Source organism: Coregonus clupeaformis, unplaced genomic scaffold (assembly GCF_020615455.1).
Source record: "Coregonus clupeaformis isolate EN_2021a unplaced genomic scaffold, ASM2061545v1 scaf1116, whole genome shotgun sequence".
Lineage (NCBI taxonomy): Eukaryota > Metazoa > Chordata > Actinopteri > Salmoniformes > Salmonidae > Coregonus > Coregonus clupeaformis.
Window position 1 is genome coordinate 1 of NW_025534570.1, and position 144,179 is coordinate 144,179.

The 144,179-nt window shown below is 44.0% G+C and overlaps 4 protein-coding genes across 7 annotated transcripts in view; 1 reads left to right on the top strand and 3 right to left on the bottom strand.

Moving 5' to 3' along the window:
* Window positions 1–16: 16 nt before the first annotated feature.
* Window positions 17–62,647, bottom strand: LOC121551119 (transmembrane protein 104-like). 4 transcript variants are annotated; one of them, XM_045217555.1, is made up of 10 exons: window positions 62,096–62,646; window positions 61,495–61,567; window positions 56,050–56,171; window positions 55,242–55,323; window positions 53,937–54,030; window positions 52,434–52,520; window positions 46,380–46,479; window positions 44,595–44,691; window positions 9,267–9,360; window positions 17–4,144 (listed from the first exon to the last, which is right to left on the bottom strand). In XM_045217555.1, exons 2-10 carry the CDS (start codon window positions 61,537–61,539, stop codon window positions 4,131–4,133), a joined length of 735 nt encoding a protein of 244 aa, XP_045073490.1. In that variant the 5' UTR covers window positions 61,540–61,567; window positions 62,096–62,646; the 3' UTR covers window positions 17–4,130. The 4 variants fall into 4 exon arrangements, with proteins under 4 accessions (XP_045073490.1, XP_045073488.1, XP_045073489.1 ...); XM_045217553.1 differs by lacking the exon at window positions 17–4,144 and adding an exon at window positions 7,773–8,224 and having other exon boundaries at window positions 62,096–62,647; XM_045217554.1 differs by lacking the exon at window positions 17–4,144 and adding an exon at window positions 7,773–8,671 and having other exon boundaries at window positions 62,096–62,647.
* Window positions 62,648–95,504: 32,857 nt separating this feature from the next.
* Window positions 95,505–99,688, bottom strand: LOC121551118 (tRNA-splicing endonuclease subunit Sen54). Its single transcript, XM_045217552.1, has 11 exons — window positions 99,536–99,688; window positions 98,983–99,141; window positions 98,703–98,766; window positions 98,444–98,527; window positions 98,117–98,215; window positions 97,943–97,995; window positions 97,714–97,815; window positions 96,971–97,581; window positions 96,720–96,780; window positions 96,133–96,246; window positions 95,505–95,947 (listed from the first exon to the last, which is right to left on the bottom strand). The coding sequence occupies exons 1-11, from the start codon at window positions 99,589–99,591 to the stop codon at window positions 95,797–95,799; spliced, it is 1,554 nt and encodes a 517-aa protein (XP_045073487.1). The 5' UTR covers window positions 99,592–99,688; the 3' UTR covers window positions 95,505–95,796.
* Window positions 99,689–120,532: 20,844 nt separating this feature from the next.
* On the bottom strand, window positions 120,533–124,227 carry LOC121551055 (forkhead box protein J1-A-like). Its single transcript, XM_041863581.1, has 3 exons — window positions 124,026–124,227; window positions 122,564–123,205; window positions 120,533–121,807 (listed from the first exon to the last, which is right to left on the bottom strand). The coding sequence occupies exons 2-3, from the start codon at window positions 123,152–123,154 to the stop codon at window positions 120,944–120,946; spliced, it is 1,455 nt and encodes a 484-aa protein (XP_041719515.1). The 5' UTR covers window positions 123,155–123,205; window positions 124,026–124,227; the 3' UTR covers window positions 120,533–120,943.
* A 7,508-nt stretch (window positions 124,228–131,735) lies between these two features.
* The window catches only part of LOC121551115 (UBA-like domain-containing protein 2), a 16,327-nt gene continuing 3,883 nt past the window's right edge, over window positions 131,736–144,179 (top strand). The window contains exons 1-2 of the mRNA XM_041863666.2: window positions 131,736–132,007; window positions 137,826–137,882. Coding sequence (XP_041719600.1) covers window positions 131,900–132,007; window positions 137,826–137,882 — 165 coding nt within the window. The 5' untranslated portion in view covers window positions 131,736–131,899. The remainder of the gene's footprint in view (window positions 132,008–137,825; window positions 137,883–144,179) is intronic.

A 144,179-nucleotide genomic window follows, 5' to 3' on the forward strand; every position in this document is an offset into this window, starting at 1 on the left:
TACTGGAGCGGCTGAATGGAACCCACCCAAATAACTGGTGCTACCTTCTGGGTTATAGATCGGGAAGCCATAGCCAGGTCACAACTTAAATAATTACTTTGGCAGCTGCTTGACAAACACACGTCTGTGATAGAGAACAAGTGAGCTTCAAAAGGTAAACAACGGTCCGTAAATAACAAAGAATAGTCGACCCTTCTACTGTAGTTCTATCCCCTAAAGTTGGAGTGACAGAGAATCTCTCTCTTATGGCTCTGATCCCGACTATCATGCTTTAGTGCTCATTAAAGACAAGGCCTCATTTGTCTTACTTAAGGCACTGAACCAACTCCTCTTATCTTTGAAAGAGATTGAAAGTCGATCAGATGAAAGAACTGGACACTAAGTAGAACAAAGTACATTTTGATAATGTACTCATTCATCATTCCTTTTCAACTGGATCATGCTACAGGAGATAGGGCAACCATGTGGGTTTTATAGTACTTGGTGCAGCCTTAGCTATGAATCTCACTGTTTTATCTGTCCAACGGCGAAGAATAGGAGCAAATCTTTCTTCACTATGAGTGCTTTAGACGCACGGGGACACTGTGTCTGGAGAGAAAATCCAACGCAGTTAGCCAGATTACAAGATTACCAGCCATTGGTAATAGCATAGAGCCAGCATTAAATAAATCATTGCATCATACATTCACAGCAAATGACATATTCTACAACCACTGTAATGAATTATAATCAGTATACATGGCAGTTTTTGTGTGTGTTTTTTTTACATTCCTTCTTGCAGCCATATTGCTCTCCTCTCTCTAAAGGGCAGTGTCATTGACTTCCTGATGGAGTCTACTCTGAAGCTCTCGTTTCATCCTCCTGGTAATCCTCAATCAACAATAGACACACTCCTTCTTGCCTCTCCATCGACGGACACTCTGGTGACAAAACTAATTCATTCAGATGGGATGAGCCATTTTCCCTGTAGAGATGATATCTCTGATGATATGGTGATTACCTGGACTTTTACATTGACACGCTCTGCCCTATACGACTGCCTGCGGGTTTCACTCGTCACACGGCGTCGGGGAGGGACTGAGTGCATTGAGCAGGTGTCAAACAGTCACATATCACATCCACATAACTGCTACTGGTGATTTATAGCACTTCGATGGGGATGGCAATGACCTTGTGGGGAATGCTTAAACTTAAAAGCCCCCCAGAGGAGGCACTTACAGTTGTATCTCCAGTGGTAGCAAACAAACCGTTTGCTGTTAAGCCAAGGTTGGCCGGCACTCTCAACCCCCCAAGGAGCTGTAGACTACAGTATCTGTGGAAGAGGGTCTCCTCTTCAGCCGCTCCTCTGGGACGGGTTTCCTTGACTTCATTAAGGAGCACAGAATGACTTCAGGTGAGGAGCTTTGAAGCACACCACTGTTCTGATTTTGTGAGTAGTATGCTCCCTGTACAAAGGTTTTTGCAATTGATGTGGGAAGAAGAGTCCATAATAACAGTTGACAGGTCAAGGGCTTTTCATGTGCTTTCATCTTTCTGACATTAAAAGACATACGGGATATTATTCTAGCACAGGCCTTGACAATAGAAAGGAACATTACTCTCCACTGGTATACAAATTGGCCTCTTGCTACCTCCCATTCCCTAACAGATAACAATCCAAGTCCAACTCCAGCAGCACTCCTTTGCAGCAATCATCCCATCATTAATTAAAGGGCAATTCCACCACTTTTCAACCTCACATTCATTACCTCCAGCACCAAATCAGTATCTACATAATATGTGAAATCAGTGTTTCTATGATCGGTGGTTAAAACAAGAAGGAAGAAAGGACCTTCTCTGTGACATCACAGGGTAGGATTAAACGCTATTTTTTTTTTAAACAGTGATTTTCAAAACCTGCAACGAGTTTTTAGCCCAAGGGAGGGTATTTTCTTGCTCCCCACGTCACTGCAAATCTCAGTATTTAAAACATTTTAACTTTTGATGTCATCGGGTGGAAATGTTTTACTTTATTTTTTTCTATAAAACATAGAAATGCACGGTTTTCACATATGTAGACATTGAAAATGAGTTTGAAAAGTGGTGTAATTGCTCTTTAAGCGATGCGCTCCATGATGAGACCAGTTGGTTAAGTCTCAGTGGTATTGAGCAGCTTTGGCAGTTTGCCCGATTTCTAGGTTTGCAGAATATTTTACTCCAGATTTCTTTGGGTGATATCCTATAATCCTATCATAGTCTTGGTTATCAGAAGCGGGGGACAGGACAGCCACTGCGTGTGTGATAGCTGGTGATAATGGCCTGCTTGCCTGGCTACTTCGAGGCAAGCCCCGCGATCAGGTTGCGCAGCACTGCAGCAGGGCTGCCATTTAGCACCCCATACAGCAGCTCAACTCCACAGGGCAGAGTCGAGTCAAACTCCATGACATTATCTAGTGTTCAAGAAAACATCAATTAGTCCAATCACTCAGCCGTGCTGCTGCAAATTGCACATTAGGCCAAAGATAAGAAATAAAAGGCACCTGCCTTGCTTACCACAAGGCTGAGCTAAGCCACGCTCCAAACACTGGGATCTCTAAAACACATCCGCTTGAGGCTGCCTTGAGGTCAGGGTTTTTCCTTCAACTTCTCAACCGCAGACGTTTTAAAACCAACAACCTCTTCTGTGCTACTGCTGACATTTTTTAAATTGTATAACAAACTAATAGAAGAGGAGTCAAATGTTTAAGTCAATTTAGTGTGTGGTTGCACCAGGTTAGCTAAAACACCAATCCAACAATAATTAAACATTCAGTGTGCAGAATATAAATATGTACTTTTTCTTCTGACCGCATCAAATAATTTATTGAGCATAGAAAGCTTGGTTCATGATGCAATGGAAGTACAAAGCAGACAACTGTGCAGACACCAAGATATGAATAAAGCAAATTCTTGTCTGCTTCTCTGTCTTCAATATCAAATAATGTTCTGGTCTGACATTTATTTCAAATGAGACAAATGTAAAATGTTCAAAGCAAGTTTTGCATTTGACCTCTAGTATTCCTGTCGCCCAATGACGAAACCCTGAGAAAGATGGTTAAAAGCGGAAACCGGTAACAACATTCTAGAAACACTGTGTCTTACATTCTCATTCCTCCCTCAAGGAAATGGAGGTGACGACAACAACACGGTGAGGTGAGCGAGGGACGGAAGTCAACAGTCATGATTAAGGGCTTAGTTATCAGGGTATTGAGCTCCAATTGATCCTGGGGAACACCACACATCCTACAAGTTTTTCCCTAATCAAGTCCTATACATTTTGTTCACTATCAAATCAAAGTTCTCATTACAAAATGAAACACTGGGCATCAATAGTAAACAGGAACAGGTGCCCAAAAAGCTGGCCACATTTATTTCTCTACATATCAAAACTCAGCAGAGATGTGAGTAAAGTGGACCTAGGATCTGAGCTGTGTTTATGTTTTGTTTCTGAAAGAGATAAAAGTGTCAAACTAAGACAGATTTTCTCTCTGAACAATTCCGTGGTCAGTGTTGACTATAAGTAATGTCTGTTGTGACAAGAAAAGGAATGATGCATTCCAATCTGGAGTTTTCCTTTAACTTCTGAACTGTGCTGGTGTTGGAAAGTTCATGAACGCCCAACCATATTTCAACGTTCCCCGTGAGACGCACTATACATTAGCCTCTCTGGGCGAACTCTTAGGTTCCGCTCAACCAGCCACTAGTAGAGTTCCCTCCTTGACCTTCAAAAACAAATATTACCATCTCTCTCTGCTTGAAATGGCAATAGGTAGCTGTAAAGCTCCCTGGTTACTCCCTAAACCAAGACAATGGGATGGACTGGATAGGGATCCACTGATCATTGCGGTCTGGGGCCTGTGGTTTAAGCTATTCGTTTCTCCAGAGAGAGTAACAGCCCTAGTTCATTTCACAGCCTCTTTTCCTATTGAGCCGGAGGTTACTCCACACAGGGCTGGCTGGGGTGGTGGTGTAGTTCACCATGTCTAGAAAAACAAATGTGACAGTGGGAGGACAGTGTTCTCAGAATGCATGATTTCTCCTTTCCCAGCATACAGTAGGATCCATATGCCATGGCTGTAAGGGTAATAAATAGTGCCTCTGAGGCTCTTCACCTATCCATCCATCCCTGTGGAGACAGAAGAGGGGTGATTAATATTCGTTTACCGAGCCAGGTGCCTTTCCGTCCATTATTGACCACTCACACCACTCAATATATGCACTCACTAACTGTAAGTCGCTCTGGATAAGAGCGTCTGCTAAATGACTCAAATGTAAATATCAATTAAAGCACCTACGAGAGTTCATAGAGACTGGGTGCAGTATGTGAGCGATATAGTAATTAAACTAAGACCCTATGAGGTCATCAGGGCAACAGAACTGTGATAGGCAGATGTTAGACATTAAAAGAATGGGTCAGTGAATCGAGTATAGAGTAGGAGGAATAATAAACAGGAATACAAATGGGAAAACCAAATGGGGCTGGACGCAGGGCTACACAAATAGCTTCTAATGGGTCTAGCAAAGTGGGACCATGGACGGAAGCAGCTACAAGCAGAGTGATGGGATCACAACCGGGACTGGAGACGGAGTTACAAGAGGGATAGAAATTTGGACTAAAAGCCAACAAATGACACCATCTGTGTCCACTATGTAAGTCATGTCCTCAGTGGGGGAAGACAAAAAGTGTGTAGTGAGCTTGGTTGGACAGGGGGTTCAGCTGAGTGACACTGACAAGGCCACAGGCAGTGAGCAGGGCTCCAACACAACACATCTCCCCTAACATTCCCCACTCTGCACTCTACTTAGCACTCCTCATCCCCCACCACCATCACCCTGCCCCACCCTGAACTCCCCCATAGGGCATCATGGGTGAGTGGAGAGGCAGGCAGGGGAGCCTGGCCACCTGTCCCTTGTCTAAGGTGAGTAATGAGTATGAAAGAGAAGGGCCATGAGACAATGGAGATGGAAGTGGCTGAACGGGGGACATACCTACGCAGGTATCAATATCTGACATCTTAGAAGAAAAGAGGATCTGCTAGCGGTGAAAAGTAATTACATTTATTTGTTATTTTATTTTACCTTTATTTAACTTGGCAAGTCAGTTAAGAACAAATTATTATTTACAATGACGGCCTACACCGGCCAAACCCGGACGACGCTGGGCCAATTGTGCGCCGCCCTATGGGACTCCCAATCACGGCCGGTTGTGATACAGCCTGGAATCGAACCAGGGGGTCTGTAAATCTGGCAAATGCAGGTTAATGTAAAAGTGGAAGACGCATGTGACCGTAACATGCAATGTCAGTTTTGTAAGACAGTATATGCTATAATGCAGTTATTATTTTAGGGATAACTGCATACTGGTTGGCACTAGAGAAAAAAGGACAAAGCTCAGTAGTACTAAGTACTTAGAAAAATATGTGTGTTATCAATAGGTGAGAACCCTGTGAAGAATTTGAATAATGTGGTTCGATTTTGGGGCATTGTTTCAGAGTGACAAGAACATTAACATAATTGCTGTCTAAAAACGTATCATACTGTACTACATCAGTGTCATTATCAAAACAATTTCTGACTGAAAACAAAAAACCCTGTAGAACTTGTTACAAGTTTCACAAACATATCTTGACATTCTCAGTCTCCTTATAAAAAGTCTCATAAAAAAAAGAACAGTCCTTACACAGTGTTAGTGACACTTCATTAATATTAATGAGGATCTGTTGTTCATGCTTATTAGGGGGCTTTAAAGTGCAGAGAAGGAATCATAGGATGATTAGTAGATACCTGGTACATGAAGGTGTAAAACCACGGGCCTAATCCAGAGACGTATTCACAATGCATCATGAATCCCATCATCGTGACAGAAATAAGTGGTTTACTTTTAGTTTCATTATATCGTTAAGTTGGTATTAAATTCCTCCCTTGAGACCAAAGCTTTGCTAAGTCACAACCTTTGCCAAGTCATAAGCTATGCTACAACGCACGCACTCAAGTTATTCTTATTAATCATTTAACGTGTCCAATTCAGGAGCTTCAGTGGGTGAAAAGAGTGGAGCTAAAACAGAGTGAGGAGAGGAGTCAGATAAAATGGATAACAGCTTAAAAGAATCACTCCCAAGTCCCATTTTCTTGCTGCAGGGCAACCATTACATACTGTATCTTTAACAGGAAAGACAATACCTTGAGAGCATAATACATCCTCATAACACCCCCCATATCAAGAAGCTGATTAAACAGCCTGATCATTGCACAGATGCACCTTGTGCTGGGGACAATAAAAGGCCACTAAAATGTGCAGTTTTGTCACACAACACAATGCCACAGATGTCTCAAGTTTAGAAGGAGCACAAATTGGCATGCTGACTGCAGGAAATCTACCAGATCTGTTGACAGAGAATTTATCGTTCATTTCTCTACCATAAACCACCTCCAACATCATTTTAGAGAATTTGGCAGTACGTCCAATCTGGCTTCTTCACCTGCGGGATCGTCTGAGATCAGCCACCAAGACAGCTGATTAAACTGTGGGAATGTCTGCACAAACTGTCAGAAACCGTCTGAGGGAAGCTCATCTGGGTGCTCGTCGTCCTCACCAGGGTCTTGACCTGACTGCAGTTCGCGTCATAACCGCCTTCAGTGGGCAAATGCTCAACCTCGATGGCCATTGGCATGCTGGAGAAGTGTGCTCTTCACGGATGAATCCTGGTTTCAACTGTACCGGGCAGATGGCAGACAGCGTGTATGGCGCCGTGTAGGCGAGCGGTTTGCTGATGTCAACGTTGTGAACAGAGTGCCCCATGGTGGCGATGGGGTTATGGTAGGGGCTGGCATAAGCTACAGACAACAAACACAATCACATTTTATCGACGGCAATTTGAATGCACAGAGATACCGTGATGAGATCCTGAGGCCCATTGTCGTGCCATTCATCCGCCGCCATCATCTCATGTTTCAGCATGATAATGCACAGCCCCATGTCGCAAGGATCTGTACACATTTACTGGAAGCTGAAAATGTCCCAGTTCTTTCATAGCCTGCATAATCACCAGACATGTCACCCATTGAGCATGTTTGGGATGCTCTGGATCGACGCGTACGACGGCATGTTCCAGTTCCCGCCAATATCCAGCAACTTCGCACAGCCATTGAAGAGGAGTGGGACAACATTCCACAGGCCACAATCAACAACCTGATCAACTCTATGCGAAGGAGATGTGTCATGCTGCATGAGGCAAATGGTGGTCACACCAGATACTGACTGGTTTTTTTATCCACGCCCCTACTTTTTTTTTAAGGTATCTGTGACAAACAGATGCATAGCTGTATTCCCAGTCATGTGAAATTCATATATTAGGGCCTAGTGAATTGATTTCAATTGACTGATTTCTTATATGAACTGTAACTCAGTGAAATCTTTGAAATTGTTGCATGTTGCGTTTATTTTTGCTCAATGTATTTATGCGGTACCGAACTGAGTTCAATTTGTCCATTTGCCGGTTTTATTTTTTATTGCACATCCAATTACTCAAGACCTTTGTCAGTGAGCTCTCTCTTTCAGGGTTGGGAGGCTGGTAAAGCCCTAAGGGTTTAGCAGCAAATCTAGTACAGCCAGATGCTGTGTCTGTGTCAAAATGAGACTAGAGAAAATGTAGAGAAAGGGTGGAGAGGCCAGATGGGCTATGCTGTCCCTGGCCTGATCACAGCACCACACAAATGGCCAGAAAACTCTTCAACACGAATTTGAGAGGGCAACATCAGTTGAATACGTCTTTAATAGACAGCCACTTGCCTTTCATTAAAAAAATAAAAGCAGTACTTAAATTGATCAATTAGGTCTCCAGTGTAAATTCTGGTGCCCAATTTACATTTCCTCTGAGACATGAGCTAAACATTAGAAAGTTAACCAAACAAAAAAAATAACATTGTTGACACGAGATTTAGGACTCAAGCGTGCTGTCTAGCCCATACATTCTTCTTTAGACGTCTGTTCCTCCTAAACTTTGGCCCATAATGTTTTTCTTATAGGATTTAAAACGGTCTCCAACCCTGTGTTTGATGGCTGCTTAAACCCCTCAGCTTTCAGTGCCCTATGCTTTGAAGGCAGGCCATCTATCCTCTGTGCGTGGCAAGTGGCACTGGTGCAGTCAGGAAACAAAGAGCTGCCACTGCGGCCATTTTGAATCATTAGCTGGTGCTGTAGAGAGGCCTGCAGAGGTGACACAGCCAATCAATCACAGGTAGAGCCAGGGGAGGGCGGGGATAGAGGAGGGAGTGGTAGGGGTGTAGCCAGAATCCCAGGGTGCTTTGAAGATAGCCAGATAATGGACAGTGTGTGTGTTGTTTATGTGCACGCAACTATGTGTGTATGTGCAGGCGCACCTGTGTGCGTGTGTGCGTGTGTCTGTGTGTGTCTGTGTGTGTGTGTGTATATATCTGCCCTGTGTGTTGTTGTAGGGCGCACGCAGTATGCCCATGCGGGGGTGGCGGGAGAGCCATGATTCAGTGGTGTTGTGATTTTAACAGCAGGTCCAGGACGGGCGGTTTATTTTCGTCCGACGCCCTGTGAGTGACGGTCCAATCAGGCCTGGGACGGCCTGTCAGGCTTGTCAGGCTGAGGGATGAGAGGAGATGGGAATCACGACACGGAGCGGGACTGCCGTATGATCGACGGACCCAGGAGCCACAGAGAGGAGAGGAGGGAGGTAAGAGAGGGAGGTTGGGAGAGGAAGGAGGGGTAAGGGAGAGAGGGAGGAAGAGAGGGAGGGAGAGGAATGAAAGAGGGAGAGGGTGGGGAGCAGGAGCGAACACTGCTCCCACCAAGGTTCAGACCTTCAGCCAGGTGGAATAAAGTTGTTGTTTTTTTCTAAACATTTGCAACAGTGGCAAAGAGCAATCTGGGAGAAGGCGTGAGACCGTGAACCGGGGATAATGGAGTGTGATATTTAAAGGAAGGAAAGACACACCCTCCATCATGCAGACAAACTTGGAAGAGAATGCACATTACAGCGCTCCCTAAATAAATACCCATGACAGACTTACCGTTTCGATAAAGTTCCTGGGAATTTCACAGCTTGAATTGCTCTACTTACAAAATAAATTGAGATCCACATTTAATGTGATTATTTGAAGATGTGTGCCTCGAGTCTGTCCAGAGCAACCTCTATCAGCCTATGGTGTTTGTATAACTTCATTAAAAAATGCCCTGACCGGTATTGGCGAGTTGATATCGTAAGATAGGTTACTCTTACCGATCCAACGCATGAGTGAGGTGAGGATCTGGAGGTATTTGGTCTTCTGTGCATCAAAGAAGACGAAAGGGCCCAACATCACAGTGAAGATGCTCTGTAGAGAGGGAGAGAGGGGGATCATCTTAAAACACATTGTAATCCCTTTATACAACATTTCCACAAACGAGTGTGTGTATGGGTTTAGTGTTTATACTTCCACATTTATGCTTTTCTAAGTCCACAGCATGGAAAAAAAAATGGCAAATGGTACAATTAGATTTTTCCAAGATGAAAATAGAGATAAAACTGTCTGATGAGAACAGGCAAGTAAATGAGGCTGTTTATTCCCTTTCCACGCAATATACACCAAGATGCCAAACCCCAAAATAAAACATTCTAGTTGAAATTCTTTGAAGCCATCATAGTTCCGATTGCCTAATAACAAAGATGGGTCTAATCGAGAGTTGCAATCATCAGTGGAATCAGCCCCCTCGCTATTCCCCTCTGTCTCGCTCCCCTTCTCCCTGACAATCCCATGTCTGATAGCGGAGGTTGAGTGACGTGTGATCTCAAGGCCAGTCACTTCAGTGGCATGTCATCTGAAGAGGAGCCCGCAGGGTAGAACACACACAGTCAGACACAATCATCTCTAACAGGGCCTGGGGGTGAGAGCTCAATCAGGAGACCAAAGTGGGGACGGAAAGACAGATGGAGGAGAAATGTTCCACTCAGTAAACTGATCGGCTCCAGTCTTACTCTCCAGGACATCTGACCCCTCCCATGACCCTCCCCCTACCTGCACCCACCCACTCTCTCCCCTTCCCTCTGTGCTGTGTTTACAGGGTGGACCCATGGGTTGTGAGGGCAGGACACAGAGGTCAGTGTTGGTGACATAAGTGTGAGACAGGACAGAGAATGTAGACAGCCTCTACCTGCACATGGAGGCCATCCACTGGGGACAGGGAAGGGTACAGTGCTGGCTGAATGCTAATGCCCAGGACGCAACAGAGTGAGACCAGCCGACGGGGAAGGGAGGGACCAGACTCATTTAAGACCTTATTATTTCCAGAATTATGGAGAATTGTGAATCCCACGTGTCAGGAGATGAAAGTGCTGAATAGTGCTTAATACCGGCTACGGGTGACTGCTACAAATCAGTGCAGAATTCCCGAAAATGTACTATATCTTGGAGCGATGGACATAAATTTGCAATACTCATTAAGGTGTAATGGAGGAGGCATTATGGAAAGTGTGGAGTGTCCTAAAGAAAGTTAAGTCGTTAACGGTTGAGTGACAGCGAGACATATTTCAGCGCTGAATGGTCGGCGGTGTCTGTGTCCGTCTCGGTACCTGTGGTCTGAGGCAGTCTAACGTGCCATACTTCATCCTCCAGCCAGACAACATTCCATCACAGGCCTGATGATACCTCCCATCCATCTGCCACCAAGTGATGGACTGCTACCACTCTTGGCCTGAGAAGACATGGTAGCTGCCATCTCAGAGGTGATGGATATGTGCCTGTCAGGAATAGAGCCCTCAAGGGTTTACATTGGAGAGAGAGAGTCTACTGGACCTGATGAATACCCATGTAAACAGAGATTCTCCATGAATGCGAAGAGCATGTTACAACGTGACCTCTTCACTGCCATAGCTGGAGCCAATATATGGTCTCTATAGAAGAGGAGATAGTTCTGTGGATGAGACTCTGGTGTTAAGGCAGTAGTGTACATGTGGCTGGAGGGGGAGAGCTGAGTGGGTCTGCTATGAAATAAATACATTTTTAAAGCAAACAGAAAGTAAGAAAACATTGAGATGATGCAAACAACTGTCTGTATCTCATGAAAGAGAAAATAAACAAAGTTATCGTTTTAAAGCTGATCTTTTTTAGAGAGAGAGAGGGGAGGCATAGTGATTGTGGAGTGGCTGATGAATTTCACCCTTCTTGTGCAGTCAGCGGCACCAAGCACCACACATGAATCAAGACCCCTCCTCTAACCAATTACAACCTCCCACCACCACAGCCAAACAATAAGGCCTCAGGACACTGGACTGCACTCAACCACAGCACAACAGCCAGAGGGAGCAACACAAAAACACAAAACAATTCAAATGGATAAAGAATACACACAGCAAAAACAGCTCTGTGCTGTATCTTGATAAGGCTTTGTCGGTGAAGGCCATCAGTGACTTACAGAAAGTTGGAGAGAGCCTTTAAATCTCTGACAGAGAGAGCAGAGATGGAAGAAACCATTTTGTCAACAAGGTTTTTTTATGATAATGATAAATGGGATGGGGAATGGGCTGACATCACACTGGCAAGCGATGCCAAGGCCAGGACCGGAAGGAAAGGCTGGCAGAGGGGCCAGGGCTGGAGGCAAGAGAGGCCTGGCTGGTGTACAGTATGGGGAGGAGAGGAACAGAGAGAGTGTGGGCGAGGGGAGAGGGCATCAGGTGCCATGTGCTGTAGGGTGACTCAGACCCAGAGTTGGCAGGTCCTTAGGAGCAGGAGGGCACAGGCGGGGGTCACAGAGAGAGAGCGAGACAGAGGAACAGACTGAGCGACAAGAGGCACTGCTGCAGGAGATAACACTTTCCTAGTCACTCTCCTCAGAACCTAGAACTACACACTCTGCACCATCTTACTACAGGAAGGAGAAGGAGCCTGGAGACAGGGACAAGTAGGTGAAAAGGCCAAAAGAAACCTCATTAATTATACGCTGCAAATTCAGAGCCGTAGACTGACGTTTTTAGAGCTATAGGAAATGGAGAGGGGCATCTGGAGGTAGTCTGCATGTGGTCGGTGAGTCATGTCACCATAGCTGACTGCACTGGCAGGCAAACACACACAAATCTCCTCTCCTGTCCTCAACATTGAACTTACTGTGAGTCTACAGACCAGGCTTTAGATTGACAGATGATACTTGAAACCAACTAGGGCTTATATCGACTGCCAGCATATAACACCATTTTGTGATGGTTGGTAGTATAGCTAGCGTATACAACTTTGAAAATTGTTGTGACAGGACATATTAACATGGCCCGGGAATAATATCAGTCCTCACTAATCAAAGGCTGATTCATTCATGGCTTCTGACAGACTTGAGGACAACGTCACTAATAAAGCAGTTGGGATTGTGGTTCAATTCAAGTCCATTTTGGGCCAGCTATTATCATCCTCAGAACCAATGACACTGAAAACATGTCCTTTCAAATCCCTAGCCCTGAGCACAGTCTGTGTTCAGTGATCTTTCATTTGAAAGGCGGTTCTGCTATAAGGGCCGGAGCAGACGGATTCAGTGCCCACGGGCCAGCCAAGCACTCAGGTGGACTTATTTAGGACTGTCAAGGAGACACAGGAAGCAAAGCACTCCCTGACAAGTATGTGAGGGGGGGAAACAAAGGCAATATAGCTAGAGTTCCATGTCTTAAGAAGATTGACTGGCACTTGGTTTCGATGCATTTAATTCTACGTTCAAGATGCTCTACTGATTCTTTTCCATCTCACTCTTCCCTGCGCTGCACTGAAATAGATTTTTTTGTCTATGCATGTTCTTTCCTGAACCAGAAAGTGATTACCTTTCAAGCTTATGCAATAAATGTATCAATAATGAGAACAAACCCTGACGTGGAGAAAACATTATTTTCCTTCCCTCTCTTCGCGGTGTGGTGATGATTTTGTTCCGGCAGTGACACCCTCAATCATGACTAGGAGTGTTTCACTTTTGACGACAATGACATTCTTAAGCGTCAGCCATTTCTTGCCTCAATATCAGATAACGGTGAGCAATACCAAACCTGCCACAATCACACACTTGAGTGAAACGCAATAAACAATAAGTCAGAGATGAAAACTGCAAAGGTGACCAGGCTGACGACGGATTCAAACACAGATTTATTCTATTACCCCGGCTGAAAGGGTACACTCTCTCTCCACAGACCATTAGAGCACTTCTGGAGGGAAGAGACAACCAACAGACCCCTAGGGACAATATCTTATCTGATAACAATGACATGAGAACATGTAGTAGTTCTGTTTTTGCCATAATAATTAGTTATCATATAGGTTTTATTGCCAGGTGAACATACAGTAAATTGTGTTTTAAACACAATTCTGGCACTATACACAGACCCTTAATTTAGATGGTGACCAATGTTCCTGCACGCAGCTCCCCAGGACTGTCGCCCAGAATTGCCAGCCTGCGCAGAGACGCACAAAGTTGAACTTCACTCAACTTTACTAGAGGAGTTTGTTTACCCCAAAACGTGTACATTTCTAGCCATCTTTGAAAAGTGAGTCAGGTAAAGAGCTTTTTATGTCTTAAAGGGGCAGTGTTGTATTTTAAGACATGATTGAATAAGCCAAGAAGCCAATAGTGAGAGTAGCATACAGTTTTGTTTGATTCTTTGTTATAATAAATGGTGTGGGGACAATAATACATGTTATTTTGTAAAGTGGTTTCTTGCATCAAACACAATACAACAACATTTTCAGTCACCTCCTTGTCTGAGGGACAAGTGGCTAAACAGGTTCATGTCAGGCTCTGCATGTTTTCAAAAGTCTCATGGAATGTAGGCTTACAATGAACACCACACATTGGCTGCTACTGTAGGCTGTATCATAGAACAGCTTTCAATAGATATTTCCATGTTAAAATGTTATGGGATGCATTTTCTCCACTCTGGTAGGCCTACATTATGATCAAATAGCCACAGTAGTCTACTTGGCCACTGTTAACTTAAAAGCGGGTACAGCCAGTGTTCACAGTAAAAGCGCCGGAAGTTGTACAGAATTTCCACAACGTTCAAGTTTGTGCTCAGCAGACCTGAAATTTGCTCAGTGCCTAATCTGTTTTGAGGGAACATTGATGGTGACCCAGAAAATGAGAACACTCAAAGGACACCATCCGTTTCTCATCATGTCCCAATGTCAGGACCAGAGGGCCTGGAGATCTCCTGCCACCTCCTCTCCCACATTCTCCATCTCTTTTTTCCATTTCTCTCTCTCTTCACACAGTAAGTACCTCCACCAGGCCATCCCACTCCAGACAGCCATATTGCTACAGTAATGAGCTCCCCAGTTGAGCAGGCCACCTCCTGTGCATGGAGGGGAGCTAAGCTCATTCACTGGGGGGCTGGGAATGACTCACCCACCTCAGTCAGTTCAATCACCATGGGACTAGAGTCACCAGAGTGCTGGAGAATAAGATTTTCTGGGTTTGGTGCTTTTGTTGAAAGTGCAACAGTATGGCTCCTAGCGCCCTCTCAGTTTGGTTATAGAGCTGAGAGATGGTGTGTGATCATGAAACGTACTGTTGTGGGAACTACAAATTAATTGATATCAATCAAACTTAAAAACCCAATCATTGGGTTGTTTAATCTGCCAGTGTCCATCATCTCTCCTAAAATCATGGTGGAAAAAGTGGCTGACAATCAATGTCAACAAGTAATCACTATTTTATGTGAGAGATTTATGTGCGAGGGAGTCGTGTATGCAACAGCCTTTGATTAGCTTTAGCTTGCGTCATCATTCCATCTTTGAGTCAATCCGTTGGTCTGGTTAATCGCTGCATATGTGAGCATTTCTCCAAGGTCACATTTTACGTGGGCACTTCAGCCATTACAGTTGGCCCACATAACACATCTCTGATCCATGCTTCCATTTGAATAATTAATCACCATATTGGTTACCCCATTCTGGAGGGGTCAGACAGATACTACCACCACACAGCCGTCTTGGTGCTCTAGGATAGGTCAGTTACTGGGACTGGATTTAAAAATCATAGAGTACTGAATCACATGACTGCTACTGCCACAAAGCTGCTCGGCATCTTGCTCTTACATTGCTTACCGTTCTGGCTGGTGTTTGGGTGGAGGCGGAGATGGTTAATGGATGAAAACCCGGAAGCCAGAGACCACTCAGGGTGAATTCTCTACGGTCGTGGTCATGAGAATGCCATGTGGTCATGCAGCCTGGAACACTGTAATCCACCCACCATCAAACAGCAGAACAAGGATTACTATTCTCAATCCCCACAGTCCCAAGATCCCCAGCCATTTGTTTGAGATGTTAATCTTCATTCCGGACAGATTTCACGTGGAAAAACCTAACTGGGTGGGCGGGAGATAGGCTTCCATTCCGGCTCATTTCTGACTAATGAGGATAAACGATAAAATGCATTAAATAACAATTCAACCGAGGTCACTGGTTTCCTTTCAACTTCCTTCGAAAGAAAAGGGAAAACAAGAGAGGTTGGATGGATGCAGTTCTACTTATTTATACAGGTACAGTGGAGCGAGGTACAATCTTTTAGTATGTGTTTGTTGTGTTTAATTTATGGAAGGCTGTTTGACAGGATATCGTCATCTCGCATGGAAAAATCAGCATGTGCACAAGCGAATGGATAGGCTAACTAGATGGACAACTGCTACAGACTAAACACATATTTGACTAAAACGCCAGGTCGGTTGATTTGCCTTCAACCAAATTGAACCCTACTCAACGCATATTCATTGCTAATATTCAGACTCCTTTTCTTCTCAGAACCATCACCCTCTATACTCTAAAATAAAGGCTTGTTCTGGTGGTGTTTCCTGTGGTTCAGAGAGGGAAAGGGTTTGTCTGTTCTGAGTGACTGTACGACTGGAACCATTATTCAGAGGCCAGTGAGAGCAGGTCTGTGGTTGCAGCCCTGCAGTGACTGATGGGTGCGAGCCGGGAGACTGGGCCGACGTGTGATGAACACTAAAGTGACAGCGTCTCTCCCTGCTGGCCACTGGTACTCAGTGGAGGGACGTTCTACAGCAACAGGAGGAGTGTGAAGGTATGGTGGCGAACACAGAAACTCTAATCCACTACCGACAGCATGGACCCACTGATCTCAGTGATCTAAGCGGGCTCTGCCAAGGCTGTCCATCGCTGGGCTGTCGCTTTGCCTCACACTCATAAGTGACACTGATGATGAGCCTCAATAGGATGTATTGTGAAAAAATTAAAACGTAATTTGTTCCCAACTTCAAACTGAGATAAAGCCAAAAGTGCATCTATCAATCGTCTGCGGTACGGATGAGACAAAATCTGCAGTTCCTCACATTAATGCTCAGTCAATGACATTAGCTGAGAGGAATGGAGAACAGAGGAAGTCGATACAGCCAGACACGGGCACAAAACAGGCCCAAAAGATGGGTCAAAAGTGGACAATGGTTTGGCTGGTACAATGCAAAACAGATGAAGATACCAGTATTTCCTGGTGGTAGGTTAGAGAATGTGTTAATATCAAGAGGAAGAACAGGTATAACAAGAAATAGATCATTGGATATTACTGGCTGTTTCATTGCCTTGCTTGTATGATAAAAGACTCAAGGGTTTTGGTGGGTAACTTATACATTGTATATATAAAATAGGCCATAAAAGCCCATGAGAGATGTATAAACCCATACTGATGGTGATAACAAGTCAATTGATTAATTGAACATGGTGAGAGCAAGGGGAACAAGGAGAGAAATGAGATGAGAAGGCAAAAGAGAGTGAGATTAAAAGGAGGGGCAACATATATGAGAAGGAAAGAGGAGGGCCTATGGGGCAGCAGCACCATGCACTCTCAACCATTCTGGCACTTTGTGTCTGTCAGGATGAAAGAGAGTCTACCTCCGGCATCATTAATCACCAAAATGCATTACTATCAAGCAGCCATAATTTTAAAAAACGACATTAATTAACAAATAAATTGATGCTTAAATAGAAAAGATTGCCTTGCCAGATTTCCTAAACAACCAACACCCAGCCCTGGCTCTAATGAAAATATGAAAGCAATTAAGAAACAAGGCTATATTTTGCCTCAGTCAATTTATTGAGACAAATTGAATTAACTGATTTAGGGATACAAACATTAGGCCTCTCCATTATAATCTGTGTGCAGAGGAACACTACAGACTGTCACAAATGTGTCTCAAGCTCTTGCATGATCACATATTAAACAAGGGTAGTAGGGTACTAACATAGAGTAGGAGGATTAGGATATTTCTACTGCATGGACCAGGGGGGCTTAATTCAGTGTTAAGAGGCATACATCATAAACACCATTCGGTATTTGCAGCGAGGAGGAATGTTTGAATTAAAATGTATCAAGTTTTTAAAAAATCACATAATGAACATTATTTTTTCTTCTGATTAAAAAATGACAGTCGTTACCTGCACTCTTGACGAACATAAATACATTTTTTTTTTTTATTGTAGATATTCAGTTACAACAGTTTGATTGAGATGAGCCTAACGTTTTCAAATCAGAAGCACGTTTCCTATTGGTGTCACCGTAGACGTGCACACACACACAATCTTCAAAACTGAAACTAAGGGCTCAGACACGTCAATAGCTTTTGCTGGCCGAGAGTGCTTAGTACCTCTGAACTTAACTTGCGAACCGAGTGCGCACACATTTTTAGGGCTGACCACAATTAGTCCACTGGTCGATTATTCGGTCGTTAGGCTGTTGGTCGACCGAGATTGTTTTAGTAGAGCAGTAACATATATATGTATATGTGTGTGTGTGTGTGTATACACATATACATATATACACACACACAACATACATACATACATACATACACACATTTATACATATATATACATACATACAGTGAGGGAAAAAAGTATTTGATCCCCTGCTGATTTAGTATGTTTGCCCACTGACAAAGAAATGATCAGTCTATAATTTTAATGGTAGGTTTATTTGAACAGTGAGAGACAGAATAACAACAACAAAATCCAGAAAAATGCATGTCAAAAATTTTATAAATTGATTTGCATTTTAATGAGGGAAATAAGTATTTGACCCCCTCTCAATCAGAAAGATTTCTGGCTCCCAGGTGTCTTATACAGATAACGAGCTGAGATTAGGAGCACACTCTTAAAGGGAGTGCTCCTAATCTCAGCTTGTCACCTGTATAAAAGACACCTGTCCACAGAAGCAATCAATCAAACAGATTCCAAACTCTCTACCATGGCCAAGACCAAAGAGCTCTCCAAGGATGTCAGGGACAAGATTATAGACCTACACAAGGCTGGAATGGGCTACAAGACCATCGCCAAGCAGCTTGGTGAGAAGGTGACAACAGTTGGTGTGATTATTCTCAAATGGAAGAAACACAAAAGAACTGTCAATCTTCCTCAGCCTGGGGCTCCATGCAAGATCTCACCTCGTGGAGTTGCAATGATCATGAGAACGGTGAGGAATCAGCCCAGAACTACAAGGGAGGATCTTGTCAATGATCTCAAGGCAGCTGGGACCATAGTCACCAAGAAAACAATTGGTAACACACTACACCATGAAGGACTGAAATCCTGCAGCGCCCGCAAAGTCGCCCTGCTCAAGAAAGCACATATACATGCCCGTCTGAAGTTTGCCAATGAACATCTGAATGATTCAGAGGAGAACTGGGTGAAAGTGTTGTGGTCAGATGAGACCAAAATTGAGCTCTTTGGCATCAACTCAACTCGCCGTGTTTGGAGGAGGAGGAATGCTGCCTATGACCCCAAGAACACCATCCCCACCATCAAACATGGAGGTGGAAACATTATGCTTTGGGGGTATTTTTCTGCTAAGGGGACAGGACAACTTCACCGCATCAAAGGGACGATGGACGGGGCCATGTACCGTCAAATCTTGGGAGAGAACCTCCTTCCTTCAGCCAGGGCATTGAAAATGGGTCGTGGATGGGTATTCCAGCATGACAATGACCAAAAACACACGGCCAAGGCAACAAAGGAGTGGCTCAGGAAGAAGCACATTAAGGTCCTGGAGTGGCCTAGCCAGTCTCCAGACCTTAATCCCATAGAAAATCTGTGGAGGGAGCTGAAGGTTCGAGTTGCCAAATGTCAGCCTCAAAACCTTAATGACTTGGAGAAGATCTGCAAAGAGGAGTGGGACAAAATCCTTCCTGAGATGTGTGCAAACCTGGTGGCCAACTACAAGAAACGTCTGACCTCTGTGATTGCCAACAAGGGTTTTGCCACCAAGTACTAAGTCATGTTTTGCAGAGGGGTCTTATACTTATTTCCCTCATTAAAATGCAAATCAATTTATAAAATTTTTGACATGCGTTTTTCTGGATTTTTTTGTATGTTATTCTGTCTCTCACTGTTCAAATAAACCTACCATTAAAATTATAGACTGATCATTTCTTTGTCAGTGGGCAAACGTATAAAATCAGCAGGGGATCAAATACTTTTTTCCCTCACTGTACACACATATATACATACATACATACACATATATACATACAGTGGGGAGAACAAGTATTTGATACACTGCCGATTTTGCAGGTTTTCCTACTTACAAAGCATGTAGAGGTCTGTAATTTTTATCATAGGTACACTTGATCCAGAAAATCACATTGTATGATTTTTAAGTTATTAATTTGCATTTTATTGCATGACATAAGTATTTGATACATCAGAAAAGCAGAACTTAATATTTGGTACAGAAACCTTTGTTTGCAATTACAGAGATCAAACGTTTCCTGTAGGTCTTGACCAGGTTTGCACACACTGCAGCAGGGATTTTGGCCCACTCCTCCATACAGACCTTCGCCAGATCCTTCAGGTTTCGGGGCTGTCGCTGGGCAATACGGACTTTCAGCTCCCTCCAAAGATTTTCTATTGGGTTCAGGTCTGGAGACTGGCTAGGCCACTCCAGGACCTTGAGATGCTTCTTACGGAGCCACTCCTTAGTTGCCCTGGCTGTGTGTTTCGGGTCGTTGTCATGCTGGAAGACCCAGCCACGACCCATCTTCAATGCTTTTACTGAGGGAAGGAGGTTGTTGGCCAAGATCTCGCGATACATGGCCCCATCCATCCTCCCCTCAATACGGTGCAGTCGTCCTGTCCCCTTTGCAGAAAAGCATCCCCAAAGATTGATGTTTCCACCTCCATGCTTCACGGTTGGGATGGTGTTCTTGGGGTTGTACTCATCCTTCTTCTTCCTCCAAACACGGCGAGTGGAGTTTAGACCAAAAAGCTATATTTTTGTCTCATCAGACCACATGAGCTTCTCCCATTCCTCCTCTGGATCATCCAGATGGTCATTGGCAAACTTCAGACGGGCCTGGACATGCGCTGGCTTGAGCAGGGGGACGTTGCGTGCACTGCAGCATTTTAATCCATGATGGCGTAGTGTGTTACTAATGGTTTTCTTTGAGACTGTGGTCCCAGCTCTCTTCAGGTCATTGACCAGGTCCTGCCGTGTAGTTCTGGGCTGATCCCTCACCTTCCTCATGATCATTGATGCCCCACGAGGTGAGATTTTGCATGGAGCCCCAGACCGAGGGTGATTGATCGTCACCTTGAACTTCTTCCATTTTCTAATAATTGCGCCAACAGTTGTTGCCTTCTCACCAAGCTGCTTGCCTATTGTCCTGTAGCCCATCCCAGCCTTGTGCAGGTCTACAATTTTATCCCTGATGTCCTTACACAGCTCTCTGGTCTTGGCCATTGTGGAGAGGTTGGAGTCTGTTTGATTGAGTGTGTGGACAGGTGTCTTTTATACAGGTAACGAGTTCAAACAGGGGCAGTTAATACAGGTAATGAGTGGAGAACAGGAGGGCTTCTTAAAGAAAAACTAACAGGTCTGTGAGAGCCAGAAATCTTACTTGTTGGTAGGTGACCAAATACTTATGTTCCACAATAAAATGCAAATTAATAACTCAAAAATCATACAATGTGATTTTCTGGATTTTTTTTTTAGATTTGTCTGTCACAGTTGACGTGTACCTATGACAAAAATGACAGACCTCTCTCATCTTTGTAAGTAGGAGAACTTGCACAGTTGGTGGCTGACTAAATACTTTTTTTCCCCACTGTATTATATACATACTTGAATTTTGGCCCACTCATCTTTGCAGAATTGTTGTAATTCAGCCACATTGGAGGGTTTTCGAGCATGAACTGCCTTTTTAAAGTCATGCCACAGCATCTCAATAGGATTCAGGTCAGGACTTTGACTAGGCCACTCCAAAGTCTTCATTTTGTTTTTCTTCAGCCATTCAGAGGTGGACTTGCTGGTGTGTTTTGGATCATTGTCCTGCTGCAGAACCCAAGTTCGCTTCAGCTTGAGGTCACGGTCATTCTCCTTCAGGATTTTTTGGTAGACAGCAGAATTCATGGTTCTATTTATCACAGCAAGTCTTCCAGGTCCTGAAGCAGCAAAACAGGCCCAGACCATCACACTACCACCACCATATTGTACTGTTGGTATGATGTTCTTTTTCTGAAATGCGGTGTTACTTTTACGCCAGATGTAAATGGGACACACACCTTCCAAAAAGTTCAACTTTTGTCTCGTCAGTCCACAGAGTATTTCCCCAAAGGTCTTGGGGATCATCAAGATGTTTTCTGGCAAAAATTAGGCGAGCCTTAATGTTATTTTTGCTCAGCAGTGGTTTTCGTCTTGGAACTCTGCCATGCAAGCCATTTTTGCCCAGTCTCTTTCTTATGGTGGAGTCATGAACACTGACCTTAACTGAGGCAAGTGAGGCCTGTAGCTCTTTGGATGTTGTTGTGGGGTCTTTTGTGACCTCTTGGATGAGTTGTCGCTGCACTCTTGGGGTAATTTTGGTCGGCCGGCCACTCCTGGGAAGGTTCACCACTGTTCCATGTTTTCGCCATTTGTTGATAATGGCTCTCACTGTGGTTCGCTAGAGTCCCAAAGCTTTAGAAATGGCTTTATAACCTTTTCCAGACTGATGGGATCTCAATGACTTTTCTCATTTGTTCCTGAATTTCTTTGGATCTCGGCATGATGTCTAGCTTTTGAGGATCTTTTGGTCTACTTCACTTTGTCAGGCAGGTCCTATTTAAGTGATTCCTTGATTGAGAACAGGTGTGGCAGTAAATCAGGCCTTGGTGTGGCTAGAGGGGGGGCAAACACTTTTTCACACAGGGCCATGTAGGTTTGGATTTTGTTTTCCCTTAATAATAACAACCTTCATTTCAAAACTGCATTTTGTGTTTACTTGTTTTATCTTTGACTAATATTTAAATTTGTTTGATGATCTGAAACATTTAAGTGTGACAAACATGCAAACAAATCAGGGCAAACACTTTTTCACACCACTGTGTGTGTGTGTGTGTGTGTGTGTGTGTGTGTGTGTGTGTGTGTGTATATGTATATGTGTGTATATATATATATATATATATATATATATATATATATATATGCGCCCATCTCAGTGAACTAATCCATTGCCGAGGCCTAGACTAAAAGCCAACGTATGCTTGATTCGAAAATGTGGTCGGAGGCTCCATATGGAGTGTGTGACGCAATTGCGGAGCCTCCAGAGGCATGCAGAGGCCAAATCGAGCTCTGTACCACATTGCCATGCGCCTCCCAAATTGTTTAACAATGCGAAGGGCTCTGTATAGCGCTGCATTGACATGATTGTTGACGGTAGGTGGGGGCGGTACATCCTGTATAAACACAAACTCACTTCCTTGACAACAGCTCTGCACTGCTCCGCGAAGGGCAAGAAGTATGAATGCCCTGACTTCTGCTGAGGCCATTCTTGCCCTGACTTCAGCTGAGGCCATATCACCGTAAATGCTGCATGGCCAATGCAGACGTCGGATTGACCATGCGCCCAGATGCACTTCTCTCTCCAGAATGCGCCCTCTCCTGCCAATTTGTGCACATTTATTGTTTCATAACTTCATTGTGTGAATTGTTTGCGTATATCAATTCCACATTACATACAGTGCATTCGAAAAGTATTCAGACCCCTTGACTTTTTCCACATTTTGTTACGTTACAGCCCTATTCTAAAGTGGATTAAATTGTTTTTTTCCCCCCTCATCAATCTACACACAATACCACATAATGACAAAGCAAAAACAGGTTTTTAGAAATGTTTGCAAATGTATTACAAATAAAAAATGGAAATATACCATTTACATAAGTATTCAGACCCTTTACTCAGTACTTTGTTGAAGCACCTTTGGCAGCGATTATAGCCTCGACCCTTCTTGGGTATGACGCTACAAGCTTGGCACACCCGTATTTGGGAAGTTTCTCCCATTCTTCTCTGCAGATCCTCTCAAGCTCTGTCAGGTTGGATGGGGAGCGCTGCTGCACAGCTATTTTCAGGTCCTCCAGAGATGTTCAATAGGGTTCAAGTCTGGGCTCTGGCTGGGCCACTCAAGGACATTCAGAGACTTGTGCCGAAGTGACTCCTGCGTTGTCTTGGCTGTGTGCTTAGGGTTGTTGTCCTGTTGGAAGGTGAACCTTCGCCCCAGTCTGAGGTCCTGAGCGCTCTGGAGCAGGTTTTCATCAAGGATCTCTCTGTACTTTGCTCCGTTCATCTTTCCCTCGATCCTGACTAGTCTCCCAGTCCCTGCTGCTGAAAAACATCCCCACACCATCCCCACAGAATCTTATTTCTCATGGTCAGAGTCCTTTAGGTGCCTTTTGGCAAACTCCAAGCAGGCTGTGCCTTTTACTGAGGAGTGGCTTCCGTCTGGCCACTCTACCATAAAGGCCTGATTGGTGGAGTGCTGCAGAGATGGAGCTGCAGAGATGGATGTCCTTCTGGAAGGTTCTCCCATCTACACTCTGTCAGAGTGACCATCAGGTTCTTGGTCACCTCCCTGACCAAGGCCCTTCTCCCCCGATTGCTCAGTTTGGCCGGGCGGCCAGCTCTAGGAAGGGTCTTGGTGGTTCCAAACTTCTCCCATTTAAGAATGATGGAGGCCACTGTGTTCTTGGGGACCTTCAATGCTGCAGAAATGTTTTGGTACCCTTCCCCAGATCTGTGCCGACACAATCCTGTCTCTGAGCTCTACGGACAATTCCTTCGACCTCATAGCTTGGTTTTTGCTCTGACATGCACTGTCAACTGTGGGACCTTATCTAGACAGGTGTGTGCCTTTCCAAATCATGTCTAATCAATTGAATTGACCCCAGGTGGACTCCAATCAAGTTGTAGAAACCTCTCAAGGATGATCAATGGAAACAGGATGCACCTGAGCTCAATTTCGACTCTCATAGCAAAGTGTCTGAATACTTATGTAAATAAGTATTTGTTTTTATTTTTAATAAATGTGCAAAAAATTCTAAATAACTGTTTTTGCTTTGTCATTATGGGGTATTGTGCGCAGATTGATGAGGAAAAATATTAATTTAATCAATTTTAGAATAAGGCCGTAACATAAAAGGTGGAAAAAGGGAAGGGGTCTGAATACTTTCTGAATGCACTGTATATCACCAGTAGTACATTTACCGTTCATTCCTATAATTTCTAATCTACAATGTTTGCTACTTTGGTTACGGTCATTTCGTTTAATGCATTCAACATGATTCCAGTCTTCCTGTTCTCATTGTCAGAGTGGACAACCTATGCTACAATTGTGAGAAACAAGTTTTGGTTTATTTAATTTCATTTACGAGTTCTGTCAATTTAGTCACTGTCTTTTGTTTGGAGCGCTCTTGTCAATGTTGAGTAAGGACGCGCACGCATAGAAGTAGGCCTATAGGCTACCTGGCCTGCGCGCAAATGTAGGCATATAAATGTGCCCATTTGGGGATCTGATAGTATTTCTGATTGGCTTAACGCACCACCACTAATGACCTGTGGAGCTTCTCAAAGTAATGTTTTCTTCACCTCAAACAGCAAGCAAACAAAGTCTGTTTTTACATCCATTGAGAATTACAATAGTTCCTCAATGTATTTGAAACATCTTTCCAGCTCTCTCCCTTTTGATAACCACTCGGCGTGAAAGGGAATAATGTCCAGTGGAAACGTCATAAAATAGGCTTCTTATCAGTGCTTGACTTGGACTGAAATAGGTTCCAGTACTCATTTTGGGTACTGTTTATATTTAGGTGGAGGAGCTCCACAATACTTTTGAGCTAATATTCTATAAGAGGAACAGGAGCTCAAGCAGTAGAAGATTTGAGGTGCTGGTACTCGGCTCCGGTGAGCTCCTGCCCAAGTCAAGCACTGCTTCCTATCCCTTTCGCAAATATCCTACAGCTGTGTCTGTCCCGAGCTCCCTGCCGCGGGAAACTCTGAGGGCCCAGAATATTTTATACAATGTTGCAAGTTCGCTAACACAAGCTTTGGGCTGGACCCAAGTTAATAGTTGATAATGTTTCAAGTTCATTGCAGACAGGCCATGTGTAGCCAATGTGATTTATAGGATTTTATTAAAATCAGGATATTTTCTACGTGCAGGCTGCAACGTATTTATTTGTTGGCTTTATATAGGCTATTTTTACATAGCTGGCAATGGCAATAGAAGTTACCAATCTAAAAAGTATCATTTTCATTGAGATTTGGATAGAATTTTAATAAACCACATGACAAATTATTGAGATATGAAGACGTTATTATAAATTAAATGAAACTTTCACAAAAATGTGCATATGAAAACCATAACTGGCACACAGATCGGTAGAAATGGTAAGATAAATTGGCATTCCACAGAAAGGTTGCCTACTCCTATTACCGGCAACTTCAGGAGAGTAATGGCAGAATCTGCGAAAGCCAGCAGGAGCGGGAAGAGTATAGATGTGTCAGGTTTTTTTCTTCTGGTTATCTAGATCTCTGGCGCCCTCTTGAGGAAACAAACCGTAAGCTTAAAGCATCAGACAAGCTCAATGCACATAGTTGATTTTATTAAAAACACATAGGGTGTCTATATATGGAAAAATACACATTTAAAAATGTTGAGCAATCGATTGGTCGAAAGAACAGACGACTTTCGGTCAACTAAGATTTTACATGTAGAATCGCATAAAAAATGTTAGCAATCCGACGTCTACAGCGGGTGGTCCCTAAAACACAGCGTGCTGAACATTCGGCAAGCGAATGCTAGATCCACATTCGGTGCGATGTGTGTGAGCCCCAACTCCTGCAGTCTTCAGAAGAATACATTCCTAGAACTGCATCAAACAACTTGTTTTGATCCCCCCCTCCCACAAAAAAGCAATGCTGCTGTATAAAACACAAAATACATAAATTATTTGAAGGGATGTTCATTATTTTCCCCTCAGTGAGTGTAGGGGACACACAGAGAGACAGAGGCTGTATTGGGTATAAATGAGAGCTTATCTTGTGGTAGCAGCAGCCTTGCCTTCCCCCTGTGCGACGAACAGCCATAGACTCATAACTGTCAGATCTCCTCTGCATCAACTGTGGATGCATCACCGGCCCTGCAGGCCCCGAGTTCACTATCAAGCAAGCGTAAACTGAACTGAACACTTCCAAAATAAACAGGGAACTAAAACCACCAGAGATGAATAAATAACACTGTGTCTCTCTCCGTGGACATGGCTTGTGTGTGAAAGGCCACCTAGGGAGGAGGCTTCAGGAAGTCAGTGAGCCAGGCTGAGGCTATGGACAGGTTGGAAACCTGTCAGATAGAATGGGTCAGTGTCTCTGACAGGATCTATATACAGAGGTGTGTGGACCCAAATAGCCTGACATACAGGGTTCCCACTGGACCGCCACGTGTTCCAGCTGTCCCACAAACACTCAATGACGCACCCAGTACACAAGGACTATTACCAGAAGTGAGCTTACTAAATATGACCTTACAATGCTCTTCAAGCAGTAAAACGGAAGAAAAATAAAATTAGCAAATTGCAACTTTGACAAGACTATAAGGAACAAATGTTGTCTTGATTCCATTAGCTTCACACTCACCAAGGTCAAGCTGATGTCCAGAAGTATAAGCCGAATGGTTAACTCATGGCTACAATCACTGTGAGATGTGTGAAAAGAATAGGAACAACCTCGACACTCATCTTTCTCATACACAGCCCGCTCTCGGTGGAAGTGAGATACACTCAACGCAGACACTTTTACTGTTAATTAGGTAGATGACTCAGGAGACATCTAGTCTCTACGCAATTAAAGATGACTGTAATGAGAGGAAGGATGACAGCAGCCAGAGGATGGGATGGGAGATGGAGGAGGGGGAGGTAGGTGTAAATGGGTGTGGTTGAGGGAAGTGTAGATGGGGTATTTTGCCACCTGTCCTCTGCTGCCTGCCTGTGATTATTTAACACATCAGAATTTTTCAACAACACTACAGTAATGCAGTTGTGCCCAATTCCTCTTCATCTCCTACTGAGACAGAGTGATAACAGAACACTAATGAAGGAAGTTGAAGCAGACGTCAGTAAAATGACATTAGGCAGAAAAGCTAAAGAGTTTGACCTGTGGTATTTAAAACGTACACACTGCTGTAGGGCTAGCCCACATGAAGACTAAAGCACACATATATATACACATCTTTATTTATTTCACTGCAGTACTAATATATCACACTGGCTGGGCTTGTCATGGCCAACTCGTGTTTGTCAGGCCAAGACATTCACAATCCGCCAGCATTCCTAGGTCAGCATACAGTCTCAGGACAGTCTGATAGAGAATCCATGTGTAGGCCTATACTTTTTTAAAAGGCAATCGCTCAACTATTAAGAACCATTTACAGCATGATTAAGCAGGTGATTGCGGTGTACTACTTGTGTGAGTCTATTTGAGACTAAATGGTGTGGCCCACTGAGGTCTCAAATGTATGCCCATTTGAGAAATTGCAGCCTTGCCGTCCCCCTGTGCGACGAACAGCCATAGACTCATAACTGTCAGATCTCCTCTGCATCAACTGTGGATGCATCACCGGCCCTGCAGGCCCCGAGTTCACTATCAAGCAAGCGTAAACTGAACTGAACACTTCCAAAATATTTGCCAGGTGTACAGTGTTTCCTCCGACACATTGGTGCGGCTGGCTTCCGGGTTAAGCGGGCACTGTGTCAAGAAGCAGCGCGGCTCGGTTGGGTTGTGTTTCAGAGGACGCACGACTCTCGACCTTCGCCTCTCCTGTGTCCGTACGTGAGTTGCAGCAATGGGACAAGACTGTAACTACCAATTGGATACCACGAAATTGGGGAGAAAATGGGGGTAAAATCCCAACAAAACAAAAAAACATTGAAAATAATAAATAAAAAAAGAATGCACGGACTACGCTACTGCATCGAAGCCAACCATGGCTCACCTTCCTCCCTGTGCTTTGTAGCCATAGAATGTTGATAACGATTATTTCTTCACATTATAAGCGCAGCAATGTGCACAAGGCAGCAGACTATGTGTGAATATTGGTTCCATAATGTAATTAGCAGGAAACACTGTTGTCAAAAGGGCACTGCACATGCAAGCGGTTTCCATATTACAGAGATGAAAATAGCCGTTAGAAATTTAGAAAGAGAGGAGATCTAATAAGCTGAAGACATGCCTCATAATACAGTATGTATTAAAAATTCATGTTTCAAACAATTAAGTATATGTTTTCAAAATGCATACTGCCTCCAGCTCATTGCAAATTAGTGTGTGAAGCGCTGATGAAGCCCGCCTTCCGTTGCTGTTTGATGCCGCGTTCAAAACAACTGGGAACTCTGAAATCTCCGACTTCTGTGTGTTCAAGATAACTGGGAACTGGGGAAAATAACGAGCTCCGACTGGGAAAAATAGTTTTGAACGGTCATCCAACTCGGGAACTCTGGCCTCCTTCTAGAGCTCCGACTTTCCGACCTGAAGATCACCCGACGTCATGATTTGAAAGCACCACAAGATGCAGCAGCGCTGTCTGACAGATTTTTCACTCAAAGGCTCTGTATCTGTATGCGTGTGATAAAATGCATAACCAATATACTGTACGCACGCACCAATTTAATTCCACTAAATTAAGCAAATTAACCTATTGACCGATAAGCATGACCAGTCAAATGTATGTACATCGACTGGTATTTCCATCAATTAATAGGCTAAAAAGCATTATTTCGCAACAGAATTTTTTCCTGTGTCACATTTAAACATTAGAGATGAAGAGTAATAGATTACTAATGGTGAGCATTAGTAAGTTAAGCGTTAGTAACTTCAGTGATATCACCAAACCATCACTGAAACAGAAAGAAAGAGACTATGAAGTAATGAGGATGATCAACTCTATACATTTATTTTAGTCATTTAGCAGACGCTCTTATCCAGAACGACTTACAGTTAGTGAGTGCATACATTTTTTACTTTTCATACTGGCCCCCCGTGGGAATCGAACCCACAACCCTGGCGTTGCAAGCACCATGCTCTATCAACTGAGCTACACGGGGCTCATCCTTTTACTTTGCATTAACGTCGCCTGTAATAGAACAGACAATTAAGACTGGATTACTCCGTTTATCCTAGCTTCAAAACCCCTCTTATGTTCAGAGTTTCAAGCCTTTGAAGTCGATCAGAGAATGTTGTAGCATACAACAATAAGTGAACAGACATAACATCAGAGAAAACAAATATTGAACTTGGGTGTGAACTGTGAAGGTCATTCTTAGTTCAACAGAACACTCCTGAGTGGCGCAGTGGTCTAAGGCACTGCATCGCAGTGCTAACTGTGCCACTAGAGATCCTGGTTCGAATCCAGGCTCTGTCGCAGCCGGCCGCGACCGGGAGACTCATGGGCGGCGCACAATTGGCCCAGCGTCGTCCAGGGTAGGGGAGGGAATGGCCGGCAGGGATGTAGCTCAGTTGATAGAGCATGGCGTTTGCAACGCCAGGGTTGTGGGTTCGATTCCCACGGGGGGCCAGTATAAAAAAAATATTATATATCTTACAGTTAGTGAATACATATATCTTACAGTTAGTGAATACACATATATATATATATATGTATTCACTAACTGTAAGTCGCTCTGGATAAGAGCGTCTGCTAAATGACTAAAATGTAAATGTAAAATGTAAATCTAAAGATCTGCCTTTACACTGGATCTCACAATTTACTATGAGAGGATACCAAGGACTAAACAATGAGCTAAACTCTTAGCCAACATTTAAAACTATTTGCCAGTGGTTTAATAGGACCTCGGCTATTTCACTCTCCCCATCGTTATAACTTTTGGTAGGGGATGGGGAGAAGGGTGTGCCATATCGCACAGAGAACACGGTCTCACTCAATTATGACGATGGACCTTATGAAGAATAAAATAAATAATACATCAACAAAGGGGACCTTTCAAGAATATGCTCCATGTCACTGTGTTATTTCCCAGCTTTGGAGCAGGTCGCAAACGGTTGAACGTCCAGTAGCTGGTCCCCAGGAAGCTGACATGGAGCATGATGACCTCGCTGGGTCATTCTTTCAATAGGAGTCTGGGTCCGGTCAGCCTGACCAGCAGGCCCAGACAAATACACCAACACACAACCATACAAGCAATCAGCCCAAGGTCACAGGGTCTGAATGTAAAAGTCTACTGAAAAAAGGTGTCCCTTTTTAAATGGGAACCTGTGTTCCGTTTAAGCTGCGGATTAATTTCATGAGAATCACGTTCGTTAGCATTCAGCCACCACCGAGCAAGACCCTTACACCATTCTGCAATGTCCTTGTACCAGATAACCAGCTTTTCAAAACAGAAAACAATATTGTACTCAGCATGTAGATTTTCTCCCTCAAACACGAGGCAGGGACTAACAACGCCAGTGTTAGACAGGCCAAATAAATCGATTTTATCTTACTCCTCTGAGAAAATAAGGAAAGAATAAACACTTTTGACACAGACAATGCCATTAAAAGTAATAGAAAGCAATGGGCTACACTGCTCCCTTCTTGTATTGTTTTCTCAAAACCAATGAGTGAAATATCTTCTCAAATGATGATTGTCTACATAGTCTATAAGTAAAAAGACAGAGGAAAAACTGAGCTAAATGGACAGAGTGAAAGCAATGATTAAACTATATTACCTCGGTTACAAATCACAGGCACACAAGCCACGTTGAGTTCTGCGGTGCCAGATGCCAAAGAGATCCTTAAGCACATTTGATGGCGTTAGCCGTTTGTCTCGTGCAGCTAACTGACACTCTTTATGGTAATGTCACAGTAGCACCAGCACACGTCACAAAAAAAAGGTTAACAATTGCACAATCTGCTTGATTGGAAGCAATACAGTGCATTCGCAAAGTATTCAGACCCCTTGACTTTTCCCACATTTTGTTACGTTACAGCCTTATTCTAAAAAGTATTAAATTGTTTTTTTCCCCCTCATCAATCTACACACAATACCCCATAATGACAAAGCAAAAACAGGTTTTTAGAAACGTTTGCAAATGTATTACAAATAAAAGTACATATCATTTACATGAGTATTCAGACCCTTTACTCAGTACTTTGTTGAAGCACCTTTGGCAGCGATTACAGCCTCGAGTCTTCTTGGGTTTGACACTACAAGCTTGGCACACCTGTATTTGGGGAGTTTCTCCCATTCTTCTCTGCAGATCCTCTCAAGCTCTGTCAGGTTGGATGGGGAGCGTTGCTGCACACCTATTTTCAGGTCTCTCCAGAGATGTTCAATCGGGTTCAAGTCCGGGCTCTGGCTGGGCCACTCAAGGACATTCAGAGACTTGTCCCCAAGCCACTCCTGCGTTGTCTTGGCTGTGAGCTTAGGGTCATTGTCCTGTTGGAAGGTGAACCTTCGCCCCAGTCTGAGGTCCTGAGCGCTCTGGAGCAGGTTTTCATCAAGGATCTCTCTGTACTTTGCTCCGTTTATCTTTGCCTTGATCCTGACTAGTCTCCCAGTCCCTGCCGCTGAAAAACATCCCCACAGCATGATGCTGCCACCACCATGGTTCACCGTAGGGATGGTGCCAAGTTTCCTCCAGACGTGACGCTTGGCATTCAGGCCAAAGAGTTCAATCTTGGTTTTCTCTGACCAGAAAATCTTGTTTCTCATTGTCTGAGAGTCTTTAGGTGCCTTTTGGCAAACTCCAAGCGGGCTGTCATGTGCCTTTTACTGAGTGAGGAGTGGCTTCTGTCTGGCCACTATACCATAAAAGGCCTGATTGGTGGAGTGCTGCAGAGATGGTTGTCCTTCTGGAAGGTTCTCCCATCTCCACAGAGGAACTCTAGAGCTCTGTCAGAGCGACCATCGGGTTCTTGGTCACCTCCCTGACCAAGGCCCTTCTCCCCCGATTGCTCAGTTTGGCCGGGCGGCCAGCTCTAGGAAGATTCTTGGTGGTTCCAAACTTCTTCCATTTAAGAATGATGGAGGCCGCTGTGTTTTTGGGGACCTTCAATGCTGCAGAAATGTTTTGGTACCCTTCCCCAGTTCTGTGCCTCGACACAATCCTGTCTCGGTGCTCTACGGACAATTCCTTCGACCTCATGGCTTGGTTTTTGCTCTGACATGCACTGTCAACTGTGGGACCTTATATAGACAGGTGTGTGCGCCTTTCCAAATCATGTCCAATCAATTGAATTACCACAGGTGGACTCGAATCAAGTTATAGAAACATCAAGGATGGTCAATGGAAACAGGATGCACCTGATCTCAATTTCTAGTCTCATAGCAAAGGGTCTGAATACTTATGTAAATAAGGTATCTGTTTTTTATTTTTTATTAATTCGCTTTGTCATTATGGGGTATTGTGTGTAGGTTGCTGAGGAATTTGTTTAGTTTAATCCACAAAATGTGGAAAAAGTCAAGGGGTCTGAATACTTTCCGAAGGCACTGTATGCTGTAGTTTGCAAACACAGATGGAACAAACTCTTCCTAAACAGGGTAAGTATAGGCTATTGTCTTTCAAAAGTCTTTGACTGGATGATCAGTTGGATCCTCACAGTCTACATTATTGTTCCCTGACTCAGAGACCCTTTATCCTCTCTCCTGCATGACCTCTAAGTCCCCCTTGCCAACAGTCCCTCCAGTCCTCTCCCAGTACGGCTGAGTGTCCTGATCTGCAGCTCTGATTGGGTTCTTCCCCGCTGTGGTGTGGAGAGGACTCCCCTTGTGTGGTTCCCAGCTCAAACACTTCCCCCTGCTGAGATAATCTCTATTAAACCATCTGCACTGTCATCTCCCTGCAGCGCTGGGATGGCCGCACCACAACAGAGCTGCAGCTACACTACAGCACCCTCGCTCTCCCTCTCGCTCTCCTCCAAAGTTAAACACACAAACATCTAAAAGAAAGCTTCACTGGCTTTTCACCGTACAGACAGAGGCATGAAAAGAAACCCTTGGGTAAAATACGGTATCTATGTGTATTATCTGGGCTTATCTGTGTCTGTTATCTCTGTGTGTCCCCGAGTGTGTGAGTGAGTCTGACTAATTCGAAGGAGTGGATCTAAACAGATGGTTGACGCAAAGGTGGCCTCTTTTCATGGGGGGTGGCGCCCGCTGAGAGAATATTTCAATTCACTGGGCATCCACTCACTTCGAGTGGTCTAATAGACACACCCTTAAATATGCATGAAGGCAAACAGGGAAAGAACGCAGTGTCAGCAGAACCTACTTTGATCTGATATACAGTATTGATTTCCAATCACTCTCCCAACCACAAGAAAAACATTATCAACATAAAATCAGCCATTTAAAATCACAGTTGGGTTATCCAACAGTATGTGTGGCCAGCTAGGGCTTTTTTTATGCAATAAAGTCCGAATGGTGTTGCAAATTGCAATTGAAAATCAAAAGGTAAACCTCGCCAGGGAGCAGCAAGGGACACAGAGGTTTAATTGAGGTCTCAGGAAATCTCTCTGCTGGGGTTAAGCCAGTCCCCAGAAAGACCCCACTGTTGCACTTTCACAGCAAAACATAATCCTTACAATTAAAGCTGCAGTCCAATGTAAAGGGCAGGTCACCGGCTAAGATTGGTCAAGCACACAATGACGTGGTGGAAAGGTCCACCAATGACCTACAACCATACGCTTGGAAATGCGTGATTGAGGAAAAGCCCAATCTAGTTTGTGGGTTGTAAGATTTCTCTTAGTGTCTAAAGATAATGCATCTTAGTTTTAAGGGAGAGTGAAAACAGCCTGGGTACTGGACACGAGAATCAATCAGCAGCAGATCAAATCTCACCCCATTGATCTCCGTAGCCCTTTACACTCGTACTCGTATGCAGGTTGAAAATGGCAGATTTGGGCACTGATAAACGCCTAAATTGGAATGCAGTGGCTGAAGAGTAACATGCTATACATGACGTCAGAGCTCTGGCTCTGCGCATCGCTGTATGGGTTTGACTGACAGCCGCTCTGAACTTGAGCGTGACAAGCAGTTGCAGTTACTTACACACACACACACAAACACCCTATTAAAATTAAGAGGACTATGTATTTGGAGGACTATGTATTTTGGAAGATGAGACGTTTGTTAATTATAATAAATACCGCTTTGATGTCATACAAGTGAGTACAAATGTGCACTTCACATTTCTATATAAGATAAAACTCATGCATATGCAATATCAATGTTTATGACCAATATGTTTGATGTACAGTTACAAGATGGCATGGCGTCATAAAGTGGGGTGTTCTGAACAGAATGAGCCTATTTCTGTCTATTGGTGAAGAAAAATGGCCACAGCACATGCACCTGAATGCACTCATGACTCCTTTCGATACGCACCAAAATGATGAACTGTTTCCCTGAATTGCATTGTGAAAGTCTAACACTGTAATATTGTTTTTTATAACTTAGCTAGTCATGTTGGCAATATAACAAGCTTTCAAATGATGCACACCTGACCCAGATTGCAATTTATAAATGGACAGTTTCTGGATTGCAAAAACAACATTAATTGTGTGATGGCGGGGATGTAGGATTGTGTTCCAAACAAAACAACTGCACGTGTGCTTGCTCTAGTTCCTCAACGACACAGACAGGAGAGAGCAAAAAAAGCACCTTATAGTTGAAGACTGTTCTTTGAGTAATAAAAGTGCATTGAAACTACTTAGAAACTGTGCACACTTTGGAGAGGTGTGGCCACTTGGAGACACCAGTTAGTCCTCTCACTCAAACACTTAGAATTATTTGTCTTATGTTGCACCTACTCCACACTTTCCAGGAACATTCTTATGTTATTGAATGTATCCAGAGTATTTTCAGATTTCATTATCAACAAATGCGACAAAAGTACAATAAAAGTAAAATGAACATAGAATTCACAGTGTAATGTTTGCATTCAGTCTTGTGTCCTCACCTATGATCTAATAATTTCCCCATAATCTCCTAACTGTTCCCTTTCAATTGCTACCATGGTTATGGATATGTTTTTCATATTTAGCCCTATTCATTTAGGCCAATGCCCAAGAGTGTAAAGGGTTAAGAGCTTTTGCAGACCGGGATGAGGAAAATGGCTGCCATGCTCCACAGCATGATACATAGCGTTTTGTGTGGCCTGCATTGATCTAACCAAAGGCCAGAGCGAACCAAACAGGCCACCCACCGTGCAGCTTTTAGACTATCATTATGCTGTTATTAGTCCATCTTGCTATGACAAAAGCCTGTGTGTTTACAATCAATGTAGTCTGAGCTCCGTCTGAAAGAAGACTAAGCAATGTGAAAGGAACTGACATATACAGTGGGGGAAAAAAGTATTTAGTCAGCTACCAATTGTACAAGTTCTCCAACTTAAAAAGATGAGAGAGGCCTGTAATTTTCATCATAGGTACACGTCAACTATGACAGACACTGGGCAACACAGACTTTCAACTCCCTCCAAAGATTTTCTATGGGGTTGAGATCTGGAGACTGGCTAGGCCACTCCAGGACCATGAAATGCTTCTTACGAAGCCACTCCTTCGTTGCCCGGGCGGTGTGTTTGGGATCATTGTCATGCTGAAAGACCCAGCCACGTTTCATCTTCAATGCCCTTGCTGATGGAAGGAGGTTTTCACTCAAAATCTCACGATACATGGCCCCATTCATTCTTTCCTTTACACGGATCAGTCGTCCTGGTCCCTTTGCAGAAAAACTGCCCCAAAGCATGATGTTTCCACCCCCATGCTTCACAGTAGGTATGGTGTTCTTTGGATGCAACTCAGCATTCTTTGTCCTCCAAACACGACGAGTTGAGTTTTTACCAAAAGTTATATTTTGGTTTCATCTGACCATATGACATTCTCCCAATCCTCTTCTGGATCATCCAAATGCACTCTAGCAAACTTCAGACGGGCCTGGACATGTACTGGCTTAATCAGGGGGACACATCTTGCACTGCAGGATTTGAGTCCCTGGCGGCGTAGTATGTTACTGATGGTAGGCTTTGTTACTTTGGTCCAAGCTCTCTGCAGGTCATTCACTAGGTCCCCCCGTGTGGTTCTGGGATTTTTGCTCACCGTTCTTGTGATCATTTTGACCCCACGGGGTGAGATCTTGCGTGGAGCCCCAGATCGAGGGAAATTATCAGTGGTCTTGTATGTCTTCCATTTCCTAATAATTGCTCCCACAGTTGATTTCTTCAAACCAAGCTGCTTACCTATTGCAGATTCAGTCTTCCCAGCCTGGTGCAGATCTACAATTTTGTTTCTGGTGTCCTTTGACAGCTCTTTGGTCTTGGCCATAGTGGAGTTTGGAGTGTGACTGTTTGAGGTTGTGGACAGGTGTCTTTTATACTGATAACAAGTTCAAACACGTGCCATTAATACAGGTAACGAGTGGAGGACAGAGGAGCCTCTTAAAGAAGATGTTACAGGTCTGTGAGAGCCAGAAATCTTGCTTGTTTGTAGGTGACCAAATACTTATTTTCCACCATAATTTGCAAATAAATTCATAAAAAATCCTACAATGTGATTTTCTGGAGAAAAACAATCTCAATTTGTCTGTCATAGTTGACGTGTACCTATGATGAAAATTACAGGCCTCTCTCATCTTTTTAAGTGGGAGAACTTGCACAATTGGTGGCTGACTAAATACTTTTTTCCCCCACTGTAGTACAGCCCAGCACGAGTTGTGTGAAAAGCTCCATTGAAGGTTTACAGAATGATAGAAACTTTGATCACCTGGAATAGCTTTTTCATTTCAGTCACAAAGTCACTGAATGAACTGGTGTGACTTTTAGTTTCAAAAGAACTCACAAAAGCTGGCCATTGACGATAAGTCAACCTGACAAATAGTCCACACACCTCAGGGTAAGGTGTGAGGCTAACTTCCAGAATTGTGAATTCCATTTGGTGCAACCCATGAATATTGTTATGGAGTTTCACTCATGTCCTCTGCATGTATGTATGAGGTGCAAGGTTCATCCTAGGTGTAAGCACTACCTCTCAATCCTAGAGAGTGGTTTGACAGGCTTAGTGATGTGGGGGAATCGATAGTTACATATCGGAACATTATTTTGGACAATATTATATTGATACTTTGACTCCAAGTATTGATATATATTATAATAATATATATATAATATATATATATAAATAAATAAAATGTTGTTGCTAGGTAGCGTTAGCTAGAGCTAGTCGGCTGTACCTGCATCAAAACTCTGGTATTTTTCATCCTACAGCTTGTTCTCCATCTTCTTTTTAAATAGTGAGGCAACATGTTTTCAGCACTTATTTCCATGACTGATCAAAACTCATTTTCTCATGCTCGCTCGTCTCTGCAGCATTATCGAATTGCAATACATATCATATCGGCACCTAAGTATCGTGATCATTTTGTGAGGTCCCTGGCAATTCCCAGCGTTAGACAGGCTGTGAAGACGGTAGCTTCTTCACAATTGTTCAGATAAGCTGAAGAAATCTATTGACAGCGGTTATCAAAATAGTCCCTCCTAAATAAGGCACGATCCTTGATTTCGTCAGTGTTTTTCCTCACCTCTCTCCCCTTCTCTGTGCTGATTCCCAGAGCCTTGTGGGTCTGCTACTGGAGCAGAACTACTTTTCTGAACAGGGACAGCTGTTCTGTAACCTACTAAAAATAACCCACGATCTGTTGTCCAAGCACAACAAACACTGCTGCAACCACTGTGGGGCAACTGTCTGAGGCAAAATGGCAAACGAAATGAGAGATCCACAAGGATAATGTGAGGTAGACTATATATACACACAAAGGTATGTGGACACCCCTTCAAATTAGTGAATTCGGCTATTTCAGCCACATGTATAAAATCGAGCAAACAGCCATACAATCTCCATGGAAAAACATTGGCAGTAAAATGGCTCAGTGACTTTCAAATGTGGCACCATCATAGGATGCCACCTTTCCAACAAGTCAGTTCGTCAACTTTCTGCCCTGCTAGAGCTTCCCCGGTCAACTGTAAGTGCTGTTATTGTGAAGTGAAAACGTCTAGGAGCAACAATGACTCAGCCGCAAAGTGGTAGGCCACACAAGCTCACAGAACGGGACCGCCGAGTGCAGAAGTGTGTAGCTCATGATTTTGGAATGAGATGTTCGACAAGCAGGTGTACACATACCTTTGGTCATGTAGTGTATCTTGTTCTGATAAAGGGACTGGGACATTCAAATCGACCAATGAGATCTAGAATAAGACTAGCTCGTGGATCAGTTGATGAAAATTAGAACGGTCTGGCCAGGCAGACCACTGATCTGTGGGTGGCATCTATAAAAATCTGGTCTGATGAGGAGGCCGGTGGTCAGAAACACACAACGCCCAGGGTTGTGACTTTCAGACCAACACAGTACAGGGCAGAGGGAAAAAAGCTCTCAAGCCTGTCTGTATGGACACCAGTCCATTCCTGAGGGAGCAGAAGGCCCCCTGGAGAGACCACTCCATCTTCTGTCTGTCTGTCTGTGACATTAGCATGAGTTCTCTATATCATGAGTTCTCTATATCATGCGCTCTCTATATCATGCTCTCTCTATATCATGCTCTCTCTATATCATGCTCTCTCTCTGTCTCTCTCTCAAACAGCCACCCACGCAGGGATTACAGCTGTGCGCTGTTACTCCATAATCGGGCTGCCCTTTAATCTTTCCTCTCTTCCTTTTCAAAACCCTAAAAACGCTGTGGCTGGACTAATGTGTCTGACATCAATCCCACTCCCCCTGTGGCAGCCAGTGGTACCCTGTACAGTACGGTGGCCTAGGCAGACCAAATATGCACCCAACTGAGGAATTATAGGTTACATTAGTGCTTAGCACAAAACCACAACATACATATTCCACACACTATTGATTTTTTAAGATTATTAAGTAAGGTACACAGAGCAGTTACCACAGTAAAATCCCTTAGGGGAAACAGATCATACCATAGCATGGGATTAGAGCCCCTTAGCAATGACACCTATTGAGCTGGGAGCTATAAATGCCTAGTCAAGGTACAAATGGAGGATTAGCTGACAATCTGTTGCCAGGAGAGACTACTGATTTTGAGGTTGAGAAGACGTGATCGTGAGGAGAGAAATGTGGTTGATGAGGACAGGAGAGAATGGCCATTAACAGTGTGACGTCACGAGAGGCTACACAGCTTTCAGCGGGATTGCTCAAGTAGTGCAAGGAGACAAGGTTCAAACAAAACAAGGATTTTATTAAAGGTCTTGGGAAATTAACGAAAATATAACCAAATTCTGTTCTCTTGTGGCTCTTTAAGGGTTAACAGTTCAGGGATGTCTCTTCCACATCCAAAATCATAGTTCTCACTCGCTCAGTTAACTTTTCCCCAGCCTTACTGTAGTCCACGTTGCAGCTAGTGGCCAACCCAGCAAAAAGTCCTTCCCAATGTCTCTCCCGTAGTTCCACAGGCGAATATATCCAAAGGTGAGTATTTCCCAAAGGTAAGTATCTCCAAATCCTTATATTCCTCATGGAAGTGGACGTGCAGCACTCTTGTCCTCCAGAGAGCCCAGGTTGGAGACTGTGTTACTTCACAACCCACACACTCCCTCTCAGTGTGTCTCTTCCCTTCCACAAACCTCCAGCTCATCAGCTCCTGATTTGTTTCAGCTGCGTGGGAAGATTGGCCATAGAGGGGTGGAGTTCCCGACCATACCAGCAGATGGAGCCATAGCTGTCTGGGTTTGCAGCCATCTCAGGGGGATGTAACGTCCCTCCAGGACACAGCCTCTCGTGACATCACACATCCCCCTCCTCGGGACCGACGTCCTCGTCGGGGTAAAGGCAGCGAAGAAGGCATCACGCCGGGGAGGGCGTCCGCATTGCCGTGGTGCTTGCCAGCCTGCTCTCTCTTCAACTCCTCCACCTCTAGGACCAGGGACTCAGCCTCCTGTTGTCTCTCCTTGAGTTTCTTACTGAACGCATCAGCCTTGGTTTTAGCAGAGTTTAGCTTCTGTTGAGCAGCTTTCAGTTCCTTCTCTCTCTCTCTGCCTCCGCATTCTTCATCTTGTTCTCCAACACCTTGTACTTCTCCTCTGCCTTCTTCTGGACCTCCTTACTACTGCGCAGGGTCTCCTCACACTCCTCGATGGTCCTGCGCAGCCTCTCCAGCTCCTCCTGTTGCTTATGGAAGGAGCTCTGTTGGAGTTTAGCCTGGAGGATATCTAACTCTTCTGTCTTCATGTCTAACTGTTGCTTTAACAAACGATACCTCTCAGCGGTCCCCTTCAGACCAGACAGTTCTTTGTCCAGATTCTGTAGCTCCGTCTCTGTGTCGGTCTGGGCACCTGCCATCCCTATCAGAGCCCGGGCGGGAGTGAGTAACTCGGAGGATTGCACCGGAGCCTTCCCAGGATGAGTCTTGCCTCTCCGTTTCCGAGGTACTCGGGTTATCCTCTCCTGAGACTCTCTCCAGAGTGGGTAAAAGGCTGGGCAGTCTCGTCCAATTAGGACAGGGACGGGAGGGAATCAACCACCCCCGCCGTCGTGTGTATGGTTCCCCGTGTGCTGGTCATTGTAAGTTCAGTAATGGGGTATTCTCTGGTGTCCCCATGGACACAGGAAACTGGGAGGACTTTCCCCGGGGTCAGACACGTTGGGCCCACCAAATCCTTACGCACTAGGGTGGCCCGGCTACCAGAATCCAGTAAGGCCTCCACATCATGGTGATTCACAGTTACCGGGCAGGTGGGGGGTCGATCTGGGCCGCCATCTACGACTCCCAAGAGCGAGGCAACACGGTGTGTGGGTGCTGAGCTGGAGGACTCCGCAGTGGGCATAGGTTCATCGGCTGGTTTCCCACACTGCCAGGAGATATGTCCCATCTCCCCCACACCGGTAACACTGTCGAAGTTTCCCCCCCTGGTGTACTCTTCTTGGACCCGCCTGGTTTCTGGCTCCCCCTGGAGCCGGGATAAGTCCTGACGTGGCTGGGTTCGAGACCTTGGGGTCCTTTGGACGGGTTCTTCCCATTTGTGGTGGGGCCGCACTCCTGGGGTCTTTTCGGGAAGCATTCAGCATCTCCGCTGTGGCCTGGTACTTTTCCACAGCTTCCACGGTCAGATCAGCCGTGGTCAAGGCCTGTTGACTGATGAACCGTTTTGCCTCATAAGGCAGGGGCGCGTGAGGTAACGATCCACCACAACGGCCTCCACCACCGCCGCTGCTGTATTCCTCTGCGGTTCCAGCCATTTCCTTGCGATTCGGACAAGTTCATGCATCTGCGCCCGAGGAGGTTGGTCTGGTTGGAAGGTCCAACTGTGAAAGCGCTGGGCCATACCAAACTTTGTGAGTCCATATCTGCTGAGGATCTCAGACTTCAGGGCATCATAGTCAGTAACCTGGTCAGGGCCCAGGTCCCGGACAGCATTCAGCGCTTCCCCGGTTAGAAAGGGGGCTAACAGACCAACCCACTGTTGCTTGGGCCAGGCTTCCCTAGTGGCCGTGGCCTCAAATGCATGCAGGTATGCCTCAATGTCATCGGTAGCTCCCATCTTAGATATAAAGTCACTTGCCTTTATTGGGCGGGTATTTTGGACCACCCTCTGTCTCTGCAACTGCAATTCCCTCCGCCTTCAGAAGGTTGGCTTTCTTTTGCTCCTCCAAGAGAGCCACGTTTGCTTGCATTTGGGCTTGCTGGCCAGCAACAAGGGCTTTCAATATGTCCTCCATTTCAGTCGGCGGGGAGCCTACGGCCAACTTGGAAAACTGGGTGATCAAACCTTCGGTATCCTCCTCTGACCTGCACTATTAACGCTTGAGCGTGCCTGTATTCTCCACCACCTGTGACGTCACGAGAGGCTACACAGCTTTCAGCGGGATTGCTCAAGTAGTGCAAGGAGACAAGGTTCAAACAAAACAAGGATTTTATTAAAGGTCTTGGGAAATTAACGAAAATATAACCAAATTCTGTTCTCTTGTGGCTCTTTAAGGGTTAACAGTTCAGGGATGTCTCTTCCACATCCAAAATCATAGTTCTCACTCGCTCAGTTAACTTTTCCCAGCCTTACTGTAGTCCACGTTGCAGCTAGTGGCCAACCCAGCAAAAGTCCTTCCCAATGTCTCTCCCGTAGTTCCACAGGCGAATATATCCAAAGGTGAGTATTTCCCAAAGGTAAGTATCTCCAAATCCTTATATTCCCTCATGGAAGTGGACGTGCAGCACTCTTGTCCTCCAGAGAGCCCAGGTTGGAGACTGTGTTACTTCACAACCCACACACTCCCTCTCAGTGTGTCTCTTCCCTTCCACAAACCTCCAGCTCATCAGCTCCTGATTTGTTTCAGCTGCGTGGGAAGATTGGCCATAGAGGGGGTGGAGTTCCCGACCATACCAGCAGATGGAGCCATAGCTGTCTGGGTTTGCAGCCATCTCAGGGGGATGTAACGTCCCTCCAGGACACAGCCTCTCGTGACATCACAACAGATAGAATGTAATGACCACTGAAACACAGAGAACCTCCTGAACATAGTTCAAAGACCAGCTTTGAGCAATTCCATTGGTATGCAACAACTGAACAGCAACTAATGCTAACATAACATATTGAATGCAATGTGATTGCTAATGCCTCCACCCTCTTAGAGGATCAAAACTAAGTCAAACTAATTGCATAACCGAAACAAAAATGTAATTAGGAATTCTAATTATGGTTTGCTTTTTGTAATGCCTTTTTCAAACACTCAAAGAATGGGATGGCATAATATATGAATAGGCTCATTTGAATTCTTTAGCTAAACCAAAACAAAATAATTAAGCATTTCCCAATACCGTATTGTCAGCCTTTCTGATAACTGTTCCAATGTTTTCCAAAGTCTGATTAAGCATATTATAATAGGAGTCAATACTAAAGCACCCTCTGACTCACTCAGTTCAAAAAGAGACTGGCAGTAAAGTGATAAAGCAGATCACTTAGCTTGGAGCTTGAAGCCTTCCAGTGAAATGATATGGATGTTCTAAAGAAAAGGAAAATACTGGGCTGCATAATGACTCCAGATGGCAAAGACTCTAGATGCTGTGGACATTGTGCCTAGATAGACCCATCATAAGGACGAAGGGCACCTTGGTCTTTGGGGTGGGGCAGGGACGTGTCTGAGGGCATACCAAGCAGGTATAGCGTAGGTGGAGAGGAGAGGTTATTCCATTGGGCAGAACAGAGCGGTGTATGGAGAGCGGCTGGGCTTAAAAGGAATAGTCAATCAATTATTTAAAGTGACCATGGGGAGTGGTGGGCAGTGGCTAAGGGGCCAGAGCGTTTTACCCTGGCACGTGAAAGACAAACGGGGGCTGAGGAGCAGGAAGACACTCCACTCCCTGTCTGCTAACAGAAGCTGATGAATGTTTTATCAAAGGCCAATTCTTTATTTAAGGACGAGTCCACCACGGGAAGAAATCTAATAAGGGTTCATGGAGAAGAACATTTTTGAAAAATACAACTAAGCCCCTAGAAGTCCAAATGCCTGTAAGCAGAAGAGACGAAAACTAATAACAGGAGACAACTTCTTCAAGAAACACCAGAGAACAGTTGACTTTCTGTCAGATTACGGTCGATTTTTCAAAACATATTACCAAGCAGACATCATCTCAACATCTACTGTAATAAGAAGCAATGAGTTAGATAAATGAACAGAGGTGAAATGTCCCTTTCCCTTTAAAACCTCTCACACTGTAAATAAAAGGAAACTTTGTGAAACTGCAAGGTACAGCAAAAATACAGGAGGAGATGATAAAATCAGCATAATTTCAATTCGTTGACATGATGTAAGAGGCTTATCCCAGACGAGATAACAAAACAACAATGCATTTTGGTGAATTGTTTGGGTATGCTCATTCTGTTGAAAATGAGTGAGGGTGGAGGGAGGAGGAGTGAGGGTGGGGGGGTTTGGGGGTGAGAAGAGTGGAGGGGGGAAATAACACAGGAGGAGATCAGCACATCGATCACTGTCGGCTGGCAAAGTTAAAGCAAAAGTGGAAATCACAGGAGTTTCGCATTCTTAAGACTTCAAGGGCACACACACTTGCTCTGGGCTGCGCAAGGGGAGGCGTCAGGGGAAGCGTGAGAGGGAGACTGAGCGGGAAGGGGCTCTCTGGGCTGAGGCTGACACTAACGCAGACAGGGGTTGGCACATTGGGGCTCAGTCATGATGGCAGGGGCTGCTGACAGAGAGAGGTGTGGTACACCATGTGTCCTCCAGGGGCCTTTGGGACGAGGGTAGAGGGACAGGGGTGAGGAACAGAGGTGCAGTATGTACTCACCAGAAACACCTTGTAGGCGTCTTTCCTGGTGACAGGGCCCCAGCACAAGTCAGTGTCGTTGTATTTCACACTGCCAGCACTGCATGAATGGTTACCACTACAGAGAGAACAGACACAGACTGGTGATCATTACAGATCCCTTCATGATCAGATCAAATCAGTCCAAGAATGACATATGACAGGAAAGACTAGTTTATCATACTGCAAAAGAACATGAACCAATGATAAAAGATTCAACATGAGAGGGCAGAATTACTCAAACTTTGCAGACTTGTCAGTTCCTACTGCCTCGGAGCTGTTAGATTATCAGGAGGTCAGTTCCTACTGTCTCGAAGCTGTTAGATTATCAGAAGGTCAGTTCCTACTATTTACATTTACATTTTTAGTCATTTAGCAGACGCTCTTATCCAGAGCGACTTACATGAGCAATTAGGGTTAAGTGCCTTGCTTAAGGGCACATCGAACTATCTTGAAGCTGTTAGATTATCAGGAGGTCAGTTCCTACTGTCTCGAAGCAGTTAGATTATCAGGAGGTCAGTTCCTACTGTCTCGAAGCTGTTAGATTATCAGTAAGAAAAGCATTAGTAAAAGTTATATCACTGCACAAGACTTTAATGAGTTGAAGTGACGATCCGGTCTTCCTGGTGGAAAATTACACATTATCATTCTGAGGCAATCACAAAACCCTTTCAGTGCTGCCGACAAGGTGTGGCAGACTGAGCATCAATTATGGGACATAATCGTTAGAATCTGCCTCTGCCACTGAGAAGTCTGCTGCAGTAAGGCTTTACAAAGAGATACCGCGCTGCGATCTCAATCGCCTGGCTCTCCACAGTGGCAGAGCCAGTGGAGCAGGGAGCTCCAGTCTGTGCCATAGTGCCATTCCTTTTCAAGTGTCTGTTCCTCCTCACATTTTAGCTAGAAAGTTACCAACAGGCTTTTCGACCACGTTGAGTCAGAGAGTGACATTAACGTATGTTTTTTTATGCTATTAGGGTGGTATTTCAACAGAACTTCCTCTAATGTGTTAAGTGGTTAAATTGTAATCTTGCATTGAAATGTATTCACTCACCTTCACCTTTAAAAGCTAAGTATCTCTATAAATGTTTAAGGATCTAATCCTCACCACATTATGTTAATAAGATACCCCTATATGGCACTCCCAGAGCTCACTGAACCCTTAAAAAGTCTGTAAAGTCATTCGGACAAAATGGGAGAGCGCTTTAGTTTTTTGGGTTGGGGTCTTTGTTTAAAAGTGTACTTTTTGGTACACCATGAGAAAGTTAATAATCTTTCTTTCATAAAGCTACACCGAATTGAATTGTGATCCTGACGGTTATGGTGGTCTCACCCAGGACAATAGCTTCTCTAGAGAAGAGCCTCCCTTAGATCTGCAGGCTAAGTCATACTGTCTGAGACTGGAACAATATGGAATATGTGATGTTCACCCAGCCCACCGGGCCAGTGGAGGGGACTTGTAATAAAAACCTGCCTGGGAGCCAGTCAACAAAAAACAAATGCCAAGAGCACTGGTGGGAGGTCAGGAAGGCAAAAGGCCCGCTTATCAGAAAGTTTTACTGAGACAGAAGGTGAGGGAACAGCCAAAGTGCAGGGACAAAAATGGAACTGAGAGGGATATGCTTTGTCCTGCCAAAAGTAAATGCTCCAAGTACTTAGGAGAGCGAGCTGCTCCCACAGTAGTCATAAAGTTGCTTGAAATAATACCCCCAAATAAGAAATCCATGAATGTAATGAATCAGCAGCGGGCTGGCTGGCCGGTCTTACCAGGCTACTTCCATTAGTGATATGGGTACAGCAGCAGCATAGATAGCCAGGTCTCCATACAGGTAGACTACCATGCAGATGTAGAACATGTTGACACCAACTGAAAGACAAAACCAAAGGGGTAAGATTAGAAGATTATACCTGAATCTATACATAAACATCATACATTTAAATTATATATTTCTAGTGTATATGATTGTGTTATCAATTCATATCTCAGAGAATCTGCCTCCCCACATGCAGGGATAGCTTAGCTAACACATTCCTCATCTTTAACAGCCGTCAGATGCCTGATTGTGATATATGGTCAATGCAACTTGTGTCAAACTTCAACAGCTAAACGTGCAGTATCCATCAGAGGCAATCTCCTCTGTCTCTACACCTCCACTCCTCCCTCCATCCCCTGCTTCTCCCTCCGGGATGGCAGCCACAACTGCAGCAGCACATTTCGCCGCTCCTCCGGAAGAATATTAATCACACTAATTAAGAAACTAATCACTTCATGATGAAAATTCTCCTCGTTACCCCCCCACTCCTCCCACGTCCGGCTCACACTACTGGCCCATCCAAGCTGGCGCACTGAGCGGAGATTGAGAGCTTTCAACAACGGGAGACCGTTAGCCATGTTGTGCCAGGCATCCATCATACACTGGAGTTCTCATGTGGGAGGCTCCTGCGTCCTACTGGCCCTGGCAACCAATTCATTACCAATTCATACTGACAGGGAAATTAGAGTGTGGAGTCCATTAAAAATAAATAAAAAGTGAGGGGTTTATAGTTTTACAGGGCTAAATTGATTCATCTGATCTGAGAGTAAAGGGGTGAGTGGCAACCTTCTGCTGCCCATCACACAGCCGAGCTGAGAGAAACTAGAAGAGGGATATTGAAGAGGACTAGCTGGATAAGCCCAGGTCCAGACTCCAGCACGTAGTTGTAAACAGTTATCACCTGTTTTATGGCAGGGTTGGATGGACACTTACAGTAGACAACATTATGATATGAAGCTATATTACAGTTGCTACAGTAAGTTGCTGCAGCCATGTAGGAGTTAGATGGGGAGTCTAACAGCAGGTAAATTCTGTGGGAAAGGGCGATGACAGCAAACATTTACCTAGCTAGCACCACCACTCATCTTATCTCCATTGAGGATAATGTGGTGCTAAAGTACTGTGGGAGAGGGAACCAAAGGGCACTGTGGTAGCCAGGTTGTGTTTATTCTCTTCCATGGCCATCATAGCCATCTGATCACATCATTGTGTAGTGATGCACTGAGGTCATAAAACACAGGCTGGGGAAAATAAACACTGATAACTCAAGAAGACGCCAGTGTGTGTGTGTGATTACACTATCCTGGACCTATCTGTGTTGATCTGCACACTGATTACAGTATGAAAGTATAACTCACAGGTTGGTAAGTAATATCATAGCCTCTAATTGAACAGAAAGTTGGCTGAGTGTGTGTGTGGGGGGGAGGGGGCTTGATTCTCTCTGCATCAATTCAACACATTCCATTTTCACTTCAAACATTTCCACCTCCTCTCCCACGAACCCCACTTTCACAGAGGTTAGCACTGTACACTACTCTCTACCATTCCTGCATGTCTCCATCTGGAAAGCAAGCCTGTTAGAGAATTTGCCTCAGATAGGGGGAATCAGGGCTGCCTGTGCTGCCCGTCAGTGAGCGATAGCTGGGTGAGGACCCAGCATGACCAAGAGGATGCTGCCCTGCCAGGCTCTGTCACTAATACCTCCCCATTACCCACGGCCACAGGCTCACACGCTGCTGCTGCAAATGACTCTTCACCTAGAAGCTCCAGTCAGTCCCCCAGCGGCACGGGCACACGTCACTATCCATCACCCCACTGTTGCAGACTGACAGATGCCCTGATAGCCTCTCTAGCTGGCGGAAGGAGGGGATGTTAGGAAGTTGCTTCCTTCCAACATCCACAGCTATTTTGTTGAATGCCAACCATGCTGGAAGCCACAGCTGTATTGGGCTCCGCTCTGCTATCATGGAGCTTCATCAGGCAGGAACGTGACTGCTAGAAGCAGAGAGCTAAAGCCGGTTTGTTGGATGCAACAGAAATTCCTTTCCTTAGGTTTGATTCTGAAACCCAAATTGGCCTTTTATTGAGTGAGATGTACTCTTTGGGCTAAAACTTGGGATAGTGATCTGGATCTGGGTAATCATAGAGTTGATATTGATCTGGATCTTGGGGTAATCATAGAGTTGATATTGATCTGGATCTTGGGGTAATCATAGAGTTGATATTGATCTGGATCTTGGGGTAATCATAGAGTTGAGCAGTAATAGCAGCAGGCCCTCTGAAAAGGAAAGTACATCCTTTATGTTCATATACAAAAGAGACATGAAAACTATTTTAGTTAAGGCTTATGTAATTGGGGGGGCTGACATAAACATGTCCATTTATCTTCTTAGTGGCAGCGCTGCTCCCCATTTTCCTTTTGTCAGTGCCCCTCGTATAGCGTACAAATATGACATTTAAGAAAAGTAATTCAAGTATTAAAAATGTATGCATCTGTGTTTGGTACTCATTAAAGCTGGGGTCTGTAATAAAGGAGACTGGATTAGTATTCCTCTCCATGGTCTCTATAAGTCAAGGGTATAGGGTGGTGCATGTTAAAGAGCCTGTACCTTCTCCCTCTGTTTGCACATCATGCAAACAGAGGTATTAGCCAAAGTCATCTTCTAATCAACTTGCAAATCGTGGACGGGGAAGGTTACAGTAACACTGCACTCTCTCTCCTCGCTGCGGAGCTGATAAACCAGCCCCCATCAAACTTCCTGTCAGTTCCAGCAGGGCCGATTCCCATGGCCTTATTCCAAGCTTACTCTGCTGCCGCTGCTGCTGCGATGATCATTTTAGCTCAGGAGGAAGTCGAATGCCCTTTCATAGTGCTTCTTGAACCGCCAGGAGAGACGCCTTTTTAATTACATGAAGTGGGAAGGAGAAGAAAAAAAAACATTGAAAAAAGTATTCCCCACACATCCACGCCGAATGGACTGAGCCACTTGTTGTAGGAGTAGAGCTAACACGTTTTCAAAAATCAACTGGCATCACCAAAATAAAGAAAATTACAGCCCCGGTGTGTCTAAGGGGAATCTTAAACTGTGAACACAGCTCTCCATAGTGTTGTGGAGAGGCTGTGTGCATCTGTGCAGCATGTGAAAAAGTGCTTTTCCTGCCAGTGGTGCCCAGCGCGGTCGAACAGTCCCATCATTAACCAGAACCATCCCGAGGCAGTCAGGATTCAAGTGACCAGCTGATTGGCTCTGTGAGCTGCCCTTCCCCACCGCAGGCCTCAGCCCTTGACTCACAAAACCAAACTGGCCTCAACCCTGACCTGCACTCACACCACCACACTGGCCCATTAACCCCAACAACACATTCATCACTGATGGACTCCACTATCCAATCCCTGAAGAAAAAAACATCAAAAGAGATTTTGTTTTAATATCTGACAGCTTTACCTCACCAGTAAAACTCCCTGATCAGTCACACCACTAACCTTATATTACCTCCCAGCAGTAATTACACAAAGAAGAGTTCATATCAACTGATCTGGGAAGAGAGACAAACGAGACTTCCATTATGCTGGAGCGCCATTAAGCTGAGACAAAGAGCTGCATCTCTCACTCCTCTCTCATGCGCGCTGGGCCCAGTGCCCATCTAATTCATTTCTGATTAGAGTCACTGGGCAGCACTCCCACATCACACAGAGAGATAGGGGGACTCTTATCTCTGCCAACGATCAATACTTCCTCGTGGCGCCTCACCCTCACCTGCAGTCGAGGACAACACACCACACAGCACACTCCACACACACAGGGAGAGGTCATCACCAAAGAGTGTTTTAACACATCAACTTTAATGGAGCAACGGAGCCGAGAGACACAGGGAAGAAGAGACTGCAGCCGGAGTGTTCCACAAGGGAACAACACACTGCTTCTCTAACAGCATGTTGCATGCCTGCCTGCCTTTGTGTGAGTCAGTGCATCATTTTGTGTGTGTGAGTGTGCCAAGTGCACCACCTAGTGGCCAGAGCCGCATCACAACACAGGAAGAGATCTGCACACAATGGAGCGGAGCAGAACAGTTTGACCCTTTTCTGGTCTTTTTTTCCTCAGATGACAAAAGCGATGCTGTTGAAGTATTGGCGCTGCAGGTACGTATGCTGCAGACTGTTGAGTCACCTCCTCCCTGGTTAATACTACTTGAGAAACAGGCCGGCCTTCCAGCAGAGGAGGTGAGGGTGGGGAGGTGGAGGGGGGGCAGTGAGCGGGCCCAGCACAGCGAGGAGTGTCTACTCTGACGTAGGTGAGATATGTAAAGCAGCAAGGTTGTTCTGCTAAATGACTAAAATGTAAATGTAATTAGCTCATCACTCAGGCTGCTGAGGCTTTAACATGTTCACCGCCGCTGGTGCAGATTGCTAGAGGCCCACACACACACACAGCTGGGGAGATTAAAACAGCAGCAGTGTGATGGCCTGGGAAATTCAACCAAAGGCAATATAGCCATATACACTGAGTGTACCAAATATTAGGAACACCTGCTGTTTCCATGACATAGACTGACCAGGTGAAAGCTATGATCCCTTATTGATGTCACCGGTTAAATCCACTTCAACCAGTGTAGATGTTAAAGTTAAAGAAGGATTTTTAAGCCTTGAGACAATTGAGACATGGATTGTGTATATGTGCCATTCAGAGGGTGAATGGGCAAGACAAAATATTTAAGTGCCTTTGAACGGGGTATGGTAGTAGGTGCCAGGCGCACCGGTTTGTATCAAGAACTGCAACGCTGCTGGGTTTTTCACGCTCAACAGTTGCCCGTGTGTATCAAGCACGGTCCACCACCCAAAGGACATCCAGCCAACAACAGGCAAGTGGTAAAAAAAAAACGGGTCATTGATGAAAGAGGACAAAGGAGGCTGACACTAATTGTGCAGAGCAACAGATGGCCTACAGTTAGTCAACTGACAGTCCAGTACAACATTGGTGCCCAAAGACCCATAAATGAATGCACAACTCGTCGTACCTTGACACGAATGGGGTATGGCAGCTGACAACCTTACAGAGTTCCACTTCTTTCAGCAAAAAACAAGAAACTGCGGTTGCATTGGGCTAAGGAACAAAAACACTGGATACTGGAAAAACATTGTCTGGTCTGAAGAACCCCGGTTCTTGCTGATGGGAGGACTAGGGAACGGAGAAAAACACGAGTACATGCATCCATCATGCCGCGTGTCAACATTGCAGGCTGGTGGTGGTAGTGTAATGGTGTGGGTTGTGTTTTCATGGCACACATTGGGCCCCTTGTTAAAAATTGAGCAACATTTGAATGCCACAGGATATCTGAACATTATTGCCAATCAGGTGCATCCCTTCATGGCAGCAGTGTATCCATCTGCAAATTGATTTTTTCATCAGGGTAATACCCAATGGCACAAGGCTAGGATTGTCCAGGAATGGTTCAACGAACATGACAGTGAATTCAGCTTACTGCAGTGGCCTACCCAGTCACCAGATCTCAATCCAATTGAGCATCTGTGGGATGAGATGGAATGAGCTACTCAGAGTAGAGATCTACTACCAGCCAACTTGACACAACTGTGGGAAGCATTGGAGTCAACATGGGCCAGCATCCCTGTGGAACGCTTTCGGCACCTTGTAGGGCAAAAGGGGTGCAACTCATTATTAGGAAGGTGTTTCTAATGTTTTGTACACTCAGCATACAATTACACCCCATTAAAGAGCGAACAGCCTCACTTTTGGAATCTAACAATGAATGGGTTAATACAATTTAAAATAAACATTAAAAAATAAAAAATGATTCCCATTTAAAAGGTTGAGAAACTGTCCCCAAATGCTCCCACACAACCTTCAAGACTCCTCCATAGTTGTTACACAAGGGGGACAGGTTTTACCATGCCCTGCACACAGTGGTATCAGCAGCACTTAATTCAATAATGGAGTGTGGGTTCATCATATCCCCTCACTCAAAGTACTGAATGAGGATGGGCTTTTACCTTTGTTGAAGAACATGGAGGCCATTTGACCCATCTCAACCCTCTCCACAATGTCAAAGTGATCAACGTGTCCTCCTCCTGTTCGCTCTGTGATAATGCATAGACATGAGAACGCAGTGGTGAGTAATTCCAATCGGAGTGATTCTGATGTCATTCCTTCTATAAAACATTGCCATTAACCAATGACATATGGAGGATACATACAATTTATGATTGATCTGATCATGTCATAATCAGCATATGTTTAAGAATTGAGACCTTCAAAAAGCAGGGACGACAAAAGGTAGAATTACGAATCCTCCATAAGACTCAATGTTTTCACAGATACACGACATTACCAGAAGTATGTGGACACCCCTTCAAATTAGTGGATTCGGCTATTTCAGCCACACTCGTTGCTAACAGGTGTATAAAATCGAGCACACAGCCATGCAATCGCCATTGACAAACATTGGCAGTAGAATGGCCCGTACTGAAGAGCTCAGTACGGGCCATTCTCAACGTGGCACTGTCATAGGATGCCACCTTTCCAACAAGTCAGTTTGTCAAATTTCTGCCCTTCTAGAGCTGCCCCGGTCAACTGTAAGTGCTGTTATTGTGAAGTGGAAACGTCTAGGAGCAACAACGACTCAGCCGCGGAGTGGTAGGTCACACAAGATCAGAGTGTAAAAATAGTCTGTCCTCGGTGGCAACACTCACTACCGAGTTACAAACTACCTCTGGAAGCAACGTCAGCACAATAACTATTCGTCGGGAACTTCATGAAATGGGTTTCCATGGTTGAGCAGCCGCACACAAGCCAAACATCACCATGCGCAATGCCAAGCGTCGGCTGGAGTGATGTAAAGCTCGCCGACATTGGACTCTGGAGCAGTAGAAACGCGTTCTCTGGAGTGATGAATCACGCTTCACCATCTGGCAGTCCGACGGACGAATCTGGGTTTGGCGGATGCCAGGAGAACGCTACCTGCCCGAATGCATAGTGCCAACTGTAAAGTTTGGTGGAGGATAAATAATGGTCTGGGGCTGTTTTTCATGGTTTGGGCTAGGCCCCTTAGTTCCAGTGAAGGGATATATTGACACTACAGCATACAATGAAATTCTAGAGGATTCTGTGCTTCCAACTTTGTGGCAACAGTTTGGGGAAGGTCCTTTCCTGTTTCAGCATGACAATTCCCCCGTACACAAAGCGAGGTCCAAACAGAAATAATTTGTCAACATCCGTGCGCGACCTCACTAATGCTCGTGGCTGAATGGAAGCAAGTCCCCGCAGCAATGTTCCAACATCTAGTGTAAAGCCTTCCCAGAAGAGTGGAGGCTGTTATAGCAGTAAAGGGGGGACCAACTCCATATTAATGCCCATGATTTTGGAATGAGATGTTGGACGAGAAGGTGTCCACATACTTTTGACCACGTAGTGTACCTTATTTTCAACACATTTTTAACACGTCCTTAGCAGGGTGCATCTGTCTTTAGGAGGGATGAGGGGAACACTATACTCACGGACTGACAAAATGGGCCTCGTCTCTGGCTCTGATCGTCCCCGGACGAGAACATCATCATCCGAATAATCAGAGGTGGAGTCGCTGTCTTGGACCTGAAGATGATCGAAAGAGGATAACCAGCCTGCCTCCACCCAACATTGACTTCACTCCTAATCTACAAGTCCTATTGCTCAGTGCCAACAAGTCAGTTTACAACCTATTAACACCGTGTTTTATTTGCTGTACATGCGAAGTGGAGGGGAGCAGCATCTGGAAATTGTCTGGAACAGCTGGGATATGCTGGGGAGGATGAGGGAGCTTTCCCTCTCATATAGCGCCTATCTGACGCCCTCCCATCACTCTTCATCTACCAAATTCACTACAGATTTATATTAATTCATGCTAAATTACAACCGACATTGAGGATGTCATTATCAGTTGAATTAACAAGAGCAGCTACAGCTGATTGGACAGGGTGTGGGGGAGACTAAGAAGTGGGTGGCTCACTGGAAGAGGATATGCCAGCAACAGAAACAAAGCATCTAACATCAAAGTGACAGATGTGGCCATGGCTGAGTCAAAAGAGCAGATCTATCCTATTTCTCCCTGACACATCCGAGAGATGCACAATCCACCCCATTTCAAACTAATACACTTTTATGGGACTTTCTCAGAAAATATTGCCCAGTAAAGAAACGGCTGAATATGCGCTTCGTTAGAGCGGAGAGAAATAAAGAATGTTCAAGGGTAAACATTCCAACTCTGTGCCTCCCTTCTTCCCATTATGTGGGAGGAAATGTTGGAGGAAGGCTAAGTGAGCTATGAATCAAGGCCATGGGGGTTTGGGGCTCTGTCAAAGCCAGACTCAATGTCCTTACGCTCATAACTCCTCCAGTGGAAACCTTGGGCATTAGGCAAAATGACTTGCCGCTTTTCTGCTAAAAAGAAAATGAACTCCACCAGTTCCATCAATCTCTGCACGAGATGACGTTTCCCTTAGTATTTAAAATGACTAGAGTAACAATGATTAAAAACTAAATTGTCCCCCCAGTGAGTTAGTAGAGGACACTAAGTGAGTTAGTAGAGGACACATTTGTGGTAGTGGCAAGCGCTCCTTTCCCCATATTATTATTTAATGCTCTATTGAGCGCCTTGAGGTTATTCTTCCTGTAAAAGGTGTTGAGGTTGACAGGGTAGTGAACTAGAGAATCTGGGCCTTCACTTGATGGGTGGGGATCACTGGAAAAGACAGTATGTATGAGTGTTGACTATCACGCTTCCTTCATTACTTCCTCCTGTTGGTTCTTTATATCTGCTAACTCACCTCTTCCTGCTCCCTCCTCTTCCAGCGCAGCTGAGCGTTGGCCGCTGCCATGGCCTCGATCACAAACGTAGTGGTCATGTAACTGATGAAAATCAGACAAAGTGGGTTCAGAAAAATATATTCAGATCACAGATATATGATGACAGAAACTAGCCCTGTAGAGTCTAAACATATTCCATACTGAGCATACATTTTTTTGGAAAATGTACAAGTGTATGACCCATTGTCTTATTTTTAACAACTGTCATAGAATACTCCATTTCAACAACTGTCTTAGAATATCACTGTGTTGCATTTGTTGTAGTCTGTGACCTTGGCTAACTGCACACTATCCTTGGTGATAAAATAGGATCTCAACCATCTAAAAACAAAGCAATTAAAAAACATGAAACTGTTAAAAGGCACAGAGCATCACAAAGCTCATGTACTTGCCACTGATCTGCATCCCTCCATGTGTCCACTGACTCCCCTCTCTCACCATACACTACCCTAATGAAACACATCCTGCATCATAAACTGCCTCCTGCTGCCTGACACACTGCATCAACTCATCTGCAACGCATCCTGCTCTGATTGTTCCCTGCTAGATTACTGACACGCCTCAGTGGTGGCATTCCATTTGATAGGGAGGGCAATAACTCTCCACTTAGGTGGCTGGGAGGACCTTAGGTGTGGACGATAAGGATGAAATATGGTAAATTACTCCTGCGCTACGGTGTGCTTAAACTAAAGCGAGAGCTGGGGAAGTGGACGTAAGGCAACAGTTGTGGAAATGAATGGAAAGGCAGTGAGCCAATGAGGAACTCGCCTCATAAACGCCAGGAAGGAGATGAGCACCAGGCTGACCGCCCAACCTGCTTGGGCAAAGGCCTTGGGCATCGTCAGTGCCCCCGTGCCCACGATCAGATTAAACATGTATACCAAGCCCACCTGCAAAGACACAGAACAAGAAGTAAGACCAAGGGAGTGCTCTATTAGAGGGTGTCGTTGTCTTGGGGGTCCACAAGAGGCCAGTACGTCTGGAAGCTCCTGTTCCTCCCCTTCACTTAACATAACACCACACTCTGGTCAAGGGAGTGAAGTTTGAACCCTGGAAATCATGGGACAGTTTAGCACGGGTGTAAAGAAAAACATGCTGACCTAACATTGCCAAGTTGCAACGCACTGGTCAACTGAAGACATTATCTTTATCTTATTCAAACACTGTCCTCAGCTGTGGACTATTATAGTCCCTGGCCCATGTAGCAGTAAAGACGTATGGCTGACACTGTGACATACAGAGAGACCAGTGAACAGAAGGTCCGCTCACTAAAAAGCCCTTATCCCTATCCATTCCTTCAGAGCATTAATATTTTCATCTAGAAAAGGGCACTTTAACCACAAGACAACTAGCCTAAACCAGCAGAAGCTGACACAGCCATGCTGATATCAGTCACTGTAGAAACTTGTGACATTCCTAGACAGGCCTCACAATAAAGCTTTGCTAAGCAGAATTTATTGCTTCGGTTGGGTCATCAACGTTCACCATAACGGTAGCCTTTTTGAGTGCCTAAGCATTCCTACTTCCTCTTTTCAGTGTCCTGACTAGATAAGTAACCAGCGTACGTGCTCCCCGTAAAATGTCTGTTCTACATCACATCACTATTTTATCATTTAAAGTTTTATTAAGTTCTTGTTTTTCAAATCAACAAACAAAACAATTTCTACATTCACAGATGTGGCAGACATAAATTATAGAATAAAATTAAATATAAAACAAACAAATTTGCAGCAGCACTATCTGTGATCGTGTTAGCTATTTCCAGCTTTAGCTGAGACAACATGCAAAGAATTAGCTTTACAGCACCTTACACATTATGTATAAACACACACACTTCCTTAAAATCACCCCATTCACTCTGTCCAGTTTGAAATACAGTTGAGTAGTGGAGACCAGAGTCTATCAAACCTGGGATGTCTCTTGCGGAGTTCATAATTTAACTTTTCAAGGGGGAAAAAGTCAACTATTTGGTCAATCCACATTTTTAAATGGAGGGGAGGAATTAAAAACCCACAATAGGAGAATACATTCTCTAGCAAAGTATGTGAGAGTCTTAAACAAATTTTCTCTGTCTGGATCAAGAACAAAGTCCTGCTGAACATTAAGAAGATAGAGACACGGGGTCATATCAAACTGGACATCTAATATTTTCTATGCAGCAGTATGTATAGATTACCAGATTTTGGTAATATATACAACTCCAAAATACATGCATATAAATTCCACTTTCAGAGGTACATCTTTTACAATATGGAGAAATGTCTGTATTGATTCTATGGAGTCTCACTGGGGTGTAATACAATTTGTACAAACATTTGTAATTAGATTCTTTCATTTTTATATTAGTAGAGGAGCAGCATACCCTGTCGAAAATCTCCACCCATAACTCATCACTGATAATCAGAGGTCCTTTTCCCAGATTATTTCCAAAGGAGTAAAGGAGGAACCCACATTCTCAGATAGGAGTCTATAGATATTGGAGATTTCGCTTTTGATGAATTGTGCTGTAGCAAGAAGGATCTCAACTTCATTGAGCTGAGCTCTAAACCTCCTCTTGGAAGTGAATGAGGAAATTACATGTCTAATTTCAAGATAAAAAATTCAATTAAATAAAAGGTTGGCACATTGAATTCACTGGAGAGCTCTTGAAAGGATTTCAGTGTAGTTGCGTTCTGATGAAACAGGTATGAAAAGGTCCTGATCCCTAGAGTATGCCAAAGATGAAAGTTGGCAACACTCAGGGCCTTTGGCAAGTCTGGGTTGCATACTATAGGCGAGTGAGAGCATATCTGGGAGGAAATGCCAAGGTACTTCGTGCAGTCCTTCCATGCTAGTAGGGTGTTATAATTCAAAGGTTTTGGGTATGTTGCCCACTTCACTAAAGTAATTAATGAATATAACTGTGCTTAGGGGCAATGAACCACAGGATTGGGCCTCTATCTGAATCCACATTGAGTCTTGTCTGTTTGTGATCCATGTTAGCATGTTGCTGATTTGGGCAGACCAGTAGTACAACTGAAGGCAGGGAAGGGCAAGACCACCCTTAGATTTAGGTTTGGATAGAGTGGAGAACTTGATCTTAGGTTTTTTATTGCCCCATATAAATTTGGTGATGCTTTGGTTGGTTGTTTTGAAAAAAATTAACTGGGAGATAGCATGGAACCATCAGAAATAAATAGTTCAATCTAGGGAGGATGTTCATACGGATAACATTGATTCTTCTGACTAAGCTAATTGGGAGGAAGATCCAGGTTCGGAGGTCATTCTTGATTCGATACAGGCGTGGGAGATAGTTTTCCTTGAAAAGGCAATTCAGATCTGGTGTTACAAAGATCCCAAGGTATTGAAACCCTGTGTCTTCCATTGGAATGGGCAGAGTGTCTTCATGAGTGTAAGATTGAGAGGGCAAACAATGGGTTTATTCAAATTGATCTTATATCCTGAAAACTTGTCGTACTGAGCAATTGTGTCTAAAATGGAAGGGAGGGATTTCTCAGGGTTGGATATGTAGAGCAAGACATCATCCGCATAGAGCGAAATCTTGTGCTGAAGGCCGCCTGCGGAAACACCCATAATACTTGGATTGCTCCTTATCAACTCCGCCAAAGGCTCCGCCCCCAATTGACCAAATGCCATGGTGTCTTGTACCACATCCCAAAGAGAATCTCTTAAGAGTTCAGACCAATAGTAGACACCATGGCATTTGGATGAGAATATAGGGACTTAATCCATTGAATAAAGTTTAGGCCCATATTGAACTTTTCTAAGACTGAGGACAGAAAGCTCCACTCCATCCTGTCGAACGCTTTCTCAGCATCCAGTGAAGCCAGCAGGACGGGGTCTTCTGTGCATTTACTTGATCTATAATATCAAAAAGACAGCGAATGTTATCAGAAGAGTACCCGTCTCTAATAAATCCAGTTTGGTCCGCTTTTATTATTTGGGAAGAAGAGTGTTCAGTCTCGTCAAGCAATTTGGTAATTATTTTGTAGTCGAAGTCCAACAAGCTTATGGGCCGGAAGGACGAGCAGGAGATAAGATCCTTGTCTTCTTTGAGCAACACTGTAATGCAGGCTGTGTACATAGTCTGGGAGAGCTCAGTTTTCAAAAAAAGTATCCAGCATTGGCATGAAAATAGGGTTAAGCTGTGGCCAAAAAGTTTTGTAGCACTCTGAGAAATCCGTCTGGGCCTGGGGATTTGTTAGGTGGCATGGAGATAATTGCCTCTAAGACCTCCTCGGGTGTGAAAGATCTTCTTGGTCGGTCTCTGATAGTCTAGGAAGTAATGGAGTTCTGCATCTGCATGTTCTCTCTCAGAAGCATATAATTTGCAGTAAAAATGATGAAAAGTTACATTTATCTTATTTGGATCATATGTGACCTCGTCATCTTCTGTTCGGATGGCCATGATTGTACGCTCTGACTACTCTTTTTTAAATTGGTATGCAAGCAAACTGCTAGGCCTATTGCTATACTCATGATATTTCTGTTAGGTAAAGAAAACAAAAATTTTTCTTCTCTCTCGAGTATAGTCCAAGTTTAGTTTGGCTTTGGCTGCTTTAAGTTGACTCCAGGAGGCGCTGTCTGGGGATTGTTTATGTACTTCCAGCTCCTCCTCAAGCTCTAACCTGTGTGCTTCCATTGCTTTTTTCTTAGAGGAAACATATGCAATCAGATGACCTCTTAGGGTGGCTTTGGCACCGTCTCACATTGTGGCCAGAGAAACAGGAGAGTCTGTTGTCTTGTGTGTAGTTGTCTATCCATGTATTGACCAATGTATGGAATGCTTCATTTGATAGCATGGAGGTGTTGAATTTACAGCTCTTTGACCTGGGGATGTTTTTACAGAGGTCAAAGCGGAGGCGGACAAAGGCGTGATCTGAAAGTGCTATGGGTCCGATTTTACAAGTGGCAAAATGTATGAACATTTTCAGGATAAAATGTAATCTATACGAGAGTAGGTGCACATCACTATTTTAAATAGTTTTGTCACATTGTGTGGACTTTGGACTCATGCAGGTTACTTGAACTAATTTAGCCTAGATCATTATGCAGCAGATGCTATCCATTCTACCTTGGTCAACCTCTCTTCAGAATGTACAGCACACTTAAAAGTTACATCACGAAATTTTGATTTGAAATCTTTTGGACATCAGAGCAACCTTGAGGGAATCTTATTTGAGTAAGAAAAGGATGTTCATATGATAGGGAAGATATAAAACCTGGCAGAGACCATATCTAACTGACAATCTCTTAGAAAAAAACTATTGGAACCCAGATGTAAAAAAGAACTGATGTTGGTACAAGATGGAGAGAAGGTAGCTGCAGAAGGTAGATGGGGCGGCAGGTAGCTTAGTGGTTAAGAGCGTTGTGCCAGTAACCGAAAGGTTGCTGGTTCTAATCCCCGAGCCAACTAGGTGAAAAATCTGTCGATGTGCCCTTGAGCAAGGCTCCTAATTGCTCCTGTAAATTGCTAAAATGACACACAAAAAAAGGTTGGAGCATAACTAAGGACATTACAGTTAACGGACATTTACGCTTAATCCAATATAAACGAATGTATAGAATGTATTATACAAGAGATTAAATTCACAAATTCTACAGCACAATGGCAGAGACATGTCTTAAGTGTAAAACTAATAATGACTCAATAATCCATGCTTTCTGGGAATTATATAAAGTCTGGAAGTTGTGGGAGGAGATAGAAAGTTGACGGTCAGAAGTATTACAATGTAAACTTACTTTTAATTATTCTGTCTGCATATTTCAAGACATGGTATATGGGGGTGTAGTGAGATACCCGATGGGCTGGACAATTCTCTTCTCATCACTCAAAACTTTCTCTAAAAACTTGGAAATCAAATCAATCTGCCATCATTAACACAATGTAAAAATCTAATGATTTATTCTTGAAATATTGAAATAGCATGGGCAACCGAGGAAAACAAATTGATACAATTTCAGGCCAAGTGGCAAACAATAATACAGGCACTAGGGATGGGGGTGTGAGCATGCGGGTCTGGGCAGATGAGATGTAGTCATTGTTTGTGTGGGTCTGGAAGTTGTTGTTTGTATGTATAAGTTCGTGTATGGAGTGACATTTTTTGGGAGGGAAATAATATTGTAAAATAAAAAATTAAGCACACCAAATACCTGACATTAAACAGTAGGGAGAATGAGCATGTCACTGCTAAGTCTGATACAGATACTCACATATGGGGAGTAGAGCTCCCCTGTCTCTGTGATGCCTCCTGCCATGATGGGCACCAATACTGGAGATCACAACCTGGAAGATACAGTAATGGCTAATCCTAAATCAAATTGTTCACAAAACTGTGTCCTACCAATCACATAATGTTTCACTTTCATAGATACCACTTTTATACAAATCTAGTTGACTGCAGAACACCTTGTGAGAAAGCAGATAGCTAGTTAGCTAGCTGGCACTGATAACTCTTCCATGCCATCACACTAGTGATGCATTGTCTTGAGTAGTTGGCTAAGGCCATTATATCTGCTGCTATGTGGCATCAATTTATTGCACTCACTAGATAACGTTAACTACGCTAGCAAGTTAGCGTTAGCTAGCTAAACAACCTGCCCTAACTGATCTACAGCAGTAAGTAGCTAGCTCTGTCTAGACAAATTCTCGAGTGTAACGTTAACGTTACTGTAGCTAGTAGGATAATGTGTACTGTAGCTAGATTTGGTAAGAGCGTTGAGCTGGTTATCTAGCGAAGTTTATCTCTAAACATTGTTTACAAGCATTTGCAACAGTATTACAAAGTCAAAGTAAGATGTAAACAACACGCACCTGCGTTTCAGTGAATCCTTTTCAGTGTAATTAAACCAGAAAGCTAGCTAGCTAAATTTCAAGCCAACGGGACAGCGAATGGCAACTCAATGCGATTCATAGCTAACTCACGCAGAAAATAAATATGCTCGGCCAATAACTTTATATTTGCATCCTTCTTTCTCATGCACACCCAATGACTGTGTGCACACCACGGGTGTAATCATTAGCCAAACAGTTGCAAAACAAGAGTTTATATTGGACAAATTAGGGTAGGTCCCTCCCGTTTCGTTCCGTTTGCTTCCGATAAATACATGTTATGCAACTGAATTTGCGTAATGAATATATCGTTAAAATTAATGAAAACAAAAATGTGTTTTTGGTCTTAATTTAAGGTTAGGCATGAGGTTAGCATTGTGGTTAAGGTTAAAATAACATTTTTAAAATAACAATTTTAGGGGTTTATGACTTTAACTAGTATCTAGTAGGTCACCAGACGACAAAAATTCTGAACTCTGACCGCCACGGTGAGTCATATCAAAGATTCAGGATATACTGACAAGATACATGTCTCTCCGCCCTAACAATGGAGTCGTTGTCCAAAAAGCAGCACGGCGGGCTGTCTAGCGGCCTATTTTCTTTGGATTGGTGGATACATCTAATTATTGTAATCTAAATTGTAATATTCGATGACGGTAGTTGACGTCAAACGCATGTATTCAATGGAGAGATATTCTATTGCCGCGTTCAAAACAACTGGGAACTCGTAAATCTCTGACTTCAGTGCGTTCAAACAACTGGCAATTCGGGAAAAAAAAATTAGCTCCGACTCGGAAAAATCGATTTGAACGGTCATCCAACTTTGAATTCGAACCTCTTTCTGGAGCTCCGACCTGAAGATCGTCGTGATTTGACCTCGTATTTTTCCGTTGTTTTGAATGCTGCATAAACTAGACTCGTCATTCCATGAATATGCATAGCCATCTCGAGACAACTCCTATATAAAGTGTTTTTTCTCAACGTTGCCGGGATGTCATGTGTCCTACTTATATCAGTACACTCGTAACAACTTAAGCATTACAAAACTTCAATTCGATCAAATAAACCTTAAGTAGCTACCTATCCATTAATCTTTTTGTTGACCAAATTCGACACTCTCATTGGTGGGCGAAAAAACGTCTCCTGCTGGAGGGGAACTAATTTTCCGCCGAGTTGGGCCTCTTTATTTTATTTTTTTCATCTTTATTTAACCAGGTAAGCCAGTTGAGAACAAGTTCTCATTTACAACTGCGACCTGGCCAAGATAAAGCAAAGCAGTGCGATAAAAACAACAACACAGAGTTACATTTGGCGTAAAACAAAACATAAAGTCAAAAATACAACAGAAGATATATATACAGTGTGTGCAAATGTAGCAAGTTATGGAGGTAAGGCAATAAATAGGCCATAGTGCAAAATAATTACAATTAGTAATTATTAGCAATTAGAGTTGGGCCTCTAAGCTTCCTCTCTGGTCATACCGGAAGCTTCAGAACCGGTAGATATCCCGTTCTTATAATGGGAAGCACCAAAGAAAGTACAGTATGAAGATAGGCTAAAACTGAAATCCCGGATCACACTTGTAGACGATGTCATGGCGAAGTTGGTTAAATACGATCATGCGTAGAAACACGTAATCGGGTCTAATGGTCGTCTCGCGCCGAACTGCGCATGTGCAAGGCATATATAACCTTGTATATAATGTTGTTTTTGACGAAAATGAAAACATGTCATTTTGTTACTCTCACGAGGTTGTAGTAATGACAAGTTCAGCTACTTAAGACATTGGCTCGAATCTACGTTGTGCCTTTAGATTTCGAGAAAATGAACAACTAAGGAAGCATTTTTCACTTCTCTCATTGACTTTTCAAACCCCAAACCTTGGGTTGGTCTGTTTCGCAAGCGTTCCTGGAAGTCTCGCGATGTTGCGCTTCTGGGTTTAGAAACTCTGTGGAAACATTATTTTCATGGCACTTCCATACCGAAGTGACTTACAGTACATCAGTGTTTTATTTATTTATTATTATTATAATTTTATTGAAATTCCATACATTTTGAAGGATACAAATTCAAATGTGTTACAAAAATCTATACATCCTTCTTAAAAATGGTTACATAAAACATCACAAACAAACAGATAAACACAAAAACAGAAACAAATAGAGGGTTTTTACAGACAAATACATTTGAAAAGCTTAAGAGTATCAATTGATTTCATTACCTTATTAATCTTACAGAGCATAGTATTCAATGTGGTAAAGTAATTATTTAAATCTACCTTAAAAAATATTGAACAGGATGTTTTTTACTTTAAAAAATACATTTTATGGATGTAATATTTAGCAAGAATTATAATCAAATTCATCACATACTTTTAGTGGAGAATCTTGGACTATCAAAAGCAAAAAGAACATCACTTGCAGATGGATGTCCCGACCAATTATTTTACCCAAGTCCAGCCGAAGATCCACCCAGAACATAGTCACATACACACATTGGAAAATTGGACGGGTAATATCTATGAGTTATTTTAAAGAGTGTTTCCCTCATACCTTTGCCCAATTTACAACACATTGCAAGTTCCACCTACATTTTGCTATTGGAACATCACTGTCATAAAAAGATTCTCTAATTATTTATTTTTATTTTTTTATCAATAATTGAGACTGTTAATTACTATAGCTGAATTTACAAGTAATTGTATGTATACAGATGTCCATCTGAGTTGAGCAGCTGGCCCACAAGTAAAATGTATTTTCTGAACAAATGTTATAAAAACAGTGACTTGTTTTTATATTTTATGACAATACTATTCCATATAACATACTTATGAGGGGAAAAATTATGTTTGCATAGAAGGGACCAACAATTAAGCATTTGTTCGTGTAAATCAGCCAGTTTACAGGATGTTTTTCAACTACATAAGGACACTGCAAAAGGAAACTTAAACCAACAATTAAGCATTTGTTTGTGTAAATCAGCCAGTTCAACAGGATGTTTTTCAACTGCATAAGGACACTGCAAAAGGAAACTTAAACCACCAAATGTATTGAAAATAAGATTTGGTATTGTAAACCAAAAGCTGTTTGGGTCCTTAAAGTAACGCTTTATTCAATAAATCTTTAAGACTTGGTTAAAAGTAGTGAAGTCCAACACATTAAGACTACCCTCACACACTGTTTGTAAGAAGGTTTATTTTTCCATATAAAGTTAAACAGTTTCTTATCTAATTGGGAGCAAATAGATTCGGGACTGTCAAGACAAGAGAATGCATAAGAGGCTCTAGACTTAGACAGTAGGCCTTCAGCCTTAGTCAGTAAAACTCTTCCTTGAATGGACAAATCTCTGCCTAACCATGAGTTGAACTTATTTATTTTTTTGTAGCTGAGACAACTGTGGAAATATCAAGGTTCTTTATTCTCTCCTTTTCTTTTGTAATTTTTCTCCCTAAATACATTACAATGTCTTGACTGGAATACTGCAAGCTTCAGTGAAATCAGTACCTTTCAATGCTAAAATGTCACACTTTTTCAGATTCAGATTTAAACCTGAGATTTTTGAAAAAGTCATAATTCCATCAAGGGCTAGAGGAACCAATTGGGATATCTTAATTTGTCTCTCATATATCTTAATACCTGTAAAGGAATTCTGGCATACTAGTAGATGTAAAAACTGAGCTGTCAAGAGGTAGAGGAATGGACTATTGGCAACCTTGCCTCACTCCTCTGTTTACTTAAAATAATAATAATAATATGCCATTTAGCAGACGCTTTTATCCAAAGCGACTTACAGTCGTGCGTGCATACATTTTTGTGTATGGGTGGTCCCGGGGATCGAACCCACTACCTTGGCGTTACAAGCGCCGTGCTCTACCAGCTGAGCTACAGAGGACCACAAAATCTAGGTGATGTACCATTGGCAAGTTTTACAGAGCTATTACTTCCATTGTATAGAGTTCTTATTGATGTAATAAAGAAATCTCCAAATTTAGTGGAGGGTATAAAAAAATCAATTTATGGCTTACAACAAAGGCCTTCTGGAAATCTAGAAATAAAAACATAAGGTCACCTGGAAAACAACCACTTTTTGTGCAGTATTAATTTACCATCCTTACAAACCACAATGTAAATGTGCATTACTGTATTGTACATATTCTGGTCATCTAGGTTTGTACCTGTAGACTTTCCATCACCATGAAGAAAAACAATGCAGAATACAGTAATTGAGTACATTGAGACATCAAGTGGTTTGTGATGATGTGATGTGATGATGTGGCTCAGTTAGTAGAGCATGGTGCTTGCAATGCTAGGTTTGTGGGTTCGATACCCATGGGGGGAAAATGAATGCACTCACTACTGTAAGTTGCTCTGGATAAGAGTGCCTACTAAAAATGAAAAGGAATGAATAGACCTTTTCAGTTCACATAGAAATAAGTTGCATTTGCAAAGTATTTCAAGAAACTGGAAAACATATCTCAAGTAAGTATTTTTATATTCCACAAGTATTATCAGATTAACTGTTTTGTACAGATAATTATCAGACTCAAAGTTACAAATGCTGGTAAACACTAAAATACATTTAGTTAAAATGTTTTCACAAAAGTACTGCACTGGGCTTTTACTAGTCATGTATTAGCGGACCGATATAGACATCTTCAGCATGGGCAATTTTTTTGTTGTTGTATTAAGAACTAAGACTCATACAAGAGGTCACTGGGTCTTTTTAGTAAATGAAACTGCTGGAAAACAGTTCTTACTTTGTAATGTTTATGGTTATAACTCAAGAAATGCAAATTAAAACTATTGGAAGATATAGAAGAGAATGCAAGTTCACTCCTAGATAATTTTCATTCTGCAAAGCTGATATTTGGGGGAGACTTTAATATGGTTCTACACAGTACTATAGACAGATATCCTCCTAGAGCACATTATTCAGGTATAGGTTTATCTGTATTCTGTAATTGCATGAATGTTATTGATATATAGAGGTATAGAAAACCTATGGTAAAAGATTACTCTTGGAGCAATAAAAATGTCACTCTACAGTCCAGAATAGACCTCAGTGGATGTCTCGGTTTCAGTTTCTAAACCCAGAGCGCAACATCGCGAGACTTCTGGGAAAGATTGCGAAGCAGACCAGGCCGGGGTTTGAGAAGTCAATGAGAGAAGTGAAAGATTCTTCCTTAGTTGTTCATTTTCTCGAAATCTAAAAGCACAACCTAGATTCGAGCCAATGTCTTAAGTAGTTGAACATGTTATTACTCCAATCTTGTGAAAGTGACAAACTGACACGTTTTCATTTTCGTGAAAAACAACTTTATATCAAAGGAGTTCCTTTAATTTGACGGCCTGCACATGTGCAGTTTGGCGGCAGGCGATCATTGGACCCAACTATTTATATATACACAGACCCGTCGCCAGACCTCAGTCTTAAGGGGGGCATATGAAATGCATGGGAGGGCAGGGCACAATTATTATTAGCCTACAGTACGTATATTTAATAATAAATTCCCTCAAGTGGGGGGGCACAAGCATTTTTGGGGGCGGGCCCGGCCCCCTATGGCCCGCCCATAGCGACGGGTGTGTATATACACTAGATTACTAAATTGGGGGCGCTGTGTTGAAACCCCGGTGCTTCCATCTTGGCACTCCCCCACCATTGTAAAAAAATATTTTGGAAGCATTTATTAATGTCTACTTTCGTTTTTGCCACATTTATTATATTACAGACACCTTAATGCATACTTTTAAATTATATTATGTGATCTAAACATAAATATATATATATATATATATATATATATATATATATAAAACATTTCCTTAAAGTATACTTTTTTGAGATTACTAATGTTATTGTCCCCACTACAACAAAACATTTTTGTCCTTGAAACATTTAATTGAAATACTGTAGAATTCCATTCATTCCTATGGAGGACTGCTCCTATTGGGGAGTGCCAATATGGCCTCTCAATGGCCAATACATAGCATCAGCAATCTTTATATAGATTAAGATTTATATTGATTATTGGTTAGACCCAATGACTTGTTTCTGGGCATGAGCTTAGCCAGCCAACGTCGCCATGACATCGCCTACAAGAGTGATCAAGCATGGTAAGGGATTTCTATCTTCATACTGTACTCTCTTTGGCAATAGTAATGGCATCTTTTTGTAGGCACTGGACACGTTCCCCTGCTGAGATGTTGCATGCATCAACCAATGGTTACGTGATACGTCATCGACTGTGCCGTTGGGCACCAGATTGCTATAACATATTGGGTGCGTTCCTCTGCCCAGGCATTGCTGACTCCTGCCAGATCTTACAACGCCTGGATATGCATTTTACATATCAACTAACCACATCATATCATATGTTATAGCAATCTATCAGTCGATGACACAGTCGATGACGTGGCACGCAACCATTGGTTGATGCATGCAACGTCTGAGCAGGGGAACGCGACCATGATGTGGTTAGCTGATACGTAAAATACCTATCCAAACATTATAAGATCTGGCATGCGTCAGCAACACCTGGGCAGAGGAACGCACCCACTAACGATTAGTTACCGGAGTGTAACTCCAGTTCTATGAGTGGAGCGGAGCCCCATAGGGGAGCTCTGCTCCTAGTGGTTTACCCTCTGCCCTAAGGCAGCAGCAGCCTGAGACAAAATTATGCACACACCTGCAGCCAATAGGAGTACAGGTGTCCCTATAAGAGGGGATGCCTCCCCTCAATCAGCCTCCCGAGATATTTTTCTTCAGCGAGACTAGAGAGGGTCGGCAGGGCCTTAAGTCCTATGGGGCTCCGCTCCACTCATAGAACTGGAGTTACACTCCGGTAACTAATCGTTCTATATCGTGGAGCTCCGCCCCATAGGGGAGCTCTGCTCCTAGTGGTTTAAGGCGGAGCGTAGCGCTCCAAAATGTACTCCCTGCCGAGCCTAACACTTCCCATCGAAACGAGAAAGTCAGGCCTAGCAATGGCTGCAACCGAGTCCCGCAGTACTGCAACTAAAAACCCCTACGGGCGTCACAATATACCGCGTCATCGGTTAAAAGACCCGCCCCACCTAGTCCAATGGCAATGCCAATGACTAGTGGGCAGATCACCAGAATAGAAGCCATACTAACCTGTACTAGCAGATAGATGTGCCTCAATATCCTGTGAAAACACTACCGACCACTAATGGAATGACATCAAGTGTCACTCTACATTGTGAACGCGGTAGACCGCCTCACTCACTCAATGGAATCCCAGAGATTAGTGGGCAGGAACAAAAACATGAGTCATACTAACTGAACAAGCAGATAGATGACCTCACATTCTGTAATCAACGCATGCCTCTACTGTACTGACCCTGTCAGTCAGGATTCATGCCACAAAATATGTTTTCTTATCCAAAGCGGACCTGATGGAAACCCTGTCCATAGTCCTGCTTTTCCCTCTCTTCCTAGCTCAAGATCTCCCTTCAGCTATGCCTAGTACAGACCGAGCCAAAGAGTTAGAAAACACATCTGTCAAAAACACGTCTTCCTAACCAAAGCGGACCTGATGGAAACCTGTGTCCACAGTCCTGCTTCTCCTCTCTTTCTTGCTCAAGATCTCCCTTCAGCCACGCTGAGTACAGATCGAGCCAGAGAATTAGAAGACATATCTAAGAGATAGAAACGGATAAATGGAGACGGCGTCGACCAGGATGCTGCTCTACAGATATCCTCTACTCCTGTTCCTCTGAAAAGGGCAGTAGAAGCCGCTACTCCACGAGTGGAGTGAGCTCTGATACCCTTGAGGCAATTGCCGCCCTGCTACCTCATAAGCTGTCTCAATGCCTTCACAAAGCCAGTGAGACAACCTCTGTTTTGAAAGTGGTCTACCTAGTGCAGCCGCACCGTGACACACAAACAACTGAGGCGATGACCTAATCGCTGCTGTGCGCTCGACGTAACACGCCAAAGCGCGTACCGGGCACAGGCGATGGAGCTTTTCCTCACTCCTCTCTCTATGAGGAGGAGGAGAAAAAGCCCACAGCTCCACGGTCTGTGACCTATATGAACTCTTAATAACCTTCGGCACAAATGCCGGGTTAGGACGTAACACTGCTCTGCTCATGTCACCATTGATGGCCAAGCAGTCAGGTCTCGTCGAAAGAGCACACAAATCACTGACCCGCTTAGCTGTAGTCAAAGCGAGCAACAGTGCTGTCTTTATAGACAGCATCTTGAGGGGTATTTGATTCAATGGCTCGAACGGCGACTTACAGAGCTTCGAGTACCAAAGCCAAATCCCACTGAGGAAGCGTGACTCTAGGTGTTGGCCTAAGTCGCCGCGTTCCTAATAGGAAGCGTTTCACTAGAGGGTGGCTAAAGACATTGTCTCTGCCAAAACCCTCATGACAAGCTGAAATCGCTGCTGCAAACACTCTAATCGTGGCAGGCGATTTTTTGCTTATCAAACATGAGCTGTAGAAAAGAGAGAATACTCTCCACCTGACAGCTCATGGGGTCTACACCTTGTGTGACACACCATCGTGAAAACACGTTCCATCTACTGGCATACATCTTAGAAGTGGAACTGGCACGTGAACCCTGTATGGTCCTGATCACTGCATCAGATAACCCACGGCGCTCTAGCCTGTCCCTCTCAGCAGCCAGGCCTTCAGTGGTTGGCCGATTATGGGCAATTTCCCTATCGTGCCAGCCGCCTGAGACAACGCGTCCCGTCGATGTGGAATTGGCCAAGGTGGCGCAATCAACATCTGACTCATCTCAGCAAACCACGGAGCCCCCGGGCGATCGGGCGCTATCAGTATCACTGACAGCCCCTCTGACCTCACCCTGGCTAGCAGTGGGAGAATGCAGGACAGCGGAGGGAATGCATACAGGAGAACTCTCGGCCACGGTTGGTGCGCAAAGGCGTCCCTTCCCAGTGGCGGTTCGTCCTGTTCCCTCAGAGAGAACCACAGAGGACATTGCGCGTTCACGCGTGACGCGAATAGGTCCACCTCGGCTCTCCCGAATTGTTCCCAAATCTGGAGAACAATGTCTGGATGCAGACACCACTCGTCGTCTCGAGGACCCCCTCTTGACATGAGGTCTGCTCCTACGTTCAAGTAGCCCGGAATGTGTGCTGCTCTCAATGAGCGAAGGTGCTCGTGAGCCCACAGCCACAATTCCTCTGCCGCCCGATGGAGAGCAGGAGACCTGACTCCTCCCTGGCGATTTATGTGGGCTACTGTGGTCCGGTTGTCTGACCAGACCAGCACATCGCGACCCCGAAGGGTAGACGCGAAGTGGGTCAGAACCAGTCGAACCGTTTCCAACTCCAGGAGGTTGATGTGACGACCTGATTGAGGCCACACACCTCCTATCGCTTGTGTCTGACATGTCCCTCCCCATCCCGTCAGGGACGCATCCGTGAATACTGGGATGTGAGAGGACACCTTTCCTATCAGGACTCCGTGCGTGAGAACGCGCGAGTTTCTCCAATAGTTTAGGTCTGCACTGAGCGAGAGGGGAACCACCACCAACCGATGACGTTGACGCAATGGGTCTAGTCTTAGTTGGGCGAACCATCGCTGCGTCCTGCGCATATGCAGGAGTCCCAGCGGAACCACAGAGTGCGCTGACGACATGAGACCCAAAAGTGACATGATCGACAGCGCCGTCACCGTGTGATTCGGACGGCACTTCCTTAGGGCTAGCAACAAGGCTACCCTTCTGGGGTCCGAAATTCGAGCCCTCATCCTCACAGTGTCTAGCTGTATCCCCAGGTAGACAATCTGATGAGTGGGCCAGGGCGCGCTCTTTTTCCAATTCACAGCAAACCCCAGACTTGTGAGATGCATCACTGTCTGTGTTGTGTGAGTGATCGCCAGCTCTGCTGACGGGGCGAGAACCAGTAGGTCGTCCAGGTAGGCTAGTAGCCGTATTCCCTGACGACGCAACGGTTCCAATGCCGCCTCCACACACTTGGAGGATGTGCGAGGTGCCAGGGCGTACCCAAATGGCATCCTCGTGTATTCGTACACCACCCCTTGAAAGGCGAACCGCAGAAACTTCCTGTGACGCAGCTGAAACGGCACATGAAAGTACGCGTCCTTTAGGTCTATGCTCATACAAAAGTCTTCTCTCTGGACACATTCCAGCAGACGTTTTGTCGTTAGCATTCGGAAGGGCCGTTTGGTTATGCTCTCGTTGAGAATGCGTAAATCCAAAATCGGCCTCACTCCCCCCGTCTTTTTGGGCACTAGGAAATAAGGCGAATATAGCCCTTTGTTCCTTTGCTCCCGGGGAACTACTGTCACCGCCTCCTTCGCCAAAAGTTCCGTAATCTCTGTCATCAGAGCGGCCACTTTGTCTGGCGTTTTCATCACCATCTCCACCACTCCCCTGAACGGGGGTGGGGTCCGGTGGAATTGGAGAGCATAACCCTTCTACAACGTCTGTTCTAGCCAGCGTGAGAGGGTGCAGCTTCTTCGCCACTGCCAGCAATGCAGAGAAAGTGGCTGGGCGCGAAGCTGTGGTACATCCAGTAGGAAGGACCTGTATTCCTCTATGGCCCTTACCGCCACTGTTCCCCAACATTGAAGTGGTGGAACAGCCCAAGGTGGGCCTCTTTCTCAGAAATGCGTTCTGAGAAAGAAAGAGGAGTAGGGACGTCGGTTAAACCCATAACCGTCGTATTCCTGCCCTCCTTGAACACATCGCGGGTCTGAATTGCGCTGACCGAGGCCACAGCCTGCGGCAGGGCACCATCCCCAGCAAGCGATTGCGTCATCTTAGGTGACTGCAATTCGCTATCAGAGCCCTTCACTACAGTACTCCTAGAAGTCTGTAGTATGAGGTCTCTATGAGGTAAAACAAGGCGGCGCCTTGATACCTTCTTAACTTTCACCTTCTGTGTGTGTTCAACTCTGCACCCCTGGTGGGTTGATTCACGCTCAGTGTGGTGAGTACTGGCTCGTTCTGTCAGGGGAGCTGATACTTTGGTTATACCCATAACGCTAGTAATCCTGCCCTCCGTGAACGTAGCATGGGTCTGAATCGCATTAACCGAGACCTTGGTCTGCGATAATGCGCCGTCCCCAGATAGCTGCTGTGTTACAATGCCTGGGGGCGCCGATACTCTGGGCACCTTGGTGACCGCGGTAATCGGGCCCTCCGTGAACGCAGCATGGGTCTGGCTCGTACTAGTGGAGACCTTAGTCTGTGCTAGTGCGCCATCCCCAAATAGCGGCTGCGTCCTCATGTCAGAATCTGACCGGGACTGCTGCCTTCTATGTAAAGCACTTCTTATACGTGAAGTGTGATGTGACGACCTGATTGAGGTCTTCTGGATACCTACTCTTAGTGCCTGTTCAGCAACGCACCCTCGGTGGGCTGAACGGCTCTTAGAGTGGTAAGGAAGAGAGGGTGAGATTTGAACGCTCTCGGACGTATTATGGAAAAGAGGCTCTTTTTTGACAAAGTCAGGTGGAGCCAACTCTTTATTAAACACATCAACAAAGGCATTTACATCAACACCCGTCCCTTCAACCGAAGGGTGGGGGGGAACAGTGGGCACGTTCGACACCATCGATGCGTCCTCCATCCTCTCCCCCGCGTCCCGTCACGTACGCCTCCTCTTGCCTCCCTTGGAGGGCCAGGTCGGCGTCCTCGTCACCTCCCTCGCCGGCTGTAGTGGGGCTACCGTAGCTGCTGGGAGGGCCGAGCCCGCTCCCTTGCTGCTCGTGGCCGCCGGATGACGCCGATTACGCCGCCTCGTCATAGACCCCGGTCTACTTAGAGGGGCAGAGGTAGATGGCCTTTGGGGAGGAGGGGGGCCGAGTTGTCCTGCCAACGGCAGGTGCTTGGCCAACTGCTTCTTCTCCTCCTCTAACTTCGAAAAACGCTCCGTCGCCTCTTTGACTGCGACCCCAAAGAGGCCGTCGTCAGAGAGGGGGGCGTTCAAGAGAGACGTCCTGTCTGCCTCTTTCATGGAAGTCAATGACAACCAGAGGTGTCGTTCCCCGACCACCGAAGTGGCCATGGACCTCCCCGCGCAGACTGCGGACGCCTGTGTAAGGTGGAGTATGGCGCCAGAAATTCTGGACGCCTCCTCCACCTCCTCCGGTGCCATCTCTGTCTTACCCGTGGTTAAACGGGACAGAGAGGCCGCCAAGAGGGCAATGTTGTTAGCTGCTGCTACAGCTTGGGCTCCCAACCCAAAAGACTTCTCTAACAGCGACGCTGTGAGTCGGTCCTTCTGGGATGGCAACGTGGCCTTCTTGGAAGAGGGCCAAGGGCTCGAACCTGGTACGAGATACGCCGCCATGGCGCTCTCTAACCTGGGGATTCCCTGACCCTGAAACCTTCCTTCCACTCTCGTGAATGGGAGATACGCTTTCACAGGCGAACGCGCCGCTAAAGGTGCCTCCCACGAGCCCTCAACGTACCTAGCCAAAGAAGGCATGGCAGGAGCCACTGGCTCTGCCGCCTTCCTTGGCCTGGAATAAGGACCGCCCTCCATCATATCAGCCTCCGGTGCGGAGGGAAGAGGGGGCAGCCTTATTGCCAGCCGTTGAGCAGCTCTCTCAATGAGACCCGGAAAATCCGCTCTCAGAGAGGCTGCAGCGAAAGAGAGAGCTTCTGATCTCTCAGAGCTCATATCCCCTTCGCTATAGGGACTACAAGCCCTCTCGCTCTCCAAAGGAAAGGGCGGCTTGAAAGTATGAGGGACGGGGTCCGACTGTTCCATTGGAATGCCAGACCCTTCCTCAAAATCCCTATCTTCCCCCGAGTCTGCGCCGTCGGACGACGCCTCTGAAGCAGAGGCTAGTATCGACAGCACATCCTCAAGGGGGATGTCCTCCCTGAAAAACGCCCAACGCTGCTTCCTCTCCTTTAAAGAAAGGAGGGCGCAGGAGGCGCAATTCGGGGGACTGCAGACGCCTTCCTTGGCATGCTGGGATCCCAAACACACGAAACATAGGTCGTGGTGGTCACCGGCCGCCATGGAAGTGCATCTGCACTGAGCTCTGAAAAGAGCTTTTGGGGGTGGAAAATCTCCCGGTGTGCTCATTTAGACGACGTTGATGACTGGAATATCAACGGCGTTTTTTCGTCCTGAGTCTTCGTGCTTCGTCTCTTCTTGGCTCTTCAGTCTAGTCATCCAGTCGCTGAAGAAAAAGGGAGGCTGATTGAGGGGAGGCATCCCCTCTTATAGGGACACCTGTACTCCTATTGGCTGTAGGTGTGTGCATAATTTTGTCTCAGGCTGCTGCTGCCTTAGAGCAGAGGGTAAACCACTAGGAGCAGAGCTCCCCTATGGGGCGGAGCTCCACGATATAGAACTCCACCATGGCTTGTTGACCAAAGGCTATAAGAAAATTAGTGCTTTTGGAAAACTGCAAAAATAAGGTATGTGGTAAACACAAGCTTAGGAGATCTTATATGTTTTGTTCAATTAGATCATCATCAGCTAACGTATTTTTTGTGAATTTTGAAGTATTTATGTAATCAAAACAAGCACATAAAGGCTTCATAATTCAAAGGTCATGTTAACTGACTCATATTATCTCATAGAACAAAAGGTATAAGATCTCCTAAGCCTGTGTTAACCTCAGACCTTATTTTAAGCGTTTATCCCAAAACCCTATTTTCCCCCCAATAATTGTCCCCAAATGAATGGCCGAGGGAACCAGAGGTAACTAATTTCCAGTTTTTAGGACTACAACCTGGCGACCTCTATGGGGTGAGGTCAGAATTGGACGTCCCAAGGATCCCGGATATTAAGAACCAAAACTTGTCCCAGGCCTTTTCTTGTTTGGGCAAAAGTCCGTCCTCTTTCCTGCATGACACGGACCGTCCTCTTTCCTGCATGACCCGGAAACCGATAAGTGGTCGAGGAGTGTGTCAATTCGTTAGTAGGCAAACGGAAGAAGGTCCTCCCCTCCTCGATAGCCTCCTTTCGGCGAAGAAGCACAAGTGTATCCAAGCTGAGTCCTTTGCGGAAGAGTTTTTAAATCTGCCACACCCCCTTTGAATCAGCTATTGTTTTCTCGTATGAGAAAAGCATGCAAATATTTAAAAACAATATGCTACTTATATATGTTTTTATCTATAAAATGTATTTTACAATTAGCTAAATTAGTTTTTTTTATAACTTTATACATGTATTTTCGGATTCCACCCTATAAACATAATTTGCCTGATGACGCGCGATAGGAGAAGGAGAGTCTCATTTCATACAGCGCATTTTCGTCCACTTTCCCTCTCCTCGATTACCTTTGACCTTTTTCTAAAGGAGGACGGAGGAGAGAGGATGGAGTTGAGCAAATTTAATTGACAAAAGGCCCCAGAGACTTCACATACTTCTTCTTCTTTGGGATTTATTGGCGGACTACAACCAAGCAGTGGCGACCTGTTTTGAGCCCCACCTTTTCTAGCTAAATTTTTTTATTTATTATTATACTTTTTTGGGTTGCCTGTTTTGCATGTTATTTTGGCATTAATACGTGTCACATATCAGTTTGCAAACAATGTAATACAAAATAAAAAATTAATTGAGTTAATAAAGCTGCATACAAACTTGGTCTCTTTTTTGCTTTCTTGAGTAAAGCAGCTCCAAACTGCAGGTGTTTCAGCCTAGCTCAGTGCTTCCTGTGGTGGTGGGGCAGCCAGCGGAAAATATGGAGTGTAGGGGTTGGTAATGTTCTCTAGTTGCGCTGTGATTGGCTCACTGTTCTGTCACTCATGGGGACACTACATCACCTCCAAATCTAAGCGTAGAGCAAAACAATTCAAGCCCCTTGGGTGCTGCCATAGAGTTACATTAGAAGTGCCCATCCAAGAAGGCTCAAGGTCATTGGCCACAGATAAAATGATGTCAAATCACCTACAGTAGCTTTGATTGGACTGATCATGTCAACATCATACTTTCAAAATCTTAGCTAGCAGTCATCATCATGATTCAAGTCGACAATCTACTGGCAAATCCTTTTTAATCCTTGTCATATGAAGAGAACTAATGAAGAGAAATTATAGATAAAACGTATCAGTGCTCATCGGCCATTGAACATAAACATTACACAACAACTTGGAAATTGCAAATTCAACAATGAGTGGTTTGGAAGGAATCAGTGGCTAACTGCAAGCATTGCAAAGCAATCACTAGCCTGCTATTCAGTGGAGTAGGTGTGTGGTCCCAAGTCTGGGTTTAAGGGTGTCTTTTCCAAGCTTAAAAGGATAAACATTCAACATTGGCCATGCTGTCAATCCAGCATGACTTCTGCCGCGCTCAAAACAACTGGAAACTCGGAACTGGGAAATCTGACTTCAGTGAGTTCAAGACAACTGGGAACTCGGGAAAAACTAGCTCCGACTGGGAAAATAAGTTTTGAACGGTCATCCAACTCGGAATTGTAAATCGGGAACTCTGGCCTCTTTCTAGAGCTCCAACCTGAAGATCACTGACGTCATCATGATTCGACCTTGTTTTTTTCAGAGTTCCCAGTTGTCTTGAAAGCACCATAAATCCAGAGAATGCCAGACTTTGATGACAAAGTTTGATGACCAAATTTGCCCACGAAGGACCGCCGTGCCACCTTCCACAGCACCACAAGGTGAGTCCAAAAATGTATTGTATGCTGCTGCATAAATGATGTAATATGCCAGGGTGATTTGTATACTGTAGCTAAGAAAGTACTAAGTGTATGTTGTGTAGTAAGCTGTTGGTAGCCCATGTGCCTCACCCTAATAATTTGGTCCCTTTTCCCCTCTTAATTTCGCCTACTGTTCTGACTTGGTGGTGCACATGTAGCCTATAGCCTGTTTTAGAGAAATGTTATCATTGAATATTGTAAGAGCTTTCATTGTCTGCTTATATGCCCCCTTTATTCATCCTACGGTTCGGACTTGGTGTACATGGAGAATACTGTAAGAACGGCCCATGTTCTGAATTCTGTCGCTGTACATTTCAAAAGTGCTGAACAAATAGTTATATTAACTACGTCCATCCTAGCACACTCATTAATGTCTTAATCGAAATTAGGGATTGCCTCTTATCCGCTCGTCGTCCCCTTATGCCATAGTTTGTACATCTCAATTATCAGTAGAAACCACATTTGTTTAAGCAAGTAAGCACACTGTCCATGTTTTTTTTAAAGGCAGTAAATGAGGCTGAATGAACTGATTCGCTGCCAGACAAGGCTCCGCTGATAGCCAGGTGTGGCAGTGGTAAAGTGTTGGGACTCTGCTGTTGGGGCAGCTTTATGTAGGCCCTAACAGTTTGTGGACATCATTCCGTTAACCAGCTCCGGAGGTCTAGGCGTCACTGACATTTACATTTTAGTCATTTAGCAAATGCTCTTATCCAGAGCGATTTACAGGAGCTATTAGGGTTAAGTGCCTTGCTTAAGGGCACATCGACAGATTTTTCACCTAGTCGGCTCAGGGATTAGAACCAGCGACCTTTCGGTTACTGGCACAACGCTCTTACCCACTAAGCTACCTGCCGCCCAACCCAGGGGATGGTGGTAATGACCTGGTTCATTACCACCAACCCCGGACTGTCTTGTCTCATTACGCACACCTGGTTCCCATTCCCCCTGATTAGTAAGAGTATATCTGTGCACTCTGTTCCCCATTGTCCTGGTCGATTATTGTCCCATGTCCGTTGGTCTCGTGAGTACCGTGTATTGTGCTCTTGTTATTACGGGTCTCGTCCCATGTATTGTGTAGAGGTTTACACCTCACTCTTTTGTTTGGGTTACATCCCTTTGTTATATATATACGTGTTTGTTTTGTGCTTCGTTCCCGTCGTTTATCATGACGTACCTTGTGTTGGGTGGAGTAAATAAAACCCCTAATAAGTATTCCTGCGCCAGTCTTCTAATCATTATACAACGTGACAGAATAATCAACCCATTAAAATGGAGACAGCGGGAAAGGCCGAGCTGGCGACCATCGTAGAGACAGTCCAGCATCACGAGGACTGTCTCTACAGACTCGGCAATGCCATGGACAGCGTGCTGGCAACCACCCTGCGGTTGGAGGGGAAAGTGCAGTCCCTCCAGTCTCCAGCACCGGTTCCGGCACCAGCCCCCACACCACCACTACCTGCCTCCGTCCCATCCAAGCCGGTCCGCGGAATACCCCTGTCCCTCCCGGAGCGCTTTGACGGCACGCCAGCGAGATGCAAGGGATTCCTTCTGCAATGCGACCTGTACCTCGCTCGCTACGCCAAGGCTGTCTCTGGGAGAGACAGGGTTGCCACAGTCATCTCGGCACTGACCGGACAGGCCTTGGACTGGGGTGCTGCGGTCTGGGAGACGGGCGGACCCAAGGTTGAGTCCTACAGGCGCTTCACCCTCCTCTTCCGCTCGGTGTTTGATCACCCTGTGGAGGGCCAAGAGGGGGGTGAGCGTCTACTCCGACTACGCCAGGGATCTAGGACCGCTTCGGAGTTCGCCCTGGAGTTCCGGACCATCGCGGCCTCCACCAGATGGAACGAGTCGGCTCTGGTCACCGTTTTCCGCAGCGGACTGCAGGAGGAGGTATAGATGGAGTTAGCCTGCCGTGATGACAACCTGTCACTCGACCAGCTCATCAGCATGGCGATCTGGTTGGACAACCTCCTGCGGTCCCGACAAAGTCCTGCGCAGAATCCCGAGCCCATGGCTACACCTGCTCTGTGGCCAGAGCCGATGGAGGTGGGCTCTGCACGTTTGCCCGAGGCAGAGCGTAGGAGAAGGAGGAATCTGGGCCTCTGCTCCTATGGTGGAGAAAGGGGTCATTTCTCCCCGACCTGCTCTCTATTCACTAATAAGCAAGGAGTTGAAAAGCCTCCTCCCCTTTTCTGTCAACTCAACCAGTGTGTTTTTCCATTACATTCCCTGAATGCTGTCGTGACGTGACTTACTTTAATGTATGACTGTTATTTATCGAATCACCTAACTATGTTTAATTGTTTTAGGAATTTGGGCACCACGGAAGAAGTTGTTTAACGAGTTACCATCTCCCGAATTAAACTCTTAGAAGATATATATGTTATACAGTGGGGAGAACAAGTATTTGATACACTGCCGATTTTGCAGGTTTTCCTACTTACAAAGCATGTAGAGGTCTGTAATTTTTATCATAGGTACACTTCAACTGTGAGAGACAGAATCTAACACAAAAATCCAGAAAATCACATTGTATGATTTTTAAGTAATTAATTTGCATTTTATTACATGGCATAAGTATTTGATCACCTACCAACCAGTAAGAATTCCGGCTCTCACAGACCTGTTAGTTTTTCTTTAAGAAGCCCTCCTGTTCTCCACTCATTACCTGTATTAACTGCACCTGTTTGAACTCGTTACCTGTATAAAAGACACCTGTCCACACACTCAATCAAACAGACTCCAACCTCTCCACAATGGCCAAGACCAGAGAGCTGTGTAAGGACATCAGGGATAAAATTGTAGACCTGCACAAGGCTGGGATGGGCTACAGGACAATAGGCAAGCAGCTTGGTGAGAAGGCAACAACTGTTGGTGCAATTATTAGAAAATGGAAGAAGTTCAAGATGACGGTCAATCACCCTCAGTCTGGGGCTCCATGCAAGATCTCACCTCGTGGGGCATCAATGATCATGAGGAAGGTGAGGGATCAGCCCAGAACTACACGGCAGGACCTGGTCAATGACCTGAAGAGAGCTGGGACCACAGTCTCAAAGAAAACCATTAGTAACACACTACGCCGTCATGGATTAAAATCCTGCAGCGCACGCAAGGTCCCCCTGCTCAAGCCAGCTTATGTCCAGGCCCGTCTGAAGTTTGCCAATGACCATCTGGATGATCCAGAGGAGGAAAGGGAGAAGGTCATGTGGTCTGATGAGACTAAAATAGAGCTTTTTGGTCTAAACTCCACTCGCCGTGTTTGGAGGAAGAAGAAGGATGAGTACAACCCCAAGAACACCATCCCAACCGTGAAGCATGGAGGTGGAAACATCATTCTTTGGGGGATGCTTTTCTGCAAAGGGGACAGGACGACTGCACCGTATTGAGGGGAGGATGGATGGGGCCATGTATCGCGAGATCTTGACCAACAACCTCCTTCCCTCAGTAAGAGCATTGAAGATGGGTCGTGGCTGGGTCTTCCAGCATGACAACGACCCGAAACACACAGCCAGGGCAACTAAGGAGTGGCTCCGTAAGAAGCATCTCAAGGTCCTGGAGTGGCCTAGCCAGTCTGCAGACCTGAACCCAATAGAAAATCTTTGGAGGGAGCTGAAAGTCCGTATTGCCCAGCGACAGCCTCGAAACCTGAAGGATCTGGAGAAGGTCTGTATGGAGGAGTGGGCCAAAATCCCTGCTGCAGTGTGTGCAAACCTGGTCAAGACCTACAGGAAACGTATGATCTCTGTAATTGCAAACAAAGGTTTCTGTACCAAATATTAAGTTCTGCTTTTCTGATGTATCAAATACTTATGTCATGCAACAAAATGCTAATTAATTACTTAAAAATCATACAATGTGACTTTCTGGATTTTTGTTTTAGATTCCGTCTCTCACAATTTAAGTGTACCTATGATAAAAATTACAGACCTCTACATGCTTTGTAAGTAGGAAAACCTGCAAAATCGGCAGTGTATCAAATACTTGTTCTCCCCACTGTATATCGATAAGTCACTTATCAAATAATTACCTCTTATCAGTCTCATTCTGAACGTCGCATAATCCTGCAAGAACCCTAACCTAATTGATGAATCAGCAATACACTAATTGGTTAAATTATTGATTTACTAACTAACTAAATAATAACACAATACAAACACACACACACACATAGGTTATTGATTACTAATGTAATACAATGAAAACAGGTCCCTAGTAGACTGGACTAACAATAGCATGAATGCTTGGGTAGAAGGAAAAAATGTATGCACTCACTAACTGTAAGTCGCTCTGGGAAAAGAGCGTCTGCTAAATGACTAAAATGTTAAATGTCTCGTAATGCCCTTTGGCCTGTCTAATGCTCCTTCAGTCTTCCAGGCCTTTATTAACGAAGTGTTTCAGGACATGCTGGGACGGGGTGTAGTGGTTTATATAGATTACATTTTGGTCTATTCTGCTGACTGAGCCCAGCATGTCTCGTTAGTCAGGTCTGTGCTGGGAAGACTGTCTGTTCTGGGAAGCATAATCTCTATGTTAAAAAAGAAAAATGTTTGTTTTGCCAGCGGTCCGTGTCCTTCTTAGGCTACCTCATATCCACGGAGGAAGTGGAGATGGAGGAACAATGCGTCAGCGCAGTCAGGTCATGGCCCATCCCCAACTCCGAGAAAGCAGTCCAGCGATTCCTGGGGTTCGCCAACTATTTCCGTAGGTTCATCCGGGGCGTCAGCACGGCTGAGAGGAGATCCCCAGCGGCTTCGTTGGACGGCGGAGACGGAGAGGGCGTTCGAGATGCTGAAGGCACGCTCACCACTGCTCCCGTGCTGGCATATCCCGACCCCTCACTCACCTTCATCGTGGATGCCTCCAAAGTAGGAGTCAGGGCAGTGCTGTCCCAGCGCAACAGAACCCCTCCAAAACTGAAGCCCTGCACCTTCTACTCCAAGCAGCTGAGACCCACCTAGAGGAGCTACAACGTAGGGGACCGGGAACTCTTGGCGGTCAAGAAGGCTCTGAAGGCGTGGAGGCACTGGCTGGAGGGGTCCAAACACCCTTTCCTGGTGTGGACGGACCACCGCAACCTGGAGTACATCAGGGCAGCGAAGAGGCTAAACCCGAGACAGGCCAGGTGGGCTCTATTCTTCGCCAGGTTCCAATTCACGCTTTCCAATAGGCCAGGCTCAAGGAACGTGAAGGCGGACGCCCTGTCTCGCCTCTATGACGCAAAGGAGAGGCAGGGGGAGGAGACCCCCATCATCCCTCCGTTCCGTATCATTGCGCCAGTGGTGTGGGACATGGACACCGAGATACGGCAGGCCCTGCGTACGGAACCCGCAACCTGCACAGTGCCCAGAGAACCGCGCCTACGTGCCCACGGGTATGTGGGACCGCCTCCTTTCCTGGGTGCACACAGTGCCTGTGTCAGGTCATCCTGGGATAGGCCGTACCATCGCCTGCCTGACTGAGAAGTACTGGTGGCCCACCTTGCTATGGACGTCTGGGTTTACGTCTCTTCCTGCTCCATCTGTGCCCAGTCTAAGACACCCAGACACCTCCCTTATGGAAAGCTCCTTCCCATGCCGGTTCCACAACGACCCTGGTCTCACCTCTCGGTGGACTTTGTCACTGACCTTCCCCCCTCCCAGGAGAACACCACCGTTCTTGTCGTTGTGGACCGGTTTTCCAAAGCTTGTCGCCTCCTTCCTCTGCCTGGGCTTTTTACGCACATCTTCCTGCACTATGGGATCCCGGAGGACATTGTGTCAGACCGTGGTCCTCAGTTCACCTCACGCGTATGGAAAGCGTTCATGGTACGCCTGGGGGTTATGGTCAATCTCACCCCCGGGTACTGTCCTCAAGCTAATGGGCAGGTGGAGAGGGTCAATCAGGAAGTGGGAAGATTCCTGAGGTGTTACTGTCAGGACCGGCCGGGGGAGTGGGTGGATTTTCTACCTTGGGCTGAGTATGCGTAGAATTCCCTCAGCCACTCCTCCACTAACCTCACTCCTTTCCAGTGCGTGTTGGGGTATCAACCGACCCTGGCACCTTGTCATCCGAGCCAGACCGAGGCCCCTGCGGTGGACGAGTGGTTTCGGCGCGCTGAGGAAATCTGGAATGCTGCGCACACTCCTCTCCAGCGGGCCGTGCGTCGGCACAAGGAACAGGCCAACCTCCACCGCAGTGAGGCGCCTGTTTTCTCTCCAGGCGACCGGGTCTCCACCCGGAACCTGCCCCACCAAGATTTACATGCTAAAATTGCCACTGCATCCAAGACAAGGTGTAATACTGCCACTGACTGTGCGGGATGAAAATAAAAATATCCCCCCCAAAAAAAATATGTTTTGGATGAAAATATTCACACTAAAAAGAAAATACAAAAGTCAAGTCTGACCCTTAACCAGGCTCAGGAGTCTGGAAGGGCAGTACTTCTTCCGTCATCATTACCCCTTAGGGCTTCCACTGTGAATACTTTCAGGCCCAGAAACCTTTCTGCCGCAGCCACAATAATGTCCAATTTCTTTGATTTCTTTAACACTTGAGCCTTACAATTTATAACAGTTACAATGAACGCTACAAAATCCCCTTTTATCACACAGTGTGTCCGGTTCTCATGATTGACAAATGTTCATTAATGTCTGTGGTGCATCCATGACCATATCTTCAACATTAGCATCACTTTCTTTCTCAATTCTCTTGATTGCCTCTGCATAGGAGATCTGATGTACTGCCCTGATGTTTGTCTCGCTCCTACTCCTAGCTAGTTCTTTTTTATTATGATACAGTTTGTGTTATTTCTAAAGGTTTTTCGAACGTCAACACTGGCAGTCATGAACTCAGTTATTTCACTTATTCATACTTTCTGTTGCGATTACTTTGTTTTGAGAGACGGGAGAGCAGTAAACCTAGCCTAGGTAGGCTATTGCTACAATCTACATGCTAGCCAGCTAGGTTAATCCAGGGAAGACATGAAACAAGCAGTGGTGTATATTCATAGATGTCCCCCAAAATTGACAAAAATGTAATTAAAATAAATAAAATAATTAGTATTTCGTGTTTCTCTGTGTTTCATAATTGTCCTTCAATTCGCAAGAGGCTGAATGTATCTCACCGGAGAAAGCATCAGAGCGAGCGAAACAGCACCCCTCTGTCTCTGTATGTGTAGGCGATCTATCTTATGCTGTCTGGTCAAAATGATGGCTATTCTGATCCAACCATAAATTCATACATTGTGCCCCTGGCCTGAGAGAATGGAAGTTCAATATGTAGCTAGATGTAAAAGGCTAATGTTAACTAGCTAACGTTGCCGATGAAAGGAAGTTAGACTAGCGAGCAAGCATTTTAGCCAGGTAGCCTAGGACAACAAAAAATTTAAGTGTGTACTGTGTGTACATAGACCGTTACTTTGTGACTTCACTGGACAGAGGTTGCTCTCCGGTTTTGTGATGAAACAAAGGTGTGGTTGAATTTATTCTGCCAGTGTCTTATTGTCTCAGCCTTAGGCCTATATATCACGGTGACAAGGCATATGAACTAACAGGTTATAGAGCAAACAAAGCAATTATCACAACACATAGGTTGTTATATGGCTTCTTTTTTTTGTTACTAGACTTGCCCAGTGATTTTACCCACGCACCGCTACTGGAAACAACTTAATGAATATGTTGCAAATAGTAATTTATTTATTACAGTTAGCTCAATCACAAACATGAACGATAGCCTTAATAACAGAAGCAGTAGCCAAGTGAACAAGAGTCAGGTAATGAATATTATGTAAAGTATACTGTTAAAGGCATTGGTCTACAGGGCTTGCAGTGAAACATCTATTTCTAAAGAATACTTTTATGGAATTTACCATTATTATTTACCGGTAAGTATTGATATTATGCATATAAGTAACACAAAGAGCCTAAACATTCTCATATATTGTAAGTGCACTGTGCACAATTAGTGAAGCCACATAAAACTTATGAATATCAGAAAACAAATGGTTGTAATGAGATAAAGGCAGAAGTAAGCCTGGTCAATGCGTCTGGCCACTCTCTCCCAGAACCCAGGCTTTTTCTTGCCACATCTCACATTAACAGAGAACCATTCCTGCCGTACATTCTGCACCTCCTCTAGGATCAGCTGCAGCAGGTGGGAGTTGTTCAGCCAGTCTCCATCAAGGTCCTTCTTGTTAAGGGTGTCCACCTTCTCCAGGCTGCTCTCAGCATCTCTCTCAGGCTCTAAGAAGAAAATTGGAAGGTTTTCTAGCAGTTGCTGGAGTCGAGTCAATGGTGTTGGGGGTGTTATATTCTACCTCTTATGGCCCCAGTAATGTCCGGGATCATAATCAATCTCGTATGAGAATGACAAAAGAACTAGAGATTTCACCTCTTTGGCAGTCAGTCTCTTCCTGAGTCTCTTCACAGGTCTTAGCAGAGGTCTGGATGTTCTGATCAACCCTGCTGTCCATATCAATCAGGAAGCTCACCAGCATGGTCTCCAGGAGACTGAGGCCCGTAAGGGCAAAGATTACGATGCAGTAAAGAGCTGGAGAAAGGGAGATGTCAATGATATAAATTGAAAACACTTTGAAGATTATGGGGAAATACTCAGAATAAAGATAGTTGAAATGACATAAGGCTGAATACAATGTGTGTGTGTGGGGGGGGGGGGGTCTTGTATTTACCATGCTGTAAACCTATAATGTGGTAACCTCTCACCTATCACTGGCAGGCTGTTTGCTGTGGAGGGCAGGATGTCATTGAGAATCAACAATAGGACAGAGATAGACAAGAGTATGGTCACTTTGAAGCCTAGCTTTTCGCCTTTGGCCTCACTGATGAAAAAGGAGGCCAAATCCAACACAAGAAAAAAGGCAATTGGTACCACAAGGTTGATTATATATAATAGTGGCCTCCTTCGTAAGGTGATCTGTATGGAAGGGGAAAAGGATCATATGAATTAGAATGCACGATAGACAAAAAATACTTCTTAAAAATACTTATTATAATTAAGAAAGGGACAGGTGTGATCCCTTCAGTTTGTATTAGTCTCTTGTAAATTATGAAATAGGCCTAACATAACAACAGTCATTCCATTTTTAGATCATGCTCTCATTGCCTCCATTAATACCTTGTATGTTAGCTGGTGCCATTTTTCTTCACCACCATAATTTAGCTCTTCCTCAGTCATAGCAATGCCCAGGAAATCCCATTCATCCAGTGTAGTCATGCTCTCCCTAGTCATTAGGTTCACTGCAGTGGTGCCGGCGAATGATCGCAATTTGATTTCTGATGCTGAAGAGAATGGATGTTGTTGACATTACATGTTTGTATAGTACTATATTTGTACAGTACCATGTTTGTATAGTACCATGTTTGTATAGTACCATGTTTGTATAGTACCATGTTTGTATAGTACTATATTTGTATAGTACCATGTTTGTATAGTACTATATTTGTATAGTACTATATTTGTATAGTACCATGTTTGTATAGTACCATGTTTGTATAGTACTATATTTGTATAGTACCATGTTTGTATAGTACTATATTTGCATAGTACCATGTTTGTATAGTACTATATTTGTATAGTACCATGTTTGTATAGTACTATATTTGTATAGTACCATGTTTGTATAGTACTATATTTGTATAGTACTATATTTGTATAGTACCATGTTTGTATAGTACCATGTTTGTATAGTACTATATTTGTATAGTACCATGTTTGTATAGTACTATATTTGCATAGTACCATGTTTGTATAGTACTATATTTGTATAGTACCATGTTTGTATAGTACTATATTTGTATAGTACTATATTTGTATAGTACTACTGCAACACTCTGAAAAGAGGGTGATAAAAAGGAGTTGATGAAAGAGGCTAAGTTACAAAGACGTGCGTGTGTTGGGGGGGGGGGTACCTCTGTGTATCATGGACTTAAAGGTGACGCTGCAGCTCTGAGTGTCAAGGGGGAACCTATAAAGATCCATCTTGCAGGAAGTGGTCAGCCGGCGCTGGTCGATCACTTGAGCTAACCAATTATGATGCACCTGGACATATGGGCTCAATATGGTGCTACCTGTATCAGAGATGCTGAAGGTGCAGACAAAGATGTATCAGTATTTGGCCACTGTAAGACTTTACTTTCTTTACCAAGGAAGACAATGATATTTGTTACTTCTGAATAACATCAGAGCTTGTTACTATGAAGGACCAAAAATTCAAAGATTTAGAAGGTTACAACATTATATAAAATATATAATGGTGCAATTGGTAAAGGAAGTTCAGAAGTATAGTTCAGTGGGACAGTGCGAAGGCAAAAAAGGTTGTGCATCCAATCCCAGACTGAGATCAGGTTTCAAAGGACACCAAACAGACCAGTTTTAATGGGTGGAAACAGACTTTTCATAAAAGCAGCTTTGTATTTTGCCCCTGAAACAGTGCACTAAACACACAGAGACATAGGGTTCTCATATTCAGCTCCAATGCCCATTGTTTGTTCCCTACAAAGGCTAGCTGAAAGATGATCACTTTTTATCAGTATGTCATTATGGTTTCTATGGTTAACAATCAACTACAAATAATCCAATCAACGTTTATTTGTCGCTTACACAGATTAGCGGACGTGACACATCTACTCCCACTCCCCCGCTCCGGGGCTCGACGTCGCCGGTTTACTAACCACCGGTCCTGGCAACCCATCATTTGGCACACCTGGCAACCATCATTAGGCACACCTGGACTTCATCACTACCCTGATTACTTCCCCTATATCTAGCACTCTGTAGCTTTTCTCACCAGGCAGTATTGGTTCTGTTTTCATGTCAGATGCTGCCAGCAATGCAGTAAATAGCTAACAGGACAAAACTAATACAAAGAATAAACAAGAAATAAAGAAACATCAGATTGAGCATTATTGAAAACGGCAATGTCAGAGTCCGTAATCATAAATACCTGGTGTGTATAGACGTATGAACATGAAAAAGGTATGTACAGCAGTATTTATATGGATGAGCTATGTCGATAACAGTACTTACATATAACGAGTTGAACTTTAATTTCTCAGATCAAATTATATTTCAACAAAATAATGTTGCAGGAATGTTAATCTTATGTTTCTAATCACAGAATTTTTTTTAGACCAATACATCATTAAAGTGACCAGTGTTCAATGACTGTGTACTTAGGGAAGCAGTCTCTAAGGTGAAGGGTAGAGTACCCTGTCGTAGTCGGCTAGTAACAGTGACAAAGGTGCAGGGCTGGGTACCGGGCGGAGGCCGGCTAGTGAAAACTGTTCAGCAGTCTGATGACCTGGAGATAGAAGCTGTTTTTTAGTCTCTCGGTCCCAGCTTTGATGCACCTGTACTGTCTCCACCTGCTAGATGGTAGCAGGGTGAACAGGTCGTGGCTCGGGTGGCTGAGGTCCTTGATTATCTTCTTGACCTTCTTGTAACACCAGGTGTTATAGATGTCCTGGAGGGCAGGCAGTGTGCCCCCAGTGAAGCGTTGGGCTGACCGCACCACCCTCTGGAGAGCCCTGCGGTTGTGGGTGGTGCAGTTGCCTTACCAGGCTGTGATACAGCCCAACAGAATGCTCTCGATGGTGCATCTGTAGAAGTTTGAGAGTCTTAGGGGACAAACTGAATTTCTTCAGCCTCCTGAGGTTGAAGGGGCGCTGTTGCGCCTTCACCACGGTGTCGGTGTGTAGGGACCATTTCAGGTCCTCAGTGATGTGCACGCTGAAGAACTTTAAGCTTTTGATCTTCTCCACTGCTGCCCCGTCCATGTGGATGGGGGCGTGCTCTCTCTCTCTGCTGTCTCCTGTAGTCCACAATCAGCTCCTTCATTTTGTTGAGGGAGAGGTTATTATCTTTGCACCACTCCACCAGGGCTCTCACCTCCTCCCTGTCTCATCGTTGTTGGACGACATCAATGAAAGGTACAGCAACGACAGGTGTTTTATTGGCATGCTACGTTATGTAGTAATGACTGTGTGTCACGATCGTCGTATACAGAGGACCAAGGCGCAGCGTTATTTGCGAACATGCTTTTATTATTGATACACGAACAAAATAACAAAAACGATACGTGACGTCCAAAGGTGCAAACCACAAACCTACAACAGGAACAAGATCCCACAAACACTGTGGAAAAACAGACTGTTTAAATATGGTTCCCAATCAGAGACAACCAGCAACAGCTGACACTCGTTGCCTCTGATTGAGAACCACTCTGGCCAACATAGAAACACAATACAAGAACTATACCCTAGAAACACAAAACTAGAACAACATAAAGAACACTCACACCCTGGCTCAACATACAAGCGTCCCCAGAGCCAGGGCGTGACACTGTGTGGTATGAGCACTTCGTTTAGTGTTATTTGACCCCTTGTCAAACATACAAACGTAAAGTGTGGAAACACTTTGATAAATGGTATTTCATTGTGATGGACTGTACATAAAGGCTAACGATGAAGTAGAGAAGGATAACTTGTTATTATTATCTCATGTTATAGTATAATTACAAAGCTATTCATGTGTTACATTTTAATGAAACAGAAAGGGAAAATATCACTCCATAGTGAAAATGGGTTGACTGCTAAAATATTGCTGAGACGTATGAATGGTACTCACTCTTCTTGGATACTTATATCTGGTATCCAGACCCTTTCTCTTGGAACAGTCATTTTTTTAATTCCACAAAATTCCTTTGGATCCCAAGCTATGAAGTAATTCACCCAGGCCTGTACATAACAGGGGTTAAGAAAGTAAAGGTACATGAAAATCAATTATGATTACAACAGACCGTAAGGGAAATACATAGGAGTGAAAAAATATCAACAGCATCTGTACTTACTGTTGAGATTAAGACATAGCTGGTGAAAGTTGAGGACTTCTCGTTCTGCAGACAATCAGAAATGAATAAATTCAATTGATGTACAGGTAACTGCCAAAATAAAGGAAACACCAACAAAGGGTCTTAACAGGGCTTTGGGCCACCACGAGCCAGAACAGCTTAAATGCACCTTGGAATTGATTGTACGAGTGTCTGGAACTCTATTGGAGGGATGCGACATCATTTGGTGTCTTGTTGATGGTGGTGTAAAATGCTGCCTCAGGCACCACTCCAGAATCTCACATAAGTGTTCAATTGGGTTGATCTGGTGACAGACGGCTTGGCATGGCATATGGTTTACATAATTTTCATGCATCTCAAAACATTCAGTGACCACTTGTGCCCAGTGGATGGGGGCATTGCCATGGTAGCCAAAATAATGGCCTGCCCAGTATTTTTATACATGACACTAAGCATGATGGGATGTTAATTGCTTAATTAACTCAGGAACCACACCTGTTTTCAATATACTTTGTATCCCTCATTTACTCAAGCGTTTCCATTGTTTTGGCAGTTACCTGTATGTGGCGGTAGTAGTACATACACTCTTAGAAAAAAGGGTTATTCGGCTGTCCCCATAGGAGAACCCTTTTGGGTTCCAGGTAGAACCCTCTGTGGAAATGGTTTGACCTGGAACCAAAAAGGGTTCTTCAAAGGGTTCTCCTGTGGGGACAGCCGAATAACCCTTTTAGGTTCTAGATAGCACTTTCTTTCTAAGTGTGTGTACACCATGCATATTTACTAACATAAATCCACTTGCACACTTCATAACAAACTGCTGACATAGTTGAAATAACCACATTAAGCTATAAACACTACAGTACCCTATACTGCATGCCTTTTTAGTTTTCATCCCCCCAGAAAATGATGTCTTGTTTTGTGAGGTTTGGGGCTTACAAATGATAATCCAATCATAATCTTTTGTACCCCCAGGGCAACATTGCAGTACTAAAGGTAGTAAAATACAATGCTTTTTTGCTATATATTTGTATGCAATATTTGTTCAAAGCAAGTATTAACTTAACATGGTTCCAGTAATGCCTGGCGAAAACCAGACTCTGCATTCCACAGTAAGAACATCATACCAAAGGTCAAGCATGGTGGTGGTGGTGTAATGGTTTGGGGATGCTTTGCTGCCTCAGGACCTGGACGACTTGCCTTAATAGAAGGAACCATGAATTCTGCTCTGTATCAGAGAATTCTACAGGAGAGTGTCAGACCATCCGTCTGTGAGCTGAAGCTGAAGCGCAGCTGGGTAATGCAGCAAGACAATGATCCAAAACACACAATCAAGTCTACATGAAAATTGCTAAAAAGCAACAAATTTGAAGTTTTGGAATGGCCTAGTCAAAGTCGAGACCTAATCCCAATTGAGATGTTGTGGCAGGACTTGAAATGAGAAGTTCATGCTTGAAAACCCACACGTCACTGAGTTAAAGCAGTTCTGCATGGAAGAGTGGGCCAAAATTCCTCCACAGCAACGTGAGAGACTGATCAACAACTACAGGAAGCATTTGGTTGGAGTCATTGCAGCTAAAGGTGGCACAACCAGTTATTGAGTGTAAGGGGGCAATTACTTTTTCACACAGGGGAATTGGGTGTTGCATAACTTTGTTTATGAAATAAATATGTAATTGTTGTGTTATTTGTCCACTTATGTTCCCTTTATCTAATATTCGGTTTTGGTTGAAGATCTGATAACATTCAGTATCACAAATATGCAAAAGTAGAGAAAATTAGAAAGGGGGCAAATACTTTTTCATAGCATTGTATCTACTCTGAATTGTTAATTGGATCCGTTGTCATTTCTTGATTTATTTTGTACTTTTGATTATTTGTGTATTTGCATTGTATTTGAGACATTCTACTGCACTGTTGGAGCTACAAACATACTGTAAAACACCTGCACATTACATATAAATTTACGTCATTTAGCAGACGCTCTTATCCAGAGCGACTTACTGCACATCTGTGTACGCGACCAATAAACTTTGATTTGATTTGGATTGCTATCATATGATGTGAGCTCCTGAGTGGCGCAGTGGTCTAAGGCACTGCATCGCAGTGCTAACTGTGCCACTAGAGATCCTGGTTCGAATCCAGGCTCTGTCGCAGCCGGCCACGACCGGGAGACTCATGGGCGGCGCACAATTGGCCCAGCGTCGTCCAGGGTAGGGGAGGGAATGGCCGGCAGGGATGTAGCTCAGTTGATAGAGCATGGCGTTTGCAACGCCAGGGTTGTGGGTTCGATTCCCATGGGGGGGCCAGTATAAAAAATAAATTAAAAAAACTGTAAGTCGCTCTGGATAAGAGCGTCTGCTAAATGACAAAAATGTACATGTAAATGTGTGTAGCTGATATGTTAAACGCCTATCCGGGCGTTGTGAGACCTGGCACGTGTCTGTAATGTAGTCAGCCTGGAACACGGTCATTGTGATGTGTTGTAATTGTATTTATCATATGCAGGGGGGCAGAGCTCACCCAACAAAATGTTGCCCAAGGGTTAAGACTTATAAAAGGCTTACCAAATCCATAATACCAAACAGAATCATGTCCACCATAACTTGTGTAGAATTGGTCCAGTGCACCACAGGCCGCAGACCTGTTGTAATCTCATTTTTCTGTGACAGACCCAGGTGATCCTGAAGACGCCGGTAGGAACAGTCCTCCATAGTGGAGACACCACCTGCTAAGGAGAACAGACCCTACACCTTAGATTACAGAAGACATGGATCACAACTGATAAACAGTGGCACAGTGGATGGGTTATACATACATGTGGTAGAATATGGGACTCATACACAAGTTCAATTTTCAATAAAGTGCCAAAAAATTTCTTATTCTCTTAGAAGCCAACGACAAACAAGGAGAAAGAGAGGAGCTGAGAGAAATCAAAAATGAGAACTCACCCATCAGAGCGAGTGAACACAGAAGCCACAGAGTGCTCATTGCTGTATGTTTAGGCTCACAGGTCCAGCAGAATGGTGTCCAAGTGGGAGGGCTGTGTTTTATATGCGAATGAGAATATGATGTGAGTGTGGCCCAATCAAAAGGCTAGTTGACTTTTCTCAGGGCCATTGTCAAAGGTACAGTGTTCAAGCCAAAACCTTCTGTCATAAAGAGCACATGTTCAACTTCATAACATGTTTTCCCATCTCAAGAGGTTAAATAAATTAATTACTATAGTAAGTGCCTATTAAGTGCCAAATAAAGTAACAGTGTTTAATATGTCTTCTTATATTCAGCCATAAATCCCATTGTGGGAGTAGCAATTAAATGCAAGCTTCACAAAAATGAAATTGTAAAAAATCGTCTAGCCTGTTTATGGGTAACAGGGTTGACGTGTTATGCTCGACCCGCTCATTTTCTCACCACAAAACACCAGAATATTGCAACAACAACAAAAATTGTAGAACCAGCTCACCTGCTTTTACTCTATGATTTGACTATTAGATGTTCAATGTTTCTTTAGAAAAATATTTTAAAAGGAATAGTTTCACCATATTAAAATGAGAGTTCAGTTCACATAACAGGGTTGACCTTAAAATGAGGGACATATTTAAATAAATAAATCACTAATCAAATGAAATAATCATCTTCAGAAATGACTTTATCAAAGCAACAAAATAACTAGGACTTTACAATGATGGTGAAACTTGGGAGACATTTTGGGATTAAGTGGGTTAAAAATCTTTCTAGAAGTGGCACAGGGTTGATGCTGAATTTTGGCACTTTAGCAAGCCTTTATTCATATTAATTGAATTCTCCATGTGGTCTATAATAAAGGGCACTTCATTTAATATAACATGCTTATAAAATGCAATATTGGTGAACAATTTCTACTTAAAATATGAAAAGGATGCAAAAGGCACTCTTCATGGAATGACCCTTCTATTATGGATCAAATCTGCAGTTTGATGCACCTCCTAACCTATTGACTTAGAGACAATGTGATCCTGAAGGGTGGAGATCCAGTTTATTATTGTACTGCACGTCACAGATGGACAGGGTTTGCTGGTAAGCTAGAGCTGAGAGGAGCAGGTTGTGGTCAGTAATCTCAACTCAATGTTTTACCACCACTGAGTTTGTGGACTGATATAAAGAGAGAAGAGTATGTGCTTTACATTTTCAGATTACACCACCCAAAGGAAATGGAAAGAAAACATTATTACAGAGGCTTACTAGACCCATAGATTGCAGACAGAATGTCATAAAAGTAGAATAAAGGTTATTTTCTTTATGTAATGGGCAGAAGTGTATGGTAGGCAACACTTGGGTTTTGGGGGATTGGTTTTGTAAGGAAGGACAGTAAACCAATGAGAACGATGCCACAATAACTCAACCACAAAGTCATAAAGTGAAGATAAACTCTACAGATACAGACCCTCATTTACAAGCAATTTGAAACAAAAACAAGAGAACAGGAGTCAGGTAACTTAAATGTGAGGTTACAACAACAAAAGGCCAGTCAGTAAAGCTGACTCGATACATCTCAAACATGGGCAGATAGCAGACAAAAACAAAGGGCTGAGCTATACGAATAATCTACACATACCGTATCTATACTAAGTGCATACCTAGTGAAGCCACTCCTGACACAGTATATGAATACCAGGAAACCAAATGGTGGTGATGAGATAAAGGCAGAAGAAAACCGGGTCAATTCGGTTCAAAATCTTCAGAGGCTTTACAAAACCATGCTTGGTATGAGACATGGTGACTATGTAGGTTACCTTCAATCAGATGCAGACGATCATATTTACATTTACATTTTAGTCATTTAGCAGACGCTCTTATCCAGAGCGACTTACAGGACTTACTTAGGGTTAAGTGCCTTGCTCAAGGGCACATCGACAGATTTTTCACCTAGTCGGCTTGGGGATTAGAACCAGCGACTTTTCGGTTACTGGCACAACGCTCTTAACCACTAAGCTACCATATGCCACTAAAAGAAGTCTGCAACACAGGAGGAAGGCATACTACAGCATCAAGCAGTGTGAGGACTGCAGTTCATCAATTCACTCAGACAATTCAGTTTTGTTCATTTCTTTGGCATTAGTTCCAGTTGCAGAGTTTCAGATCCACCCCAGTCAGTCTTGGCAGGGTACAGTTGTTAAACCAGGGCTGTGTGACTGGTTGCTGTGGTCAGACCCTCAGAAGGACACGTCTGTGGGTATCTGGAAGTCCTTGAAGGAGTAGAAGGAGATGTCCCCGTGGTCCACCACTGCATAGGTGACCGGGATGTCCCCACTCTGGAAAGCCAGCAATTTCATTGTCCACAAGTCAGGCACTGGACCATCGAAACTGGTAGAAGACAGCAGACATTATTCGTTGTGCAGTAGCATTTGATAATAATACATTTAGGATTACTTTCGATGGCAGTTGTGTTATCTCTTTTGAAAATGGTATTATATCTTTTTTTTAATGTATTTTTTTTTTACTGATTATAAAGTATGCAAACACACCCCCGCCAGTTTTGGGATGTTTACCTGCACACACACATGCGAGAATAGGGTTTTCCGGGAGTGCTCTTCTTGAATTCAGCGACCGTGTCGGGTTGGTAAATGTTGAAACAGATCCTCCACTCCTCTGAACCTTTCAAACTGAGAGGACAAGGCCCAATGTCAAAACACAAGGCAGGCACCACTACGTCATATTGTACATGTCATCCTAAGACAATATTAATCATATTCAACAAACCCACAGTATAGAGTTTCCCTCATCTTATTTATTTTTTCACTCCATATACAAACAACAATTTACAGACCCACACAAACAATGACTACATCTCATCTGCCCAGACCCGCATGCTCACACCCCCATCCCTAGTGCCTGTATTATTGTTTGCCACTTGGCCTGAAATTGTATCAATTTGTTTTTCCGGTCACCCTTGCTATTTTAATATTTCAAGAATAAATCATTAGATTTTTACATTGTGTTAATGATGGCAGATTGATTGATTTCCCAATTTTTAGTATATGTTTCAAACCGGGATGGAACACTCAGAAAAGCCTAGAAAATAATTCCTACTAAATTAAATGATGGTTTCTAGATAAGATCCTAAAGAGAGGAATACCTGGATGCTCCCTCCAGCAGCCGTGTGGATTTGATCACATTGATTTTATCCAGCAGCTCACCTGCGTCCAAGAAGGAAGAAACGTAAAAACCATTTAGACCTTTAACCATTCATGATACTGCTTATGAACAATGTAATTAAACTTCGGTAAACCACATGGGATAATGAGTTAATGTAACGATGAATCACAGAGAGTAAACAGATATGGGAATTTATATGAACTTGAGCAATGAGCTCCAGATTAGTCTTACCAGTTGAAGAGACCTGTGCAGGGTCATGTAGGGGTGTGACCGGCCCCTCCCACAGGTGTGCCGGCCTATCTCTGCGGCTCTGTTGAATCCTTCTCTCCTGCAGCTCCCGGTACTCTGCCCAGTTCCTGCAACGTCGTACCTCTCTGTCCTGGTTGACGTCCCGCCGGTACCGGTCCCTGTCCCGCTCCCTCTCCCGCCGGGACATCCTCACCTCCCGCAGGTTGAGCCTCTGCAGCCAGGGGACCACATCGCAAGCCCCCACTGACCCCACAGCCCCGGGCAGCAGGCAGGGGTCTGGGGAGGTCAGGCTGCTGGGGAGCCAGCGTCTGGAGCCCAGGTCTGGGAAGGGGATGGAGCTGAAGTCCCAGCGTGGGGAGCCAGAGCTCTGGAGCTGACCTGGCAGCTCAGGGTCTGGGGAGCCTTCCTTTGACCACCAGCTCCTGCCCTGGCCACCCTCGGTTGAGGTGGTGGGGTCAATGTGTGATGCTGTCTGGATTTCATCAATGTCTGGGGCTGTAAGAGGGTCAGGATTCTTGTCCTCTTCCTCTCTGTTGCAGTCTAACTCCTCCTCCATTCTCTTAGAAGTGGGGCCCTCCTGTGTTCCTGTGTGCCTGGAGCGCAGTAGAAGAGTCAGAAAGGCATGGTTTCACATTGGACAGTAATCACATTGAGGTGTGTGGGTTGACTGAGTGATTAAACCATGTCTAAATATAAACTGGGTGTGTCTGTGTCTGCTCACTCACCTGGAGGTGGGGCTGTGGCTGTGTTTCCTCTTCGAAAGTCTTCCTGATCTGTCTCGGGACTGGGGCAGGTTCAACTGCCTCTCATACTGCGATGGCACAGAACTACAGGGAACAACACCAATCCTCAGATCATAAATACAGTCGCTTGCATGCAACTAAGGAAAAGGTTCCAGTTAAAGGGAAGGCCTTAGAATCTAGACTAGTCCATGCCCGTGCGGGAGACAATTACCTGGGATCAAATCTGTTCACCACATAGCCAAGTCGCTTCAAATGGCCAAAAACCTTTAGAGGAAATAAAATCATCACGTTAGGTCAAATCATACGTTTATGATTTAGGATCTTTACGCTCTGTGATACATTGTTTATACCTGCTTAAATGTTATTATATTGTATTTTCTCATACCTGGTAATGTTGTATACTCATTGTCTTTGAGTATAGAAATCTCTCATAGCCCTCTTGGATGGACAGTGGCAGGTCTTGGTAGAACACTTGCAGGTTCCCCTATTCATTATGAGGATCACAAGGGATCACAATTATAAGATAAATACATGATTGTCTGAATTACATAAACTGTGTTAGTCTTATTTGGATCCACATATCAAACTAATGGAAATATCTTTATTAGGTTAACAACATTCCGGCTAGGGATAATTATAACCTGAATGGTGTGAGCTGGTAACAACTCCCTGATTAACATGTTTATTGGCAACGCAGAGCCCATGCACTTACACACTCCATTAGATAGAGAGCCTCTTCTGGATGTAGACATTGCTTACCATGGGCAGAAAACCCCATTGTCTGCCAAAACTTCCCCTACAGCAGAACAGAGAAGTAATGTAATGTCAGTTTTCATGTGAAATCTTCAGACATTAGCCTATACTAAATGTTAATGAGAGGTGAGCTCTAGGTGAGTTCGAATAGACATCAGCAGAGGCAGAGAGTTTGTCATGGCAAAATCCCTCTCTCTCTCTGATGGACCATTACTCACCGCTGGTGACTGCAGCTCCACTATCCTGTCACTGGGAATCCACACAGCCTTCACCAGGTTCCCCCTTGGCACAAAAACAAAGGAGTGAGTCAAGCCACCAGCTGTAAAGCACAGTAATACCAATGAATTTACATGTATATTAAGCTGCAAATACATATGGACTATGTCTAATCATCTACCAACAATATATAAAGTTGATGGCACATACAGTATCTAATTCTACTAGTAGCGGTCACTCTAGTCTAGTCGTCCTTGGTTCCTCCATCCATCCATTACTCACAGCCTCTCCACTCGATCCTCAGATACTAGATTCCAGTGCTCGTCCAAACTCTGCTGAAGCCTATCCCTTTGGCGATCCGACCCAGTGGGAATGAAATCCTTCTGCCCGCGCACCGGGATCTTGTGGCTGCGCGTGCGGGCTTCGAACAGCTCAGATGGGCTGTGATTGAATCAGAAGCACAATAAGTTGCAGGGACTGACTGTCTACAATTGGTGTCAGCACTGGCTACATGTCTTACTCACTATATATGGTAAGAAATCACCCCCAGAAAATGCCGCTCTTCCATTTAGTTAATTCGGTTAGACATCCATTAAAATATTCGACCGCTGACACACAGGACGACCACATATTCAGGTTCCATAGCTAGCGTTGTCCGTAGCAGTTAACGTCTACGAGGGTTAACTAGCTAGCTGCTAACACGTGTATATGTAAACAGTTCGAATTTCACAACAAAACTGTACGAAATTAGCTAGCTTATTTAACAAAAACTATTATGTAAAAACGATTCACCCAGTGACTATTAAAAAACACGGCGTTCAAACTGTACACTTACCTTAGTAATTCATTGCCGAATTCGACTTCAGCTGATGTTTTGTTTTGGTCAGCCATGTTTGATAGGTAGACTGCAGTCAAATCATCCTGGGTCCGAGGGTTTCAACTAGATAAGACAGCCACAAAGTCAAAATTGTCTGTATCGTTTAAAAAAATTCAAACAAACATTAGTTTTTTTGGTCTTCATTTAAAGTTAGGGTTAGGTTTCAAATCTGATTTGAAGAATCTAAATTGTAGAAATAGACGGGGGTTTAGCTATAATTATGACTTTGTGGCGGTGTTAACTAGTGACGACTGGGTCTTAGTGCACCTCTCCATACATTTTTGAGAGAAGTTCTCATAAAGTTCATAAGAGGGCAGCAAAGCACAACATTTTACATTTTTATTTCAGGAATCCCACAATACACTGATGCTAATGAATAAGGCTTTTTATCTGCTGTGATGAGGCCACAAGGAACACAGTCTCCCAGACCTGCAGCTTAGTTGTTAAACAAAGCATGAGTATAAAAAAATTGATATCACCTGGCTAAGAATGTGTTGCAATTCTCTAAATAGACAAGTGTTAAACACAATCTTATTGCTCCATAGTACCACTGGAATGTCATTAATATGTGATAACCTTATTTTTTTATTAATATTGATAAATGCCTTCTTTGCATTTTTATCATATCATATTTTTATTTTCTCACTTTCAATGTAAATAGTTAACCAATGTTGTGAATGAAAGGGCTCTTGGAAGGGTGCATGACACTACCAGTCAAAACTTTGGACACACCTACTCATTCAAGGGTTTTTCTTTATTTTTACTATTTTTTACATTGTAGAATAATAGTGAAGACATCAAAACTATGAAATAACACATATGGAATCATATAGTAACCAAAAAAGTGTTAAACAAATCAAAATATATTTTAAATTTGAGATTCTTCAAATAGCCACCCTTTGCCTTGATGACAGCTTTGCACACTCTTGGCATTCTCTTAACCAGCTTCATGAGGTAGTCACCTGGAATGCATTTCAATTAACAGGTGTGCCTTCTTAAAAGTTAATTTGTGGAATTTGAGCCAATCTGTTGTGTTGTGACAAGGTAGGAGTGGTATACAGAAGATATCCCTATTTGGTAAAAGACCAAGTCCATATTATGGCAAGAACAGCTCAAATAAGCAAAGAGAAACAACAGTCCATCATTACTTTAAGACATGAAGGTCAGTCAATACGGAACAGTTCAATAACTTTGAACGTTTCTTCAAGTGCAGTCATAAAAACCATCAAGTGCAATGATGAAACTGGCTCTCATGAGGACCGCCACAGAAATGGAAGATCCAGAGTTACCTCTGCTGCAGAGGAGAAGTTCATTAGAGTTACCAGCCTCAGAAATTGCAGCCCAAATAAATGCTTCACAGAGTTCAAGTAACAGACACATCTCAACATCAACTGTTCAGAGGAGACTGTGTGAATCAGGCCTTCATGGTCGACTTGCTGCAAAGAAACCACTACTAAAGGACACCAATAAGAAGTAGAGACTTGCTTGGGCCAAGAAACACGAGCAATGGACATTAGACTGGTGGAAATCTGTCCTTTGGTCTGGAGTCCAAATTGGAGATTTTTGGATCCAACCGCCGTGGCATTGTGAGACGTGGTATGGGTGAACGGATGATCTCCGCATGTGTATTTCCCACCGTAAAGCATGGAAGAGGAGGTTTTATGGTGTGGGGGTGCTTTGCTGGTGACACTGTCTGTGATTCATTTAGAATTCAAGGCACACTTAACCAGCATGGCTACCACAGCATTCTGCAGCGGTACGCCATCCCATCTGGTTTGGGCTTAGTAGGACTATAATTTGTTTTTCAACAGGACAATGACCCAACACACCTCCAGGCTGTGTAAGGGCTATTTTACCAAGAAGGAGAGTGATGGAGTGCTGCATCAGATGACCTGGCCTCCACAATCCCCTGACCTCAAACCAATTGATTTGGTTTGGGATGAGTCAGACCGCAGAGTGAAGGAAAAGCTGCCAACAAGTGCTCAGCATATGTGGGAACTCCTTCAAGACTGTTGGAAAAGCATTCCAGGTGAAGCTGGTTGAGAGAATGCCAAGAGTGTGCAAAGCTGTCATCAAGGCAAAGGGTCGGCTATTTGAAGAATCTCAAATATAAAATATATTTTGATTTGTTTACACTTTTTTGCTTACTACATGATTCCATATGTGTTATTTCATAGTTTTGATGTCTTCACTATTATTCTACAATGTAGAAAATAGTAAAAAAATAAAGAAAAACCCTTGAATGAGTAGGTGTGTCCAAACTTTTGACTGGTACTGTATGTGCAACCTCCTTACGACTTGCCCTTTGACAGGCCTGGCAACGAGTCATTGCACCTGACCTGAGAGGTGAGAGAGATGCATTTAGATGCATGGACAATGAGAGAATGCCCCGCTGAGCAAACGTCCATACTACCAGGAAGTAAGAGACCATGCTCCCCTCCCCTCCCACCCCTCACCCCACAAGCAGGCCCCCTCCCCTTCCCTGAAAGTCAACAATAAACCACGTTTCCAGTAAGCCGGATAGCTCCCCAAGTCTAGCCCATCTCCATGGTGACCACTACCAGAGCTGACAATGCTGTGTCTTCTTGCCTAACTAGGCCACCCATGCGGAAAGACTTCTGATATAACAATATTTATCAGATTATTAAAGCTCCATAGTGCTGCTATCACATCTGTAGTCTGGAGTAAAATAAAAAATCCTCAACAATGAGCTGCACATACGCACAGTATTTGAAACATGTAATAAAACGTTTCAGTCAACCGTGGCATAGCATGTTTTACACCTTGACGTATTCCCGTGCGAGAGACGTGACGTCAACATTCCCATCTCTGGTGTGAGTGACACAGTACCTTTGTGTGTGAGTCTCCACATCTTATTAATCTTATTCATGGGTCCTTAACTCCCTGGTCTGGGGTTGCGCTGTGGCCTTTCAGTCGGCCTGACTCTTTAATCCACTATTTAACGCACTGAATTGGGCCTTCTCAATCAGCCAGAGCAGGGTATTCCTGCTTTGTTTGGATTGTTGACTTGCAAAACACACCCTAAGGACCCAAGTAACTGTTACACTGAGGGGCTGACTGCCAGAGAGGTAACACTAAAAGGTCATCCTTATTGCTCACACAGTTATAGCACCCAGTGTAGAGAAGTAGAAGTTTAGATTGAAGATTTCAATTCTTTAGAATCAGAATCACTTCTATTCACCAAGTCCATTTACACATCCCCGGAATTTGACTTAGTGAAGTGGTGCTGCCAGCAATAGGCAAATGTACAGACAGAATACAGACAGAGGAATTTACACAAAGTCAACATCCCGTATTTAATATGGTATGGTACATTGGGCCTTTTAAATACAATTTACTTGGGTTACCAGTCAAATAAAATTGTGGAGATGTAACGAGTAGAATGTAGGAAATAATCCAGCCCCCTGCAATGAAATACTAAACCAAATGTACCCACCCCACTACCGTCCACCAAAACATACGTTCACATTCAAACTAAAGAAAAGGTTCAGGATGTCTGTTTATAGGCTACACATATCCAGCAATCAGGATTGTTTGCAAACAGATCTTGAGGGCAGTGGTAAACCTGACTGCCTAGCCCTAAACCATTAGCAAACAAAGGCACACCACAGAGAGGGTCTAACACCTCACATCCTCAACATCACGCTCAGTCTCATCCAAGTGCTGTGGGTCCTCCGGCACTAATCTGTTAAATCTGTTGTCATTTGCCTTCAGTCTCAGTGCACTTTCATTGGCACCCTCTCAGTGTGACAAGGGGATGACCCATGGCCCTTCCTCCCTCCCTGTCCCAAGCCACTTTCACAAGTTATAACATGGTGACTACAGGGATGTAGAGACAAAACAGGTGGCAATTCTTCCTCACACCTCTCACACCTGTCTACATTGTACCTTGGAACAAGAGAACAGTACCTTTGTGGCCTAAATGAAGTTGTGTCGGGTGACTGGAATATGATTCTTCCGATGGCATTGAGGAGTACACCACATCAGTCACTGGCTTCATTAATAAGTACATCGATGACGTCGTCCCCACAGTGACCGTACGTACAGTATATACCCCAACCAGAAGCCATGGATTACAGGCAACATCCGCACTGAGCTAAAGGGTAGAGCTGCCGCTTTCAAGCGGGACTCTAACCCGGACGCTTATAAGAAATCCCGCTATGCCCTCCAACGAACCATCAAACAGGCAAAGAGTCAATACAGGACTAAGATTGAATCGTGGCAGGGCTTGCAAACTATTACAGACTACAAAGGGAAGCACAGCCGCGAGCTGCCCAGTGACACAAGCCTACCAGACGAGCTAAATCACTTCTTTGCTCGCTTCGAGGCAAGCAACACTGAAGCATGCATGAGAGCATCAGCTGTTCCGGATGACTATGTGATCACGCTCTCCATAGCCGATGTGAGTAAGACTTTTAAGCAGGTCAACATTCACAAGGCCACAGGGCCAGACTGATTACCAGGACACGTACTCCGAGCATGCGCTGACCAACTGGCAAGTGTCTTCACTAACATTTTCAACATGTCCCTGACTGAGTCTGTAATATCAGAACAGCGCCGGAAGAAGATGGCTGCCGTTTTACAGCCCTCTAACCAATTGTACTATTATGTGTGTTTTTCCGCGTTATTTGTAATTTATTTTGTACATAATGTTTCTGCCATCGTCTCTTATAACCAAAGAGAGCTTCTGGATATCAGGACAGCGATTACTCACCTCGCATTGGACGAATATTTTTTCTTCAACGAGGCGTTCGCGAAGGATATCATACAGACACCCGACAAGTCCCAGATCCCCGTCATTCGCGTGAGGAAGAGACGGAGATATCGCGGACGCAGATCCGGGTGCCTCGTAAGGATCCGACGGCGAGCGAGTAAACTGCCTCTCCCATCAATCCTATTAGCCAACGTTCAATCTTTTGAGAATAAAATTGACGATTTAAGATTACGGTTATCCTACCAACGGGACATTAAAAACTGTAATATCTTATGTTTCACGGAGTCGTGGCTGAACGACAACAATGATAACATTCAGCTAGCGGGCTATACGCTACATCGACAGGACAGAACTGCAGACTCTGGTAAGACAAGGGGTGGCGGTCTCTGTATATTTGTAAACAACAGCTGGTGCACAAAATCAAATACCAAGGAAGTCTCGAGGTTTTGCTCGCCTGAGGTAGAGTATCTTATGATAAGCTGTAGACCACACTATTTACCAAGAGAGTTTTCATCTATATTTTTCATAGCTGTCTATTTACCACCACAAACCAATGCTGGCATTAAGATTGCACTGAATGAGTTGTACAAGGCCATTAATCAACAGGAAAACGCTCATCCAGATGCAGCGCTCCTAGTAGCCGGGGACTTTAATGCAGGGAAACTTAAATCCGTTCTACCTAATTTCTACCAGCATGTTAAATGTGCAACCAGAGGGAAAAAAACTCTAGACCACCTTTACTCCACACACAGAGACGCATACAAAGCTCTCCCTCGCCCTCCATTTGGCAAATCTGACCATAACTCTATCCTCCTGATTCCTGCTTATAAGCAAAAACTGAAGCAGGAAGCACCAGTGATTCGGTTAATAAAAAAGTGGTCAGATGACGCAGATGCTAAGCTACAGGACTGTTTTGCTAGCACAGACTGGAACATGTTCCGGGATTCTTCAGACAGCATTGAGGAGTACACCACATCAGTCACTGGCTTCATCAATAAGTGCATCGATGATGTCGTCCCCACAGTGACCGTACGTACATACCCCAACCAGAAGCCATGGATTACAGGAAACATCCGCACTGAGCTAAAGGGTAGAGCTGCCGCTTTCAAGGAACGGGACTCTAACCCGGACGCTTATAAGAAATCCCGCTATGACCTCCGACGAACCATCAAACAGGCAAAGAGTCAATACAGGTCTAAGATTGAATCATACTACACTGGCTCTGACGCTCGTCGGATGTGGCAGGGCTTGAAAACTATTACAGACTACAAAGGGAAGCACAGCCGCGAGCTGCCCAGTGACACAAGCCTACCAGACGAGCTAAACCACTTCTATGCTCGCTTCAAGGCAAGCAACACTGAAGCATGCATGAGAGCACCAGCTGTTCGGACGACTATGTGATCACGCTCTCCGTAGCCGATGTGAGTAAGACTTTTAAGCAGGTCAACATTCACAAGGCCGCAGGGCCAGACGGATTACCAGGACGTGTACTCCGAGCATGTGCTGACCAACTGGCAAGTGTCTTCACTGACATTTTCAACATGTCCCTGACTGAGTCTGTAATACCAACATGTTTCAAGCAGACCACCATAGTCCCCGTGCCCAAGAACTCTAAGATAACCTGCCTAAATGACTACCGACCCGTAGCACTGACGTCTGTAGCCATGAAGTGCTTTGAAAGACTGGTCATGGCTCACATCAACAGCATAATCCCAGAAACCCTAGACCCACTCCAATTTGCATACCGCCCCAACAGATCCACAGATGATGCAATCTCTATCGCACTCCACACTGCCCTTTCCCACCTGGACAAGAGGAACACCTACGTGAGAATGCTATTCATTGACTACAGCTCAGCATTCAACACCATAGTGCCCTCTAAGCTCATCACTAAGCTAAGGATCCTGGGACTAAACACCTCCCTCTGCAACTGGATCCTGGACTTCCTGACGGGCCGCCCCCAGGTGGTAAGGGTAGGTAACAACACATCTGCCACACTGATCCTCAACACGGGGGGCCCCTCAGGGGTGCGTGCTCAGTCCCCTCCTGTACTCTCTGTTCACCCATGACTGCATGGCCAGGCACGACTCCAACACCATCATTAAGTTTGCCGACGACACAACAGTGGTAGGCCTGATCACCGACAACGATGAGACAGCCTATAGGGAGGGAGGTCAGAGATCTGGCCGTGTGGTGCCAGGACAACAACCTCTCCCTCAACGTGACCAAGACAAAGGAGATGATTGTGGACTACAGGAAAAAAAAAGAGGACTGAGCACGCCCCCATTCTCATCGACGGGGCTGTAGTGGAACAGGTTGAGAGCTTCAAGTTCCTTGGTGTCCACATCACCAACGAACTATCATGGTCCAAACACACCAAGACAGTCGTGAAGAGGGCACGACAAAGCCTATTCCCCCTCAGGAGACTAAAAAGATTTGGCATGGGTCCTCAGATCCTCAAAAAATTCTACAGCTGCACCATCGAGAGCATCCTGACTGGTTGCATCACCGCCTGGTATGGCAACTGCTTGGCCTCTGACCGCAAGGCACTACAGAGGGTAGTGCGTACGGCCCAGTACATCACTGGGGCAAAGCTCCCTGCCATCCAGGACCTCTATACCAGGCGGTGTCAGAGGAAGGCCCTCAAAATTGTCAAAGACTCCAGCCACCCTAGTCATAGACTGTTCTCTCTGCTACCGCACGGCAAGCGGTACCGGAGTGCCAAGTCTAGGTCCAAAAGACTTCTCAACAGCTTCTACCCCCAAGCCATAAGACTCCTGAACAGCTAATCATGGCTACCCGGACTATTTGCACTGCCCCCCACCCCATCCTTTTTACGCTGCTGCTACTCTGTTAAGTATTTATGCATAGTCACTTTAACTCTACCCACATGTACATATTACCTCAACTACCTCAACTAGCCGGTGCCCCCGCACATTGACTCTGCAACGGTACCCCCCTGTATATATAGCCTCCCTACTGTCACTTTATTTTACTGTATATATAGCCTCCCTACTGTCACTTTATTTTACTTCTGCTCTTTTTTTCTCAACACTTTTTTGTTGTTGTTGTTTTATTCTTACTTTTTTTGTTTAAAATAAATGCACTGTTGGTTAAGGGCTGTAAGTAAGCATTTCACTGCAATGTCTGCACCTGTTGTATTCGGCGCATGTGACCAATAAAATTTGATTTGATTTGATTTGAACATGTTTCAAGCAGACCACCATAGTCCCTGTACCCAAGAACACTAAGATAACCTGCATAAATGACTACCAACCCGTAGCACTCACGTCTGTAGCCATGAAGTGCTTTGAAAGGCTGGTCATGGCTCACATCAACACCATTATCCCTGAAACCCTAGACCCACCCTAATTAGCATACCGCCCCAACAGATCCACAGATGATGCAATCTCTATTGCACTCCACACTGCCCTTTCCCACCTGGACAAGAGGAACACCTACGTGAGAATGCTATTCATTGACTACAGCTCAGCGTTCAACACCATAGTGCCCTCAAAGCTCATCACTAAGCTAAGGGCCCTTGGACTAAACACCTCCCTCTGCAACTGGATCCTGGACTTCCTGACAGGCCGCCCCCAGGTGGTAAGGGTAGGTAACAACACATCTGCCACGCTGATCCTCAACACGGGGGCCCCTCAGGGGTGCGTGTTCAGTCCCCTCCTGTACTCCCTGTTCACCCATGACTGCATGGCCAGGCACGACTCCAACACCATCATTAAGTTTGCCGATGACACAACAGTGGTAGGCCTGATCACGACAACGATGAGACGGCCTATAGGGAGGAGGTCAGAGACCTGGCCGTGTGGTGCCAGGATAACAACCTCTCCATCAACGTGATCAAGACAAAGGAGATGATTGTGGACTACAGGAAAAAAAAGAGGACTGAGCACGCACCCATTCTCATCGACGGGGCTGTAGCGGAACAGGTTGAGAGCTTCAAGTTCCTTGGTGTCCACATCACCAACAAACTATCATGGTCCAAACACACCAAGACAGTCGTGAAGAGGGCACGACAAAGCCTATTCCCCCTCAGGAGACTGAAAAGATTTGGCATGGGTCCTCAGATCCTCAAAAGGTTCTACAGCTGCACCATCGAGAGTATCCTGACTGGTTGCATCACTGCCTCGGATGGCAACTGCTCGGCCTCCGACCGCAAGGCACTACAGAGGGTAGTGCGTACGGCCCAGTACATCACTGGGGCCAAGCTTCCTGCCATCCAGGACCTCAATACCAGGCGGTGTCAGAGGAAGGCCCTAAAAATTGTCAAAGACTCCAGCCACCCTAGTCACAGACTGTTCTCTCTGCTACCATACGGCAAGCGGTACCAGAGCGCCAAGTCTAGGTCCAAAAGGCTTCTTAACAGCTTCAAGCCATAAGACTCAAGAACAGCTAATCATGGCTACCCAGACTATTTGCATTGTCCCAAACCCCACCCCACCCCACCCCATCTTTTACACTGCTGCTACTCTCTGTTTATTATCTATGCATAGTCACTTTAACTCTACCCACATGTACATATTACCTCAATTACCTCGACTAACCTGTGCCCCCGCACATTGACTCTGTACCGGTACCCCCCTGTATATATCCTCCCTACTGTTATTTTATTTTACTGCTGCTCTTTAATTCTTTTTTCTTTTTCTTTTTTACTTATCAATTTTTTTCTTAAAACTGCATTGTTGGTTAAGAGCTTTTATGTAAGCATTTCACTGTAAGGTCTACACCTGTTGTATTCGGCGCATGTGGCAAATAAATTTGATTTGATTTGATAACATTTGAAACATGAATTCAGTTATTAGATGCTTTTAACCTGAATAACAGAAAATAGTACAAATGCAACTTACTAAAACTATGTAAGAGCAACATGCTGTGTAATATGTTTTATTCTGTAACATAGAAGGTCACATTGTTCTAGGACCTACTCCCCCAGTGGAGCTCCATTGTTCTAGAATGTTCTGGATAAATCCCTGCGTGGGGAGTTTACAAGACGGGGGCACCCCTCCTACCCCCCCCTCCTACTCCTCCATCCCTGTCCTGTCTTGTGTCCCAGCTCTAGCTTTCTCTTGTTTGCATTCCTCTCAGTTAATAAGTGTTTGTCTGATCCCTGACAGGGGGCTAAAGATCACCCACACAAACACCCTGGCCCCTCCCATGGCCAAGCTGTAAAGACAGCAGCAAGAGGTGGCTGCCCTGATCCGATCTACCGTAGCCAGTCAGGTGGAGCAACTGCATTCTGACACACACACACACACTTGCAAACACACACACACAGTTTGAATGTTTGATCAACTCCTTTACACAGCTGACACATCAAGCCAACCACTGTTTGTCAACTGACTAAGGACCTTAAAGCAGCAGTTAAAAGTAAAGAGAGACCTACGTTATGCTTAATTTTGTATCCTCTGACCTGTTTTGTACACACATCCTATAATTCTGCACAATAAATTATGTGAAATCCTGACATGTTTTTGTAAAGGCTCTGACCGGTAAGGTAATAAAGCATTCCCATCGTCACACACAAATCAACCTAGTCCCATTAACACCCCACACTGCAAATGACTGATAGCAGAGATGAGGAGAGAGAAAGAGAGAGAGGGAGACGGGTGAAAGTAAGGCTGTACAGTCCGAGCCTATCACAATAATTGAAACAAAATGTCAAGCGAGAGAGAGAGACAGAGAGAGAGAGAGACAGAGAGAGAGAGAGAGAGAGCGAGAGAGATGAAAAGGGAGAGGGATACCCAGACATTCATACTGGGGGCTGTGATGTGGTGTGGAAAATGGCCAGGGAGGTCTCTGTTTCACTCCATCCCACGTCTCCTCCGATCAAGTCATTTAGTGGATGCACCCGCTGCAAACCGCCGGGCTCTTTGCTGGGGGTGAGAGGCAACACCAATGAATGGAGAGACAGAGCCGTGGAGCGGTGCTGAGAAAAAGCTCTGGCTGAGCCAAGCAGTGAGGGGGTCCTACGCTTGGACCAGGCCTGGGGTGCTTTTGTGGCTTTTGTCGCCACGGCAGCTCACCTATTGAGGGGAGCCCGAAGATATGTAAAACAGCAACGTTTCAAAGCCTCATCTCCACTGTGAAAAACAAAGAAATAAAGAAATCAAATTAAAGTCTGGAAAGGAGCGAGTAAGAGTGGAATAAGAGAAAAGAGAAAGTATCCTCTGTAGTAAAAAGCAAAGGGGGGCAGCAGCCAAGCCGTTTGCTGGAATCCGATGAGTGTTGAGAAATAAAGAAATAAAGGAATCAATAAAAAAGGGAGTGAGGTGGAAAGAGCTTACTATGCTCTTGTTTGAGTGTTATTTTATTTTCTCATTGAGTCAGGCCAAGTCCTGCAAGCGGCTTGGTGCCTCTCCCTCCCAGCATTGAGAGGCAGGTCTGGGCTTGCCCGGCCAAGGTCGGGCCACGGCTGCCAGGAACGCATACGGCTCAGCCTGCCCCCAGCTGCCATGGTCCTTGTTTATGTTTGTTTTTTGTTCCTCTCAGTAAAAGTCCCTCCCCTCCACCCCCCAAGGGAGGGACAGTCTGAGGAGCTCTCTCTAGGGTACGGCACGATCAGGTGTCAGGTGACCTGGTCACTTCCTCCAGAGGTATGTGGCCAAGGTGTGCATCGCTGCTGTTGTATTGTCTGTCTGCACAATGGCTTCGCCGTCTCCCTGCGTCACCTGCTCAGGGCCAACAGGGTGCTTTAGTTTATCACTGCCGCAAGGCTTGCTGAGAAATGCATAGAGTGCCCACACTCCAGCTTCCACTGCTACAACCAATTCATTAATTCCTCCAACATCATACTGTATATTGTTGCCACATCATGTCATGATCAGCTGCATTTCTTCATTGCTAAGGGGGAACGATGATGTGAGATGTTGAAGACAGGTGTAAACTGGGGGAACGATGATGTGAGATGTTGAAGACAGGTGTAAACTGGGGGAACGATGATGTGAGATGTTGAAGACAGGTGTAAACTGGGGGAACGATGATGTGAGATGTTGAAGACAGGTGTAAACTGGGGGAACGATGATGTGAGATGTTGAAGACAGGTGTAAACTGAGACTGATTCTGCTTTCAGCGGCTTCAGAGGGACTAGATCTCTGGGACTATTGTTCTCTCTCTGGAGTGACTCACCTTGCTGGTTGTTACCGGGACAGCGTAACATACATGCTAATTAGGAAACACAGGAACCATGACACATAACACTTACGTCTGAGTAGGGAACACTTCTTGACAGGTGCACATTTCTAAAACGATTAGTACAGCTAACCATAATGCTGAACTTTAATTGCAATCGTTTAATTTGTTTATTTAAATTATTCATTTATACACTTTATAGTATCTAGGAAAACCAAAGTTCCAAAGTTTGGGCTTAATATAGTGTATAAGAGGTCATACAATACGTTTTGTAGTAATTCCTATGTTGAAAATGTAAATAATATTTGCTGGTCTGTGTTGTTTAATGAGGAGCAACTAGACACTGCACTTGACACATTTTTGAAATTGCTTATTCCAGTTACTAATAAGCAGGCACCCATGACTATAAAAGCTGTTAAATACCTGTGGATTGATGAGGAATTGAAAAATTGTATGGTTGAGAGGGATGAGGCAAAAGGAATGGCAAATAAGACTGGCTGCACAGCCGATTGGCAAACGTACTGTAAATTGAGAAATCATGTGACTAAACTGAACAAAAAGAAGAAGAAACTGTACTATGAAACAAATATAAATGATATAAAGAATGATAGTTATAAGCTTTGGAGCACCTTAAATTACATTTTAGGCAAAAAGGCAAACTTGGCTCCATCATTCATTGAATCAGATGGCTCATTCATAACAAAACCCACTGATATTGCCAACTATTTTAATGATTTTTTCATTGGAAAGATTAGCAAACTTAGGCATGATATGCCAAAAACAAATTCTGAACCTGCACATCCATGCATAACTGACAAAATTATGAAAGACAAGCGTTGTAATTTTGAATTCCGGAAAGTGAGTGTGGAAGAGGTGAAAAAAGTATTGTTGTCTATCAATGACAAGCCACTTGGGTCTGAAAACTTGGATGGAAAATTACTGAGGATGATAGTGGATGATATTGTCACACCTGTTTGCCATCTCTTCAATCTAAGCCTACAGGAAAGTGTGTGCCCTCAGGCCTGGAGGGAAGCAAAAGTCATTCCGCAACCCAAGAATAGCAAAGCACCCTTTACTGGCTCAAACAGCTGACCAATCAGCCTGTTACCAACCTTAATAAACTTTTGGAAAAAATGGTGTTTGACCAGATACAATGCTATTTCACAGTAAACAAGTTAACAATAGATTTTCAGCACAATTATAGGGAAGGGCATTCAACATGTACGGCACTTACACAAATGATTTAGCTGAGAGAAATTGATGATAAAAACATTGTGGGAGCTGTTTTGTTAGACTTCAGTGCAGCTTTTGACATTATCGATCAAAATCTGCTGCTGGAAAAATGTATGTGTTAAGGCTTTACATCCCCTGCTATATTGTGGATCGAGAGTTACCTGTCTAACAGAACACAAAGGGTGTTCTTTAATGAAAGCCTCTCCAACATTATCCAGGTAGAGTCAGGCATTCCCCAGGGCAGCTGTCTAGGCCCCTTACTTTATTCAATCTTTACTAATGACCTGCCACTGGCTCTGAGTAAAGCCTATGTGTCTATGTATGCTGATGACTCAACACTATACACGTCAGCTACCACAGCAAGTGAAATCACTGCAACACTTAACAAAGAGCTGCAGACAGTTTCAGAATGGGTGGCAAGAAATAAGTTAGTCCTAAATAGCTCAAAAACCAAAAGCATTGTATTTGGGACAAATCATTCACTAAACCCTAAACCTCAACTAAATATTGTAATTAATAATGTGGAAGTTGAGCAAGTTGAGGAGACTAAACTGCTTGGGTTAACCCTGGATTGTAAACTGTCATGGTCAAACATATTGATGTAACAGTAGCTAAAATGGGGAGAGGTCTGTCCATAATAAAGTGCTGCTCTGCCTTCTTAACAACGCTATCAACGAGGCAGGTCCTACAGGCCCTAGTTTTGTTGCACCTGGACGACTGTCCAGTCTTGTGGTCAGGTGCCGCAAAGAGGGACTTAGGAAAATTACAATTAGCCCAGAACAGGGCAGCACGGCTGGCCCTTAAATGTACATGGAGGGCGCATGTCAATCTTTCCTGGCTCAAAGTAGATGAGAGATTGACTTCATCACTCCTTGTATTTGTGAGAAGTATTGACATGTCGAATGCACCAAGCTGTTTGTTTAAACAACTGGCACACAACTCACCCATGCATACCCCACAAGACATGCCACCGGAGGTCTCTTCACAGTCCCCAAGTCCAGAACAGACTATGGGAGGCGCACAGTACTACATAGAGCCATGACTACATGGAACTCTATTCCACATCAAGTAACTCATGCAAGCAGTCAAATCAGATTGAAAAAACAGATAAAAAATACACCTTATGGAACAGAGAGGACTGTGAAGAGACACAGACACAGACACACACACGATAACATATGCACTATGCACACGTACACATGGATTTTGTGTTGTAGATATGTGGTATTAGAGTAGTGGCCTTAGGGCACACACTTAATATGTTGTGAAATCTGTTGTGAAATGTAATGTCATGTTCTGAAAATTGTATGTAACTGTCTTAATTTTGCTGGACCCCAGGAAGAGTAGCTGCTGCCTTGGCAACTGCTAATGGGGATCCATAATAAATACAAATACACTTTGAACCTACATATTATTTCCCCCCTATTCATTTTAGTACATCCGTCTGGTTCCCTCTTCCTAACAGCAAAGCGTGGCACCCTTAAACTGACTGGCTGGTTTTCCATCTCTCTAATAGTAACCTCCATGGAAGATAACAACTCCCTTAGGAACATCCTCTCTCAGCCATAGGGGAAAAAGTTCAAGTTTACTGCAAAACCCCAGAAATGTCTTTGTCACTGCGATCATTTGCTGTCTCATTCTGTCTTCTTCAACACCTACAAAAGATCGTCCCCAGCCTTGTGTAATGAATGCTGGGCCCTCCCACTGTTTCCCTGGGTATTGTTTCCCTGTGGTTACACACTGTGTATATTGCTCACTAAGCTGCTGATGGATGTCAGATTACCCCTCTGCCTGTGTCTCACTGACAAAGAGACAACGGCCCACACTGCTGCAGCAGCAGAGAACACACACACACACACACACGCACACACGCACACACACACACACACAGTCACACCAAATATACACCCACCACCACACATCCGTCTCACAATGGTCCACAGCTTTCACCTGACCTCCACATATCAAACACATATGGCATCAGCCTAATATTGACTTTGATTCTATTTGACCTTTGACATATTCTTCTTTTACCAGTATTTTGTATCATTTCACAGCAGTGAACCTGTACTAAAATATACGTATCTAGAGTTTTTTTCAGAGCATAGTAAAATCAACACAAAAGCACACCATAAAACTTAAGGGCTTCTCTGATGTGGTTTATGGTGTGTGGTAACCTTGTTGATTTTTCATGCACTATAGTGAAAATGTGATAAGGCACATTTTTACTTCCGCCTCCACACACCCACTCAACAGAGATGACAAACTAGCAACATACGGTACAAAATAAAGTGGTCTGTAGTGATCCACTTATCTTGTCAGGGCTGTGTATGGCACAGTGCATCTATTTTACCCATATGATTGGCCATTCAGAGCACTATCTAGGGCATTCACTTGACTGAACAACATAAGAGGCTTATTCCAATACATAGTATACCCTGGCAGGGTATAAAAGGGGGAAAACGAACAAGACAGTGCAGTGTTTTAATGCAGATCCTGTGAATCTACCCCCTCCCCACCCAGAAGGGGAGTGTGAGTAGAGGTTCACTTTGGTAAGGTAAGTGCACTTTTACAAAGACTTACACGTCACTATAATAAATCTGAGCGGGCTGTCCACCTCCCTCTCTTTCCACGCCATCCGTCCACAACCCTAATCAACCCCTCCCTGGGCCTTGCAGGGACCAGTAACATACCCTCTCCCATTCTCCAGTCCCCATTCTCCAGTCTACATAACAATGGCACCAGCAGTTACCCTGGAGACCAGCCTTTCATTGGCCGTGTGATAAAAAAGACGTATTCCCCCTCTCTCGCTCTTCTTAACGCTTTTCCCTTTTTCCCTCTTTTCTGGAGCCGATGGATAAGCTGAACTCACGAGTAGAGCTGCCCAAGCCATCGGCGGCTCGCTCCCTCCTTTGCAGTACACAGCCTGGTTGAATACCAATGGAGTTGTGGGGCAACGAGGAGAAATACATTGTGAAGGCAACGCCCTGATGCCCTCGTTCTAGTGGCTGATATGTTCTTCGGTTTGTGACCTCCTGGGTCAGGGCCTCTTGTTAACCTAGCTGAATGTTTATTTTGTATTTTTTACTTCTCCCTTTCCTACTTGTTTTTCACTACATTTTTGCTTATCACGTAAAACAAATGGAAGCTCTGCACATTTATCTCTTTACACCTCTAAGATAAGTCTGACTTTGCTGTCCCTTGACAGAATAATGTATAACTGGGTATTCACATTTTTCTGTTGTTGCCTATTTGCACTTTCAGTTTGGAGCGTTCCTGGGTTGGGACAAGCGAGCGAGCGGTGGGGAGGGTTAGCGTTTCACCAGGGAGCTCTCCTTACCTGCAGCCATCAGCATGGCTGGGAAAGAATGGCTGCATCATGTTACCAACAGCCTCTCATCTAACCAGCCTGCCACATTATAATTATGAACACTGCACTCCACCTGGACCCTGCACCATGTAATAGCTGCTGTCCAGGGGGTCTCTGTGGAGCTGGGCTGGGGGAGAAGGCTAACTCAGACTGTCAGCTCTCCTTTCCCAAGCAGAGAGCACCATGGATGGAGATGGAGAACTGTGCCATTCCCGTGGAGGGTTGGGTGTCCAGTCCACCATACAGAGGTATAGGATTTCTCACCTGTGTGCTCCAACTTTTTCATGATTACCTCATAAGGCATTCGTGTCGTAAAGACAGTCCTGGTCTTTGACACCATGACACACTAGCTATACACTGGGCTTCATTTGAAAACGCCACAGTGAAATATTCATATAGTTCCCTGAACGTGTTACCTAGCTAATCCTTGGTAGTAGAGAGAGACGGTGTGGTCCAGAACAGGGTAGTGATATATGGAGGCGTGGGACACTTGTTCCTGTTAGACCCCACACTGACCCAGTGAGAGGAGCACAGAGCAGAGCCCTGGGGGGGACAAGTGTCTGACTGAGCACAGACAAAGGCCCGAGAAAGACCCCAATCCACTGCCTGAGCACAGTCACCCCCTGAAAAGATAAGCAGGAAAAGGCAAGCGTAAATCACACCGACACACACACACACACACACAGAATACACTAAAGGGGTGGAATCAGGAATGTACAGAAAGAAAATAGAGACAGAGAAAGAGAGAGAGAAAGACGGAAAGACAGATAGAAATCTTCAAAAGCACCGCACCCAGATGTACAAAAACTCATATAAACTCATTAAAGTTTGAAGGTTTATTTATTCCAATGAAAAACAGAAAAATGAACAGAGCATGAATGCAAACATGAATGCATATCTCCATAAGAAAACAAATCTTGAGGTATGATGCCAATAGGGTCAACTTGGATGACAAGTGTTTTGGAAGAGCTAATACACAACTGACAACATATTGTAGTAGTTAATTCACTTTTACTGGAGGAGTTTCCTTCCATCAGAATGTATCCGTACCGTAACACACAATAAACCATGAACTGGGTCTGACTAAGTAAACTGCATTACTACCCTTCAATGTAATGTAAAATAGACCAAGTATCATTGATTGCACTTTCACACTTCATGGTGGATTTACAAAACTAATAAACCAGGAGTAGGTATTCTGCAAGATTACAACTATTAGTTCATTTAAATATACATGTTAAAGGTCAACTTTGGGCAAAAACTCAAAAATAGCGGCTTTAATCTGTATAACTGATCAATGCACCATCATACTAGGTCATTTAATGCTTAAAAACACAACCAAAATGTATGCATAAGATATTTAGCTACATAAGTGCCATTTCTTACTGATCTCTACAGCTTCTTTCCAAAAACAAATCCTGTGAAATGACGTCAACACACTGGAGGAGTTACTGGCTAGCTAAAGTGGTTATCTTAGCTTGGTTGTTGCGTGCATGACCAGAATGACACATCGACGAACCACCAAAGGCACACCCCATTTCTGTTTGAAAATTGAGAAAGGGGTGGAATTTGACCGTTTTTCGTGCCATAAGTCGACCTTTAAGACTCACTCCTGTCTTGAAACAGTGTGATTTGGTTTAGTAAGACCAGAGGAAAGACAAAGTAATTTCCTGGTAAAGGTAGACTTGAATTAAAACAAGAGAGTATCTCATAACTCAACATTTGTTCATGTCATTCCTGCTTGTTTATGTCATCATTTTTGCATTGTTTCCTTCCGTTGACCAATTAGGCCTCCATCAGCTTTCCTTGGTGAAAACCCAGCCTCTAACACTTCCAGTCTTCTGGTCCCAAGTGTTGTTCTTTGCACATCTAACCTGAAGGTCGGGTATTCATTGACAAGCCACCGAAACCTTTGCAAAGGAGAAGCTTGCCTTGAGCTATTCTGCATTGGAATGAACTTGTCTTTATGACATCCAGATCTGTCCTCTACTGCTCTCTGTGATTGGTTAACTCACTGCAATTTGTTGAATTAATGATTATTAAATATACATTTACACGCTTTGCTGATAATATGACAATCCTAAGCTTCCTAAAAACAACCTGTTTTTAATTGTTCTGCATACATTTAGTTAAAATCCAACTGTAACTGTCTAGTGAAAAGGTCATTATTCAAAGAATGCATTCAGAAAGTAGTCATTATAGAAAACCCCACACATAAAACTATTTTAAGTCTAAAAACTCTTCTAATTAGTAGTAATTTGGCAAATATCTCTTAATTGATCATCATAGTACTCCTTTCACTTCAGTTACAGATATTGTATATTGACATTAAATACACTAGTTTCAGAATTTCATCCAAATGCATCCACAGATTGTTGAAAGTCCCATCATTCAGCTTTTCAGTAGAAAATTCAGTACAGGACCGAAATTCCTGAAGTCTGATGCATACATTCCATGACCTCTGGGATTTTAGTATGCAACGGCGTTGTGATCATTTTAATTCCTAAACAATAATAAGAGATCTTCACAACAAATAGGAGTATTCCCTGTGAGGTGGATTCATCTAAACCTTTATGAAATATTCAGCATGCTAAACCACCTATTCTTAAGCAGCTAAAACGTTGCATCATTGTCAGATACAACACCTCATCTCATCATTAGCTATTGGCCTTGCATCTCGAAACTGTCCATAACTTTCAAAGAGTACAGCCACTGTGAAGTCTTACTTTGTAATTTCATCTAATACAAAATAAATGTACATTTCTAAAATGTCGATTTCAATGTTCTGTGCTCGCCTTGTGCATGGATGACAATTCCTCTATCCATGTCAACCTGCAATCCATTCAATACCACATATATTTTCAGAATGTAAACAAAGACATATTGGTGGTTTTCCTGTCCTCAAACAGGAATACAGTGAGGGAAAAAAGTATTTGATCCCCTGCTGATTTTGTACGTTTGCCCACTGACAAAGACATGATCAGTCTATAATTTTAATGGTAGGTTTATTTGAACAGTGAGAGACAGAATAACAACAACAAAATCCAGAAAAACGCATGTCAAAAATGTTATAAATTGATTTGCATTTTAATGAGGGAAATAAGTATTTGACCCCTCTGCAAAACATGACTTAGTACTTGGTGGCAAAACCCTTGTTGGCAATCACAGAGGTCAGACGTTTCTTGTAGTTGGCCACAAGGTTTGCACACATCTCAGGAGGAATTTTGTTCCACTCCTCTTTGCAGATCTTCTCCAAGTCATTAAGGTTTCGAGGCTGACGTTTGGCAACTCGAACCTTCAGCTCCCTCCACAGATTTTCTATGGGATTAAGGTCTGGAGACTGGCTAGGCCACTCCAGGACCTTAATGTGCTTCTTGTTGAGCCACTCCTTTGTTGCCTTGGCCGTGTGTTTTGGGTCATTGTCATGCTGGAATACCCATCCACAACCCATTTTCAATGCCCTGGCTGAGGGAAGGAGGTTCTCACCCAAGATTTGACGGTACATGGCCCCGTCCATCGTCCCTTTGATGCGGTGAAGTTGTCCTGTCCCCTTAGCAGAAAAACACCCCCAAAGCATAATGTTTCCACCTACATGTTTGACGGTGGGGATGGTGTTCTTGGGGTCATAGGCAGCATTCCTCCTCCTCCAAACACGGCGAGTTGAGTTGATGCCAAAGAGCTCGATTTTGGTCTCATCTGACCACAACACTTTCACCCAGTTCTCCTCTGAATCATTCAGATGTTCATTGGCAAACTTCAGACGGCCCTGTATATGTGCTTTCTTGAGCAGGGGGACCTTGCAGGCGCTGCAGGATTTCAGTCCTTCACGGCGTAGTGTGTTACCAATTGTTTTCTTGGTGACTATGGTCCCAGCTGCCTTGAGATCATTGACAAGATCCTCCCGTGTAGTTCTGGGCTGATTCCTCACCGTTCTCATGATCATTGCAACTCCACGAGGTGAGATCTTGCATGGAGCCCCAGGCCGAGGGAGATTGACAGTTATTTTGTGTTTCTTCCATTTGCGAATAATCGCACCAACTGTTGTCACCTTCTCACCAAGCTGCTTGGTGATTGTCTTGTAGCCCATTCCAGCCTTGTGTAGGTCTACAATCTTGTCCCTGACATCCTTGGAGAGCTCTTTGGTCTTGGCCATGGTGGAGAGTTTGGAATCTGATTGATTGATTGCTTCTGTGGACAGGTGTCTTTTATACAGGTAACAAGCTGAGATTAGGAGCACTCCCTTTAAGAGTGTGCTCCTAATCTCAGCTCGTTACCTGTATAAAAGACACCTGGGAGCCAGAAATCTTTCTGATTGAGAGGGGGTCAAATACTTATTTCCCTCATTAAAATGCAAATAATTTTATAACATTTTTGACATGCGTTTTTCTGGATTTTTTTGTTGTTATTCTGTCTCTCACTGTTCAAATAAACCAAATTAAAATTATAGACTGATCATGTCTTTGTCAGTGGGCAAACGTACAAAATCAGCAGGGGATCAAATACTTTTTTCCCTCACTGTATTTAGTTTCTCTTTGTGAGTGAAGTCTTATCGATAATTGGATAATAATGTCTATTATCCAATGTCATGGTCCCAACAATAGGTTTGATATAGTTTTTGTCCAGTAATCATTTGGAATGCTGCAGTTCATTGTGGCATTTTTGCTCTGTAGGCATTAATGAAGTCATCCATTATTGGACCAATGTCAATAAACATAATCTAGAAATCTTAAAAACATGTGGACCATTGATCCTGAAGGTTCATTATTGTGTAAAAAGGTCCATTTAGTTCATGTGGTGCCTCTCTTTTTAAACAATAATCTAGTAGTCATTATCACAGTATAGTCAAAGAGTCTTGGAGGCCAAAGAATTGGAGAACATGTCTTTAGAGAAGACACTCTATCTTGCTGCTGAGGTCCCCTCCGAGGGAGTCTCCCAGGTCAAAGAGCTGCTCCAGGTTGACTGTGGAGCTGCACAGGAAGTTGGTAGATCCCTGCTCCTCTTCCTCTGGCCAGGGGCTCTGCAGGAACGCTGTGGCCAGGAACGTCTCCTCAAAGTCTGCTCCGCTGCTCCTCTGGGTCTCAGCCAGCACGTGGCTGCTGTCTGCTGTCCCCGCGGGGGCCTCCAGGGGGCAGATGTGGGTCCCCTGCACCATCAGGTCCTCCTCCTGGGGGATGGGGCTCAGTGGACCCCCTCCGTCCAGACTCAGCTCCCCGCTCAGTGCAGAATCCAGGAGGGCGTCCCAGTCAAAGTTCCCCTTCAGGGAGCCCAGTTCCCTATGCTCCTCCACAGACAGCAAAGGAGAGCTGGAGCGCCGGGGGACTTTGACCATGGCAGTCCTGGAGCCCAGCAGGTGTTTCCTCTTGTGTCCAGGGCCTCCCTTTCCCATGGGCCAGGCCCCCAGCATGGTGCCTTCGGCCAGACAGGGGTCCCAGTTCTGGTCAGCCCCAGTGGCCTCTTCAAACTCTCTGAGGAGCTGCTGAGCCTCTGGATTGACACATAGCCCACTCTGGCTGCCTGTGGGGTTACAGAGGCCCCTGGGCAGGGGCTGGGGGTTGGCCCTAAGCCTGTTCTGCAGGGCAGGGTTGATCTGGACAGGGGGCATCCGCCTCTTCTTGTAGGCCCCATTGAGGAGGCGCTCTGCGTACTGGGGATCGATCTTCCAGAAGCCCCCCTTCCCCGGCTCATCCTTCTGCCGTGGAACCTTGATGAAACACTTGTTCAGAGACAGGTTGTGCCGGATGGAGTTCTGAAATAGCGCATGAGGGGGACAGGGTTGATATGGCAGTACACATTCAGTGACCTGCTGACCTTTGTTAAATATTATCTGCCCCATGCACTGGCTTACAATAACAGAATGCTCAGGAAATGAGTATAACTTCTGGAACTGGGGAGTACGGCTAACGACTTAATTAATCATCTATCCAGCAAATTAAACTTTTTCCAGAAAATTCCTTCCCTTTGATGGGGAATCTGCACTTTTGATGCTATGCTGCCCCTCCCCATACTCCCCCATTGCCTCTCATTGCTCAAGCAGAAAACCTGGGAGCTATTTCTGAAAAATAATGTAATGAGTTTAAAAACACAAACACTAAAATGTGTGTTGTGGGGGGATGAAGTCTTCTAAAGCAAGATGCCTGCTAGCAAGGCAGTATTTACTACAATCTTTGTACGTTACGGGAGTATTTGCTGCCATCTTTGTACCATGAGAGCTCTTAATTCCCATAAACCATAGCTACTAATGCTTATTCAGAGTGTGGCAGATGGCCCTGAGCTCTCAATATATAGACTTTGGGAAAAGAAGTGCTCTTACTCGTTCCTGTTAAAGAAAAACAAGCTGTAGCTTGGCCCCACTCCAAAACACACAGAGCCCTCTATCTGGCTGCTCGAGACACAGTCAGGTATACGAACGTGACTGAGAGCCTCTCACAGGGCCTAGTCTGAAGCATCCTATTAGAGCCATTTTCACGTGTGTGTGTGTGTGGTGTGTGTTAGCAACATTTACCTGCCAGGTGGGGTCAGCATGGCGGAAATAGCAGAAGTTGTCAGTGATCCACTTGTAGATGCAGGAGAGGGTGATCTTGGTCTTCTTGCTGGCCTGCATGGCCATACAGATGAGTGTGGCGTAGGAGTAAGGTGGTTTGATATGAGGGTTTGTCTTGTAGTCCACCTCATCGGGGCAGTGACCATGGGCCACCAGGCCAGGGAGGGCTGACAGGGACTGCATCCTACAATAGGCTGCTGCTGTGGGCTTGCCTGGGGTGAGGGGCATCCCTATGGATGCAGGGTCACCAGCCAGAGGGGAAGCGGGGGCCTCGGAGCCCAGCTGCTGATGGCCAAAGAAGTGAGGCTGGTGGTGGGTGGAGAGGGGAGCCTGTTGGGTCCCATTGGCATTGAGGATAGAGAACTCCTGCAGCCACTGCAGGCTTGTCAGGCTGTCATCCAGGTTGACAGAGCCCCCAGTGCTGCTGCAGCCCGCTGAGGCTGAGCTGTCGTCCAGGTCCAACTCCTCAGAATGAGCAGCGGCAGTCACCACTTCCTCCTCCAGCCCCACCGAGCCCTCAGGCCAGGGGTCTGCACAGCTTAGAGACAGCATGGTCCTCCGCTCAGATGCCTCACTCTCCCCCCTACACCACCAGACAACAGCCTGACAAGGAGAAAATATACACCCGACTTGAACAAAGCTGAAAAGGACAATGATAGCCCTATTTGAAAACAGAGCCCTTTGATGCATGTCAGGGTGTAAATTGAAATAGTTTCTCTCTGTGGTAATGGCATGTTCTATTCAGTGACTTGTAGGGAAACAAATTGTAGGAACAATAGCTGCATGTAGTTGAGATCTTTCAAATGTTGATATTTGATTAGAAACTGTTTAACAAAAGGAGTGCATTGAATGTAATCCCAAAATAACGACTGTCATTAATGAAATTATGTGGGAAAGACCTGCAATGTTTATTCTCACTCATTCCGATGTTGACTGTCTGGAGGTCATAGAACTTTTGTGAAAAGTGATAGGAGCGCAGTCTAGCCTACCTAGCTACACATAATAGCCTATAGCCATACAGCGGGACTCTTCACAAAAAGGCTGAGACTAAGTCCTGTTATAAACTCATATATGTCGAGTGAATTTATGATAAACTAATCAAAACGTGATCAAATAGAGTAGGCTATTGACACTAGACAAATTAATGAATTGTGCCAAATCAGATAACCTTTGAGTTGAGTTTAAAATGTAGATTATTTAAGTGTTTCAATTATTTTTTTAAATATGAAGATGCTTATAGCTACCTATTAATTTAACTTTACAACAATACCTTGCAATAGTTACAATGAAAAACGTTTTATTTTTATAACAAGATAGCAATAATAATTTGCTACAATTTAATGATAGCCTACTTCATTCTAATGTTTTAAGTTTCAAGTGTCACCACCATATAAAAATATGTTAAAAAACATGACAAACTTACCTTGATCTGATATAATGCTGAGAAAATACCTTGCAATCCAATTTGCCAAATGAAAAATTATTAATCGCAAACCTTGAGGGTTTGCACCTGTTGAAAATGTATGAAAAAATTCCTCAAGATGTCTTTGGCGCTCTGATGCGCGCTTGTTCAATTCAACGTCTCAAACGCAGGTCTTTATAATGGTGGCAGCGGCTAAAGGATCTCTCCGGGGGCAGTTTAATACCTGGTGCAGGAGGTTTGTCCGGCAACCATAGAAACGGTACACCCCTTGTAAACAGCTTCCCGTTCTTCTATTGGCTTGGTTGTTGCTATAGTGCTTCATTTTTAATCACTCTCACTCAGGTTTGTTCGTCACGCAAGTAAATCGAGTCTAGTGTCCCAGAAGGGAGTTGGAAGGACTGATAGTGTTATTTATTTTACACATCAGCTTGATCTTTATCCCATCAGATGAGTTGAAATGGAAAATGACTAAATGTGTTGAATGGAACTGTTTTGACATGCAGCATAAATAGACAATTGCATTTATTATCTAAAAGTTCAAGCAGATCGAGTTGGTATTATAATACAATATATTTATATTCATTTGAGTAGGGTATTTAACCCAATACCTTGCAGACAATGGGGCTTTGCGACAACTTTTGGAAGTGACCTCTGGAAATAGAAAATCATTTTTTTGGTCCAAAACAATTGTACATTAATTGTTCATCCTAAACTTTGCAGAGAAGGGCAATGAGGAGCAGAGAGTAAACTGAGTGGCATTGGCATTGAAAATAATACATTTTGGAGCAGACATCCAGCTCTGGAGTGGGGACAGAACTCAAGAGATGAGGAAGCCTTTTTATTGCTTTAGAGTTGCTTTTGTCAAGAGTCTCAGGAAACCACTCAGCCACACTAATAGAGCGTCCATGGGGACAAACCTTTTTGTTTATATTTTTATTAACAAAAGTACATTCCTTCACAGACACCCTCCTGGATGTCCAAAGGGTACATCCAAGTTCCTAGACCCTATTGTTGTGGCGCTGATTCCTTCAATCATAACCAGTTACTATTGTATAATCCTCCATCATCATAACTTGTTGCCAGCATATGGTAAAAATTACAACAAAAATGAATCAATCACAGATTAGAAATTGTACCATACATGTAGCCTACACCAAGGGCAAAGCTCTCTTGTGTACCTAGCACTCTCTACCAAGTTTGGCGAGGGCAGACAAGGAAATAACAACAGACCAATCAGCGAGATCACTCCAGTCTGACAAAGAGAGAGAAAGAGAGAGAGTGAGAGAGTAAGAGAGAGAGAGAGAGAGAGAGAGAGAGAGAGAGAGAGAGAGAGAGAGAGAGAGAGAGAGAGAGTAATGGAGGATAGGAACAGGGCCAGTTCCCTGAGTACTTTCCCCTTAGTACAAGTCGGCCCTTTTTGCCGCTCAACCGCGAAATCCACAGCTCATTGTTGGGCCCTGTAGGGCTGGTATTCTGACCAGACCTGATTGTTCATGTCAGACTTTGAACCAGGCCCCGGCCCTCCTCCTCTGCCCACCTTGAGGCGAAGTCAGAGGTCAGACAGAGAGCAGCCAAGCACAATAATGCTGACAGGAAGATGAGATGTGGTCTGTCTGGGAAATAGGGAAGGGACAGAGATTAGACACCAATGGACTTGGCAGAGTCACAGCTGGACACAGCTGGGGAATACCCAACAAACATCAGCACAACTTCAGTCTTTATTGCTATCATCAATCATCAACTCAAAGAAGATAAACTGTAACAAAAAGTGAATTATTGGGAAACTAAACCTGATGCATATGAGTTTAGCGACCGGGAGACCCATGGGGCGGCGCACAATTGGCCCAGCGTCGTCCAGGGTAGGGGAGGGAATGGCCGGCAGGGATGTAGCTCAGTTGGTAGAGCATGGTGTTTGCAACGCCAGGGTTGTGGGTTCGTTTCCCACGGGGGGCCAGTATGAAAAATATAAAATAATGTATGCACTAACTGTAAGTCGCTCTGGATAAGAGCGTCTGCTAAATGACTTAAATGTAAATGTAGTAAACAGCCACCTAAGGACATAGACACAAATAAATATGCATAGGCCACAGATTTTTTAAATGTATACAGGTTTTAGACTTCATGATATCAGTGTTTGACATTTTCATTACTCAAACATGATCAACATCTGGGATATTGAATGTTTAATCCCCCTGTATAAGAATGACTTGCATCACATCACAAAATAAACTTCTCTCCTCAAACTTTACTCAGGCAAACATTAGGGTTTGTGACAATGAGTTTCAATTGACAGGAGAGGGCGCTACATCATAGAAAATGACAGTGTAGCTCTGTTCTCCAAGGAGAACAACAGCCCAATAGAGATGTATAGAATGTATCATTTTCGATCAAATATAAAATATAATATTTATTAAATAGTTTAAATACTCAAAATATTTATTTGTGTAGTGTAATAATTTGTGTTCTGAAAAAAAAGTATTCTAAACCAAAACAAACAAACAAACAAACAAAAAATAATAATAATAAAAAATATATATATATATACATAAAACACAGTGCCTTCAGAAAGTATTCAGACCCCTTGACCTTTTCCACATTTTGTTATGTTACAGCTTTATTCTAAAATGGATTAAATACCTAAAATTCCTCAGCAATCTATACACAATACCCCATAATGACAAAGCGAAAACAGGTCTTTAGAATTTTTTGCTAATGTATTAAAAATGAAAAACAGAAATACCTTATTTACATAAGTATTCAGACCCTTTGCTATGAGACTCGAAATTGAGCTCAGGTGCATCCTGTTTCCATTGGTCATCCTTGAGATGTTTCTACATCTTGATTGGAGTCCACCTTAGGTAAATTCAATTGATTGGACATGATTTGGAAAGGTACACACCTGTCTATATAAGGTCCCACAGTTGACAGTGCATGTCAGAGCAGAAACCAAGCTATAAGGTCGAAGGAATTGTCCGTAGAGTTCCGAGACAGGATTGTGTCGAGGCACAGATCTGGGGAAGGGTACCAAATAATGTCTGCAGCATTGAAGATCCCCAAGAACACAGTGGCCTCCATCATTCTTAAATGGAAGAAGTTTGGAACCACCAAGACTCTTCCTAGAGCTGGCCGCCCGGCCAAACTGAGCAATCGGGGGAGAAGGGCCTTGGTCAGTGAGGTGACCAAGAACCCGATGAAGCATGGTGGTGGCAGCATCATGCTGTGGAGATGTTTTTCAGTGACAGGGACTGGGAGACTAGTCAGGATCAAAGATGAACGGAGCAAAGTACAGAGAGATCCTTGATGAAAACCTGCTCCAGAGCGCACAGGACCTCAGACTGGGGCGAAGGTTCATCTTCCAACAGGACAATGACCCTAAGTATACAGCCAAGACAACGCAGGAGTGGCTTGGGGACAAGTCTCTGAATGTCCTTGAGTGGCCCAGCCAGAGCCCGGACTTGAACCCGACCGAACGTCTCTGGAGAGACCTGAAAATAGCTGTGCAGCAACGCTCCCCATCCAACCTGACAGAGCTAGAGAGGATCATCAGAGAAGAATGGGAGAAACTCCCCAAATACAGATGTGCCAAGCTTGTAGCGTCATACCCAAGAAGACAGTGCTGTAATCGCTGCCAAAGGTGCTTCAACAAAGTACTGAGTAAAGGGTCTGAATACTTATGTAAATGTCATATTTTCATTTTTTATAAATTATAAATTAGATTGATGAGGGGAAAAAACAATTTAATCAATTTTAGAATAAGGCTGTAACATAACACAATGTGGAAAAAGTCAAGGGGTCTGAATTCTTTCCGAACGCACTGTATATACAGTGAGGGAAAAAAGTATTTGATCCCCTGCTGATTTTGTACGTTTGCCCACTGACAAAGACATGATCAGTCTATAATTTTAATGGTAGGTTTATTTGAACAGTGAGAGACAGAATAACAATAACAAAATCCAGATAAATGCATGTCAAAAATGTTATAAATTGATTTGCATTTTAATGAGGGAAATAAGTATTTGACCCCCTCTCAATCAGAATGATTTCTGGCTCCCAGGTGTCTTTTATACAGGTAACGAGCTGAGATTAGGAGCACACTCTTAAAGGGAGTGCTCCTAATCTCAGTTTGTTACCTGTATAAAAGACACCTGTCCACAGAAGTAATCAAGCAATCAGATTCCAAACTCTCCACCATGGCCAAGTCCAAAGAGCTCTCCAAGGATGTCAGTGACAAGATTGTAGACCTACACAAGGCTGGAATGGGCTACAAGACCATCGCCAAGCAGCTTGGTGAGAAGGTGACAACAGTTGGTGCGATTATTCGCAAATGGAAGAAACACAAAATAATTGTCAATCTCCCTCGGCCTGGGGCTCCATGCAAGATCATGAGAATGGTGAGGAATCAGCCCAGAACTACACAGGAGGATCTTGTCAATGATCTCAAGGCAGCTGGGACCATAGTCACCAAGAAAACAATTGGTAACACACTACGCCGTGAAGGACTGAAATCCTGCAGCGCCCGCAAGGTCCCCCTGCTCAAGAAAGCACATATACAGGCCCGTCTGAAGTTTGCCAATGAACATGTGAATGATTCAGAGGAGAACTGGGTGAAAGTGTTGTGGTCAGATGAGACCAAAATGGAGTTCTTTGGCATCAACTCAACTCGCCGTGTTTGGAGGAGGAGGAATGCTGCCTATGACACCAAGAACACCATCCCCACCGTCAAACATGGAGGTGGAAACATTATGCTTTGGGGGTGTTTTTCTGCTAAGGGGACAGGACAACTTCACTGCATCAAAGGGACGATGGACAGGGCCATGTACCGTCAAATCTTGGGTGAGAACCTCCTTCCCTCAGCCAGGGCATTGAAAATGGGTCGTGGATGGGTATTCCAGCATGACAATGACCCAAAACACACGGCCAAGGCAACAAAGGAGTGGCTCAACAAGAAGCACATTAAGGTCCTGGAGTGGCCTAGCCAGTCTCCAGACCTTAATCCCATAGAAAATCTGTGGAGGGAGCTGAAGGTTCGAGTTGCCAAACGTCAGCCTCGAAACCTTAATGACTTGGAGAAGATCTGCAAAGAGGAGTGGGACAAAATCCCTCCTGAGATGTGTGCAAACCTGGTGGCCAACTACAAGAAACGTCTGACCTCTGTGATTGCCAACAAGGGTTTTGCCAACAAATACTAAGTCATGTTTTGCAGAGGGGTCAAATACTTATTTCCCTCATTAAAATACAAATCAATTTATAACATTTTGACATGCGTTTTTCTAGATTTTTGTTGTTGTTATTCTGTCTCTCACTGTTCAAATAAACCTACCATTAAAATTATAGACTGATCATGTCTTTGTCAGTGGGCAAACGTACAAAATCAGCAGGGGATCAAATACTTTTTTCCCTCACTGTATATATTCATCAAAGCCCCTGCCTGTTATACACAGAGTTTATTTAGTGTTTCCAGTGGGCCCCAAAGCTATAGTGAAGGGGCTTTTCCAGGAAACCATAGCTGTGTGCTACTTACACACTGAACCAGCATTCACAGCTCTGACAGAGACACAAAAGGAAGATGGTGACTGACTCGTGAGTCACAGACTCAGTGTGGTGGGGGGGGAACCAAGATGGAGTTCAACACGTGGACAAGAAAACAAGCAAGACATCCTGAGTATCTCTGAAAACAAAGTCCACTCTGTGAAGATCATGTTAATCATTGACCAATGAACATATGTCTCCACCCTCTTTACTCTGTGTTTTGGGAGAGCCTAGGGTCCTGGTATCTGAAGGCAGATGGTGATCTGCATGAGACAATAACAGGTTAGGTTATGTCTCCCTGCAGTGTGAGTAATACAGTCATACAGAATACATCACCCATTAAAGCAAGGGCATTTGTCCAGATAAGCTTTAAGGGGACAAAATAACACAGTATGAGAACAGATACGGTGGCCATTCAGCAGTAGCCTACTTTTCAGTAGTTTGAACTGACTGACCTCTCACATGAGCTTCAGATTCTTTGGTCTGACCCTTTAAAGCAAAGGGTCAAGTATTGAGCTATTTTGTGTGGATAAATGTTATTTCCTGGCCATTTAGAGAGGAAATGTGTTGTTTTTTGTTCAAATTATTATCCCAAAAAATATAAAACATGGGAAACCTTGTGGGCTTGATGGTCACAGTGTATGACATTGTTTCAATGAAAATGAAACAACAGAGTGACTTTCACTTTCTGGTTGTGTAATGTCAAAATGGCAGCATTGTCCTTATGTCCTTATCCTCTGTATGTTTGTTTCAAGTTTTAACAAAAAAAGTCCCATGACCTTCTAGTGTAATGATTTATTTGCTGAAGTAAATTGCCTATTAAAATAACCCCCTCTCAGTGTGGTGCAGAATGAACAGAATAAGTCATTTGTTGAAATTCCTCATGAGAAACACCCAACAGATGCTCATAACTGATCAACAAAAATCTCATAAATTATTTCCTTGAATAGTTCAATAGTGCTGAAACTAAATCATAGAGGATTCTGGAACATGAGGTCACTATTCCCAGAGCTATCTATCCACGTTTCCGAAGCCTCATTCCAAATGTTATTATTTGGAATGAAAACATCTCCAAGAATTAGTAGAGTGAATCTACTCATCAGTCTCAAAATAAATGGGCCAAAATGCATGTCATTTGTGAGCCTATTCAAAATACACAGACAACCGATTAAAGCAAACTATGGAGTACTATGTTACTATGCAGGAAAAAAAGACAGAAATAATAGAGGAAAGGTGGGGTTTGAGATCCACTGGGAACCTTTGGGGACCCCTATTTACAACCGATTTCAGATGATAGATTTTGAACACTATAAATGAACATATTGTCATAATTGACTGTTTGAAGAGTTGTGGGTGTAGTCTTCAATCCATTCTTAATAGACACCATCACATTCACATTATCCAGGTAACACCCACCTATAATACATAATAGATAGCCTTCTCTGTCACGCTTTCACCTATAATATACTGTATACCTACACCTCAGCTGAATTATTCAGTCTTGCAGCGAGGGAGCTTGACATCCCACTGCCAGGTGCATAGTACTCAGAGATAATCACAGAAAATAACACACAGAACGTGTTTGGGCACCAACGCAGTCAGAGATTAATACACGTTTCTTCTGTATATGCTGTCTCATAAAAGCCATCTTTTGTTTAGTATCAGCTATTCAGAGACTCACCGGCAGCACAGCACATTTATCATTATCGATTTATTTTGTTTGGAAAAAGAAAGTATTAATAGTAGGCTATGCTCACCGTTCATAAGCTATTATATTATCGACTACTGTTATTGTGATCAAATGTACAGAATTTGAAACATGCCTATATTGTAACCAGTACAATATGTCTCTGACTGTTTGGTCTGGCACAAATACAATCATCATAACGTTGCTGTAAATATTTACAATAGAAATACCAATCCTGGACCTTTTCAATACGTTATCCCTAAATTGACCAATTGTTGAACGAACCTCATATACCTTCTTATAGAAATAAGCCAATAGGTGTGATTTACTCATCCACTGGTATCCAATCCATGAAGATGTGTACACTGCAATTACGTCACTCCAACAACGGCTTGCTGGCTCGCGTGATAGCCAATTGGGTACCAGCCCGTACAATCTTGCTGATTTAGTTATCCAATCAGCTGTTGTGCTTGGCTTTGTTGTTGGTGATGACATGGACTTATTTGTTGTTACTGGAAGGCGAGGGTAGAGTGTGGGAAGGAGGGTCTGGTTTGAGCGATTGATTTCGAAATTTTGAAAGAAAATACGAGGCTTTGTTTTCCCAGGTTTCAACAATAAAATAACTGAGGTGGGGTGAAAAGCGGTGAAGTAGGTGAATATGGACGAACTCAGGCATCAAGTGATGATCAACCAGTTTGTTTTGACTGCTGGTTGTGCTGCTGATCAAGCGAAGCAGCTTCTTCAAGCGGCTCACTGGCAATTCGAGGTATGCGATGTGTTATGTTTATTTGTGTGCGCTCTCGTTTGTGTGTTGGTTTCATGACGATGCAGCTAACCAGCTACTTTAGCTAGCTAACAAAGTCAAAAAAAGAGAAGTTCTCCAAAATTAGTGAATGGCGATTTTTCTTTAAAACCATGTAACTAAACCCAGTCATACGACCATGCTTTTACCCTGGATAATCCGGAAGACCTGGTCTAACGTTAGGAAATGCGGTGTTTGCCATCGAATTTCTGTTGAGTAATCCATTGTCATTGATTTTTCGTTTTGACTGTTTTCCCACTAGTTAACGTTAACTAGCTGGGAAATTGTTGCTGCTAACGTTATTGTTTTGACAGCTGTATTGGTTACATTGGTTATTTTATGTTAGGTTTTTCATTTTGATTCTATTCAATATTACTTTTTATTATCTAACTAGCCATGGTTGCAGTTGATAGTAGTGTGATCCGATTTCTTTCAATGCCATATGAACATCAGCAATTTCGAACGTCTAATTTAGCTCGCTACAATAATAGTGCAACCGGCTTTTGGTAGCTAACTAGCTATCCAGAGAGCGAATTTGCTAGATAAGGTAACGTTAGAGCGAGTTCCCTCAATTATCTCTGAATAGTTGAGTGTCCAGAAATAAAATACCTGGTTGAAGTTTTTGAAACCATAACGTTAACTTTGTTTACATTTTTGACTTGACACGACCAAACACGCGAAGGCAGAGGCACTTCCGGTCCAGACCCCATTGTTGTAGTAAGTAAAAGATGTCTCAAACGTTGCCTTTGTTTTTTGAAGATTCTCACTGCACTGAAAATGTGTAGGCTATTTAGTGTAATAACATGTATGTTACATAGCTAGCACACACAGCAATTCATTCCTCAGTCACAACTGGTAAGATTTATGACCAGTCAATACACACTCACAATTTTGGAACAAGCTTCTACTAGTTATAACTTTCCATATCTGGCTGCATAAGAGTAGTGCACCAAGAAACACACTCACAAACACACATTTTAAAGAACATTGTGTTTATAATTACAAGGTTAGGGAAAAGGGACACAGCGGACCTCCTGGATTGACTGTACTCTTGTCCAGTAGTGTTCATAGGGGATATCTATCTTTAGGCAGATTACGGTGCATTATCCTTCGTTGTTCATATCCAGAACTCCTAATCCTGGCTCAGAGATGCACACTGTTTGAACAGGCATTTATTCTAAGCTGACACACAGCTTGACCCTTTTCAATCATGGCTTCACCCAGAGCAGCAAGGTGGAATTGTCATTTGAATGAACATATAATAGTAACATACTTTTTAAAAAATCAATAATTCACTACATGATATGAAAGAAAAATCCAGTCTATGTTGAAGCACACCCTAGAGTAATGTATAATGAAAAGTATGCAAAGCCGTGTAGGCTATATCCACTCCTGTTTGAAGAGCTCAGCTGGCCACTGGTTTGAAATATTCAACAGGGCCCTAAGTATGGACAACAGAGAGATGCTGAGAAGATCTGAGGCATCAGGCCTCTGCTTCCAGCTGGTTTCCCAAACACACCTCCTCTCTGTCTAATGACCAAGCTTTTGTTAGTGCGTACGGGCCAGCAGAAGTGGCTGGGCCAGGTGGTTTGAAGTGGCTGAGGAGGCTGCTCAGCTCCTCCCGAGAGTCAGCCTGCAGCTTGATTGGAGCGGATGCATTGCAGAGACCACCTAGCCTCCTCTGGGCAACCTGTCCGGCTCAAGGTCAAAAGGCTAGTTGTCTATGGCTGGGCTGAGCTCCCCCAGGTGCTGTTGGCTAAGGAGTGGAGGGTCAGAGACTGTCAGACTCAAGGCTTCTCATTATTGTCATCTGAACAGGAGCAGAGGTGAAAACAGTTGTTGACGATTAGAGGAATAGGAATGGTTAGGAATGTGGCACGTGTAATAATGCATCTCACAAAATATGTATGTATATTGTATTGTATACACTGAGTGTACAAAACATTAGGAACACCTGCTCTTTCCATGACAGACTGACCTGGTGAAAGCTATGATCCCTTATTAATGTAACTTGTTAAATCCACTTCAATCAGTGTAGATGAAGGGGAGGAGACAGGTTAAATAATGATTTTTAAGCCTTGAGACATTGATTGTGTATGTGTGCCTTTCAGAGGGTGAATGGGCAAGACAAAATATGTAAGTGCCTTTGAACGGGTTATGGTAGTAGGTACCAGGCGCACCAGTTTGAGTGTGAAGAACTGCAACGCTGCTGGGGTTTTCACACTCAACAGTTTCCTGTGTGTATCAAGATTGGTCCACCACCCAAAGGACATCCAGCCAACTTGACACAACTGTGGGAAGCATTGGAGTCAACATGGGCCAGCATCCTTGTGGAATGCTTTCGACACCTTGTAGAGTCCATGCCCCGACAAATTGAAGCTGTTCTGAGGGCAAAGGGGGTGCAACTCAATATTAGGAAGGCGTTCCTAATGTTTTGTGCACTCAGTGTATATATTGTGTATACATATTGTATTATACATACATATTGTATATAGAGACACTATATACACATACACATACAGTATATACAATCTCAAAATGTATTAGTAAATTGAATGCCTTTGTGGCTAGGCATCTTTCTATGATGTCAGTATAATGTCCGTCTCACAGCAGTGTTCACCTATTTTTATTTAGCCTATTTCTATTTCAGGCTGTTTTTTTAGGTATGTTTTTGTTATTGTTTGCTGCGCCCTCATTTAGAAGCCTGTTCAATTCTTCTGCTTTTATATAGGCCTAGTGCTGGGCTTCATTGCAGTGTTTTTCTATCAGTCACGTTACATAAGCAACACTGTCATGTCTCTTCTCTGCTCCATTGGTAGGTTCACTGCTACGTAAGGTAATGGATGCTCTCACTTAAAGCCCATGAGTAGTACTGAAACCTTTATGCCGATGCTCTTAGATATGGTGTTGCACTGTGTGTTTGTAACCTACATTATCTGTGTCTGAAACGGCACCGTTGTTGATGGTCTTGGATGTACACAGAAACACACTTTAAAAAAACATAAATAGACAAAGAACAGTGTGATCCCAGTAGCCTGGTAGACAATGGCAGTGCAGCACATTCATGTTGATATGTGTGTCACGTTGAGCAGCAGACATTCCTGCACTGCTGCTGCTGTTGTCAAACAACCACAGAGCTTGGTGTGTGGGGGGAGGGGACGGCTTTAGCCGGGAGGGGAAACCACACATTCATTGAAGTGTTCGCAAAGAGAGACTCTAGTGAAGGGAAATGGAGGCTAGGCAAGGGAACAAGGTTTAGCTAGACATGCTGTCATTCTAGTAGTAGGCTGCAGGCAGTTCTTTTAATCCGGTTACTAAGACACATTCATATTAGAGGCGATTTGTATACCAAGGAAGGACACAGCATTTGTCAATTTTCCACCTCTTAAAAAGAACATGAATCATGGGCCAGTCAGACTACTTGAATCATAAAACAGGTATCTTGCAATAAAATCTGATAAACTACTAAGGATATGTTTTGGTATCAGTTTTGTATTTTTGTTTCCGGACCATGGTGTCCTTACCAGGCTGGCCTTTGTTTCATTCTGTTGTGAATACAATGGAAGTTGCCTATGGACTTCCTTGTTTGTGTTCAAGGGCAGCAACTGAAAGTAGGCCTACTTGTTTACATTGAGTGTTTCCTCATAGCCCGTCAGAGCAAGGCTGTCACAAGGAAGGCTTTGTTGTGGCCTATGTGAATTGTCCCTGAGAATATAGCACATACCCTATTCACAGTAGTTTATATAGCCTAAACGGTTTACATGTCACTGAGTTGTAAACACTCGTTTTAAGTAAAGTACTAGGCTACTAGTTATCTTCTTTTCCATGCAAATTATGGTTTTAAACAAGCCTGTGTAGCGTGTACATTCTCACTGATCAGTTAGCCTGTCTGCCGCTGCCTCTCTCTCCGCGTGGTTTACAAACCCTGTTTTAGACAGTGGAGGATAATAGTTTTAACCCCAGAGTCATGTGATCTACTCGTACCAACTGACCTACAGGCTGATGCTAGCAGAGGGGGATGGGGGTTCATGCTCTCCAGTGTGAGCGGATAGGAAGGTGAAATGTGTTACTACTGTTTTGTGGTCCACAAACTAGGTATGGACGTGAGTACTCGAACGGACGTCAACTCGATCTTTAACCAGAGATGATTTGTTGTTTTATGCTGTAAAACTATTTGGTCAAAAAAAATTATTGGAGACAATGTTATTTTGCTTTGACTAATGTTCAATTTGTACATGTGCATTTGCGGAACACAACAAAAAAGAAACCAAGCCAAGCATCACACATTTCTGCTCCCTAAATTCCCTTTACCCTCCTTGTTTCACTCACTCAATTGGGTTCCGACCGCTCCCTCTACACACGCGTGCTGAGTGCACACACAAGCTCCTGTTAGGCCTACATGAATAAATGCCTATAAAAACGTACCTAACTGATGGGATACACAAGCTACATTCCTTTCCAAATGACGTCAGTTTTATCACAAATTCAAAATGGACTGGTTGACTGAATTAGGGAAATATGTCTTCCAACATTTTCCGTTTATGCTACTTTGCGGTTGTCACTAGTTACCACAGTCTAAATTGGCTATACGTAACAATTCATGAAAACAAAAATGTGCTTTTTGGTCTTAATTTAAGGTTAGTTGCGTGGTTAGGTTTAAAGGTTAGGTTTAAAATGAGATTTTAAGAAGATACATTGTAGAAACAGGCAGGGTTTATGGCCTTGTGGCTGTGGTAACTAGTGACGACCCCCACTTTGCGAACTTCTAGTGCCATTTAGAATTGGTTAGCCTAGGCTATATATAACCCCCGTAAACATAGACAGGTTGTACTCTGAAAATATGCAAAAACATTATTTGAATAAGAGTATTTTCATCAGAATCATTAAGCCTAGGCCTACTCACCAAACAGATGTCATGGCCGTAATTCATCCCCGTGGAATGTTCAATGTTGAATTGTTATTCTATTTTGAAAATTCCAAAGAACAGGCAGTATATATATATATTATATATATATATATATATATATATATATAAGATTTTGGTTTGTAACCCTTTTCAAATGATCAGATGTGTGTCACTTCGCACTATTCTGTTCTATTATATTCTGTTATTACATTTGTACATTTTAGTCATTTAGCAGATGCTATTATCCAGAGCGATTTACAGGAGCAATTAGGGTTAAGTGCCTTGCTCATGGGCACATCGACATTTTTTTCACCTAGTCGGCTCTGGGATTCGAAGCAGCAACCTTTCGGTTACTGGCCCAAAGCTCTTAATTGATACTACAACATAGATGTGTCTTGACTGTGATAAGGTCTCGGGAAATAAGAGAGTCTTGTCTGCTAAATTAACAAAACAAGGCTATGCCATTGCACAGCTATAGGCTTCTACAAGAAAGTGCCACACTGCTGAGGTTACTACCTTTTTGGGGGGCAACTCAATATTAGAAAGGTGTTCTTAATGTTTTGTACACTCAGTGTATATATAAGGCAAGTTAGCAATTAGAATTCGTTATCTTTAATGGTTATGATAAATTAGGCATTGTTGCGCAATGTTGGCATAGATAAATGTGCAAATTTTTTTCCAGTGCGGGCCTTGTGTTCTAAAAGTAGCTTTTCTTTCCTTTATTCCCCGAGTATTCAGAAAAAAATCATGCCAGTACTTGAACAGTCAAAGGTCAAATTCCCATCCCTACCACAAACGACAGTTCAAGTGCTCACAATGTTCTCACACACAATTTCCTCTCTCCCCCTCTTTCTGTCTCTCTCTCTCCCTCTACAGACCGCCTTAAGCTCCTTTTTCCAGGAGGCCAACATCCCTAGTCACCACCACCAGATGGTAAGTGCATTTTGTTCCCCCTAAAAAATGAAAAAAGGGCTTAAGGCATGTATTACATTATGTCAGTGTGTTCAGGGCGCTAATTTACAGCATGGCTGCAGTGTCAGTGGCCAGGCCAGTCTGCTCCTCCTCTTCAGTCAGACAGACAGAGGGACAGATGCAGACAGGACAGGACTAGAGCCATGGACATAGTAGTACAGCCCCGTCTGGCAGAGTGGCATCAATGGAGTTATCTCTTCTGAGTAGTATAGTCTACATCCTTCTGTACTACTCAATGGTGCTTAGTGGTTTTCCACACAGCCCAAGCCTTTTAGGGTAAGCTTACTTAAGAGATACTGCCACATGGACTGGCACCATGCTTTTTAGTGCAACACACGTTTCATATCATGAATTCTTAAACCTTACACAATATTTTGAAACCTTTTCCTTCAACATGTATTGCATGAAAATACGCATTGTTGTGCCAATTCCCTATGTCAGGCACAGCGAAGTAGCTAGTTCCCAATAGCTAATTTCATTGCGATGAAAGCAATGGCACAAGGCTAGCCCCTGTCCTTGGCCCAAGCCAATTTACGCAATGCTATTCCCTAACGGCTATCGTGATCATGTGGTCCGTGCATGACACCATTTCTGCTTCAACTGACCAGTTAAAGCCCCGGAGCAGTGAGTTGGAAATGTAACAATGTTTCCCACATGGAGGCTGTGCAGTGAGCATGCAGTGTTGGCATGCAGACAGAACCCAGCCATCCCCTTAACATCTGTCTGTCTGCTTCTGCTCTGCTGCTGCTGGAACAATGTTTTTGTTATCTCTCTGTTCTTTCCCTTCCTCTCGGGTGGGAGGAGCATGTTCTAGCTTGAGAGCGAGAGAGAGAGAGAGAGTGTGTGGCCAGGGTTTGTTATTATTTTCAGTTCAGCCATTACATCATACCGCTGGAGGGTGTTTGTATGTGTGTGCGCGAGTGTGTACAAGTGTGTTTGTGTGTGAGGCGAGCATGTGCATGTTGGGAGGAGGAGTGATGTAAGCGAGCTATCTGCTAGAGAGGAGGAGGAAGGGCTGTTAAAGGGTAGAGAGAAAGAGAGAGTGATTGTGGAGAGGCAGTTAACAGCAGCTGCAAGCCATCTCCATGTATTGGTTAGTCCCTCTCTCTAGGCTGCCCTGCAGTCTCCTTGGGGCCTGGGGGAGCCACAGGGGAACAGTGGGCGTGGGGAAGAAAGCGCTCAGTGTAGCAACAATAATGGACACAACACTGCCCTCAATCAAACACTATTGACTATATACTGAGAACAAAGGTATATAAAGGACTCTCGTAGCCTTAAACCTACACAGACGTCAAATTTCCACAATCACTTGACATCAAGGGTTGCATTGCTTGTTGTAAACATGGGGCTGGGGTTCTTTAAATTAGGCCTAGTACTTGACCTGAGAAAACAAGTCATAATAAGTTTGGTGTCCTAGAGGATGACATTCCTATATCAATTTAATCTGTACTCAATCTGGTGTAGAGAAGCCACAACCAGTTGAATGACTGTTTCTTTTCTGACTGATGTGTACTCTGTACATCAGTAATGTATGGAAAGAGGGTAATGCACTCTGTAGTGGTGGTGGTAGTGGTAGTAGTAGTGCATGACACGTGTCATGCATATAGTGCATGTGGAAAGTATTCAGACCCCTTGACGTTTTCCACATTTTGTTACGTTACAGCCTTGTTCTAAAATTGATTCAATTAAACATTTTCCTCACACAATACTCCATAATGACAACGCGAAAACAGGTTTTTAGAAATACCTTATTTACATAAGTATTCAGACCCTTTGCTATGAATCTCGAAATTGAGTTTAGGTGCATCCTGTTTCCATTGATCTTTCTACAAGTTGATTGGAGTCCAGCTTTTGTAAATTCAATTGATTGGACATGATTTGGAAAGTGCATGTCAGAGCAAAAACCAAGCCATAAGGTTGAAGGAATTGTCCGTAGAGCTCCGAGACAGGATTGTGTCGAGGCACAGATCTGGGGAAGGGTACCAAAAAATGTAGAACCACCAAGACTCTTCCTAGAGCTGGCCGCCCGGCCAAACTGAGCAATCGGGGGAGAAGGGCCTTGTCAGGGAGGTGACCAAGAACCCGATAGTCACTCTGACAGAGCTCTAGTGTTCCTCTGTGGAGATGGGAGAACCTTCCAGAAGGACAACCATCTCTGCAGCACTCCACCAATCAGGTCTTTATGGTAGAGTGGCCAGATGGAAGCCACTCCTCAGTAAAAGGCACATGACAGCCCGCTTGGAGTTCGCCAAAAGACACCTAAAGACTCTCAGACCATGAGAAACAAGATTCTCTGGTCTGATGAAACCAAGATTGAACTTTTTGGCCAGAATGCCAAGCATCACGTCTGGAGGAAACCTGGCACCATCCCTATGGTGAAGTATGGTGGTGGCAGCATCCTGCTGTGGGGATGTTTTTCAGTGGTTGGGACTGGGAGACTAGTCAGGATCGAAGAAAAGATGAACGGAGCAAAGTACAGAGAGATCCTTGATGAAAACCTGCTCCAGACTGGGGGGACGGTTCACCTTCCAACAGGACAACGACCCTAAGCACACAGCCAAGACAATGCAGGAGTGGCTTGGGGACAAGTCTCTGAATGTCCTTGAGTGGCCCAGCCAGAGCCCGAACTTGAACCCGATCGAACATCTCTGGAGAGATCTGAAAATGGCTGTGCAGCGACGCAACCCATACTACCTGACAGAGCTTGAGAGGATCTGCAGAGAAGAATAGGAGAAACTCCCCAAATACAGGTGTGCCAAGCTTGTAGCGTCATACCCAAGAAGACTCGAGGCTGTAATCGCTGCCAAAGGTGCTTCAACAAAGTATTTGTATTTTATTATTATTGATCCCCATCTTCCTGGGGTCCAGTAAAATTAAGGCAGTTATACATTTGAAAAACATTACAATACATTCAAAACAGATTTCACAACATATTAAGTGTATTTCCTCAGGCCTCTACTCTACTACCACATATCTATAACACAAAATCCATGTGTACATGTGTGTATAGTGCGTATGTTATCTTGTGTTTGCATCCATGTGTTTATGTTTGTGTTGCTTCACAGTCCCCGCTGTTCTATAAGGTGTATTTTTACCTGTTTTAAAAAATCTGATTCTACTGCTTGCATCAGTTACCTGATGTGGAATAGAGTTCCATGTAGCCATGGCTCTATGTAGTACTATGTGCCTCCCATAGTCTGTTCTGGACTTGGGGACTGTGAAGAGACCTCTGGTGGCATGTCTTGTGGGGTATGCATGGGTGTCCGAGCTGTGTGCCAGTATTCCAAACAGACACCTCTTACAAAAACAAGCAGTGATGAAGTCAATCTCTCTTCCACTCTGAGCCAGGAGAGACTGACATGCATGTCATTAATGTTAGCTCTCCGTGTACATTTAAGTGCCAGCCGTGCTGCCCTGTTCTGAGCCAACTGCAATTTTCCCAAGTCCCTCTTTGTGGCACCTGACCACACTACTGAACAGTAGTCTAGGTGCAACAAAACTAGGGCCTGTAGGACCTGCCTTGTTCATAGTGTTGTTAAGAAGGCAGAGCAGCGCTTAATTATGGACGTACTTCTCCCCATCTTAGCTACTGTTGTATCAATATGCTTTGACCATGACAGTCTACAATCCAGGGTTACTCCAAGCAATTTAGTCACCTCAACTTGCTCAATTTCCACATTATTCATTACGAGATGTAGTTGAGGTTTAGGGTTTAGTGAATGATTTAACCCAAATACAATGCTTTTAGTTTTGGAAATATTCAGGACTAACTTATTCCTTGCCACCCATTCTGAAACTAACTGCAACTCTTTGTTAAGTGTTGCAGTAATTTCAGTTGCTGTAGTAGCTGACGTGTATAGTGTTGAGTCATCCGCATACATAGACACACTGGCTTTACTCAAAGCCAGTGGCATGTCGTTAGTAAAAATGGAAAAAAGCAAGCGGCCTAGACAGCTGCCCTGGGGAATTCCTAATTCTACCAGGATTATGTTTGAGAGGCTTCCATTAAAGAACACCCTCTGTGTTCTGTTAGACAAGTAACTCTTTATCCACATTATAGCAGGGGGTGTAAAGCCATAACACATACGTTTTTCCAGCAGCAGACTATGATCGATAATGTCAAAAGCCGCACTGAAGTCTAACAAAACAGCCCCCACAATCTTTTTATCATCAATTTCTCTCAGCCAGTCATCAGTCATTTGTGTAAGTGCTGTGCTTGTTGAATGTCCTTCTCTTTAAGCATGCTGAAAGTTTGTTGTCAATTTGCTTACAGTAAAATAGCATTGTATCCGGTCAATACCATTTTTTCCAATCGTTTACTAAGGGTTGGTAACAGGCTAATTGGTCAGCTATTTGAGCCAGTAAAGGGGGCTTTACTATTCTTAGGTAGCGGAATGACTTTTGCTTCCCTCCAAGCCTGGGGGCACACACATTCTAGTAGGCTTAAATTGAAAATATGGCAAATAGGAGTGGCAATATCGTCCGCTATTATCCTCAACAATTTTCCATCCAAGTTGTCAGACCCCGGTGGCTTGTCATTGTTAATAGACAACAATAATTTGTTCACCTCTTCCACACTCACTTACTGAGTAAAAGGTCTGAATACTTATGTAAATGTGGTTTTTCAGTTTATTAAATAAAAACCTGTTTTTACTTTGTCATTATGGGGTATTGTGTGTAGATTGATGAGGATTTTTATTTATTTAATCCATTTTAGAATAAGGCTGTAACGTAACAACGTGCAAAATGGGATCGGGTCTGAATACTTTCCGAATACATTGTATGTCATCTCACCTGTTTCCTCTCTGGTGTGTGAGCCCATGAGGGATGTGACTGTTTGTGAGGTACATGGAGTGTGTTGCTGTGTGGCTGTACAAGCTCTACCCTGTGCCTTCTGATGACAAAACAAGACTATAAATACTGTAGGAGAAGTTCTGGTTTGAGCCCAGAGCCTGACCAAATATAATGAATTACTCCTTTACGAGGACCTTCCTGTAAACTAGTCAAACTACTACCACCACCACTACCACTACTATTGTCACTTCTACTACTACTACTACTACTACTACTACTACTACCACAACCACCACTACTACCACTACCACCACCACTACTATTATTACCACTACTACTACTAGCACCACCACCACTTCTACCACTACTATTATTATCACCACCACTACTACCACTACTATTATCACCATCACTACTACTACTACTACCACTACTATTACTACTACTACTACCACTACTACTATTATCACCACTACTACTACTATCACTACTACTACTACTACCACTACAATTATCACCATCACTACTACTACTACCACTACTATTATTACTACTACTACTACTACTACTATTATTACTACTACTACTACTACTACTACTACTATTATCACCACTACTACCGCTACTACTACCACTACCACTACTACTACTCCTGTAGCTGTACCACTATTGTAAACATTAAGGATGATATCGCAACAGTTGTAACTTGATAGTATGTAGTGTTCAAACTCCCTTGTGAATGTGTGTATGTGTATTGTGTAACAGTGAGGGTCATATGGGCGGCAGATGGGGTCCAGTCCAGACCTGCCCTCCCTCTCAGCCGAAACCTGCTAGACTAGGCCCTTGCCCCACCCTCCCAGCACAGCACAGCACTGTAGCTAAACACAGCCCAGCATACGGTCGCCATTTTTTTGTTCTGTCTACCTACTCACTGCTTCACTGGGACCAAGCCTTATAGTTAGCAAGCCAGCTGCACCTGGACAGTCTAAGCAACTGTAGACCAGTGCTTCTCAGTTGACTTTATTGCTTTATAGCTACATTTTATTACTTGACTAGATAAGTCATATTTGAATATCTCCTTTACTATGGATTTCCATAACAAACAAGTTGAATAATTCACAGCTTAAAGCAGTACTAAGTCACATCTCTCCAAAGAAAAACAGGAAACCCCCTGTAGGGACCACCATCATGGGTCTTGCAGTTCTCCTAACTGGAGCAGCTGCTGCTCACTCTGACAGACCTGTCACCTCACATCAACACTGAGACTGTGCCTCACTCCCTCACAATACACTCAATACTATACTGTATACTACAGTACTGTCTGCTCCCTCCACTTTCAAAGTGTGTAGTATCATAGCTAGCTATGAACATGCCTGCCCCTGGGTCTAATCTGGTTTGATGACCTAATCAATTTACCTTTTCAACTTTAGACACCTCTTTCATACTATTAAAGGCACATTTAGT

Coding starts and splice junctions, on each gene's coding strand:
- LOC121551055 (XM_041863581.1), bottom strand. CDS start 123,154: ATGCTGTCTCTAAGCTGTGCAGACCCCTGGCCTGAGGGCTCGGTGGGG. Junction 121,808..122,563: donor ATGCTGACCCCACCTGGCAG/GTAAATGTTGCT, acceptor GCGCTATTTCAG/AACTCCATCCGGCACAACCT.
- LOC121551118 (XM_045217552.1), bottom strand. CDS start 99,591: ATGGCTGACCAAAACAAAACATCAGCTGAAGTCGAATTCGGCAATGAA. Junction 97,996..98,116: donor TGAGTATACAACATTACCAG/GTATGAGAAAAT, acceptor TTTCCTCTAAAG/GTTTTTGGCCATTTGAAGCG. Junction 96,247..96,719: donor CTGCTGGAGGGAGCATCCAG/GTATTCCTCTCT, acceptor TTGTCCTCTCAG/TTTGAAAGGTTCAGAGGAGT.
- LOC121551119 (XM_045217553.1), bottom strand. CDS start 61,539: ATGGCAGGAGGCATCACAGAGACAGGGGAGCTCTACTCCCCATAT. Junction 56,172..61,494: donor GGGAGCTCTACTCCCCATAT/GTGAGTATCTGT, acceptor GTGTCTTTGCAG/GTGGGCTTGGTATACATGTT. Junction 55,324..56,049: donor TCCTTCCTGGCGTTTATGAG/GCGAGTTCCTCA, acceptor GATTTTCATCAG/TTACATGACCACTACGTTTG.